General features: G+C 40.5%; 5 protein-coding genes across 7 annotated transcripts in view; 3 read left to right on the top strand and 2 right to left on the bottom strand.

Moving 5' to 3' along the window:
* Window positions 1–12,892, top strand: part of map3k2 (mitogen-activated protein kinase kinase kinase 2) — a 63,916-nt gene extending 51,024 nt beyond the window's left edge. Inside the window, exon 18 of the transcript XR_013932724.1 lies at window positions 12,825–12,892. The gene's annotated coding sequence lies outside the window, so the exon portion shown is untranslated. The remainder of the gene's footprint in view (window positions 1–12,824) is intronic.
* Window positions 2,239–14,056, bottom strand: LOC308080714 (CD209 antigen-like protein C). The gene is made up of 7 exons (XM_080422666.1): window positions 13,936–14,056; window positions 13,141–13,309; window positions 6,524–6,670; window positions 5,461–5,619; window positions 4,851–4,993; window positions 3,835–3,938; window positions 2,239–2,700 (listed from the first exon to the last, which is right to left on the bottom strand). Exons 2-7 carry the CDS (start codon window positions 13,307–13,309, stop codon window positions 2,571–2,573), a joined length of 852 nt encoding a protein of 283 aa, XP_080278792.1. The 5' UTR covers window positions 13,936–14,056; the 3' UTR covers window positions 2,239–2,570.
* A 4,655-nt stretch (window positions 14,057–18,711) lies between these two features.
* Window positions 18,712–22,783, bottom strand: LOC308080480 (uncharacterized protein; the record flags this gene model as incomplete). The annotated part of the gene is made up of 6 exons (XM_080422378.1): window positions 22,727–22,783; window positions 21,971–22,148; window positions 20,461–20,571; window positions 19,914–20,030; window positions 18,844–19,000; window positions 18,712–18,715 (listed from the first exon to the last, which is right to left on the bottom strand). The coding sequence occupies exons 2-6, from the start codon at window positions 22,146–22,148 to the stop codon at window positions 18,712–18,714; spliced, it is 567 nt and encodes a 188-aa protein (XP_080278504.1). The 5' UTR covers window positions 22,727–22,783.
* A 2,557-nt stretch (window positions 22,784–25,340) lies between these two features.
* On the top strand, window positions 25,341–63,990 carry cyp27a2 (cytochrome P450 family 27 subfamily A member 2). 2 transcript variants are annotated; one of them, XR_013932725.1, is made up of 11 exons: window positions 25,341–25,659; window positions 27,156–27,346; window positions 29,526–29,725; window positions 31,358–31,555; window positions 33,800–33,963; window positions 44,730–44,896; window positions 55,006–55,087; window positions 59,490–59,708; window positions 60,146–60,285; window positions 61,818–62,049; window positions 62,097–63,990. XR_013932725.1 is itself a non-coding variant. In XM_080422642.1 (10 exons), exons 1-9 carry the CDS (start codon window positions 25,345–25,347, stop codon window positions 60,260–60,262), a joined length of 1,653 nt encoding a protein of 550 aa, XP_080278768.1. In that variant the 5' UTR covers window positions 25,341–25,344; the 3' UTR covers window positions 60,263–60,285; window positions 61,818–63,990. The 2 variants fall into 2 exon arrangements, 1 of the variants encoding a protein (XP_080278768.1); XM_080422642.1 differs by having other exon boundaries at window positions 61,818–63,990.
* A 20,745-nt stretch (window positions 63,991–84,735) lies between these two features.
* Window positions 84,736–140,029, top strand: LOC308080707 (transmembrane protein 198-like). Of its 2 annotated transcripts, XM_080422655.1 has the most exons (6): window positions 84,736–85,111; window positions 126,619–126,956; window positions 130,934–131,214; window positions 132,966–133,269; window positions 137,569–137,762; window positions 138,425–140,029. In XM_080422655.1, exons 2-6 carry the CDS (start codon window positions 126,785–126,787, stop codon window positions 138,590–138,592), a joined length of 1,119 nt encoding a protein of 372 aa, XP_080278781.1. In that variant the 5' UTR covers window positions 84,736–85,111; window positions 126,619–126,784; the 3' UTR covers window positions 138,593–140,029. The 2 variants fall into 2 exon arrangements, with proteins under 2 accessions (XP_080278781.1, XP_080278782.1); XM_080422656.1 differs by lacking the exon at window positions 126,619–126,956.
* The last annotated feature ends 4,150 nt before the right edge of the window (window positions 140,030–144,179 follow it).

The following is a 144,179-nucleotide window of genomic DNA, read 5'->3' as shown; positions in this document are numbered from 1 at the left end:
TGAGGGTCCTAGAAATTAAAAGGTTTGAGAACCACTGTGCTACATGAAATGGAACAGGGCCTTCAGTAGTATCATTGGTAACACCTGTGAAGAGGCCCAATTTCCGTCCAATAATATCTACACTTTCCTGTTGTGCCTCGGTTCCTCTACCCCATTAAAACCGGGAAAGCGTCTTTGTCATTTTGTATTTGAGCTTTGGCTATTGAAAATAGAAAATATGCAAGCTCACTGCGCGCTTGTACATCTGCTAAATTTGAACATTTTTGAAAAATCTTGAATTTTGAATGTACGTATATTCTGTTTACTAAAGTGCTGGAGAGACCCCTGTGACCGAACAAACTCGCTGTAGCAATGATTACTATAAGAATATAGTACTTTAACCTTTTTAACCAAAAATAACAAAAGATATCACTTACCCTACCTTTTAAGTGATTACAATATAATGCAATACTTCTAAATACGTTTAAATGTTATCTTACTCACTTTGTCGATTATCTCCGACTGACTCTGAACCAAAGCAAATGGTTTTAAACACACAAATGTGCATGCATGCATGTGCACAGTCTACACACAAACACACCATGCAGAATAACCCTGCACAATAGACTATCTTGACCACAGAAACTTGGTGTTGTTGACGTGACAAAGAGAGTTATACGTATATGGCTTTCAGGCGGTTGAATTCTGTGAAATCCTGGGCGGGTAATGGTGAATGAAACCTCTCCGCCCCCTCCCCCCCAACCACTGCTGTGTGGATGTACCCTCATACAATTGGCCGATAAAGTCATTCTGACGGATTAGACTAGAGAGTAAATTAGACTAGAGAGTAAATAAAAAAAATAGATCACTTTAGTTGTGTTCATAATGGTGGTGACACTGTGATATTGTAGATAATAATAATAATAATAATAACTAGTAATGTATGATGTTGATTTATGTCACAAATAATGACTGAACATCATAGGTACTTTTTTTTCTATCAATGCAGGAAACGGAGTGCAACTCCCCCCTTCCTGTCTGTATGTTCCCTGCATCAAAAGAGCGGTGCTTTTCAGTGGTGTAAAGTAACTATAAGTACATTTACTCAAGTACTGTACTTAAGTACAAATTTGAAGTACTTTAACTTTACTGGAGTAGTACCAATTGTCAGTACTTTTACTTCTACTCCACTACATCTCAGAGGCAAATATTGTACTTTTACTCCACTGCAATTATTTGAAAACTTTAGTTACTAGTTACTTTGTAGATTTTGATTATTATTACAAAACATACATTAACCACTTCAGCCCTATATACATTTCGGCCATCTGAAAATAGCCGCTGCTATATATCTGCTATTTTCAAAGCATTTTCATACATTTGGAAACATTCTGCAAAATGAGTTTTACTTTCAGTAGCCTACTTAAGTACATTTTAATGCTAATACTTTTGCACTTTTACTCAAGTGCATTTTGAATACCGGACTTTTACTTGTAACAGAGTATTTCTACATTGCAGTATTGATACTTTTACTTAAGTACAAAATGTGAGTAGGCTACTTTTTCCACCACTGCTGTTTGATTGTTAAATATACAAGCTTGTAAAAATGAACGGACCGTTGTATTATAATAGTAAGCATACAGATTGTCACTTAAGTATTCATCAGTTCAAATTCCATACAGTGTGCTTAGCGTATAAAATAGGGCTGATAAAAAAACAAACAAATGTAAATGAATTGTATGTACAGAGTTGTAGATTGTGACCTGGGGGTTTGTCTGTCAGAAAGTCCAGGTTCAGGGGCACCCGCTGGCCTAGCTGTCCAGGCGCATACCACATATAGGCTCTTGTATTAATGTGATGATGATGATGGCAGTGTTGATTTCGTCGACTAAAACTATGACGAAAAATGTTCGTCGACTACCTTTTTTCACTGACGAAAACTAAATAAAAACTAAGCTATGATGACTAAAACTAAGACTAAATATATTGACAATTACGTCAACAAATAAAAACTAGACTAAAATGTTATTGAGGGACTAGTGGAGAAGAGATCTAGTAGAACTAAAAATTAAATTTTTGGTTGCACTCGGGTGTTAGGCTCTAAAAATAGCCGATCTACAAGCTCACAACGCGTCGCGCTGCTACACGTTGTGAGCTTGTAGATCGGCTATTTTCAACATGCAACCAAGTGTAAAAGCAGCCATTACGGTCCGCCAAAATACATTTTAGTCGACTAAATCAACTGTAGATTTAGGCGACTATAATCTTATGATATTTAGTCGACTAAAACTAGACTATTAACAAGACTATGACTAAAACTATGACTATGGCTAAAACTAAATCAAAATTTGCTGTCAAAATCAAAACTGGATGATGGACAGTTGGTACTTCCGGACAATACAATGTTTCAGTTTTTCCTCATTTTCCTCATACTAAATAATCACCAACTCCACAAAGCAGAACTCCAAGCAGCTATTGCAAGTCTCTGTATAGGAGACAAGAACGAAGAAAAAAAATCTCCATGAATGCAAGGCTTCATGGGGTGCGTAATGAATAAAAATAAGTCATTTTTTGTGTGAACTAAATACTCTTCACAGATCCTTCTCACAGATCCAGTTGTTTTTCTCTGATGAACAGCCCTTATCAGCCCATTTTCTATCACTGTGCTGGTATGCACAGTCCCAGTGAACGTAGCCACCAGGCTTTCCGCTGCCCCAGTACCTGCAGAGTAAACAACATCATGCATTTAACCACATCCACTCAGTCAGTCACATACAGTGACTTTGATAGAATCAGTGGTGGAAAAAGTACTAAATGTACTTAAAGTACCAAAAGTCAAACTACTAAAATGTAAAGTAAAAATACCTCAAAATTGTACTTAAAGGGCTATTTCACTTTCAAAAAAACTTTGGGTCATTTTATCGTCTACTCAGGCTTTTGTGAGCCCCCCAGACCGTTTTTAAGTTACTTGATTTAGTATTTAGATATTTGATAATCATTTTATCAGACACGCCCCCTTCCTATACAAACCCATTATAACTTCAAACTCCATTTTTAACCTGTTAGATTTATCAAAAACACCCGTCCTCGGTTCTGCTGACTCACCCTGCCCTCCTAATACTTGAGGGGGCCGTGTTTTTTCGATTACTTTTTTCATTTTTTTTTATTGTATTGTTTTTCATTTACCCCAAAAAATATAAAAAATAAATGAAAAAAGTAATCGAAAAAACACGGCCCCCTCGCGTATTAGGAGGGCAGGTTTGAGTCACCAGAACCAAGGACGGGGTTTTTTGGTGAATCTAACATGTTAAAAATGGAGTTTGAAGTTATAATGGGTTTGTATAGGAATGAATATCAAATATCTAAATACTGAATCAAGCAACTTAAAAACGGTCTGGGGGGCTCACAAAAGCCTGAGTAGACGATAAAATGACCAAAAGTTTTTTTGAAAGTCAAATATCCCTTTAAGTACAGTACTTAAAGGACGACTTCCCCCATTTTCATATAATAGATCCTCACTAACGCTCCAGATAAAATTGTATCATTTTTTTCTACTGTCTCATAGGAGGGCTGTGGACACTTCAGGAACCCGTCTACCAGTGACATCATCGTTAGGAAGGTTTTTTTCTTCTTCAAGATTTCGATTATTTCGATTTTTATTAACGCGAGAACAATAGCTTCCATAGCATGCTGCTAACTTTCCAGGAATAGAAAGCCTGAAGTTTCTATTAGCTTGGATTCCCCATCGATGCTGGTAGACTGGTTTCTGAACTGTCGTGAGGACCAATTATATGAAGACAGGTTGAAAATGGGTGAAGTCGTCCTTTAAGTAAATGGACGTCTAAAGTGTCTCACCCTGTGGTCAGTGCTGTTCCATCCACCCACGTCCATGCGGTCCCCTCTCTCTTCTGCAGTCCAATCCATAAGTCACCCTCACCACTCCATCCACTGATGAAGTCCTGATCATTTGTACATGATTGAACCATAATTAATTTTATAATAATACATTTAGATCTTCGCTATAATGATTTACTTTATTTGTTTATTTTGACGGGACACAGCATGTTAATGAACGATACAATCAATGTCATGTAAATACACAGGATTTAGCAAAGATGCTAATTTACAATCCGCAAGCCCCACAAAAAACATAAAAACAAGCAGACAATTATAGAGTACATTACGTTACATTATACAGGGAAAACAAAGCATCACAAGCATCATAATCACCAGTGGTGGAAGTACATTTACTTAAGTACTGTACTTAAGTAAAACTTTTTAGGTATTTGTACTTTACTTGAGTATTTCCAATTTCCAATACTTTTACTTCTACTCCACTACATCTCGGATCCAAATATTGTACTTTTACTCCACTACATTTACCTAAAAACTAGCTACTTAGATTTTGATTATTATTACAAGACCTACATTAACCACTCCAGCCCTATATACATTTCAGCCATTTGAAAATAGCCGATCTACAAGCCCACAATACGTTGCGATGCAACGCATTGTGAGCTTGTAGATCTGCTATTTTCAAAAGATTGTAATGCATTTGAAAACTTGAAATGGAACATTCTGCATAATGAGTACTTTTACTTTTGGTACTTTAAGTATATTTTTATTCCAATTTTTTTCCCCCAAAAGTTAATTTTGAATTCCGGACTTTTATTTGTAACATAGTATTTCTACATTGCAGTATTGATAATTTTAATTAAGTAAAATATCTGAGTACTTTTTCCACCACTGTGCGCGCACACACACACACACACACACACACACACACACACACACACACACACACACACACACACACACACACACACACACACACACACACACGAGCAGACAGATAAGCCTGCTACACCAACCTGTTCTTCTTTGCTGTTGATGATCACCAGGTGTGCTCCTGTCTTCACACATTCTCCTTTACTCTCCTCCCAGGTCTTCTGTTCAGTAGATTTGTGATAACAGCTGCATCCAGACTGCTTCCAACCACTGGGACACGACTTGACTGAACAGTAGACAGGAGTTTTAGAGATGGATTTTCTATCATACTGACAGATAATCAACACATAGAGCAGGGGTCTTCAACGTTTTCAGGCCAAGGACCCCCTAGCTGAGAGAGAGATGAAGCAGGGACCCCCCTACTCTATATTGTATAAAATTGTGTTTCAGATTAAAGTTAGTTTTTTTTTACTTAGTCTTCAATTTTTTACCTCTACACCTATAGCCTCTTTGCCAAAATTGAGAGCTTGTAGATCTGCTATTTTCGGCTAATGTTCCCCTCAGAAAAGGAATTCTAGGGTTCAAGTGGTTAATGTAAAAAAACTAAATCCCTGTATGTAATGTAAAAAAGATTTGGCGGACCCCCTATAGTAGCTCTGAGGACCCCCAAGGGGTCCCGGACCCCCTGTTGAAGATCCCTGACATAGAGTATTTATAAGAATAATATTACTCAGGGTCTGTTTATACATTCACCTGCTCTCTCTCTCTTGCACTGGCTCAATTCACGTTCCAGCTGGGTTATCTTCAGCGTCAGGTTGTCGCCATGTATGGTCTGGCACAGCACGGTCAGGTTGTCATATCTGGACAGGAACAGCTCTCTCTCCAGGGTCAGGTTGTTAATGGCTGACTTATCTGCAAAAGGGCACAGCAAGGTGTCGATAAACACAGCTGTTGCCAGTGCTCATGATGAGGTCCAAGCATCTGTGTGGAAAAGGAGCTTCAAGAAGGAGAAAGTGTTCCTGATCGGGTGTGTTTTTTTTATGTGAATATGATAAAGTTACTAGGGTACTGTTTCCCAAACAGTGGGTTGGGACCCATTTTTGGGTCGCGGACCAATTTTTATGGGTAGGGATTTTTACATCCCCTTTTTTTCGTACATTCCTACATAAAAAAAAAAAACAGCTATTATTTCAAAAGATTTAAAAAGTTTTACACAAAAGAAATCACAACTTTTCATCCATTAAAAATCAATTCCAAAAGTGTTTCATAAATCAAAACAAATAAATCTTTTTATATTTTATAATATTTTTTTTCTTTTGGGTCTTGAGCTAAAACGTTTGGGAAACCACAGTACTAGGGAACACACCCTATAGTTAACTAAGTATGGTATAGGGTTCTTGTGTGAGAAACAAGTGTCATTGTGTTGGTGTAAGTCAGTGGTTTTCAACCCTTTTTGCGTCAAGGACCCCCAAATTGACACATAGTAGCCCACAGACCCCCCTTTGAAAAGATATGCCAGGGACTCAACCATTTTGATTTCATGGGGGTCTTAATCTACACTGTAATCATCATCATTAGTGTTCATTTAACTCTGAGAGTGTACAAATGGAACCAAATGGACCCGTTAGGGTCCATTTGCTTCCATTTGTACACTCTCAGAGTTACAGACACATAAGGGTCAATTTGGTTTCTAACTATTAATTTGGCTGGGGACCCCCTGGAACCCCCTCAAGGACCACTGGTGGTCCCCGGACCACTGGTTGAGAACCACTGGTGTAAGTGCATAGATTTGACCTTTGACCCATCTGATACTCACAGTCCATGGCCATGTCTACGGTTCTGGTCACGAATAGAACAGACAGCAGTGTGAGAATCACTGCACACGTTCTGACGATGTTTATCTGGACGACGAGCTGCTTCTGGATGACGAGCTCTCTCTGGAGGTCGAGTTCTCTCTGAAGAACTGGAGGACATTAGTACAATAGAGTTCAACTTTAATATGATCAGCTTAAAGAGATAGTTCACCCTCAAAACATTTTTTCTATCGATTAGTCACCCCACGGACACTTGAATTCATGGATATTTTCTTTGTTTTTGTCGCATTCCTAAGACAATAATTTGATGACCGGCAGTGGTTCCGGTAGGAGACACAAAGAGTCTGCTTTGTGTCTCCTACCGGAACCGCTGCCTACCGGTCCGCTGGTCATCAAATGATTGGCTTAGGAATGCGACAAAAACAACAAAAATCCATGAATTCAAGACTCCATGGGGTGACTAATCGAGAAAAATAGAAAAAAAGTAATCGTTTGGGTGAACTATCCCTTTAAATGCTTTAATTCAAAGAGCAGAGTGAATAGTATATAGTTAAAGCGGCACTATGTAACTTTTTTTATTCATGCATAAGATGTCATTTTGTTCAATCTGTATGGTAGAGTATCGTCACCTTGCTAAACTAATGGCCTAAGTCATTTTTTGAGAAAAATGTTATTTTTGCCTAAGTCTTCATGACACTGCATGGCCACCAGTGTTGCCAGATTCTGTGAGAGAAACAAGCAACCAGGTCTAGGAAAACCAGCCCAAAAGAAGCGACTATGGGCCACACGAGCACTTTAACATATACATCAGCTATTTGAAAATAGCAGATCTACAAGCTCACAACGCGTTGCGATGCGACGCGTTGATGCGACGCGTTGTGAGCTTGTAGATCTGCTATTTTCAAATCAAATCTTGCGGGGAAATTATAATAAGCAGATCTGGCAACCCTGATGGCCACCTAGTAAAATCGCCTATATCCTAATTGAAAAGGATCATGCTGTTCCCTCCCCTTTCAGTATAATGGCCTAACTCCCTAGCGTGACTTAGGCCAAAATAGAAAATTTTCTGGCCTAAATCGCATGGTTTTGTGACTTAGGCCAAAAGAAAAAATCAGATTTATCAGAAACCTATTTAAAATCTCTTATGTTACATAACTGACAGACAGTGTTATTTTTATTTTAATAGACATAATTTGCTATAAACGTTTTGGGTGAAATGATTAAGAAATATCATCATAGTTTTGTTTTGGATCAGTTTTTTATTTTTCCTGAAAAACTTTTACAAAATGACTTGGGCCATTAGTTTAGCAAGGTGAAGGTATGTTAATACAATATAACTTATTTGGAAGGTAGTATTTAGTTTCCCTGCTCTTCTATTAACCCTTTAAGACCTGAAGCCGATTCTACATGTCTCCTAATTCCCAACAGTATTCTGAAAAACGTATGTTTCTATATCAGTGGTGCTCAAACCTTTTCATGTCAAGGACCCCCAAAATGATATTTATTTGGTTGCGGACCCCTATCTCAAAATATGTTGTTCCAGGGACCCCCCAGAAGCAAAGATTTGAGTTAAAATGTTCGCTTTAAAAGAATATAAATATATTAATTTGCACACATTTTCTCGATTTTTTAAAAATAGCAGATCTACAAGTTCATAGCGTTGGGGGTAACGGCGGTAAAACTACCGCCGTTACTGTAACGGAATACTTTTTTGGGTAACGGAGTAACCTAACGCGTTAGATTAGCAATTGGAGTACTTCGTTACTAGTTACGTTTTCAAATAAGTAATCCGTTAGTTTTTGAAAAGATGCCCCTCATTTTGTTGACACAGATATAAAAAAGAAAACCCTGAGTCATATTTCCTCCTCATTATTTTGTCAACACGGAATACACGTAGCGCTACTGAAAGGGGTGTGTGTGTGTATGTGGCTCTGCGCATGTGCAGAAAAGCCATGCGCAGCCCGGCTCTTTCAAGCGAAATGGCAGAGAACGAGAACTCAGCGTCAGCCTTAACTAACTGGAAGTTTAAACATTATTTTGATTTTGTCGAGGACAAGGATGATAAAAACTATACTGTCAGATGTAAGCTGTGTCCGGGTAACAAGTGCCTGTCTGCTTCGAAGGACTCTACATCCAATTTAAAGAAGCATCTTGCTAACAAACACCGCACCACAGCCTTAGTGGCTGGGACCGACGACGAGGATGTAAACAACAATGCCGGACCAGCTCCGAAACAGCAACGATTAGATTTAACTTCAAGTAAAACCGTCACTCAAAAGGAAATCAATGAGCTTGTAGCTGGTTACGTGGTGGAGGAGATGCTTCCTATTTCAACCGTAGAGTCTCCATCATTCCGTAAGATAATTAATAAAATTCCTATGACGCGCAACAAGGAGGGAACAGTGCCTGACAGGAAAACGTTTGCAAACTACCTCGACAAAGCTTACTGTGATATGGAGAAAGAACTGAAATCAACGTTTGAGGGCTTACAGTACGTTTCCACCACAGCTGACCTGTGGACAGCACACAATAAGAGTTTTATGGGGATGACAGCCCACTGGATCCATCCCTCTACTTTGCAGCGCAAGAAAGCTGCGATTGCTTGTAGGCGAGTGAAGGGAAGGCACACTTTTAACGTGATCGCCTCTGAAATTGAGCAGATTCACACATCCTATGGCCTTAGTGGGAAAGTGACAGCCTGCGTCACCGACAACGGTTCGAACTTTGTTAAAGCGTTCCGGGTTTACCAGGGACCGGGCCCGGGGGAAACTGCCACTGGCTCCAATTCTGGGTCTGACTCTGAAGCAGAGGAGGGCGCAAGCGAAGAGGTTACCTTTGCAGATCTACACACAGTGCTTGCTGACGAGGACGACGACAATGCCTTTGCTCTCCCTCCACACCATAGATGTGCCTCGCACACGCTCAATCTCATAGCCAATGACATAGAGAAGTGGCTGGTGTCAAACAGTGAAGCCAAAGCGGTGTACAGGAGCGCCACTGCCAAATGTTCTGGCCTGTGGACCAAAGCTAGCAGGTCAACTGTGGCATCAGAGAGCGTGGAGAACATTTGCAAGAGAAAGCTTCTGGTTCCTTCTAAAACAAGGTGGAACTCCTTCTATGATGCCCTGTGCAGAGTCATTGACAGTCCTATTGTGAACCTGAATAAACTTTGCACCGAACTAGGCATCAGATGCATTACAGAGAGAGAGTACCAGTTCCTAAAAGAGTACTGCATGATTGTGAAGCCCCTCACAGTGGCCTTGGATATTCTTCAAGGTGAAGACAACTGCTTTCACGGCACTATCCTGCCAACACTCGAGGCCCTGATGGCTAGAACCCTGAGGTTAAAGGATAACCTCTCCCGTGCTACATCTGGCCTGCCCGATGCCATAGTTGAGGTAAAAATTGTGTTCATGCTCATAGCACTTTATCCAAAATTGCCATATGTGCACTGTCTGTAGTGCACTGTCCTTGTTATGATTAAAATGATTATTATAATTCATAATGTCTATTATTATTAAAATATTATATTATTTTGTATTAAATAATAAAAAAAATGGAACACAAATAACGTGTTTTAATAACATTTTGTAATATATGTCTTGCAGGCCGTAAAGAGACGTTTCGCATCCACGTTGGACAGTAAGGAGGCCTTACTGGCTGCAGCGACCCTTCCTAAATTCAAGCTGCGTTGGATGAAGGACGAGGCGCAAAAGGACCGCACAAAGACGCTTCTCGCTGCCGAGTGTCGCGCTGTCTCTGTTGGGGAAGCACCGCAAGAACTACCGCCGCCTGCACCTGTCACCGGAGAAGAAGACGAGGGTGATGATTTCTTTGCTTTTGCAGAAGAAAGACATGCCGTCTCGTTGACGGCGGACAGTGAAATAGCGGACTATCTCAAGTCAGGTTTCGAATTGGATGTATTGAACAATTTCCCCAGGATCAAGAAGATCTTTCTTCGGCTCAATACCCCAACACCATCCAGTGCCCCCGTGGAGAGGCTTTTCAGCCTCGGGAGTCTCGTCCTCACCCCACATAGGAATAGGCTATCCGACTCACGTTTCGAAAAACTTCTCCTCCTGCGTTACAATCACCACTTTGGATTAAACGAGTAACTGTTGCTACGCATTGGTTTGGTGAGTCACTCTGTGTTAGCCTGTAGGCAACTTTGGCCATGTTTTGAGAAGCGTATACACTTTAATAGTTTGTAGTGTAACCAACTTTTTTGTGTTTAGAAAAAACTATGCACCTTGTCCTTTATACATTGTATGCTGCTGCCTGCTGTTCTGAATGTAGGCATGCTGTGAAGTTTGAAGACTCTGTTATAGATATCATAGCCTTATGTGGGCATGTTTGTTTCCTGTGCATCTTATTTATAGGCACTTTGAGAAGTCAGGCTACTTGTATTTTATTGTAAGCCTAAGCACTGATTCATTTGTTTGTTTTTTTGATTGATTGAATGTACTTTATTAACAGTTACAAATAGTACAGAGGTACGTACGCCCTGAGGGCTTGTTTCAAATCAAATGTGTTCCTGTACGTTTCGTTTAATGTGTGACTGTTACTTTTCATGTGGAAATGTCCTGATTGTCCACATTTTGAAGGCCATAGCCTATATTGTATAAGCCCGTGTTTTATTTTCATAGAGGCAGCTGTTAAAATATATACCTCTCTGAGTCAGCGTCAGCGCTGATTGCTGTCAGATTGTGCACAAGAGTGAATTGTCGGGAGACCTACCTCCGTTTCTGTAATGCTCTTTGAATTTAAATTGTTTTATTTTGCAGTTAAATTGAAATGTGCCTAATTTGTTGCATAGCCTATGTTGGAGCCTATATGTCCTCATTAAGCTGCATGCATATATTGAGCCCCGGTTTCTGTGCACTGATTTTCTGTCCGGTCCTACGTGTAGGCTGGCAGTTGTGGCGAATTATATTCGTTAATTGTTATTTGTTAATAAACTAAAAGAGCTGTAAAGGGGATATTGTCTATTGTTTATCATTCTTGTTTCTTTTAACCATAGAGTTGTTAATTAATATGGGCTGTAGATAAGGCCACGCAATGGCGGTGGGCAGCCAGTAATACAATGTAACAATAACAAACTTGCGCAACTTAAAATGCAATTAAAACATTTTAATTGTCAGTAACGGTAAAGTATTCTAACGACTAACGAGTTACTTTTGTCAGGGGGTAATCCAGTAACGTCACGGATTATTTTTTAATGGCAGTAACTTATAACTTAACGAGTTACTTTAAAAAGTAACGTTACCCAACACTATTAGCGCGGCACTCAGTGCCGCGCTATGAGCTTGTATATCTGCTATTTTTGAATAGCCAAAGTGTAAAAGAATGCTTTTTAGCTCAAAACAAAAAATGACACAGATGCGTTCCAGGTCCTGTGTCTAGGTGAGACACGACCTTCGACACGAGCCTGTTTCTGGTTTGACACAAATTTTGACGAAGGTCAAGATTCAATGATATCCCCTGAGCAAGCAGGCAGGCTCTACTAGCTCAATGGTAAACATTTCAGCACTTTCGCAGGAGATCCGGGTTCAAATCCGGGGTAGAAGAGGAAAGTTACACATGTGCAGCTTTAAGTGATTTGGTATATTGGACTCAGAATGCCTTCATCTTAATTTCTGCTGAAAAGTTCATATGCCTGATGTACAGTGGTGTAAAAAGTACTCAAATGTTTTACATAAGTAAAAGTATCAATACTGCAATGTAGAAGTACTCTGTTACGAGGAAAAGTCCGGAATTCAGAATTTACTTGAGTAAAAGTACAAAAGTATTGGCATCAAAATAGACTTAAAGTACAAAAAGTAGAAGTACTCGAATGTTTGAAAATAGCAGATCTACAAGCTCACAACGCGCCGCGATGCGACGCGTTGTGAGCTTGTAGATCGGCTATTTTCAAATAGCCTAAGTATAAAATAGGGCTAAAGTGGTTAATGTGTGTTTTATAATGTAATCATTTATATCTGCAAAGTAACTAGTAACTAAAGTTTTCAAATAATTGTAGTGGAGTGGAGTGAAAGTACAATATTTGCCTCTGAGATGTAGTGGAGTAGAAGTAAAAGTATTGGAAATTGGAAATACTCAAGTAAAGTACAAATACCTCAAAATTGTACTTAAGTACTTTACACCACTGCTGATGTACAATAATGCATCTGAGCATGTCTTCAACATGCAATGATGACTTTATCTAAAATGCCACACAACAAAAAATATATATATAACGCAAGACATATTGGGTGAAGTGAGAAGAGAGAGCAGTGGTGGAAAAAGTACAAATGTTTTACTTAGGTAAAAGTACCAATACTTCAATATAGAAATACTCTGTTACAAGTAAAAGTCCAGAATTCAAAATTTACTTGAGTAGAAGTACAAAAGTATTGGCATCAAAATATACTTAAAGTAAAAAGTACTAAAATATTTGAAAATAGCCATAAAATAGGGCTAAAGTTGTTAATGTATGTTTTATAATATCATAATTTATGTCTGTAAAAAGTAAAGTACAAATACCTAAAAAATTTACTTAAGTACAGTACTTAAGTAAATGTACTTAGTTACTTTCCACCACTGAGAGAGAGAGAAACACTATAAGTGTGTTACTGTGTACCTGGAACCCCCCGTGAGCCTGAGCCTTGGTCTCTGAGACGTTCTACTCCTTCATCGATGCGTTCCACTCTCTCCTCCTCTCTTTTCTCCTTCTGCCTCTCCTCCCTGTCTCCTCCACCATGCCTCACGCGCCTTGATGGGCCCGGCTTGTCAGAAGTATCTGCAGACATCTTAAGGAAGGACAGAACAGACCATTAGTAAAAGTACATGTTTAATATACATGCTAATATTATGCATTAAAGTGCAGTGGTGTAAAGTAACTAAGCACATTTACTCAAGTACTACTACTGTACTTAAGTACAATTTCGAGGTACTTTTACTTTACTGGAGTTGTCTATACTTTTACTGCTACTCCACTACATCTCAGAGGCAAATATTGTACTTTTACTCCACTACAATTATTTGAAAACCTTATTTACTAGTTACTTTGCAGACATAAATTATTATATTATAAAACATACATTAACCACTTTAGTCCTATTTTATACCTAGGCTATTTGAAAATAGCCGATCTACAAGCTCACAACGCGTCGCATCGCGACGCGTTGTGAGCTTGTAGATCTGCTATTTTCAAACGTTCAGTACTTTTACTTTTGGTACTTTATCATCATCTTGATACCAATACTTTTGTACTTTTACTCAAGTAAATTCTTAACACCAGACTTGTACTTCTACATTGCAGTATTGACGCTTTTACTTAAGTACACAATTTGAGTCATTTTTCCACCACTGGCATTAAGTGATTACAATAATGCACTTTTTTCAAAATATGTTAAATGTTATCTATCTTACTCACTTTGTCCGTTATCTATGTTGTCCTACATTGGGATTCCTTGTTGCAGAATTGACTCTGAACCAAAGCAAGTAGTTTTAGACACACTTGTCAGTGTGCATGCATACATGTGCACAGACTACACACAAACACACAACAGTGCAGAATAAGCAATAGACTCTTGACCACAGAACGTAGGTGGAAACTTGGTGTTGACGTAACAAACAGAGTTATGGCTTTCAGGCGGTCGAATTCTGTGAAATCCTGGGCGGGTAATCGTGAACGAAACCTCACCACCTCCCCCCAACCACTGCTGTAGATGTACCCTTGGCCAGTAAAGTGATTCTGACAGATTATAGTGAATAAAAAGTTCAATTTAGTTGTGTTCAAAATAGTGGTGACACTGTGGTATTGTAGATAATGATAATAATAATAATAGTAATTAGCAATGTATTATGTACATTTATGTCACAAATAAGGACTCTGAACATCATGGTACTTTGTGGTCAATGACACCGCATTCACCTTTTTTTCTTTCTCATGCAGGAAACAGAGCTACAGCTCCCCTCTTCCTGTCTGCTATTGTATTTTGTTTGATTGTTAAATATATTATTTAAATAATAAGTTTTGCTACATTAAGTGTCCGTTGTATTACAACACTAAGCATAAAGTATGTCACTTCAGTATTCATATACAATTCCATTCCGTGTGTTAAAGCGGCACTATGTAACTTTTGTTATTAATAAAATATTATGTCCAATCTGTATGGTATGGTAGAGTATTTTTTTTTTTTTTTTTTTTTTTTTTTTGGGGGGGGGCTTTTCTGCCTTTATTGATAGTGGAAAGTGGAGATGGACAGGAAACAGGGAGAGAAAGATGGGGAGAGACATGCAGTAAAGATCGTCGGTAACATTAGAGCCTATAGGTGCCCGGACCGCTAGGCCACAGTCCAGGCCATGGTAGGGCATGTTAATACAATATAACATATAAAATTGCGGTGGTTGTATTTCGTCTCCCTGCTCTTCTATTGAGACATTTAGATTGTGTCAAAGGTCATGTCCCACGAGACACAGGATCTGACATTTTTTTTTTACCTGATGTCAAGATTCAATTTATCCCCTGAGCAAGCAGGTAGGCTCTATTAGCTCTATCAGCACGTTACATAGTGCAGCTTTAAGTGTATGTTTTATTGTTGATATGAGTCATGACATACACTTGACATGACATGACATCGCATCGATATGCACAGAGAGTAGATCTCCTAGTCCAAGCTTTATATAATAAACACAGGATCTGCTGTTTTACTGAGTCATATAGGTCCTCTAACTTTGAGAGAACATGTTAAAGACTGAACCAAATTTCATGCGAACACATTCAACATCATTTAAAAGTAGGCTATTTGTGTACAGTACATGTACTTACAGTTCTGGTCATTCAAACATGTTAATAGACAAGAATTGTCACAATCGTGTCCCCCTTCCCTGTTATTTATGCCCTTTCCTATCCAGTTTGCCCTGTAGTGACTTTGCCCAGAGGTTCTGTTCACCTCCTCCCCTCTCTGTGTGGCCTTGATTGGGAGACTTGTTCCACCTGGGGTTCCCAGCGATGACTGATTGAGTTAATTGAGACTTTGGGCTGTTAGTTTCAGTTGCCTGTTGGTGTTTGTTATTTAGTTTCAGTCAGAGTGTGAGAACTTTAGTTGCTGTTTTATTTTCCCTGTGAGCTGTAGGCTACTTCTATCCTCACCTGTTTCTGAGCCTTATCGTGACAAGAACATTGCTTTGCGAACGTGATGAGTTCATTTGTTCATAAAAACTTAGAACACGATACATTCTTAAGGAATTGCAGAACCCACCAATTTCTTTAGTATCAAGCTGTTGTCTAGATGTCTGCAAGCACTGGCTTTTTTTTTTTTTACCACATATTTTTGTAACACCCATCCTCAATATTGGCTGATACTAAAGATTACACATGTATCCTGTGAAGTGGTTAAGATCACCCTCAGTTTCTGTGCCCCCTCAGGGCCTTGAATGACACCTACACACCTCATCCCATACGGTCACCTCAGTTCCAATGAATTCCTCCCCACACACATTTCTGTGTGTTGTCACTGCTGTTGTATCCTACTGACTCACCTGCCAGCGAGGAGCCCCCACCAGGAGGACGTAGGGCCTTTGTCCCACTCCTCCCGCCCAACACTCCCTGCTGACAGGTGCCACCCCAGCCCGTAGGAGTACGTGCAATGACCAATATCACCCTCCCCGCCGGGTTACCCTCCCCCAAACTTGACTCCCCCAATTGTTTTCGCATAGCCCGATGCACCACGGTGGATTCGAACCTCTGTGGTGGTGGACAGGGACTTAACCACTGCGCCACCCGAGCGCCTTCCTCTCAATGTTTTAGAGTGCTGTTCTGCAACGGAAAATAAAGCTACTGGTTGTGCAGTCACTGAGAGAGAAAAAAAAAATACAACGCACTCACACACACACACACACACACACACACACACACACACACACACACACACACACACACACACACACACACACACACACACACACACACACACACACGCACCAAACAGGATGTTCACGGGGTTTTAGCAGCAGAGCAAAGTTTCAGAACAAACGCTGTTGTTCATTGACCGCAGTGGCTTACAACACTGACTGCAGAGTGCAAAATGGAAAGTTTGTATACTTTATATATTATGACATCTGACTGAAAATGTTTGGCTTTTGTACACTTTTACAGTAAAGGCTTGCTGAATAAATATGCAGGAAAGGCAATACCTTGTTTCTGTATAATAAACTCTTTGTCCACTTTCACCCATTAAAACCGGGAAAGCATCAGGTGTCATTTTATATATATATATATATATATATATATATATATATATATATATATATATATATATATATATATATATAGCAACACAAGTTTTTCAGAAAACTCTTAGGACTTAAAAAAATAAAATCACATTTTTGAAACAGTTTATAACACTTGAAAGTGTTTTTTTTAATAATGTAGACATTTTTTTTGTGGGTCCTTGTGGCACAAAAAGTTTGAGAATGTACTGATTTAGAAGGCATTCGTAGAATCGGCCTCAGAACAAACGTTGTTGTTCATATTAAATAGTGATCACACATTGACCGCAGTGCACACGCACGGTGGCTTACGACACTGACTGCAGAATGTAAAATGGAAGGCTATTGTACACTTTTACTGTAAAGGCTTGCTGAACAAATATTACATTTTTATGTAAGTGATATTTTATTTTTGTTCTTAAAATAAGTGTTAAAAAGCTCTATATTCTGATAGTAATCATTGCTATGGAGTGTTCAGTAACAGGATCTCCCACCTCTTCAGCTCTTTAGTAAACAGAAAATATATTTTCAGTCTTATTTTATACATCGGAAATTTGAAAACAGCCAATTTACAAGCAAGTTATTGCGACCCATTGTGAGCTTGATGTGGATCTGCTATTTTCAGAAAGGTTGGTGCGAGGAAGCCCAACTTCCGTAATTATTTTAGCTATTGTGACATCAGCCAAGACAGTAATACAGTTTTTTAATGAGCACTGATGATGATGATGATGATGTTTTTCTAATATGTATTAATTGTATGGCAATTACTTATACATATATATTGATGAGTGTGGCATTGTTATTGACTGCCTACTGTTGACAACTTGACATTGTTTTGTCAATAGAAGAGCAAAAACCACTGCTGATGTGCAGATGACAATATAAATAATATCGTATTAACATACTCTACCATACCATAGAGTTAAAAGTAACATACAGATTGGTTAAAATAAACTTTTATTCAAACTGCACAGTTTACAAGTTAATACAAAACCTTGGATACAATACAATAAATCATCGGAATGCAACAGTATGTTTTTGTCACATGTAGCCTATTTATGATACAAATGTGGCAACATTACAGATAGTGACATTATTGTACTTAACGTCCTAAAAAGTGTGACAACAACATAACATAATAGATCAATAAACCGTAATACAAGCAAAATAAAAAAATAAACGGTACAAAAGCATGTGTTGTGAAATGGAATAAAAGCCAAATGTAAATCAATTGTATCGACACAGCCTGTGACCTGGGTTTTTTCTGTCAGAAAGTCCAGGATTCAGTTGCACAGTGTGGTGTTGAATCCTGGGTCTCCGCTTAGTGGTGAGCTTAGAGGACACAATGATGTTGAACTGTAGTCAACATTCAACAAACAGTGTTCACACTTGCTCACTTCCACATTGATGTGTAAACATAACTGTGTCCTTACAGCAAAATGAATAAACATGCGGTTTGTATTTATATGACTATGGATACAAAAGTTTGAGTTTGTTTGTCAGTTTCACTACTAATTAGGCTACAAATATATCTTAACAATGCAGAACTATTTGCTGCTGGTTCATCAATGAAGTTAAGCACGCAAGAACTTCTCACAGATCCAGAAGGTTTGATATGAACATATTGCACAAATCAATTCTCCATTCCCATGCCAGAAGTATGCACACGCACAGTTATCAGACTGTCCACTGACCCTGTTCCTGCAGAGTAAACAGCATCATTTATTTACCACATCCACTCAGTAACTCACATGCAGTGACTTTGAATTACAATGGAAACACTTCTAAAATGTCTCACCCTGTTGTCAGTGGTCTCCCGTCCATCCATGTCCATTTCTCCTGTCTTTTTTTCAGACCAATCCAAGATAATGCATCTCCTTGGTTCAACCCTCTGATGAACTCCTGAACATTTGTAGATTATTAAGCATAATCAACATTATCTAATAAATTCAGGTCGCACGCGCACGCACGCACACGCACACACACACACACACACACACACACACACACACACACACACACACACACACACACACACACACACACACACACACACACACACACATACAATGATGCACTAACCTGTTCTTCGTTGCTGTTGATGATCACCAGGTGTGCTCCTCTCTTCACACATTCTCCTCTACTGTCCTCCCAGGTCTTCTTTTCAGTAGATAAGTAATAACCGCTGTCTCCAAACATCTTCCATCCACAGGGACACGACTTGACTAAACACCAAACAGGAGTTTTAGTGATGGATTTTCAATGTAGGCCTACTGATTATCATGTCTAACCTTTATTTTACCAGGTCACCTGATATCAGAGATCTCTTTTTCAAGTGAGACCTGGCCAAAACTGTTAAAAAGACACATAGGCATACTTGTATTCAATACACAGAAAATTAAAAAGACTGTAATGATTGGGATGGGATAGTTGGGATAATAATAATAATGTATAGGGGACGGGGTTAGTGGACGGTAAACCTATTTATTTATTCTATAAATGTTGTTTCTGTACCTCTTTTAGAAGATGTAACAGTGAGTATATGTTTATCTAGTATTTCATGAACTCTAAATGCCACTCACATTAAGCTCACACTCCTCTTGCACATGTGACCTGACAGGTTTTTCATGGACTCTGCTGCTCATTACATTTTATGACAGAAAGCTAAAGACTGCCCCCTTGTGTCTCAACATGACATAGCAGTACACTGCCTGCACTAAACAGAACCTGTCCTGTACAGTGCTGAGTAGACATTTAGGACCAGAGAATAGAGATATATAGAGACACACTGTTAAGAGTCACCATAAAGAGACAGTAACGCAGTAAAATAGTATTATATGCAGTAATATATATATATTGCTGCATATATATACACATATATATAGTGTGTGTGTGTGTGTGTGTGTGTGTGTGTGTGTGTGTGTGTGTGTGTGTGTGTGTGTGTGTGTGTGTGTGTGTGTGTGTGTGTGTGTGTGTGTGTGTGTGTGTGTGTGTGTGTGTGTGTGTGTGTGTGTGTGTAGCCTATAGATGGCTACCATGTATATAGATTAGATATCACACAACTTCTACAGCACTACAGTATATTAAAATATCTATGACAATAATATACAACAATATCACTTCAAAAAGGTTTGTTACCTGTCTCTCGACACTGGTTTAATTCAGTTTCTAACTGGATTATCTTCAGGGTCTGGTTGTCATAACTGGTCTGGAACTGCTCTCTCTCCAGGGTCAGGTTGTTAATGGCTGATTTATCTGCAAAGGACCAAACGTGTCATGCATCTGTGTGTAAAAGGAGCTTTGAGAAGAAGAACCACCTGGTCAGGTGTGTTTTTTTATGTGAATATATGTGTAAATTACTAGAGAACACACACTATCAAGAGTTAAGCATGGTAGAGTTCTCATGTGAAAAACAAGATGGGGGCTCGCAACTCACTTTTAAAGGCTCCAATTTTATTCACAGTTTTGACCTTGTGGTCTTTTCGTCAAAACGCTGTAAATAAAATGGGAGCATTTTAAATGAGTTGCCCCCACCTTGTTTTTCATGATTCTGTTTTTGCTGTGGCTCAGCACCAAGGAACGGAGGATGTGCGTCATTTTTTCTTTGAGAGTTCTTGTGTGAGACACAAGTGTAATTTTATTGTTGTTAATGCATTAATTTGACCTTTGACACTCTGATACTCACAGTCCATGGCCATGTCTACGGTTCTCACTGTGAATATAGCAAACAGCAGCGTGAGACACACTGCACACGCTCTGGCGACATCTCTGTGGATGGTGAGCTGTCTCTGGACAACTAGAGGATGATAGTACAATAGAGCTCAACTTTAAAATGATCAGCTTCAATGTTTCATGTCAAAGAACTGGGTGAATACTATCATTAAGTGATTTAGTACAATGAACTCAGAACCCCTTCATCTTCAATTTCTGCAAAAAAGTTCATACCTCTGATGTAGTTGTATATTCATCTTACTACTATGCGATTGCAGTGGTGGAAAGTAGCTAAGTACATTTACTTAAGTACTGTACTTAAGTACAATTTTGAGGTATTTGTACTTTACTTGAGTATTTCCAATTTCCAATACTTTAACTTCTACCCATTACATCTCAGAGGCAAATATTGTACTTTTACTCCACTACAATAATTTGAAAACTTTAGTTAGTTACTTTTCAGATATAAATTATGATATTATGAAACATACATTAACCACTTTAGCCCTATTTTATACCTAGGCTATTTGAAAATAGACGATCTACAAGCTCACAACGCGTCGCATCGCGACGCGTTGTGAGCTTGTAGATCTGCTATTTTCAAACATTTTAGTACTTTTACTTTTGGTACTTTAAGTACATTTTGCTGCCAATACTTTTGCACTTTTAATCAAGTAAATTTAGAATTCTGTACTTTTACTTGTAACAAAATATTTTAATATTGCAGTATTGATACTTTTACTTAAGTAAAACATTTGAGTACTTTTTCCACCACTGTGCAATTGTGACTTTCTTAAAAATGGCAGATGATGAAATGAAAGGTGAAATAAAACACAAGGAGGAACAGGCTCTAATGTTAATAATATTTTTTTGATTGTCATTCATCCAACATGGTGGCGTGTCTCTTGTAATCATTGGTAACTAATACTTTAGATATTGGGTGACAAGCTGCTGTAGTAGCCTAATGATGTGAGAAGAGATAGAAACACATAGATGTGTTAATCAGTGTTGATTTTGTCAACTAAAACTATGACGAAAAATGTTAGTCGGCTACCTTTTTTCACTGACAAAAACTAAATAAAAACTAAGCTACGATGACTAAGACTAAATATATTGACAATTTTGTCAACAAATAAAAACTAGACTAGAGATTCAGTAGAACTAAGTCAAGTCATTTGATGTTTGGTTGCGCTCTGAAAATAGCAGATCTACAAGCTCACAACGCTGCGACGCGTTGTGAGCTTGTAGAACTGCTAGTTTCAGCATGCAACCAAGTTTAAAACCAGCCATTACGACGCCATCAAGGCACCGCCAAAATACATTTTAGTCGACTAAATCAACTGTAGATTTAGTCGACTATAATCTTATGATATTTAGTCGACTAAAATTTTCAAAATGTACAAAAAATGAATTTTATTCAAAAGACAATGACTAAAACTAAATCAAACTTTGCTGTCAAAATCAACACTGGTGTTAATGTGTACCTTGATCTCCTGTAACCCCCTGTGAGCCAGAGCCTTGGTCTCGGAGGCTGTCTGGTTCTTCATAAATGCAGTCCATGCTCTCCTCCTCTCCTTTCTCCTCCTGCCTCTCCTCCCTGACTCCTCCATGGTACCTCACACGCTTTGATGTGCCTGGATTGCCAGAAATATCTGCAGACATCTTTAGGAACAATAGAAAAGTAACTCAAGTTAATTAGTAAAAGTACATAATAATGTACATATTAATATAATGCTGATTATATTATAATCAAGATAATGCAACTATTTCCAGTGGTGGAATTTTTTTTTTTTTACTTAAAGTACCAAAAGTACTCATGATGCAGAATGTCCCCATTACAAGTTTTCAAATGTACAAAAATCTTTTGAAAATAGCAGATCTACAAGCTCACAATGCGTCGCATCGCGCGCGACGCATTGTGAGCTTGTAGATCGGCTATTTTCAAATGGCCTAAATGTATATAGGGCTGAAGTGGTTAATGTATGTTTTGTAATAATAAAACAAAATCTACAAAGTAACTAATAACTAAAGTTTTCAAATAATTGTAGTGGAGTAAAATTATAATATTTGCCTCTTGAGATGTAGTGGAGTAAAAGTAAAAGTATTGGAAATTGAAAATACTCAAGTAAAGTACAAATACCTCAAAATTTTACTTAAGTACAGTACTTGAGTACATATACTTAGTTACTTTCCACCACTGACTATTTCTAAATATGTTCAAATGTTATCTTAATACTCACTTTGTCCCAGATCTGTGTTGTCCTACATTGGGCTTCACTGATGTGGCATACACTCTGACCTGCTGTTCTAGTCTGACTTTAAGACTGTCAAAGCAAAGCAAGTAGTTTGAGAGACACTGAATGTGCGTACGTGCTGTGCTGTGCACGCACATGTGCACGCAAACACACAGTGCAGAATGACAATACCCTTCACTGCAGAATGTAAACTTGCGTGACCAACAGATGTGGCTTTCAGATGTGTGAAATCCTGGGCGGGGAAAGTTAATGAAAAGTTCTCTTCACCTCTTTTAACAAGCTGCAGATGCACCCTCAAACAACAGGCCAGTGCATTGAAACAGATTATAGGCAGTAAATTAAATAAGGTAAATTTAGTTTCATTTAGTGTTCATAATAGTGGTGACACTGTTGTATTGTATACTGTATATAATAATAATGACTTGCAATGCATGATGTTGATTGACTGTGCACATCATGGGCAGTGGTGGAAAGTAACTAAGTACATTTACTTAAGTACTGTACTTAAGTACAATTTTGAGGTATTTGTACTTTACTTGAGTATTTCCCATTTCCAATACTTTTACTTCTACTCCACTACATCTCATGAGGCAAATAGTGTACTTTTACTCCACTACAATTATTATAAAACTTTAGTTACTAGTTACTTTGTAGATTTTGATTATTAATATCAAAACATACATTAACCACTTCAGCCCTAAATACATTTTGTCCATTTGAAAATAGCCGATCTACAAGCTCACAATGCGATGCGACGCATTGTGAGCTTGTAGATCGGCTATTTTCAAAAGTTTTTTATACATTTGAAAACTTGAAATGTGACATTCTGCATAATTAGTACTTTCTACTTTTGGTACTTTAAGTACATGTTGATACCAATACTATTGTACTTTTACTCAAGTAAATTTAGAATTCCATAGTTTTACTTGTAACAGAGTATTTCTATATTGCAGTATTGATACTTTTACTTAAGTAAAACATTTGAGTACTCTTTCCACCACTGATCATGGGTAGTTTGTGGTCAATGACACCTGCACAATGCAGGCAACAGAGTGAGTTAAACACACAACTCACCTCTTCCTGTCTGCTGTTATATTTCCTGCAGCAGAAACAGCAGTGCTGTTTGCATCATTCATATACAATTTGTATTTTTGTAATATTAAAGCGATGGCCATTGTATTGTAACAGTGAGCATAATGTCACCTCAGTTATCCTTTTAGTTCAAATTCTAGTGAATGTCATTGTGTACACGTTGATCTGCACAGAGTCCAAGCTTTATTTAATACATTACACAGGATCTGTTGTTTCACTGGAGCAGATACTGAAGGTCCTTTAACCTTAAAGCGGCACTATGTAACTTATTTCTTAATGAATACAATGTCATTTTGTCCAACATGTATGGTAGAGTATGTTAATACAAAACTATATAGCTTCATACAATTGGGTGGTTGTATTTTGTCTCCCTGCTCTTCTATTGAGATCATGTCAAAGGTCATGTCTCACGTAGACACAGGATCTGACACGGATTTTGACCTGATGGTCAAGATTCAACGTTTTACACATCAAAGAAATGATAATGAACTGACCAATGCATACACTTAATTAATTAATTAATTAATTCTGAATCATCTTTTACTTCAGCAAGAAAGACTGACTTCCACCCAGTAGACCTAATGTATGTTCACAGACGCACTATCGCCACTAGATGGCAGCCTTAGAACACGACATCCTTGTTTATTAAATGATGTCCAATTTGAGGCTATAGTTTAGTTTGCCTCCAAAATGTCATTATAGGCAATTGGCAATTTAGCCACTTAAGCCCTATTTTAAATATTTGTTCAACATTTTGAATTAGCCTATTTTCGCTATTTGAGAAAAAAAAAAGGAAATTTTACTTGTACTCCACTACATCTCAGAGGCAAATATTGTACTTTTACTCCACTAAAATTATTTGAAAACTTTAGTTACTAGTTACTTTGCAGATATCAATTATTATATTATAAGACACACATTAACCACTTTAGCCCTATTTTCTATGTAGGCTATTTGAAAATAGCAGATCTACAAGCTCACAACGCGTTGCATCATGAAGCGGTGTGTGCTTGTAGATCTGCTATTTTCAAACATGTGAGTACTTTTTGAGTATCTTCCGTATTGTTAAATAAAAAGCATTTTAATCCGATTGGCAGCCATTTTTGTCATGGAGTTGTAATGTATCAGACTGCGATACACCTCCCAACCGATAGGCTCGCGTAGTTGAAAGCATATGAAGGACATTTGAGAAAATGGCCACCGATCGGATTAAAATGCTTTTTCATTGAACAATACGGAAGATACGGTGTACTTAGACCCAAACGTTTCAACTTGTTACATCCGTGGCCATGGGGTCAGCACTTTATATTTGAAATCTGAACGTGTATGTAGATGTAGGGGTTGTAAATGAAAAAATAAATAAAAACAGAAAAAACAGGAACAAGTTGCGCAAGTTGAACATGTTTCAGGGCTAATAATGGGCGTGATGAATGGGCGTCCCCGTGACTTTTTTTTTTTGTTTTTAACAAAACAACCAGCTTCTTCCAAACGCGCTCGTCTTGACGCGCACCATGGCGACAACAACCCCGGCTAGTGGCGCTGCGCTCAGGCCGCTGATCACAGCCCTCCGCGGGGGCCGCAGGTCCTCCAGGGCCCCCCTGGAGCTGCTGCTGGAGGGTCCCTACCACCGGCTGTCTCCATGCAGACGCCTCAATGGACAGGCAGCGACCACCGACACTGCTGCTGCTGCTGCTGCTGCCACTTCCACCAGCACCTCGATCCCGGGGAAATATAAAAGCATCAGCGACCTTCCAGGACCAAGTGTGGCCACCACTCTGTATGGGTTGTTTGTGAAAGGATACGCCAACAGGACCCACTACATGCAAGTAATGTCACTTTATATACGTTTTCTTTAGTGATGTGTACCACTACCTAAAGTAACTAAGTACATTTACTCAAGTACATTTTTTTTTTTTTTTTACTTTACTGGAGCATTTCCAATTTTCAATACTTTTACTTCTACTCCACTACAATTATTGGAAAACTTTAGTTACTAGTGTTAAATACCAATAATAATAAATTGCAGTGGAGTAAAAGTACAATATTTGCCTCTGAGATGTAGTGGAGTAGAAGTAAAAGTATTGGAAATTGGAAATGCTCAAGTACAAATACCTCAGAATTGTACTTGAGTACATGTACTTAGTTACTTTCCACCACTGGTGGGCACCAATTAAGAGTAGGCACTTCAGTGTTAAATGTGTTGTTTTTTTCCAAAATGTAAAAAAGTAAAATATTTTGACTTTTTTTTTGTCAGTAAAAAAGTATACACGATAACAAACATGCTTAAACATTCGACAATTAAGGTCTAATAATATTTCTACAATTGCTACAAATTGCTACAAAGCCTGTATGTCCATTGTCCAGTCATTTTGGGGCATAAACAAGAAGTTGAAGGAGAAATTCAGTCTGATAATGATGTACCGTGCATGACATGTTCACATCATGTATACTTTACATTATTTAAGACCTGTTTAATCTTTAAATGATGTCCCTAGTGCCCACCGATCCTGTATCCTTTCAAACACCACCAGCAGCAATATAGAGTTGCAGCAGAACAGATCTCGTTTGAGATGCACTTTGAACACAAATCTCCTCTTCTGGGGGTCCCTGGCACAAATACATCTTTTTCACATCCGCCGCCAAATACACATCATGTGGGGGTCCTTGACATGAAAACGTTTGAGAACTAAACTGCTCCAGAGAAACGCTGCAGGTTCAAGTTTAAACTATTGTGGAGCTTGGCTGGAATTAATAGAGCTACTGCATTTCCTCTGCATTGGACCACACCTCCTCCATGAGGGGGCCACATTCCTTACCTGTCCCAAACTCTTGTTTTACTCATTTTATATTTTATTTGATAAATTCGATGTATTCTCACTTAACCCCTTAAGACGATTCTACAAAACGTTTTTTTTTTTAAAATGTCTTCTAAAAACTTTTTTTTTTTTAAAACGTGTTACTATGTCAGTGGTTCTCAAACTTTTTCATGTATATGTATGTATATGTATATGTATTTGGCCAAGGACCCCATCTCAAAATATTTAGTTCCAGGGACCCCCCCCCAGAAGCAAAGATTTGCGTTACAAATGTTTGCTTGAAAAAAAAAGAAAAATTGAATATTTTCACACATTTTTACGATTTCTCAAAAATAGCAGATCTACAAGCTCATATGCCGCGCTATGAGCTTGTAGATCTGCTATTTTTGAATAGCCAAAGTGTAAAATAATGCTCTTTTTTTAGCTCAAATTAAAAAAGATGCGACACCGATGCGTTCCAGGTCTTAATGGGCGAACGTTTATTTGCATTTTTTTATTCATTACAGATCGACCACAAGCGCATCTACGGGCCCATTTGGCGATCCAAGTTCGGCTCGCTGGAGGTGATCAACGTGGCCTCTCCGGAGCTCATAGCCCAGGTGATCAGACAGGAGGGCCGCTATCCCGTCCGCACCGACCTCCCTCACTGGAGGGAGTACCGTGACCTGAGGGGACAAGCCTACGGTCTCCATGTGGAGTGAGTGAGTGGGTTGGCTTTGACCCATTAACCCAGGGGTCTTCGACAGGGGGTCCGGGACCCCTAGGGGGTCCTCAGAGCTACTACAGGGGGTCCGCCAAATCTTTGTGTGATATGATTTTTATTTTTTACCTTAACCACTTGAACCCTAGCATCCCTATTCTGAGGAGAACTTTAGCCAAAAAATAGCAGATCTATAAGCTCACAACGCCTCGCAGCGCGAGGCGTTGTGAGCTTGTAGATCTGCTATTTTTTTAGAGGTGTTTAGTGTAGAGGGAAAAAAGAGCAGACCAAAAAAAAAGTTGAATCTGAAACACAATTTTATACAATACAGAGGGGGTCACGTTGTAGACACGGAAATAAACAAAGAGTGTCTGGGCCCTGGGGGTGGGGTAGGGTCTCCTTTATCCACCGGAGCAAAAACATTTTTACCGCGATCGGCCATTTTATTGCTATCGCCCGTTGAATAAGGCTCGTTTTCACAAAAAAAAACGTTTTTTGGGATGTCGTCACATCCGTCAATCCCTTCTCTCAGAGTCAAGGGATCATTCCTAAGTTGTGTTAGAGCACCTTCTTGTGGGATTTTTTTGTTGGAACGCATATATTATGCGTTCTTGGCAGGCAAAGTGTTTAAAACCATTTTTCCAAAAATGTAAAGAAAAAAAAATAGCAGATCTACGAGCTCTGAGCTTGTGTATCTGCTATTTTTGAATATAGCCAACGCTAAAATCTAAAATGACACAGATGCTTTCCTTGGTTTAAATGGTTTTAATGGTGTTGTCGGGCCAACGGTGTCATTATCTACAAGCTCACAGATCGGTTATAGGCTATACATCTTGGATTGCAGCTTTAATCTAGGTCAGGGTTGCCAGATCTGCTTATTTTCAATAATTTCAATATTTTATTTGAAAATAGCCGATCTACAAGCTCACAACGCGTCGCATCGCGACGCGTTGTGAGATTGTAGATCTGCTATTTTCAAATAGCTGATGTATGTGTTAAAGTGCTCATGTGGCCCATAGTCGCTTCTTTTGGGCTGGTTTTCCTAAACATGGTTGCTTGTTTCTCTCACAGAATCTGGCAACACTGATCTACAGTAGGTGTGGGGTGTGAGTAAGGCCAGTTCATGGTGGACTTACATAGTCTTAGTATAACCCAAAAGCAGTGGCTCGGGAGGCAAAGCGGCCGTCTTGGAATCCGAAAGGGTCTCGGTTCGATCGCCGATTCCTCCTTGGCCGCATGTCAGAGTGTCCTTGAGCAAGACACTCAGCTCCTAATTGCACCCAATGAGCAGGTTGATGCCTTGCATAGCTTCCTCTGCTGTTGGGTGTGATTTCTTTGGGCTGTTCAAAAATAACAGCCAAAGAAAATCTTAGAATGACACTGATGCGTTTCCCGGATTGAATGGGTAGACCCATTTAGACCTGTGGCCGATTCAATGAAATTGCACGTTGCCAAGCGCGTTGGATAAAAGGCGCTATAGAACCATGCAGTAACCATTTCTTATTTACCTGTTCCCCTTCTTTCCCCACAACGTCTTTAATCCAACCGTCTACCACCATCCCACCCAGTGTTGATTTTGACAGCAAATTTTGATTTAGTTTTAGTCATAGTCTTTCGAATAAAATTCCATTTAGTTTTAGTCATATTTTAGTCATCTGAATTGTTTTAGTTTTTGTCTAGTTTTAGTCGACTAAATATCATATGATTAAAGTCGACTAAATCTACAGTTGATTTAGTCGACTAAAATATATTTTGGCGGTGCCTTGATGGTGCGTAATGGCTGATTTTACACTTGGTTGCATGCTGAAAATAGACGATCTACAAGCTCAAAACGATCTACAAGCTCAAAACGATCTACAAGCTCAAAACGTGTCGCAGTGCGAAGCTTGTAGATCTGCTATTTTCAGAGCGCAACACCCGAGTGCAACCAAACATAAAATGACTTGTCTTTTAGTTCTACTGGATCTCCTTTCCATTAGTCCCTCCCTAACGTTTTAGTCTAGTTTTTATTTGTTGACGAAATTGTCAATACATTTAGTCTTAGTCATCAAAGCTTAGTTTTTATTTCGTTTTTATTTAGTTTTCGTCAGTGAAACAAGGTAGTCGACAAACATTTTTCGTCGTAGTTTTAGTCGACGAAATCAACGCTGACATTCCCACCGTCCCTCCCATTCAGCACCGGTCCAGAGTGGTACCGAATGCGTAGCGCCCTGAACCCCAAGATGCTGAAGCTACGCGAGGTGTCGGCCTACGCGCCCGTCATCCACCAGGTGGTCGGTGACCTGCTCCAACGCATCGAGGTGCTCCGCCTGCGCAGCCCGGACCAGGCGACCATCTCGGACCTGCCCGCCGAGCTCTACAGATTTGGGTTCGAAGGTGGGTAATCGGGTCCTAAAACAAAACGACACAAACTACGTTAGGTCATTTCAATCTCAGTTGGTCAGAGACATTCCAACCATGCTGGCTTGAGAACAATGCAATAGCAGGGATGCAATAGCAGAATATGCCAATTCGGTTTTTAAAGCTGACGTTATTTTGTAGTCCGACGTCACTTCCGTCTGAACCCGTAAATCTTTTTACAATAGCCTCTATTTTTAAGAAATGAACCATTGAGGGTTAAAAAGGGTCTTTATGTTAATATCATTGACAGTAAAAAGTAGGCTAATATATATATTTATATACATATTTATTATATATTATTATTTGTTATTATTGTTATATTTTAAATTTTGTATTGTTTCATTATAACATAAACCTAACATTATAGACCAATTATTTGTTTACTAACATTGAGACTGGACGCACAGGTGATTGTTTCACTCAATCAATTCTCAACCTGTTGTTTCGGGGTGCGCTGGTTTCAGCACACCCCGACCCCCTCTTGTGTGTTGGCTTGTGAGGATACTGGTTGCACGCATACTGGTTCTTATCAGTGTGACGTCGTCTGTTAAGGGGTCTATTTCTAAACCTAACCTCAGTAAAACAATGCCTAAACCTAACCTTATTCCTACACTTAACCTCAGTAAAACTATGCCTAAACCTAACCTTATTCCTATATGTAACCTCAGTAAAACTATGCCTAGTCCCACCGCACTTTTATTTGACCTCTGGGGCGGAATCTGCCAGTGCTTTGTCAATGCAAATGCGTGGATTCATTCATGGTCTTGCGGATCTTTCCGCTTGTCGCGCACATCTTGCGGTTTATGCGCTCTATGCTGCTTTTCCTCCTCTGTCCAATCGGGTGAGTGGAAGGCGGACCGTCCCAAGACTCAGGAAGCGACATGGTGCTATAGCAATAGAGCCTCTGGTTGTAGCTGTTGCATGGGAGGGTCCTGAAAGTGAGTGACAGGTGGGTCACTCCGTTTATTTAGAATGCGCTGGCTGCAAAAAACTGTGGCCGCGCACAACCTGAGATTAACAGCGGCCAACCATGTTTTGTTGGGACCGCGCCCCTAAACCTAACCTTATTCCTAAACGTAACCTCAGTAAAACTAATACAAGAATACTATTAGGGAGAGGGGGGGTACATTTACTCAAGTACTGTACTTAAGTACCCATTTTCATGTTACTTGAGTATTTACACATTTCAATACTTTTACTTCTACTTCACTACATCTCAAAGGCAAATATTGTACTTTTACTCCACTACAATAATTTGACAACTTTGGTTACCTTGTAGACTTTGATTATTATTACAAAACCACTTCAGCCCTATACATTTGAAAATAGCCGATCTACAAGCTCACAATGCGTCGGATCGGCTATTTTCAAAAGATGTTTTGTTTATTTGAAAACTTGTGAAATGGGACATTTCTGCATGATGAGTACTTTCTACTTTTGGTACTTTTAAGTACATTTTGACCAATACATTTGCACTTTTACTCAAGTACATTTTGAATTCCCGGACTCTTTAACTTGTAACAGAGTACTTCTAGATTGCAGTGTTGATACTTTTCCTTAAGTAAAACATTTGAGTACACTTTTTCCCACCACCGCTTGCTCACGCAGGGATCTCGTCCATCCTGTTCGAGACGCGTCTGGGCTGTCTCCTGGAGGAGATCCCGGAGGACACGCTGCGCTTCATCTCCGCCGTCAACTCCATGATGACGCTGTCCGAGACCGTCCTGTTCATGCCCCGCTGGACCCGCTCCTTCCTGCCCTACTGGGACCGCTTTGTCCAGGCCTGGGACGACCTCTACGGCGTAGGTAGGTAAGAGCTAGCCTGGTAAACCCCCCCCCCCTTCCGGAAATCTAATTTGCATTTGATTTCAGGAATTGGTCTTGCCTGCAGACCTGTATGGGCAATTTGGCTGTGGGCTGGAGCTGGGCGGTAGTAATACTCTTGACTGACAACCCCTTCAGCCAATCAGCAGTTCGTTCCCCTTCAGCCAATCAGCAGTTCGAATTTGTATATCTGCTATTTTTGAAAAATCGTGAAAATGTGTGCAAATCTTTGAATGTATATATATATATATATATATATATTTTTTTTTAATTATATTTTTACATCAAATCTTTGCTTCTGGGGATTATACAAATGTTTTCTTCAAACTTATGTTGCTATAATATCAGTGGTTCTCAAACTTTTTCATGTCAAGGACCCCCAAAATTATATGTATTTGACCCCCATCTTAAAATATGTTGTTCCAGGGACCTCCAGAAGCAAAGATTTGAGTTACAAATGTTCGCTTTAAAAATACATTTTGCCGCGCTATGAGCTTGTATATCTGCTATTCTTTAATATAGACAAAGTATAAGATAATGGTTAAAGTTGGTTAAAAAATCTAAAATGACAGATGCTTTCCCGGGTCACAATGGGTTAAGTTATTTTGGTAGTGATGGTACTGAGTTACTGTAGCTCGTCTGAGATTCCTCAGGCCGGCGGGGCGTGGTCTGCGCTGCGTTGCTGGAGTTTGATTTACAGGCCAGCCGAGGACATACTGCTCCAGAGTCGGTGGCCCAGTTCCAGTGTACACACACATGGACTTTGAGACGCAATTCCTGCTAAATCCACGATAGCTCAGGGCTGTCCCAATGTCAAATCGTCAAGTGCATGAGAGCTAGGGCTCTTTTGGCAGACTTTGAGACCTTTTGTTCACCAGTGTTGATTTCGTCGACTAAAACTAGGCCGAAAAATACCTTTATTCACTGAAGAAAACGAAATATAAACTAAATAAAAACTAACCTACGATGACTAAAACTAAGACTAAATATATTGACGATTTCGTCAACAAATAAAAACTAGACTAAAATGTTAGTGAGGGACTAGTGGAGTGGAGAAGAGATCCAGTAGAACTAAAAAAATAGTTTTTTATAACACATCGACCGCCAGAGGTTAATCTCATAATGTACTCACCAGTGCCAAGGTGTTTTTGTTGTTTTTTTGTTTTTTTCATGTCGCCATAGATCTTGTTAAAATCCTTAAGATTGAGCCGTACACGGTCTCTTTACATCCGCGACATCCCACTGTATCTCTCAGTGAAAACCACGTGTCAAACGGGGTATCCATGTTGTAGTTAGAGCGGATTACGTTAAACAGTGAAATGCGAGGAGAAAAAACTACAGGAAGAGAATTGAGTTTCAGTTTCGTCTGTAGAACGAGGGCGGACGTGATCGTCAAAACCGGATCCCAGATAATTCCGTTTCCGGTCATCAAACCGGAAACGGAAGTGGATCAAAAAAATTCCGAAAGTGCACCCGGAAATTTTTAGCGCGAAAAGACCGTGGACCGTAGGGCTACGGTCTCGGCGCTTAACAGTTGGATTTAACGGACCGTAGGACTACGTTCTTGGCGGTTAATGTGTTAATGTTTGGTTGCGCTCTGAAAATAGCAGATCTACAAGCTCACAACGTGCTTATTTTGGAACATTGTGGATAGTCTATAGTCATTAATTTCAAATTATATCGTTGATAGACTCATATTCATTCATATATGTTTTGGCGATAGATGTATATTAATTCATAAATTCACTGTACATCATATTTATTGATACACTGTATGTTCATATTCACTGTGCATTATATTTATTGATAAGCGTATGTTCATATTCACTGTACATTATATTTATTGATAAGCTGTATGTTCACTAACAGTGCAGATATCAAGGGCCACCAGCTCAGTATTTAGTTTGGTTCTTGACTCTTGCTTCATTCTCACCGCTGTTGCTGCCATGACTCCTGGATTTCCCTCTGGGGATAAGCAAACGTTTATCTTATCTTATAAACAGGCTGACGCTCCCAATTAATTACATTACATTATGGAAACTGACCCTCACTTTATCTCTGTCGTTGATAAGCAACAACTGTCATTGTCAAGATAAACACGATGTCACAAGTGCTGTCTCATTGTCAATGGTGTAAAGTAACTAAGTATATTTACTCAAATACTGTACTTAAGTACAATTTAGTGTATGAATCTACTCATGGACTTCTCTTTGCGTTTTGGGGCAGCCAACCGCCTCATCAACAAGCGGTTGGCAGAGATCGAGGCCCAGGTGCGGCAGGGCCGGCCTGCAGAGGGCATGTACCTCACCTACCTGCTGTCCTCGGACAAGATCTCCCTGCCCGAGGTCTACACCAGCCTCACTGAGCTCCTGCTGGGCGGAGTCGACACGGTAAGAAATCAGCAGTGGGGGGGGGGACGGTGGCGCAGTCGGTAGCGCTGTCGCCTCACAGCTAGAAGGTCCTGGGTTCGATTCGCGCCGGGGGGGCGCTGTGGGCGCTGGGGGGCGTGTTCTCTCGTCTGCGTCATCCCTAGGTGGGGTTGGCGAAAACACGGGGTTGTTCTAAGGATAGGATAATTCCTTTTAAGGATAATTCCTTTTTAACAGGACGTTCATGAAAGTCCTTGCGGGCTTGTTTCCAATGAGGGCCTGTGAGCAATTAGGGGTTAAGAGTCTTGCTCAGGGACAAATTTCATTTCATCGACACATATGCTGGGCGTGGCCTGGAATCGTACCTGGGGCAACCAGGGCCTCTGGCTCCCTAGGCGGGCTCACTAACCACTCAGCCATGGCCACCCCTTCTCCCCGTGTTTCCTAGGGTAGGTACCCTCACAAAAACATGTAGTAATCCTGGTCGCTATACCGCCTCCCCCATGACAGCCGGGGCGCCTGATGGAGAGGAAAGGAACTGGTTGGAATAACGTGTTCCTTCCATGCGCTACGTCCAACCGGGGGAAACTCCCCCCTGTCGGGTGATAAGAAGCGGCCTGTTCGCTCCTCATGCATTTAAGGAGGCATGAGCTTCAGCTTGGGCTCTCCCTAGGCTGGCAGAGGGAGAGTAGCGCCCAGGATTACATAGGCAATTGGCACTGGGTGAAAGAAATATGGGTTACAAAAATCGTGGGATAAAAATTATAAATAAAAAATAAATAAAATCAGCAGTTGTGGGAAAGGTACTCACATTTTTTCACAATATTGCAATGTAAAAATACTCTGTGAGGGCGCGGTCAAACCACACTTTTATTTTACCTCTGGGGCGGAATCTGCCAATGCTTTGTCAATGCAAATGCATGGATTCTTGGTCAAAACATCGCAAGACCATTAGTCCATGGGCCAGACCAGAAGTCAGGGACACGAAAGGTGGCAAAATCTCATTGGCACCATTTTGTTTGTAGGGTCCATATAAGTACTTTGAAACATGATAGCCTTTTCAAATGAGTAGCTTTAATACTTTTTTAGGATATTCATTTTTTTGCCATTATCTCCCCACATTATCTGCACAGTAGTCCTGTACCTGCCCTATAGACCCTGGCCTATAGACATTGTTCTGACCACTTTGGGTGATGTTGACCTTGAAAGGTCCTTGGCCATAACTTGGCCATTGTTAGGACTAAAAACAGGTGCAATAAGACTAATTCAACTAATTCTGACATTTATAATTCCTTTCTGATATTGTTTTGACCATTAAGGAGCATCTTGTCATTGAAATATCAAAGTCAATGTCATTTTTCAATAACTCAGTTACTCAATAATTGTGTTCTTCACAATCACTTTAATTGTATTTTTTTTCAATAATGATCTGTTTTATTTATAACAAAAGACATACACATGAGACATATAACAATTATAAATATCCCCTTTAACTTTTATTTTAATTTGGAAATGAGCAAATAAGAGTGTTATAGACCTACAAAATGAAATACAAATAAAATCATAACACAAAATCAAACTAGAAAAAGTGCTCCTCGGAGCACAAGTCTCCGCCAGGTCAGGTAGGTTATTATGGCCTACTGGTAGCGCTATAACAGGCCAATGTGAAAAGGAGGGCATTTCTTCCTTGGCAAAGTGGGAATCTATGCGGAAAATGTAATGGAAATCGCATGCTGCGTTCAGGATTTGAGGCATTTTGTTTAAAACGAACCAATCCTGCAAACTTTGGCAGGTGTGTGTTTATGACGAGGAGCACCCACGGGATCAGTGTGTGTGTGTTGTGCCTTGGGATATTTAGCTACGCACACTTCTCTGGGGCATGACATGATCTGTTTACTGGGTTGTAAAAAGAACAGGAGCACTCAAAACATTTGGAGGAGAGGATAAAAAGTTAATATGCAGATTATTATATAAAGCGCGAGAACTGAACCCGATCACTCCCTGATGAAGACCATGACACTTGTGTGACGGCATAAAGTCCACCTACCACACAGATGGACTTTTGGTCAAATTGACCTTTTTTTCCTGCGTTATCATTGGCCACTGTCTCCCCTCGGGACTCCACACGTCCTAACACCTTCTTCCCCACGCAGCGGGGTACCATAGTCTTATAAATATTATTTCAATCCCACTCACATCTCACAGGTACTACGCTTCATTTGGCTTAGAGACAGAAAACTAAATCTGATATATAACAGTTACACGTATTAAAGGTAGGGTAAGTGATATTTTTTTGTAATTATAATTTTTTTTGTTAAAAAGGTTAAAGTACTATATTCTGATAGTAATCATTGCTACAGAGCATTTGTTTGGTCACAGGGGTCTCACCAGCTCTTTAGTAAACAGAATATAGTACATTTTCAGGTAGGTGACAACATTTAAGCCAATCAGGAGAGAGCACTGAAAATGCATTTTCTGTTTAATAAAGTGCTGGAGAGACATGGGAGACTCCTTATATGGACAGGACACACTATAGTAACGAGTACTATCAGAATATAGACCCATTTTGCAATTATTTGAATAATTGCAAATCACTTACCCTACCTTTAACTTAAAAAAAAAACGAAAAATACAAACATATACCACACACTGTAGGCCTACAGTAGTAGTCACTACAACACTCACTTCTGCTGTACAGTATGTCACAGGAGCAATCCATATGAATTCAACAGTTAAAGCATTATTCCTTTTCACATTGGCAAAGTAATCACCGAAAATCATTATTCAATATACCAACAGTCACACAAAAGTTCTACATCCAGTCCAGTGCTTTTCTATTCTGTACATACAACATACCATCATGTCAACAAAATGTTTCCCTCAATACAACAGTCACAACAGGACTCCTAAAATAATGCTATTCTATGGTATTATGAAAACATGGCATCTGTCTACCTAACATGCAGACATGCAAAAGTGTCACTTTTCAGCTACAGTCACCTTTTTTAACCCAAATAGGGCAATTGTGTGACACCTGACCCGAAAGAAAACAACATGTTGTCACCTTTTTCACCTCGGGGCTGTTTGCATGCCTGAACATGCTATCTAAATTACATTTTAGCCTTTGCATAATCCTGCAAGGTCGTCAAGGCTAGGGCAAGTGCTACAGGCTTTTTAGACAAGTATACGTACAACCCATACAGTAAACAGATCCCGTCATGCCCCAGAGAAGTGTACATAGTTAATATCACAAGGTACAACACACACCTGAGGTCATAGGTGCCGATGCTGTGGGTGCTCCTTGTCATAAACACACACCTGAGGTGGTGCTCAGGGGTGCACTGGGCGCTTCGCGTGACACCACGGCGTTCCGCCAGTTTTCTGAACAAACATATGTTGCTACCAGTGGTGTAAAGTAACTAAGTACATTTACTCAAGTACTGTACTTAAATACACTTTTGAGGAATTTTTACTTTACTGGAGTATTTCCAATTTGCAGTACTTTTACTTCTACTCAGGGGCAAATGTTGTACTTTTACTCTACTGCAATTTTTTGAAAACTTTAGTTACTAGTTACTTTGTAGATTTTGATTATTATTACAAAACATACATTAACCACTTCAACCCTATATACATTTCGGCCATTTGAAAATAGCTGATCTACAAGCTCGATCTACAAGCCGATCTACAAGCTCACAATGCGTCGCTTCGTGACGCATTGTGAGCTTGTAGATCGGCATTCCTGTACAGTAGGCTACCCTTTGATTGTTTGTTATTCTGAAGGAAATGTGTTCAAATGCAACAGATTATTGAGAAACCATTACGCACGCTGCATGCGCTCAATACTCAAATGGTAATAGGTAATTTATGTATTTGTGCAAGATGACCCAGCTGTAAAATGTGTATATTACTAATTATGTTCAATCCAAAATATCATGCTGTAAGTGTTAGGCTGCATTTACACACCTGCTTGTCATTAATGCTTAAAAATATCTATGACCATTATTTTTATCAGATGTCCGATACATTTGAATCATGCCGGACATTGGGGCCGAAACTCAGCCTCCTGGTGGCGCTCTAAAAGGCATATGTGAAAAATGCAGGGCAAAGGTGTTTCCTTGGCCTGAGGTGTTGTGAGATTGTAGACATGACATTTGCTGAATGTTCGCCCCAGAATAGGCATGCTAGGGTTCATGTGGTTAAATAAGTGAATGAAAGAGATTGAATAATGTTTTTTTTCCCTCTGTATGACATGTTCTATTCAAAAAAGTTAGATTTTTTTTCTTTGGAACTATGGTTGGTGTCATTGAAGGCTGATAACTGGGACTAAGCTACTACTTGGGAAGGGCTATCATGTTGAAATATTATCTAGATATATAGACCTTTTCAAAATACCAAACTATAGTTTGCCACCTTGAGTGTCCCTGATTAGTGAAAATTCTGGCCTGGGCCCATGGACTACATGAATCCACACATTTGCATTGACAAAGCATTGGCAGATTCCACCCCAGAGGTAAAATAAAAGTGCGGTGTGACCGTCCCCTTACAAGTAAAAGTCAGGAATTAAAAATGGACTTGGTAAAAGTACAAAAGTATTGGTATCAAAATGTACTTAAAGTACCAAAAGTAGAAAGTACTCATTGTGCTGAATGTCCCATTTCACAAGTTTTCAAATATATAAAAATCATTTGAAAATTGCAGATCTACAAGCTCACAAGCTTGTAGATCGGCTATTTTCAAATGGCCAAAATGTATATAGGGCTGAAGTGGTTCATGTATGTTTTGTAATAATAATCTAAATCTACAAAGTAACTAGTAACTAAAGTTTTAAAATAATCGTAGTGGAGTAAAAGTACAATATTTGCTTCTGAGATGTAGTGGAGTAGAAGTAAAAGTACTGAAAATTGGAAATACTCCAGTAAACAAAAAAATACCTCAAAATTTTACTTAAGTACAGTATTTGAGTAAATATACTTAGTTACTTTACACCACTGGAAATATGTGGATGCACTCCAAGAGATGTGTGTCAGGACGTGGCTTGTGTTGCATACCTTTTTATTTCCATAATAAATTAACCCATTAAGACCGGGAAAGCATCTCTCATGTTAACCACTTCAACCATTATTTTAAACATTGGCTTTTCAAAAATTGCAGATATACAATATCCACATACGGTATTGTAGATCTGCTATTTTTGAAAAATCATGAAAATGTTTGCAAATCTTTGAAAATACATATTATTTTTAAGTGGAACTAAATATTTTGAGATGGGGGGGGGGGGGGGGGATCCTATAAAAAATAATACATTTCGCGGGTCCTTGACATGAAAAAGTTTCACTTTTCAGAATTAAAAAAAAACTGTTTTGATTTGAGTTACAAATGTTCGCTTTAAAAAAAAAAATACATATATATTTTCAAAGATTTGCAACGTTTTTCACAATCTTTCAAAAATAGCAGATCTACAAGCTCATAGCGCGGCACTCGGTGTCGCGCTTGTATATCTGCTATTTTTGGGGCGGTGAAACCGCCCCTATATGTGAGGTTTGGATATTTGCACACCAAATCCTGCGCTGTGATTGGCCACCAGTGTACCCCCCTAACCCTGCACCGTGATTGGCCACAATCACAGTCTATTCAGGACTGTGATTGGCTAGGGAAACATGACAATTGTGCATAGCCCTATAAATAGGACTATGCACTTAAAAAAAACACATTTATGTTTTTTTTAAAGTTAGGGGTGTTGGTCCACAATATTACTTTTCTTTAAGTGAACTTCCATCACTGTGATGACCACTGTGACCACACCGCCCACTTCACACTGGGTGTGATTTTTTTTTTTTATAGCCAAAGAAATCAAAAAAATTACACACGGATGCGTTCCCGGTCGTAATGGAACAAGCTTGTAGATCTGCTATTTTTGAAAAATCGTGAAAATGTGTGCAAACCTTTTGAATCTATATGGTTTAAAGCGAACATTTGTAACTCAAATCTTTGCTTCTGGAGGGTCCCTGGAACAACATATTTTGAGATGGAGGTCGGCGGCCCAAATACGTATCATTTTGGGAGGTCCTTGACATGAAAAAGTTTGAGAACCACGGATATAGAAACATACGTTTTTTTCAGAAAACTGTTAGGATTTAGAAGACATTCGTAAGAAGGTTAATTAATGGGTTAAATTCCGCTGAAGGGCAGGTTGTAGTTCTTGGCAGGGCAGGAGAGACACACTTGGCAGGTATTATATTAGCAGTGACTCTGGTTCTCGAATGACTCTTCAGAATGTGTGACGCTTTCAACCTTTTACTACTCTGCCTGCAGCAACCTGTCTGCAGGTGGTGGAAACGAAATACTCAAATGTTTTACTTTAACCCTTTAAGACAGTAGGGGTCTTCAACAGGGGGGTCCGGGACCCCTAGGGGGTCCTCAGAGTTACTACAGGGGATCCGCCAAAATCTTTGTGTGATAGGATTTTTTTTCCTTTTACATTAACCACTTCAACCCTAGCATCCCTTTTCTGAGGAGAACTTTGGCCAAAAATAGCCGATCTACAAGCTCACAACGCCTCGCGCTGCGAGGCGTTGTGAGCTTGTAGATCGGCTATTTTTGGCAAAGAGTTATACTGTAGGTGTAGAGGGAAAAAAGAGCAGCAAAAGTTGATCTGAAACACAATTTCATACAATAGAGAGGGGGTCCCTGCTTCATCTCTCTCTCAGCTAGGGGGTCCTTGGCCTGAAAACGTTGAAGACCCCTGCTTTTGGAACGCATCTGTGTCATTTTTTTTATTTGAGCTGAAAAGCATTATTTTACACTTTGGCTATTCAAAAATAGCAGATCTACAAGGTCATTGCGCGGCAATCGAGAAAATATGCAAATTAATATATTTATATTATTTTAAAGCGAACATTTTTAACGCAAATCTTTGCTTCTGGGGGGGGGGGTCCCTGGAACAATATATTTTGAGATGGGGGTCGGCGGCCAAATATGTATCATTTTGGGGGGTCCTTGACATGAAAAAGGTTTGAGAACCACTGATATAGAAACATACGTTTTGTTCAGAAAACTGTTAGGATTTAGAAGACATACATGCGAGTAAGAATCGGCCTCAGGTCTTAATGGGTTAAGTAAAAGTATCACTACTGCAATGTGGAAGTACTCTGTTACAAGTGAATGTCCGCAATTCTAAATTTACTTGAGTAAAAGTACAAAAGTGTTGGTATCAAAATGTACTCAAAGTATCAAAAGTAAAAGTTTTTATTTTATTTTTTATAGCAGATCTACAAGCTCATAGCGTGTCGCGACGCTTTGTCAGCTTGTAGATAGGCTATTTTCAAATAGCCTATGTATAAAATAAGGCTAAAGTGGTTAATTAAGCAATATTACACGAGAGGGTGCGCTTTACCGTCATTATTGGCACGCCTGTGATGCGGTCAGGAACGAGGCGAAGCCGATTTCCGCCGCGATCACAGAAGTGACAATAATGTAAGGTAAAGCACACCCTCTCGTGTAATATTGCGATTATACAACAGTTACCAACAAAACACATCCAAATGTATTCATATTGTGGGGCAATTCATAATAAAAGAAATTCGCTTATCCGTTTCCCTGTAAAGAGAAGAGTTTATTTGACTGAGACAAAATAGTCCCTGTAGCAGCGCAGCACTCTTGAGTCATCGTCTCATCAACACAGCTGATATCAGTAGGCTATATGCTCCGTCGTACGATCGTGTTACGTGGCCAAAATAACTGATCTACAAGCTCACAACGCGTCAAGATGGCGATGCGTTGTGAACTTGTAGATCGGCTATTTTTGCCGTGCGATACCTTCGTACGATAAAGTATAACATACACTGGACTGTTAACGAAATGGGAGTAATTTTACTTTAACACAGGAGGATATTTATACAGTATGGATGTTACCATTGAAATAAAGCACACTTTTTTCCAGTTATTCCTTTTATTATAGGATTTTAGGTGATTTAGTGTGCTCTCTTCTAACCATTGATCAACCGTAAGTCCACCAAATAAGTCAAAATTAACAACATAGTCCATTTTGCGTAGCTGTTTGTTCTCCGGTGGCGGCGGTGGGTACTGTCTGTTTGTTTTCCTATCGTGGGACAGCGTGACTTCACAGCACAGCTATACTATATAGTCTAATCAGGTGCGGACTGCAGTGCGGAGTGATTTATTAATGTGATTAGGCCCGTGATATGATGCTGGTTTGAAGCACGGCTAGAAAGCTATTTCAGCCAATCAGATTGCTTGGTCGGAACTACCTGTTGTATAATGTATGTTTTATAATGTAATAATCTATATCTGCAAAGTAACTAGTAACTAAAGTTTTCAAATAATTGTAGTGGAGTCAAAAGTACAATATTTTCTTCAGAGATGATGTGGAGTAGAAGTAAAAGTATTGAAAATTGGAAACGCTCCTCTAAAGTAAAAAAAAAATACCTCAAAGTTGTACTTAAGTAAATGTACTCAGTTACTTTACACACTGCGTGTCTCAGGGTATTGTAACCGGTTCTGTCCATAATACGGATGGCCGGATTATCATGAAACTTTGTAGGAATCAGTGTCACCGCAGTAGGCTGCCCTGAAGAGATGGTTAACCTTTGGGATCGAAGGGTCAGAAGAATTGCATATTTTTGGTCAACATGAGATGTTTGTGTGGGAGGGTTCTGCAACCATCCCAGGTGCATTTTCTTTAACCATTTAAGACCTGGAACGCATCTGTGTCATTTTTTGATTTGAGCTAAAAAAAAGCATTATTTTACACTTTGGCTATTCAAAAATAGCAGATCTACAAGCTCGTAGCGCGGCACCGAGTGCCGCGCTACGAGCTTGTAGATCTGCTATTTTTTTTTAATCGTGAAAATGTGTGCAAATCTTTGAATATATATATATTTTTAAAGTGAACATTTGTAACTGAAATCTCTGCTTCTGGGGGTCCCTGGAACAAAATATTTTGAGATGGTGTCCGCAGCCAAATGCATATAAATTTGGGGGTCCTTGACATGAAAAGGTTTGAGAACCACTGATATATAGCTACATAGGTTTTTTCAAAAAACTGTTAGGATTTAGAAGACATTTTGCAGAATCGGAGCCTCAGGCCGTAAAGGGTTAGAACCTGTCTGCATGTTTCCCATTTAGACCTGGAACACCTATACGTTGTTATACCTTTCAATCCAGGAACACCTTTGTGTCAAATTTGCTGTTGCTATATATATATATATATATATATATATATATATATATATATATATATATATATATATATATATATATAGTTATATATATATATATAGTAGGGCTGTGAATCGTCTGCTATCTCACGATTCCATTCCGATTTTTGGGGTCACGATTCAGATTTTTTCAAAACAAACGATTCTTGATTAAAAACCTTTTTTTTAAGATTCAAAATCATTTTTTTTGTTTTATTCAAAACGATTCTCGATTAAAAAACTTTTTTTTTTTTCGATTAAATTTTTTTTTCTTCCCCGATTCAGCCCAGAACTTGCCACTTCTCAAAAATGTCATTATACAGAAATACTGAATAACACAAAATTAAATAAAAATAATAATAATTAATAATAAAAAACTTGAGAATCGCAATTCTTATTCAAATAGATTTTTTCCCCACACCCCTAATATATAGCAACATATTCTTTGGGGGAATCTATTTCAGAAAATTTGGGTCAGGATTAAGAAGGCGTTTTTAGAATCGGCCTGAGGTCTAAATGGGTTAGCATTACACATTTCTAGCTGATTTTGAACACAATATGGTTGTGAACATTGGAAACAAGTAAAGTAAAGGAAACAATTAAAGGGAAGGAAAGTAGTCTAGTCTACATAGAGGGGTCATGCCGTAACCAAAATGTTGAGTTTTATCCCTGCAACAGCCTTTCCTCGAATCCACAAACTGCTCACTAATATAAGTTCTAGATGGGAGTGAGAATACAAGACTCGGTGCTCAGCTAAATGACTTGTGGAAGTATAGACATGCTTTTACAATGTATTTCCCAATGGCTTTACAGCTTACAACAGTTGCAGAGCACAACGGGGCTCTCTCTTCTACGTTGTGTAGTTGTTTCTTGAGGGCATACGTTGCCACACAATTCTCTCTCTCTCTCTCTCTCTCTCTCTCTCGCTCGCTCGCTCGCTCGCTCGCATGACACAGACTTATAATGACATACTTGGCCAGTCGGGCTGCATTCCCTGGTGTGGTTAACATCCACGTTAGTGTTTACATACACCAAACAAGGTGTGATATATGGCTGATTCTGTGAACCACATGAACCCGAGGGTCCCTATTCTGGGCCAAACATTTGGCAAAAATAGCAGATCTACAAGCTCACAAACTTGTGAGATTATACTGTACTGTAGCTATCTTCAGTGTAGAAGGAAAAAAGGAGTGGACCAAGTATAGAAACCTGGGGTACCCTAACCCTGGTCAATTAACTCTCTCAGTGCCAAGCCACCAGTTATCCAGAGTTTTTTTTTAAAACACTTTTTTATTTCATTGGCACTGAGAGAGTTAAGTATATTTTGTTTTTTGTGGTTAAGAGGCTGAGTGCCTTACACACAGTAACTGTTTTTCAACCCTCTCTCTCTCTCTCTCTCTCTCTCTCTCTCTGTCTCTCTCCATCTCCCTTCTCTCTGCCTCCCTCATCCCTCTCCTTCACCCTTCTTTGACTTCTCTTCCCCGCCTTGCCCTCCTCCCTCCTTCTTTCCACCTCCCTGCCCTTGGCCTCCGTTCTTTCCTGCCTGTCTCCCCCCCCCCCCCCCCCCAGACATCTAACACGCTGTCCTGGACGCTCTACCACCTGTCCAGGGACGCCCGGGCCCAGACGGCCCTCCACAGGGAGATTCAGGCCGTGTGTCCCGGCAGACGGGAGCCCACGCCAGAAGACCTGGCCAGGATGCCGTACATGAAGGCCGTGATAAAGGAGACGCTACGGTGAGACCGACCACCGCCTATACGTAAAAAAATAAATAATAATAATTGCGCTCTTGAGGGCCAGATTTACTGAACCTTATACTCGCCTAATTGTCAAGATGCATTCCCACGCCTATAGAAACACGTGTGTTCTTTATGCTTCTCAAAGTGCGACCCTCTCTTTCATGCATTTATCCCATTAACACATTGACCGCCAGAGGTTAATCTCATAATGTACTCACCAGTGCCAACGTTTTATTGTTGTTTTTTGTTTTTTTCACGTCGCCATAGACCTCGTTAAAATCCTTAAGATTGAGCTGTGCACTGTTTGTATACATCGCGGAGATCTCCCTGCGTCTACCAGTGAAAACCACGTGTCAAACGGAGCCGCCATGTTGTAGTTAGAACGGTTTATGTTAAACAGTGATCGGCGAGGAGAAAAACTACAATCGAAGAAAATGGCGTTTTGGTGTGCGCTTTAGAATGGAGGCCGACGGGATCGGCAAAACGTGATCCCGAATAATTCAGTTTCCGGTGGTGTTACAATGAAATGTGCCGTATAGAAAATTGAAAAAAGTTTTTTTTTTTCGGAAAAAAAGGAAAAAGCACCACAGCCCGTAGGCTACGGGATCGGTGCTTTACGGTTGGATTTATCGGCCCGTAGGCTACGGGCCTGGCGGTGGTAGTGTTAAGACCTGGAACGCATCTGAGGCCGATTCTACAAATGCCTTCTAAGTCAGTAGTTCTCACACTTTCAAGATTTTTCCCCCAAAAAATAAATACAAAGCAGATATACAAGCTCACAGTGCGGCACTGGGGCGATGTCACCGCGCCGCCATTGCCCCGGGTATTGCCCCGTTGTGAGCTTGTAGATCGGCTATTTTCAAATAGCCTATGTATAAAGTAGGCCTAAAGTGGTTAAAGTATGTTTTATAGTATAATAATGAATATCTGCAAAGTAACTAGTAGCTAAAGTTTTCAAACGATTATAGTGGAGTAAAAGTGCAATATTTGCCTCTGAGATGTAGTGGAGTAGAAGTAAATGTATTGAAATTTGGAAATACTCCAGTAAAGTAAAAAATACCTCAGAATTGTAGTCAAACTACAGTACTTGAGTAAATGTACTTAGTTACTTTACACCATTGGTGGCCTTATAGCTGGTCAAAGTATGTGTGTGTGTGTGTGTGTGTCAGGATTATCTCACTGTCTGCTACACCTGTTTACAACCGTGTCTGTCGTCATGCCTTTTGATGATCTGTTATCTGCCCTGCAAGCTTTGGCCTACTGTATTTGCACATGAGCTACAGTATTACAGACACAGATTACGGTGATTACTGATTATTTTTCACTTCCTCTATTGCTCTGTCCAGTGGTGGAAAAAGTACTCACATATTTTTTACTTTAAGTAAAAGTATCAATACCGCAATGAAGAAATACTGATCTGTTACAAGTAAAAGTCGGGAATTCAAAATGTTTGTTGAGTAAAAGTACAAAAGCATTGGTATCAAAATGTCCTTAAAGCACAAAAGTAAAAAGTACTCATTATGCAGAATATCCCATTAAAAAAAAGAGATGTATAAAAAATCTTTGGAAAATAGCAGATCTACAAGCTCACAATGCGTCGCAATGCGACGCATTGTGAGCTTGTAGATCGGCTATTTTCAAATGCCCGAAATGTATAAGAATGAAGTGGGTAATGAATGTTTTGTAATAGTAATCAAAATCTACAAACGAACTAGTAACTACATTTTTTAGATTATTGTAGTGGAGTAAAAGTACAATATTTGCCTCTGAGAATGTAGTGGAGTAGAAGTAAAAGTATTGGAAATTGGAAATACTCAAGTAAAGTAAAAAATCCTCAAAAGTGTACAGTACTTAAGTAAATGTACTTAGTTACTTTACACCACTGCTAATTGGAAACAATCGTGGTCAGTGTTCTTCTTCGTGACAGAGTACACAGACTAATTACCTGCATTTAATTGTAATTTACAGGTAATTTACTTAATAAGTAACACTGCTACTTGCTCTTGAGCTCATCAGACGTTGTGCCGGTTTCAAAATATTAAGCTGCGGGTCTGTGGTTAATTAAGTCCAGGTCTGATGTCTCAATGTCATGTTACATAAGGTCCTATTGCTCCAATGTGCGTGTTGCAGCTATGTGCTGTCAATGGTCCTGCTTTCAATGTCAATAGTCTACATGAACAGCAGTCATATTGGAAAGAAATTGGGCCTCTTCCTTACTTCCTTCACAGGTGTTAACAATGATTCTAGTGAAGGCTCTGTTCCATTTAGTGTAGCGCAGTGGTTCTCAAACCTTTTTAATTTCAACGACCTCATAACTCTGAGAGTGTACAAATGGAACCAAATGGACCCTTACGGGTCCATTTGGTTCCATTTGGACACTCTCAGAGTTACTCACCCGCAAGGGGCCATTTGGAACCCCCTCAAGGAACCAATGAGGGTCCCTGGACCACACTTTGAGACCCACTGGTGTAGCAGAGTGTTTCCAGTGAGCCAACATGCACAATATCAGCACCCTAGACTCTGTTTGACCTGAATGGAACAGAGCCTTCATTAGTATCATTGGTAACACCTGTGAAGGAAGTAAGAAGAGGCCCAATTTCTTTCCAATATGGCTGCTGTGCATAGAGCCTATTGTTTTACAGTTTGTCTGGCTGTCTTGTGGTATGTTTGCAGTGGTGTAAAGTAACTAAGTACATTTACTCAAGTACTGTACTTAAGTAGAATTTTTAGATATTTGTACTTTACTTGAGTATTTCCAATTTCCAATACTTTTACTTCTACTCCACTACATCTCAGAGGCAAATATTGTACTTTTACTCAACTACAATTATTTGAAAACTTTAGTTACTAGTTACTTTTCAGATATGAATTATTACATTATAAAACGTAAATTAACCACTTTAGCCCTATTTTATACCTAGGCTATTTGAAAATAGCAGATCTACAAGCTCACAACGCGTCGCATCGCGACGCGTTGTGAGCTTGTAGATCTGCTATTTTCAAATATTTTAGTACTTTTACTTTTGGTACTTTAAGTACATTTTGATGCCAATACTTTTGTACTTTTACTCAAGTAAATTTTGAATTCTGGACTTTTACTTGTAACAGAGTATTTCTATATTGCAGTATTGGTACTTTTACTTAAGTAAAGAATTTGAGTACTTTTTCCACCACTGTATGTTTGGTTGTCCCAATAGAGGAAAATCTCTGTACCCTAAACATATATATTTTAACCATAACCATTGAACTTTTTTTAACCACTTTTTTTTTTGTTTCATGACTTCCAATTCACTTGTTTACCCTGTATCTTGTATCTCTCGGTATCCAGAGTCTGAAATGTATTTTCTGTTGACTAAAGAGATGGGAGACCCCTGTTATAGTCGGGGATCCAGTCACCGAAAATTTGAGAGGACCTGTGATGTCATGCTATACTTTTTTTTTGTGTTTTTTCTATTAATTTGGTCATTAAGGTCCACAGAATGAGAGGCCTGCTCTGCCGGAAACATCGCGAAAAAAAGTTGTGGACATTTTTGTATAATGAAGCCTTTATTTTTTGACCGTGTGATGTGAATTAGGTTTATTTTCTTAAAGTCCTCAAAAGGTTGTGTAGGCTGTCAATAAATGATTCCCAGATACACAGAACACATATGTGAACAACACCAAGTCCAAAAATACACTCACAAAGCCTTTCCAAATGATTTATAGACATTTTTGGTACCAAAAATGCAACCGTTTTTTGCATTTTCCCCAATACTTTCATCTTTACTTCAATAGTAATCAACTTTGCCATGGGTTATGACATCAGCCAATGTCTCATTCTTTTCATCAATCTTTATAGTCATTCCACAAACATTTTTTTTTTAAATCAACCCTAAATTAAAGGAACTGTGGTGACTTTATTACCTTTATGCTCAAAATTCCCAGAGCCTTTTTTTTCTTGAAAACACCTGTACCCCCACAAAAGAAACGTGTAACACAACAAATTCAAAACAACACAACACAACACAAGTCTTTTTTTATTATAAAATAAACAGATGTGCACTGCTGATTCTTTTTGTTAGTTGAAAAATCACACCTAGTGTGAAGTGAGCTGTGCTATTTATGAATACTAATATATATTGTCTCTGTTTTGATGTCATAGTGATGAAATTGCTATCCTTGATCTTGATTGGCGTACATACATGCTAAACGTCCCATGACGCTTGGAGCTATACTCCTTCCAGGAGCACAGCTCAAAAAAGGAAATTAAACATTGGCTGAATAAAATAAAGATTATGACATGTTGTCTAATATCACGAAAATGAAAATGATCAGGAAAATGAAAACAACTAACTAATCAACTCACTCACTGTCACTGTCTTCGAGTGTGAGTTCAACTCGTGAACATTTTTTGGGGTCCCCAGTGCAGAGACAGGCAATGACACACTTGACACCGGCTCTTGCACAGGAGCATCCTCTGGCACACTTGCTTTTCTTGCAGTGGCAATATTTGGTGCGCTTGTATTGTGCAGGTTTTGCATCCTTCAGCATCATTGTTTCCACCAGCTTACCATTGACAAGCTCTCTGCCAAAGTTGGTTGCCACAGGGTAGGTTGGCTGAGACATGTGTGCCCTCTTACATACAACCAACTGATGCAGGGCTCTGAGAAGGTGTAATTGGAAGGCATCTTCAGTAGGTGGAAGGCAATGCATGTCTCCTTTGATGTTGCCAAAAAGATGGGCTCGCAGTGCATCCAAGTTACCACTGAAGTCACTCCTCTCATACAGTGAAGCCATGTATCGTCTAGCCGCTGTCACGACATCTTGTGTAACATCCAGACTTTCCCCAGAGTCACCGTATTGGCACAGAGGCAGAAGGTCTTTCAGGTGATCAACGGCAGCTTTGTAGGCACGTCTTTTTCCTCTTCTGTAAAGATAGCTCACTGTGTCACATCCAGTCAGTATGTAGGTGCTGAGGAGTATGGATGAAAGATCGGAAGCTTCAACATCATACTTCACTGCCAGGGCATCCACAATTGCATGAGCAGGTAGGTAGATATCCATCTTCTTTACCCATAGCTCCTGTAGGCCATCCATGTGTGTGATGTAATATATGCACATCATGATCACATCTGTGTCAGTAGCCACAACTACAGCCCGTTCGTGGTGCAGATGTTCTACTGAGTATGCAATGTGGGCAAACATCCTGGTATCTGCCTCCTCATGCTTCTCACAGGACAGTTCTGGAAGCTCAACCTGACAATCTGCTGATAACAGAACAGTGTGACTAGGATCACGGAAAAGTCCACCCAGAATAAGTGTGCATCCAGCAGGAAGTGATTTGTGCTGAGCAGCCCATGCTTCTCCCATATAGTTCAACAGGTTTGCTTTATTCAGTGGATTTTGAACAAAGCCTTTCCATTCAGGTAAGGCAAGAGTATCATGTGGCTTGTACTCCTTCATCTTGCTGGGGCAAGTCTTCATTCTCTTCTCTCGTTCCTCGCCTTTCAGACTTTCAGCTGGAGAGACATCATATCGATCACCAACAAAGTGGATGCAGTCACAGTTGTCTGGGATACTACTAAGGAGCTGCTTCAGGTATTTTACTTGCAGTTCATGGAAGGTGCTGCAACCAAGATGTTGGTGACGCTGGATGAATGCCATGGCATCAACCACCATTACAACAGGCTTGTCGAATGGTGGCAATCTGTCCACTTCACACCATGAACTGCCAAGGGAGGTCTTGATTGCAGCCAAGTAGTCAGCCTTATTCCCTTTTCGCATGGCATAACCTTGGTCAAGGGATGGATCTGTCTCAAACAGGGAGGCTGGGCAACTTGTCCACTCATGACCGAAGACGTCTACCTTCTTGTCTTCATCCAAGTCCTGCACAAAGTACAGGTTTTGGACAACAGCACTCTCTTCCTCGTAGACCTTCTTGGCTTTGAGCGCCATGGACATTGGCTTTTTTGTCTTTGCTGCAAATGTGGCAAGTTTCTTTGGGGCTATTTTCTCACTGTCAGTTCTTCTTGCTGCAGCCAGTGCCTCCAATCCTTTTTCACGGGCGTACACCAAGTCTGTAGATGCAGATTTGTGGCCAGTTGAAATGTTAAGCAGCTCCTGTTCTTCACATATGAAGGGATTGATCATCTGGTTTTTGACTGCATCTGTTATTTTCAGAACAGTTTCTGTGTCCTTTTGTCCTTGGCTTTTGGAGTCTTCATGGTGTTTGGTGTCCAGATGTACCATAGCCTTTGTCTGCTATGAAACCGCTGTCAGACACGGAAGAGCGCGCAAAATTTCTCCATGGCTGCTGGCTGCTGACTGATGCCAGTGAAGAGTTTTGTTTTGGCATCACGGTTGTATGTTTTCTCAAGTGCCATGTCTGTCCAGACACCATTGAAACGACCTTCAGTTTGATGCACAGTAAACTTCCCATCCTTGAATTCTCTATGGATGTCCGGAGCCAGTGTAGGTAGGCTTCTCATGGCTTCCAAGTAGTGGGGCAGGCAGGATACATACTTGTAGTGGCCAGCAGCTACAAGGTATGGTAACATCCTCTCTACTTCAGCCAGGTGTTCCTCCCACAGGCCTGCACGCTCAGCATGGATGAACCGCTTCAGAATCATCACCATGTCCATGTACTGTAGCCAGAGCTTTGAGGTAGGTGAAGTACATGTGTCATCAAACTCAGTCATCAAACATGACAGCTCCTTCAGCTGGTCAGTTGCATCAGCACATGCAGAAGATGCCTTCTCCTCATCCTTTTCTGAAAGGGCATCTAGGAGTAGCTGGACATTGATGGTAAGTGCAGATATCCACTCCAGGTCCTTCTCTTCAATGATTAGCCATTTGGAAAATGCTTCCCAGTGTAGGGCAAACATGGCTGCATGTACCATACTGTGGGCACGTAGCATTGCGTAGTAGTCTTTCCCACTGATGATTTTGTTTGCTGTTCCACGGAGACAAACATCAGCTTCTACCATGATGTCTTCGATTCCAGTTGCCTGCATGAAATGCCCAATTGCTTTTAGGAAATTCTGAGCAATGTGAAATCCACCCATGCGCAAGATAAGTTTCCCATACATATGAGGGTTCTTCCAGAACCACTTCATAAATTGCTTGGTCACATGTAATGATGGTGAACTCTTGGCCTTGTTCTCTGGACACATCCATGCAGTATTGAACTGACTTTTCAACCACATCTGGGTCTGTTGGTGACTTGGGAAAGAAAGGCCCATAGCCAATCACAGTTGCAGGGGTAGCATCTGGGATGAGAAATGCATGGAATGAACTCCATGTTGGAGCAGTGCAGCTTGGTTTCAGGTCCTCCAAGAGCACAGTAGGGCAGATATGAACCAAATGCCACAACATGCTCAGGTGGTCAAGAGGTTCAGCTAGACACATGGGCTTAGGCTCTGTATCCATGGCACACGTTTCTTTTGTGGGGGTACAGGTGTTTTCAAGAAGAAAAAAAGGCTCTGGGAATTTTGAGCATAAGGGTAATAAAGTCACCACAGTTCCTTTAATTTAGGGTTGATTTTAATAAAACAAATTGTGGAATGACTATAAAGATTGATGAAAAGAATGAGACATTGGCTGATGTCATAACCCATGGAAAAGTTGATTACTATTGAAGTAAAGATGAAAGTATTGGGGAAAATGTAAAAAACGGGTGAATTTTTGGTACCAAAAATGTCTATAAATCATTTGGAAAGGCTTTGTGAGTGTATTTTTGGACTTGGTGTTGTTCACATATGTGTTCTGTGTATCTGGGAATCATTTATTGACAGCCTACACAACCTACTGAGCACTTTAAGAAAATAAACTAGTTTTTTACAATAGGCGAAAATGGGCAAAAAAATAAAGGCTTCATTATACAAAAATGGCCATAACTTTTTTTCGCAATGTTTCCGGCAGAGCAGGCCTCTCATTCTGTGGACCTTAATGACCAAATTAATAGAAAAAACACCAAAAAAAAGTATAGCATGACATCACAGGCTCAACCCATTTTCAAGAGCTTTTGGGCCTGTGGATCCCCGACTACACTCTATAGCAGTGGTTCTCAAACTTTTTCATGTCAAGAACCCCCAAAATGATATGTATTTGGCGGCGGACCCCCATCTCAAATATTTTGTTCCAGGGACCCTCCAGAAGCAAAGATTTGATTAAAAAATGTTCAAAAAAAAAATATATATACTCAAAGATTTGCACACATGTTCAAGATTTTTCAAAAATAGCAGATCTACAAGCTCATAGCGCGGCACTCGGTGCCGCACTATGAGCTTGTATATCTGCTATTTTTGAATAGCCAAAGTATAAAAGGTAAAAATTATTGTGATGATATATTAACAAATTTTTCTGGGGACCCCCTGAAACCCCCCCAAGGACCCCTGGGGTCCCCGGACCCCACTTTGAGAACCAATGCTCTATAGCAATGATTTCTACCCGATGTATAAGGCTATATATAGGAAAAAGTACAATATTTGCCTCTGAGATGTAGTGGAGTAGAAGTAAAATTATAGACAAATGGAAATACTCCGGTAAGTAAAAAGTACCTCAAAATTGTACTTAAGTACAGCACTTGAGTAAATATACTTAGTTACTTTACACCACTGACAGTAGGTTTGGTTTTGACTTGCAAGGAAGTCTCCTCAGAGAGCATGACAAAGTAATTGTGATTGTGACTGTCACAAGTGATTGTGACTGATAAGGTTCGGGCAGGATGGGAGGGGGAACAGTTTGAGGGCTTCGTGCGGGCCAGGGTCATGTTAGGACGAGGATAGTGAGGAAATGCACACATTCCTTTTTGCACGGGAAGTTTGTGGCAGTGGTGTAAAGTAACTAAGTACATTTACTCAAGTACTGTACTCAAGTAAAATTTTGAGGTACTTTTACTTAACTGGAGTATTTCCAATCGTCTATACTTTTACTTCTACTCCATTACATCTCAGAGGCAAATATTGTACTTTTACTCCACTACAATTATTTTGGAAGCTTTAGTTACTAGTTATTTTGCAGATATAAATTATTACATTATAAAACATACATTATCCACTTTAGCCGTATGTTTTACCTAGGCTATTTGAAAATAGCTGACTTTTGTACATTTCGATACCAATACTTTTGTACTTCTACTCAAGTAAAGGTTTTATTCCGGATGTTTACCTGTAACAGAGTACTTCTACGTTGCAGTATTGATACTTTTACTTAAGTAAAACATTTGAGTACTTTTTCCACCACTGCATGACGGTGCGAGTGTATGCAGGGTTCTAGTCCAAACAAACACGTGTGTGTGTGTGTGTGTGTGTGTGTGTGTGTGTGTGTGTGTGTGTGTGTGTGTGTGTGTGTGTGTGTGTGTGTGTGTGTGTGTGTGTGTGTGTGTGTGTGTGTGTGTGTGTGTGTGTGTGTGTGTGTGTGTGTGTGTGTGTGTGTGTGTGTGTGGAACTGGAGACATGATGTGGAACAGGCAATGTGCTTAGATTTTGAATAGGTTTGTTCAAGCCTAAAAACAGTCACATGGGCGTGAACTTACAGTACACACATTCTACGCGTGCACGTGCACTCACACACACGGATTCATACAAATACAGTACACATATTCACATGTCGTTTTGTGGATTGTCTTGTACAAAGTTATGTCTCATTTTCTGTGTGTATGGTATATATTTGGCCGCGGACCCCCCATCTGAAAATATGTTGTGCCAGGGACCCCCAGAAGCAAAGATTTGTGTTAAAATGTTTGCTTAAAAAAAAAATATATATATTCAAAGATTTTCACAGGCTCTTTGAAAATAGCAGATCTACAAGCTCACAACTCGTCGCATCGCGACGCGTTGTAAGCTTGTAGATCTGCTATTTTCAAACATTTTAGTACTTTTACTTGTGTTACTTTAAGTACATTTTTATACCAATACTTTTGTGCTTTTACTCAAGTACATTTTCAATTCCGGACTTTTACTTGTAACAGAGTGCTTCTACACATTGCAGTATTGATACTTTTACTATAGTAAAACATTTGAGTACTTTTTCCACCACCGTGTCCATTATGACATAATAACAGAATCTCTGACGTTGGAGCTTTGGCTGTCTGGTAAAACACTATCTCTGTCATATATTCCATCCAGCTTGTATCCCGTGGTTCCTGGAAATGGCCGCCTGACAGTGGAAGATGAAGTGGTTGTGGACGACTACTGGTTCCCAAAGAAGGTATGTGTACTTTCATTCACTTCTACTGTATGTCCAGTGGCGTGTGATCATGTGACATGACGGCAGTCCGTCACATGTCCCTGGACCCTGTCAAATGAAGATAATAAAAAAATAAAAATAAAATAATATTCGAATATATTCGAATATCTGCCAATTTTTAAGACCAATATTCGAACATCATTTCTGAGGAATGTTACCAGCCCTACTAGGGCAAGGGTCTGCGGTCGATTGGCAGGGGAGAAAGCCCGGGAAGGGAGCCACAGAAGGACTTTTTCATGCCAGGGACCCCCAAATTGATACCTATTTGGCCACGGACCCCCCATCTGAAAATTTGTTGTGCCAGCGACCCCCAGAAGCAAAGATTTGTGTTAAAATGTTTGCATAAAAAATATGTATATATATATATATATATATATATATATATATATATATATATATATTAAAAAATGTTCACTAATGTTCAAGATTTTAGAAACAATAGCAGATCTACAAGCTCACAGCGCGGTGCCGCGCTGTGAGCTTGTAGATCTGCTATTTTTGAATAGCCAAAGTATAAGAGGTTAAAGTGGGTTAAAATGATTGTGACGCTATAGAGCGTCGCAGTTCCCGCCCACTTCCTGTTTTTTTTGGTGCCGGAAGAAAAAACTCAATGCATTTTTCCATTGACATTTCCAAAAATATTTATATCTATTAATTTAAGCCTCAAATCAAGCCATCATGACATGACATGAATCATGACCATAAACGTTTGATTCTGTGATTTTTTTTTTGTTGAAAACGGCAAAACAAAGGGTATTTATTAAATATAGTATATCATATAATTAAATATAAAATAAAAAAAAATCACAGAAAAAAACGTTTTATGGTCATGATTCATGTCATCTCGTGATGGCTTGATTCGAGGCTTAAATTAATAGATATAAATATTTTTGGAAATGTCAATGGAAAAATGCATTGAGTTTTTTCTTCCGGCACCAAAAAAAACAGGAAGTGGGCGGGAACTGCGACGCTCTATACGACCTGGAACGCATCTGTGTCACTTTAGATTTCTTTGGCTATTAAAAAATAGCAGATATACAAGCTCATAGCGCGGCACTCGGTGCCGCGCTATGAGCTTTGTAGATCTGCTATTTTTGAAAAATATATATTGTTTTTCAAAAAACTGTTAGGATTTAGATTTTTTTTTAAGAATCGCCTCAGGTCTTAATGGGTTAACACATTTTGCTGCATGGGGACCCCCCTGGACCCTCCCCAAGGACCCCTGGGGGTCCCCGGACCCTACTTTGAGAACCGATGCCATAAGAGGGTAAGCATGCACAAGCATGCACACGATACAAATCATGTGTTGTCAAGATATCAGACCGATGAACCTTTGTCTCACGTGTCAGGTCAGAGCAAACTCTTAGATTCTCGGAAATGAGGAAATTCAGATGTCGTTGTGGGACTGATGGGCACTGGTGTAAAGTAACTAAGTACATTTACTCAAGTACTGTACTGAAGTACAATTTTGAGGTGCTTTTTACCTTACTGGAGTATTTCCAATTGTCTATACTTTTACTTCTACTCCACTACATCTCAGAGGCAAATATTGTACTTTTGCTCCACTACAATTATTTGAAAACTTTAGTTACTAGTTACTTTGCAGATATAAATGATTATATAATAAACCATACATTAACCACTTTAGCCCTATTTTATACCTAGGCTATTTGGAAATAGCCGATCTACAAGCTCACAACACGTCGCGTTGTGAGCTTGTAGATCTGCTATTTTCAAACATTTTAGTACTTTTACTTTTGGTACTTTAAGTACATTTTGATACCAATACTTTTGTACTTTTACTCAAGTAAATTTTGAATTGTAACAGAGTACTTCTACGTTGACGGGGGCTGTGAAATCATCTGGTGTTGTTTGGCTGGAATGAAAGCCTGCACAGACATGGCCCTCCCCATGGAACCTGATCAAAAACAAACACACTGAAATGTACTTGTGACAAGGTTCTGGTCTTACGGCTGACACAGAATCACAGACGGAACAGCAGACATCTATCTACACATTACAGCAGACATTTATATACATCATTGTGAAAACTTTGAATAAAAAACTAACAAAACAAAAAAAGTTGAACCGCTGAAAGGACAAACATAAATCGCGATGCAATTAAGTAGACATTCTTCCAGGGGCGTCAATTGGGCATGGCAAGGTATGGCAGGTGCCATACCTTGCCATGCCCAGAAAAATAATAATAATAATAATAATTATATATATATATATTATTATTTTAATCTCTGGGAGTTGGCAACCCTAACCTTGCCATACCTTAGCTTTTGCTGAACTGACGGCCACTGCATACTTCTGTGTTGTCAGACTAACATCACTCTGGTATTTTGTGCTGCTCCTCTATGTAAACTTGCGCTGAGGGAAGTTTCACAATAGTGACACTACTCCTCTATTTACCTACATTTCTGTCCCTGTCTACTTCTCTCTCTTGACTTGACTCTATCGCCCCGACTCCTCGTCCCCTTCCCTCTGTCTCATACATGGGCAACTGGCGGCCCAGGGGCCACATACGGCCCCCACCTTCACTTAATGCGGCCCACAGGTTAATATCGGAATACTGATTAATTATTGATTTCATCTGTTACAATTCCAAACGTGCACACATGACCCGCTTTAATTACTTCAGTCTATATTAGTAGCTTAGTGACTAGTATTACAATTCTATTGTCTTTTTTATGTCCAACGTATTTGTATTTAAGTTCATAAAGTTAACATAAGTATAACCTCAACCAACATAATGTGTTCTTTGCTTACTGTAAGTCGCTCTGGATTAAGAGCGTCTCAGTCTGCTAAATGCCTAAACCGTAAACTGTATAACTAAATGCATGTGAAATGAAATATAAATGTTACTTTTCAGGATTCCAATAAAAAAATAGCAGATCTACAAGCTCAACACGCGTCGCAGTTTTGAACTTGCAGATCTGCTATTTTTTGCTACTTTTGTGTGACATAGAGTGGCCCGACAGTATTATGCAATGTGGCTGCTCTCTGGAGAGAGTGTGGAAATATAGTGGCCCGTCTCCATCATCAACGTTGCATCACCCCTGCTCTGCAGTGTTGATTTTGACAGCAAATTTTGAGTTGGTTGTAGTCATAGTCTTTTGAATAAAATTCCTTTTAGTTTTAGTCATATTTTAGTCACCTGAAATGTTTTACTGTTAGTCTAGTTTTAGTCGACTAAACATAGGATTTTAGTCGACTAAATCTACAGTTGATTTAGTCATCAGCGTAAAGGCTGATTTTACACTTGGTTGCGTGCTGAAAATAGCCGATCTACAAGCTCACAACGCGTCGCAGCGCGACGCGTTGTGAGCTTGTAGATCTGCTATTTTCAGAGCGCAACACCCGAGCGCAACCAAACATAAAATGACTTGTCTTTTAGTTCTAATGGATCTCTTCTCCACTAGTCCCTCACTAACATAGTCATCGTTTTTTTTTCAACAATATGTTTATTTATTTTCTTTTACACACATTACAACAACTTATAATACAATAAAAATAAAATATACAGAAAGCAAAAATGAACTTTTACATTAAATTATACAAGACAGTTATTGAAATGACAAAAAACAAAAACAGTAACAAAGACAAAAGAAAAACATACATAGGCATCAACACTACTCCTCTCCAGATTCTTCCATTAAATGTGGCAGATTATTATTTTCCATGTATTGAATAAAGCAACCCCACACCTCCTGAAACATCTCTTGTTTGTCCTTAAGTATGTATGTGATTTTTTCTAAAGGTAGGCATAAAGACAATTCCCTGAACCACTGTGCAATGCTTGGTCTGTCCGGCCTCTTCCAGGTCAATGCAATTACTCTTTTAGCTTGTAAGAGACAAATGTCTATGAATATTCTGTCACTACGCCTAATTCTTTGTCCAACTGGGTAGAGGCCTAGCAGGAAGAACTTAGGTTCTGGTACGATGTTAATTGAAAGAATCGTTTGTATTTCCTGCCCAATCTCCCTCCAAAAGTCCTTCAATCTTGGGCATGACCATAAGCAGTGGAACAATGTGCCTCTATCTTCACCGCATCTGGTGCATAGGTCCGGGATATTGTTATTAAACTTATTGAGCTTCACAGGTGTGATGTACACTCTCATGAGCCAATTATATTGAAGGAGTTTTAGGCGTGTATTCCCAGTCTGGGATTGAGCCAGTTTACAAGCTGTACTCCATTGCTCCCATAGTCATCGTTTTAGTCGTCATAGCTTAGTTCTTATTCATTTTTTATTTAGTTTTCGTCAGTGAAAAAAGGTAGTCCACGGACATTTTTTGTCATAGTTTTAGTTGAACGAAATCAACACCCGCTGCTCTCTCTCCTATGAACCACACTCAGACCCAGTTCCATCTGTGCCACTACGCAGCCAGTCACGACGAGGAGGAGTTCCCCGACGCGGAGAGCTTCGTCCCGGAGCGCTGGATCCGCGGCGGCGGCAGGGGGCCCGGCAGTGGCTTCCGGCACCACCCCTACAGCTTCATTCCCTTCGGGGTCGGAGTGCGCGCCTGCGTGGGCAAGAGGGTGGCCGAGATGGAGATGTACTTTGCTCTCTCCAGGGTGAGTGGGTGACAGAGATGGAGAGAAAATAAACAGACAGACAGACAGACAGACAGACAGACAGACAGAGGCTGTTTTGCTGTTTTATAGAGATAGTGTAGGCAACGAGGGTAACTAACAGCCTTGTGCATAAGCAGGCAGTTTTGGGGGGCGGGTCTTTTCGTAAGAGGCAGCCGCGGCAGCAAAAGTCAGTTAGACGCGCTGTGATTGGCCAGTAGTCAACGCGCTGTGATTGGCCAGTAGTCAACGCGCTGTGATTGGCCAGTAGTCACTTTGAATGGTAGCTTGCCTCCTCTAAAAGGGCGACCGCGATACAGGTCGCTCCAACGAACGGCAGAGGCCAGTGAGGTATCTAGGTTTCTATATCTATGCTCCACAAGTAGCAATAGTGACATCACTTCCAGCACTTCCAGACAATTCTTCTTCTTCTTCTTCAGCTGATGCAGCACTACGAGGTTCATCCAGAGGAGGGCGCCCCTAGTGTAGAGGCCAAGACCAGGACCTTGCTCATCCCAGCACAACCCATCAACCTGCGCTTTATGCCCAGAGGATGAACCAGTCAACCAACAAACACATGGTAACCATAGGCCACATTATCCATGGATTAATGTTCTCAGTCGCGACGTCATTCGAATTCCACAGAGGCCGGCATGTCTTCTATGGAACCATGTTGCGCAGCGAAAAATAGGCGATCTACAAGCTCTCGATGCGTAGCTTGTAGATAGGCTATTTTCGGTTATTAATTTAAGATTAGAGCATTTGAAGTGGTCAAACTAGCAAAAATGTTCAGAAGCTTCTTATCTTATTGGTCTCGGATATTTCATATAAAGCAAAGGTTAAAGCCTCGATCTCTGATTTATTCACCTGGTTGGCAGTATGTATGTCACAGGGTGTTTGGAGAGCCAGGGTGATTGAAGACAGAGCGCTCGTTTTTAGGCACGGGGCTTCGGTGCGAGGCGGGGCTTTTCGAGACAGGGTTTATTAGCGAGGAGGAGAAGGAGGACGCGGCGCTGCGAGGCGGGGGTTTATTACGCGAGGCTCGCGAGGTGGAGGAGCCTCCTCCTCCTCCTCCTCCTCCTCGCGTAATAAACCGTCCTCCTTCTCTCCTTCTCCTCCTCCTCCTCCGAGGAGAAGGAGAACGCGGAGAGGCGGGGCTTTGATGCGCCGACGGGGACCTGTCTTTTGTTGTTCCCCCCACATAGCAACCAGGAAGCTACGCTAGGGGAACGCTGAACACGCGTTCACACGCACACGCTTGTCCATGACGGAGGCGCGCCGACTTAGTGGAGCTTGAGGCCGAGGAAGCGCGCCCTCGCGCCTCCAGGCGCGAGTGCCCGCGCTGACCGGCCGATGCTCTACTAGTCGACTCAGCGCCGTTTGAGTTGTAAACCGATAGGGACAGAATAGTTCTTTTCATGGATCACTGTGTGTGTGTGTGTGTGTGTGTGTGTGTGTGTGTGTGTGTGTGTGTCAGGGAGAAAGTAAAACAAAAGCCAGAACACAATAAAAGTATCTAAACAGTCCTGCTTTCAATAAACCAAAAAAAAGCGTGTGTGTGCGTGTGCGTGTGTGTGTGTGTGTGTGTGGCCATATATGTTTGTGCACAAGCCTGGCTTGTGGCTCCCTCTAGTGTTGCTTCTACAGAATTGCTGGGTGGGTGGTAAAAACGAGCGCGCCTTCTTCAATCACCCTGGTTCTCCAAACACCCTGTAACATATATATTGTTTTAAAGGGAACATTTTTAACTCAAATCTTTGCTTCTGGGGGTCCCTGGAACAACATATTTTGAGATACATTAAACATACATTAAATACATATAATTTTGGGGGTCCTTGACATGAAAAAGAGCATCACTGATATAGAAACATAGGTTTTTTTTTCCAGAATACTGATTTCAGAAAACATTTGTAGAATCGGCTTCAGGTCTTAATGGGTTAATTATATAAATTGACCAAATAATTGAAAATTGCCATGTCTTTTGTGTAAAAGGAAAATCGAAAGTGTGGTGTACCAGGAATGTTTTTTTTTGCCAAACATTTTCTGTGAAGTTTCTGATCTTGTCGCGTCATGAGAGTAATCCATTTCATTTCACATTCTATACTTTTGCAGGCTTCGCCCCATCAGCTGTCGAAACCTGTAGAACAAGATGTTTCAGAAATCAAATGAAATCAACTGGTTGTCGCCAACTCAACCGAAGAGGTTCACGAGAAAACTACGCCTGCATTGTAAAATGTGTTTATTTAAAGGTAGGGTAAGTGATATCTTTTGGTTAAAACAAAAAGTATTTTGTCAAAAGGTTAAAATACTATATTCTGATAGTAATCATTGCTATAGAGTGTTTGTTCAGTAACAGGAGTCTCCCCGTCTCTCCAGCTCTTTAATAAACAGAAAATACATTTTTCGGTAGGTGTCAAAATCTCAGCCAATCAGGAGAAAGTACCCATTTTTAAGCTTAATTTGTAGTGTTCCAGTTCCAATTTTGTCTGCTAATTTCTTAGTGTCATCACTTCCAATTTCACTTGTTTAATCTATATCCTGATTGAGTTCTCTGTCCTGGTTGGATAAAATTGGAAATGAAACTGAAACTGAAACGAAAATGCATTTTCTGTTTAATAAAGAGGTGGAGAGACAAGGAGACTCCTTTTACTGTATATTACTGCTATACTCTATAGCAATGAGTACTATCAGAATATAGAGCTATTTAACACTTATTTTAACCAAAGCAAATCACTTACCCTACCTTTAAAGGGATAGTTCACCCCCAAAATGACTTTTTTTCCATCGATTAGTCACCCCACAGAGACTTTTTTTTTGTTTTGGTCTCATTCCTAAGCCAATAATTTGATAACCGGCAGCAATTCCCGTTAGGAGACACAAAGAGTCTCCTTTGTGTCTCCTATACCGGAATCGCTGCCTACCGGTCCGCTGGTCATCAAATTATTGGCTTAGGAATGCGACAAACACTAGAAAATATCCATGAATTCAAGTCTCCATTGGGTGACTAATCGATAGAAAAAAAGTATTTTTTTGGGTGAACTATCCCTTTAATGAACACTTCATCAGGTAGCCAGCTGCACTACACAGTAAAATCCTCAGTGTTGATTTATTTATCAATTTTTTATGTCTTCATAAGTTAAATGAACGCTCTGGTTGAGCCTGACTCACAGTAGGTATACATTCCACCTGATATCAACCATCAAACAACCATCATGAAACCATAGGCTGATTTCGTAGTCAGTTTAAAAACTTCAGAAGGGTAAAACATGACAGGCTGTACGAGACTGACCTTATAGTACAGTGGTTCTCAACCAGTGGTCCGGGGACCCCCAGTGGTCCTTGAGGGGGTTCCAGGTGGTCCCCAGCTAAATGATGGGAGAGTTGTTAACCAAATGGACCCTTATTAGGTATAGATCTTTAACTCTTGAGAGCATAAAATGAAACCAACGGGTCCATTTGGTTTCGCTGAAAGCATTGCATCAAAACCCTGCAACCGGATGCTCTACCGGCCCTCGCTTCCATAGAATAGAAGTGAAACGTTGACATTTCTGAAGCGTATGTCATGTGTCACCGCGCCGTGCCGTAACACACCCAGTATTTATTTTCATTGCAGCAGGTGTGTTGCTTATTAGCCTGCCATGTTTTTAATCCGCAGTACTTTTTAAATCTGAACCGGAAAACAAACTGCAAAATCAGCGTAGGGCCCCTTTTTTAAGTTTTGAATGATGTGACAAATGTTTGAGCCTTTTGGAGGATTATACACACACACATGATAGATAGTGTGTGTGTGTATAAAAGACTCTTTACATTTATGTATGACTGCCTAGGAAAATTACGTTTTGTTTATGAATTTATGAAAGCTATTATATACAGTATAATATAAACCTATTACCTACTGGCAACTTCACAATTGGACTTTGTCATCATTGTAATTATTAATGAACGCTCTGATTAGATGTAGGTGATATGCTGTACAAGGGTGTGTGTGTGTGTGTGTGTGTGTGTGTGTGTGTGTGTGTGTGTGTGTGTGTGTGTGTGTGTGTGTGTGTGTGTGTGTGTGTGTGTGTGCGTGTGCGTCAGTGCGTCAGTGCGTCAGTGCCCCTAATTCTATCTCTCAATGCAATAGTAAATTGCACTTTGTCTTTGTGGTGTGTGTTTGTGTAACGTTAGCCCTTTCTGTATGTTTGTGTTTGAGTGAAATCACGTGCACTTTGACATATCAAGGTATTAGTTAACTCTGTCTCTGTATTAATGTGTGATGACTGTTGTATGGCACATTATGTTGAATAAAGACGTCAGAAGTTTTGCTTTGTTTCATTGAGTTCATAGAGAGAAGGGCAGATACAACTGTATGGGTCGGGTACTGAAATAACATTCACACTGTGATATGGGAAGTCAATGCACTTGTTATCCTAAGTGAATCTCAAGTTGGTGTATACTGCCACCTATTGACATTATAGTGAAAGACATCCCATCCTAATCATGCAGGTTAATTCCAATGAACCAACCATTCTAAATGAAGCCCTTTGGCCTATTCAGTTACACTTGACAATCTTAAAACCTTAAACGTTTTACCTTAACAAAAGTGTAGCTATTGGCAGTTCAAACATAATTATAAGTTATTTTAGTTTAGAATTATCGTCCAGATGAACCAAAATATTTCCAAATACAGACAAAAATAAATTATTGCATATATGTAGACTAAGTAACTAAGACTTAAGTAAGCTACTTGGGTAGGGTACACTGCAGTCATATTTGTAGTTTGCTGAGGACTGGCCAATGTGAGACTACTGCTGGAACTATGCTGAGCCTCTTCCATAAAATGTATTGGGTACTAATAGGCTATGCTCATAACTAATATACAATTATATTGTGGTAAACGTATTGTTTTATTGGATCTTGTTTAGTCGATACACTTATTTATTTTAGCTCTTGCTCATTTGATTTTACTATTTTGTCTCATCTGTTTATGAAAGTAGGTAGCTGATATTTTGCACTTTTACCTTAGCGCTAGGTATACTCTTGGTTGCTTGTTTTTGCAGAAAATGCACTTAAGACTTCTGGTAGTTAGTAGTTTCGTTCCCTACCTATGTTGAATGCACTTATTGTAAGTCGCTTTGGATAAAAGCGTCTGCTAAATGACTAATGTAATGTAAAGCACTGCCCATATTGCTGCTCCCACTTTACTCAAGTAAATGTACATACATCACTGGCCCTCATTGGTCACAGCAGTTCCATTATTGTGGACCGTTTTGGTACATATTATACCACAAGGGCCCTGAAAAAGAGGATGAGATGATGCCTAATCCATACACTTTCCATCTAACCACTTAAACCCTATAGTCTATACTTTGTTAACTGGGGCCCCCCAGGGGTCTGTACTTGGTCCCCTGGGCCCCTCCTTTTCCCCCTCTACACCAAATCCCTCTGATGAAAATAGCCGATCTACAAGCAACGTATTGTGAGCCTTACGCTCTACAAGCTCACAACTGCTGAAGTAGCTTCTTCAGGAATGTTGCATTGTGTACTGTAGGCTAACTGCTGTCATTGTCCTGTTTATTATACGTTATAATTGTTTGTTATTTTTCCAAGTCCAAGTTCATAATTAAGAAGTTATAGTAATACTTTTTGAGTCAAAATCACGTTTGTGTGTCTCAGTGGTCTGCTCATGTGAATTGAATACACACAGGACTTTTGCATTGAGCAATTAGGCAACAAGCAGCAAGGTGCAGAAGCTCCATTTTATGCTGGTCACAAGAGACTGTCTTAAGTTCATAAGAAGGGATTTAAGGACTTGAAGGCTGAAGAGTATTCCCTTTTATGTAGCATGCAGCCAACAAGGTATTTGCTTGTCCATATTTGCTTGTATTGTCTGTATTTTACTTTGGTAAAATGTTTAATCCACCTGCTGTGTGTAACCCACATTTAAAATCAGGGTGTACAAAATATGACAGATGACAAATATATATGGAGATTATGGACAGTTCATTAAAATCACAAACGGTTCATTTAAATACACAAGTAATTCATTAAATGCAAAGTTGATGAATAAGGATTGAAATAAATGGTTTGATAATGTTTAGAGTCAACAGTAAAACTGTACCTTTACAAAAAAAGAACACATCCCTTTAAGGCAGGCAGTGACGTTACTCCCCCTTTAAGACACACTGTGTGTGCACAGTGTTGCCAGGTCTGCTTATTATAATAATTTCCCCCCAAGATTGTATTTGAAAATAGCAGATCTACAAGCTCACAACGCGTCGCATCGTGAGCTTGTAGATCTGCTATTTTCAAATGGCTAATGTATATGTTTGTTATGTGGCCCATAGTCACTTCTTTTGGGCTTGTTTTCCTAGACCTGGTTGCTTGTTTCTCTCACAAATATGGCAACACTGTGTACTTGCTGTCATATGGAAGCTGAGAGTGGAAGGAGACAGAAGCAGACAGAGAACATCAGAAACTAACTAAATTGATTACAGAAACATAGAAACCACTGTGATAAAAAACAGTTTGATTACAAACCTAAAAAAGAGTGATAAACACCTTTTGAGACAAGTTTGGTCAAACCTGGGATCAGCACTTAAACCTGTTGTTTGTTGTGCAGACCAAAGTGTTTTGGTGAGTTAAAAACAATCACTGCTCTAAATATTTCTACTTGCACTTTTAAATGGAAGCGTTTTGGGTACTTTTTGAAGAGTAACTCATGTGTATTGTGTATATTTTTGATGGTCAAATGCAAGATTTATTCATGGAAAAAACAAGCTGTGTAATCAAGGCAGCTGAGCTGGGCAGCCAGTAGCCATGGTTCACATGACTGGTTTGCGATTTTTTTTTTTTGCATTTACAACTGCCACATCTACATAAACGTTCAGATTTCAAATATAAAGTGCTGACCCCCAAGCCACGGAAGTAACCAGTTCAAGTGCACCGGCCTAAGTACCCGTATCTTCCGTATTGTTAAATTAAAAGGTTTTTAATCCGATCGCCGGCTATTTTCTCCGAATTGTCTACGATGCTTTCAACTACGCGACCCTATCGGTTGGGAGTTCTATTGCACTCTGATACATCGTAAGAAAATAAAAAAATGGCCGCCGATCGGATTAAAATGCTATTTATTGAACAATACGGAAGATACGGGTACTTAGACCGGTGCGCTTCAACTTGTTACATCCGTGGCTTGGGGGTAAGCACTTTAAATTTGAGATCTGAACGTTAATGCAGATGTAGCAGTTGTAAATGTAAAAAGAAAATCGCAAACCAGGAACAAGTGGTTCCATGACTGACAGTCATATTTCAGGGCTAGGCAGCTGACTGCAATCAGCCATCAATCTGGGTCTAGTTGTGTCCACCGCAGCTAGTGTTAAGTAGCCTCGGAAACCCATGCTTTTTTTTTTGTTACAAAAGAAAAAAATCCTGGGGGAGCCATGCAGGAACGATGGTCTTGAGCCTTGTTATCTCCTAACCAATCAGAGTGCAGAGGGGCGTCGCTCTAAATTTGGTGACGTCAGCGTGCTCCGTGCACAAGCCGGGGGGGGGGAGGGGACATAGATTGGTGAAGCAATAGGAAGCCACGCACAAATCCGGGCGGCTGTGTTTTGGATCCGCCTTTCAAGACCATCGATTGAGCTCGTAGCCTCAGGCTAAGTGTTAAGTGACCCACAGTACATGAAGCACATTGTTGTTTTGATTTGAGTCTTTGATAGATATTTCTTTTCTTTACGGCCTGTTGTGTACAGGTCAGGCTTTTTTTTGTCCCGGTTGGAACGATACAGTGATTTCTTGGAGATACAAGAAGATGGCGAGCTACGAGGCCCAGGGACACTGGTCAAACGGAACCGTTCTACATGCCAGTGCAAAGGGTCCACTCTCCACAGTCTGACCACTGACTAACTCACTGCCAGAGCCAGGGTTGGAGTTTAGTGGAATATGATTTTGATTCGATTGTTTTTATTTTTGGACTAAGGTATAACTTGAACTGAAAAAAGACAATATTCAAGAGTGCCACAATGTTTAAAAAAAAAAAAATTATACCCAACTGAACTGATACATGATGACCCTCATGCAGTTTGGCCAGAAATCTGGCGACACATTTGTCCTCGAAAACCTTGTCCCCGCAGAGCAAAGCACAGTCCCTCTCGGTCCCTGCGGCTCTAGAGCATCCGCAAGCATGGACCAGAGGCTCCACCTGATGTGGTCCCGCGGAGGGGGTCGAGGACGTGACCTTCCTGAACCGGGGATTCGTCTACACACGGTCCAAGTGATGCACGAGGCGGACAACTTCCAGAGCACCTGATTCGCCAGAGCGGTGTGGGGGCGAGGTTCGCACTCGACGCCAGGCGAGAGCTGACCAGCATTGTGGCAGAGGCCCCGGGCGTGACACAGACTCTGCTGTTCCTGCAGCTCTGCTGTGACAGCCCCCGCACACCCACCAGGTATGCGACGCACCTTTATATCTGAGTCATAGTGTCATACAGAGCACTTTTGAATTGAACTCTAACCTGTATTGAAATATAACATTTTGTTGTATTTTATTTTCATTACATCCCATCTTGTGATTTAAGACAATATTTTTATTAGTAATCTAAAAACAGTTTTTTGAAAGAAAATGTTGGTATAATATCAGTGTCAACTTTTTCATGTCAAGGACCCCCAAAATGATATGTATTTGGCCGCGGACCCCCCCCCATCTCAAAATATTTTGTTCCAGGGACCCCCAGAAGCAAAGATTTGAGTAATGAATACAATACAAAAAAATATATATACTCAAATTTGCACGAATGTTCACGATTTTTCAAAAAATAGCAGATCTACAAGCTCGTAGCGCGGCACTCGCGAGATTGTAGATCTGCTATTTTTGACTAGCCAAAGAAATCTTAAATGACACGGATGCGTTCCCGCCCGGTCTTAATGGGTTAAAGGAAATAAAAAAAGGGAAAGTGTGGAAACGTACCTTTTTATTGGATACATGCAGGATATTTTTATTTTCGTTTATTGGTTTTAAAGGTCATTATTGTTAGTGTGTTGTTGTATGTATTGTATGTCTTTGTCTAACTTTAAAGTAAAAGCTTTGCCGGCTATTGCATTTAAAGTAAGTGGTCTCTGGTCTAATATTGTATTGTTCCCACTCATAAGAGCCTATGGAACTAGTCCAGTGGTTAACCTCGGTGATACGGGTGTTACATGTGCATGTTGTCATTTTATTATTGTTATTTGTTATTGTAACGTGCTTATTTTATGTTTAGTTTTCACGGTGGATTTGGAGGGAGTTGCTGTGAAAACCTGCACTGTTCATTCCACGCTGTGGACATGGTGGACGTTGACGGTCGGCAAGATCAAAGGACCAGCGCAGCTTGGCACGGAGCTTTCGTCATCAAGGACTGACAGATGAGCCCAAAACCAAGCGAACGCAGATCTGCGTCTTTGGCAGCCAGGCGAGAAATTAATTAGAACGCAGATATGCGTCTTTGGCAGCCAATGTGTTAAGATATACACTTGGGTGTTTTTTTCTTCTTGTGAATCATTGGGAGGTCATCCATTGCATTTTGTCCCAATTTCTTGATGCATTTGCCCACCTGTGAGGGGCTAGATGGGTTCTAAATAATTCTTACTGTAGTAAACATCACTTAAGGGCCTACCCCCGGCTGTCCCTCTTCCTCATGGCCCCAGTTCAGATAATAAAACCCACAAAATAGAACCAGGGTCCTATTCCATTATTCCTAGCAATGAATAGATCTGGTCTTTTTGGTCTTGCATTGAGTGATGCTCGTCATCCCCTTGCATCATCATCTCTTTTACCTTCCTCTCCAGCCTGCGGTTGGACAGCTGCAGATTGGCACGCTCCCTCTCCTCTGCTTCCAGCCTCTCCTCCAGCTCCTGGATGCGACTCTCCATTTGGGACACAACGCCGTCTTTGTTGGATCTATTCAGGCGGCTCGGGCCTGCTTTGAACACTCTATTTTTTTCAAAGTAAACGCTGTTATTGAGGGTGAAGAACTCCTTCGGCGTGCGGCATGGTGCTTGTTGTTGATCAGCGCTACCTATATTCTCCACCACTTGTAAGCGCTGTCCAACACCAAGAGGCAGAGAGGCTTAAATGTCAAAATAATTAATTTTATTAACGGGGAATCAACATAGGGTGGGGGGGGGGGGGATGCAAACAAACTTAATTAAAGTTCAAATTAGTCGAAAGTCACTGTCGTACGTCCTCACGGTCCATTGTTTTTCAAATGAAAAATGAATCTGTTTGTTGGTTTTTCATATAACGTGCTCAACCCAATAGAAAACTATAAACGGTCTGTGCACTGACTGATAATAAGACCTAACACAAGCATGTTATTGATAGAAGCTTTAACTTACTCGTACACAAATTCAAACATGTCATTGCAGACTTCATATCCGTCGAAGTGGTTACGGTGATCTCTCCATCGCCAATCCCGGCAGTAGTAGACGCCAAACATGAAATATGTCTTTTGTCTATCACTGAGGTTGCTCATGTGGATGCGGGTGTTAATGAGATGTTGTAGGGTGGCGTATTTGTCACAACGCACTCCACAACCGCAGCGGAATCCAAGAACCCGTAAACGTTGCCTACGGTATGTCCCCGTTCCTCGTTCTTCGTCCGTACGGGGGAGTCATGGATTATCCTGGCGTTAAAACATAGAAAACATTGTTTGCTTGTAGATCTGAGTGATTGCCATGTGACATCATCAAATCTGTGACCTCTGGTGGTAGTCTTAAAGCGACAGTAAAGACCTCAACACCAGTGTAAGAACACCTCCATGGTAGAACAAGATACTACCGTAACTGACACATAAACCAGTTTCGTCAATATCATGCACATTTTATCAAACAAACAATTATGTCTGATAGAAGACTATTTGGAACGCCTATCAATGAGACATATTTAATAATAGGCCGACATATGTTTAACATTCTCCAACAATGTATTATTGTCACATCTTTCCACCAAATAATAGAAAAGTATTGGTATCGATAAAGACAAATCATTAAGCAGTATCAACATACATGTACACATACACATCCTATGATCAGTCCCTTTGGGTGGTTGCATAGTTGCATAGTCTATGTGATCGTGTGTGTGGGTAGATGCATAGTCCATGTGTGTGGCTTATGAAAACAAAAAAAAACTGCCACTGTCGAAAGTGTACGGAAGAACCATGCTGAAACGGTGTCACTGTCTATTAGGGGTGTGCCGATATATCGTCCCGCGATATATCGCGATACGTTTTCGTGACGATATGTATCGTTTTGAGAAAAAAAAATATCGTTTTGAAATTTTTTTTTTTTTTTTTTTTTTTTTTACAATAATAATAATCAGGCATGCAAAAACAGCCCCGGGGTGAAAAGGGTGACAACATGTTGTTTTATTTTCGGGTCAGGTGTCACACTATTGCCCTATTTGGATTCAGAACGGCTATTGTAGCTGAAAAGCTACAAGTTCGCAGAATTATTTGTTTGCATTTGCTTTTTTTCTCCCCCATATATTTTTCATAATAAAAAAGTGCGTATCGTATCGTATCGAAATCGTATCGAAGTTGTGAGCCAAATATCGTATCGTATCGTTTGGTGAAATTAGTGTATCGGCACACCCCTACTGTCTATGGTGTGGAAGTCTCTTCCCACGTGTGCCAAGCCAGTCTCTGTGCTGACCATGGTGCTGACCTGGAGAGAGCCTCTGTAGCAGTTGCACTTCCCAGCGTGCTCGCTCGATTGCTGCGCTGTCCGCCATGGATTTCCCAACCCACGCCGTGGCGTGGCGAGTCACCTTTATGGCGAGTTGTTGCAGGGCCTCCAACTCCTCTGCGTCGTCGCCCCAAGCCTCCCTCAGCTCGTCAGACGTTTAGCGGTCGAGCCCTGGAGGATAGCCACCATGTTGAGCGCACGCGCCGCCAGGACGAAGTTCTGGACGGTGAAGTGGGGCTCGGGGGTCAGGCCCACCGCGCCGCGTTGATCCACGATACCCAGTATCTGTCTGTCTGTCTGTGTAAAAAAACTCAAACTGTAAAAGCGGATGAGTCGCAGAGGAGCTGTGTATCTGCGGACAAGTTCCGTGTGGTCGTGAAGGGTCATGCTATATGGGGGGGAAAAACACATTTATTTATGTTAGTAGTGGGAAAACTGAATCTGTCTGTTGGTTTTTCATATAACGTGCTCAACCCAATAGAAAACTATAAACGGTCCGTGCACTGACTAATAATAAGACATAATACAAGCATGTTATTGATAGAAGCTTTAACTTACTCGTACACAAATTCAAACATGTCATTGCAGACTTCGTATCCGTTCAACCAGTGGTTCGGGTGATCTCTCCATCGCCAATCCCGGCAATACAAGACACCAAACATGAAAAGTTTTTTGTGTGTCACGGAGCCTTGCCATGTGGATGCGGGTGTTAATCAGATGTTTTAGGGTGGCATATTTGTCACACCGCACTCCACAACGGCAGCGGAATCCAAGAACCCGTAAACGTTGCTTACGGTATGTTTCCGTTCCTGTTTCTTCGCCCGTACCGGTGGAGTCATGGATTATCCTGGCGTTAAAACAATGACAAACACCAATAATATTTTAAGTGACATTACAGAATGACAAGCCCAAAGTCTAAAATAGCTACAAGATCTACAAGCTCGCATGTTGCATTAAAACAATGAAAATGAGATGCGATCCAAAGTCCAGAGAATCATTTAATTATTTCACAGTTCATTTCACTGAAATTGCTTTAATGTAGACCTTAAGGCATGCCCAGAAAAGCGACACTCTGCTGGGGTTCAAGTGGTTAATGAATGTAATGTAGCGAATTGGAAGCATTGTCATAAAGTGAAACCTCAAAAAAAGTACATGAAGTTCATTTAGTTCAACATAATACAACAGAATACAGACTTAAATCCCATTTTCTGCTAAAGTTTTCCCCAGGATACTTATGCTGGGGCTGAAGTGGTTGCTACAGGCAGTGCGCCATCTACAAAAGTAGCAGTTATTTAGTCCCAGTAATTTAATTTATAAAATGAAATAATTCATAAATTTAAATAAAATATAAACATCTAAATATTAAAATAATACTGTACACTCTGATATAGTCTGATATACAAAATACATATAGATAAATTGTAGTAATATTTTTGTTCAATCTCATGTGCATCTACTGTAGGCCAATAATTATGTATACTGTAGGAATGAAATAATGTAATACATTTGTGGTATATTCCATTTCCTGTTCTCAGGTTACAGTCTATTTGGTTATTAGATTGCCTTGTTTTCTCACATGAATAGGCACTCTTTCTTCAGTTTATCATAATTCCTTTTTATGACGTCCGTCTCCTTCTTCGACCTTACACAATCAGGGCAGGCAGGTCCGTCGTCGTCCTCATCAGACGCATCGTCCTCCTCATCAGACGCTTCCTGACCACTCTGCATCAAGGAGGTGGCCACCGTTGACCGCATTCAGTATCTCCCTTGCCTTGATGGTTGAAAGTCTCTGTATTTCTGCCTCGCGCCAGTTTGTACGGAACTTCTGCATGATTTCCTTTGATGCGATTCTTTAGTTGCCCAACCGCCTTTTCGCATCCAGGGAATGGACAAAACCCTGAACCTAGATTTATACGCCGAGTGGACCAAATGTCCTTCTGGGCCTGTTTTATTCCGTCATGGGACTCTCTGAAGTGTTTTGAAAGTGTTTCAAATATTATCTTCCCATACTTTGGGCAGGACGGTATGGGACATGGGGCAGAATCTTTTGCCTTCATGGCTGTGGAAAAATGGCTCGACAAATCACTAAATGTCGAGCCAATTGATCCTGATCCATGTCTGAGGACCTGCCCTGGGGGTTGATGACAACCACCAGGCTAGAATCCTAAAAGAAACCTAAAAACCTAGAACCTAAACCTAGAACCAAGAACCAAGAACCAAGAACCTAGAACCTAGAAACCTAAAAAATAAAAAAAAGTGTAGAATCCTCTGGTCGTTGATGTAAATCCTCTGGTTTGCGTTGCAGTTAGTTGTCGGTTAGTTGTGTGATGAAGAGCAACAAGGAGATGCGTCTGATGCAGTCACTGTCTCAAAGCTGCTGCTTCCACCGTGTCCGTGTTTTCCTCCGTGGCGGAAAAACTGGTGATGCGAGGTTACTGTGTTCACTGTGTCTGTGTTCCTGGTTGATTTCGAAAACACAGGACATGATGTTAAAGATCCAAAATTCTAATGCAAACAAACTTAAAGCTTCTTCCCCAATGGGGCGTTTCAACACAGTGTCCTTTTACTTCTTAGAAAAAGTCTCCAGAGGTCGCCTACAGAGTGAGAGACAACACTAATTAGAAGATATTCAGTAACAATCTAAATCTATCTAAGAAAAGTGGAGCGAGCGTGTGTGTGTGTGTGTGTGTGTGTGTGTGTGTAGCTTACCGCCCGACGATGCGTCCCTCACCCAGGAGAATGAGCCTCTGACAACGCAGGTTGGCCTCAGTTTTAACCCCGGCTGATCAGAACACAGGTGTCGTCACTTGCTTGAGTAGACACAGCAGTCATCATTTCAGACTGATTGAGGAGCAGTGTTGGAATAGTTACTACAACATAGTAATATGTTACTTATTACATATTACTTGTTTAAAAAGTAATGTAGTTACTTTACTTATTACTCCCTGCCAAAAGTAACTAGTTACTTATTACTTAGTTACTTTTTTTTCTCGCCCCCAGTAATTGCATCCTTTCTCCCCAAAAGTCTGACTTTGCATTTTCAACATTTAGCAGTTGTTTTTTTTCTCTTTTCTGCAGCCTACATTGTAAAATCCTCATTGTTGATTTAACTCTGAAAAGTGTTCTGTACACATGACGGGTCCATTTGGTTCTATTTGTACACTCATTTCAATTATATTAAAGGGATATTTCACTTTCAAATAAAATAAACATTTAAAAAATATATTAAAAATAAATAAAAAAAGTAATGGAAAAATCACGGCCCCCTCACGCATTAGAGTGTCCTACTAATGTGTGAGGGGGCCGTGATTTTGCCATAACTTTTTTCATTTTTTAAAAATATTTATTTTTAATGTTTATTTTATTTGAAAGTGAAATATCCCTTTAACACCAAGACTTTTACTGTGTATGAATTCATAACTTACAGACTAAATGAAAACCATTTGACTATGAATTGAATACTAAGGACCTCAATGGAAACAAGACCGCAAGGACTTTTTTGGAAGTATTTTAAATGTATTTCATGTATTTTTTTGCCTAAAAGAATATTCAAATTCAAACACCTGGGCTCAAACAGATAATGACTCATCATGAGACACAATCTTTGAACAACTTCTGTTGTTTATTAAACAAAATGTATTCTAATAAAATACAAAAATAAAAAGGCTCCCATAGCAACACATATCACATAACACATAGGCTTGTGAAAAAAGTAATAAATTACTTTTTGAAAAAAAGTAAAGGTAATAATATTACTCAAAACGTGAAAGTAATTAGTTACGTTACTAGTTACTGGGAAAAAGTAATAATATTACTTTAAGTTACATATTACTTTAGTTACTTTCCAACACTGTTGAGGAGGTACCACGCCTCAATCACTCTGCCATGGGTCAGAGAGCTCCACCTACCTCTGGGAGGGCGCATGTCCTTTTCAGTCGTAGCTCCCATATTATGGAATGCGCTCCCCTCCCATATCAAACTGGCTCCCACCATCGAGACTTTTAAATCTCGCCTTAAGTCCCACCTTTACACCTTGGCTTTCGATCCCGTTAGAGAGTTGCCATTGTCTGTTTTGTTTCACTGTCTGCTGACGCTGTTGCGTCTTGTATTTTTCGGTGATGGGTCTCCTTTTGTTTATTTTTGTTTCTTATTTTGCTGTATGTTTTTTTTTTTTTGCAGTTTTTTCTGTGTTTTAGCTTACCCAGTGTATTTGGTTATTTGGTTTTTCATTTTCTGTTCAGCACTTTGGAAACCTTGAGTTGTAAAATGTGCTATATAAATAAAGTGGATTGGATGTCAGGGCGAGTCCACAGTAGGATACATTGCATATGTAATGTACATTACATTACAATATACGTAGGTAATCCTAGATTAGTTATGGCCTCATGGAGAAAAATTGCAAAACAAAGCAGATCAAATATGTTGTCATGACAGAGGCTGGTTTAAATAAGCCATCACCCGCCCTACACATTAAGTTTACCATCATGGTGTTTGGTGCAGACTAGGACCTTTTCTTATTTCCCTTTTGAAAACGAAAGAATAATTTCTGACTGGCAATTAAGTTCATAAGAAGGGTTATAAGGACCTGAAGACTGAAGAGTACCGTATTCCCTTTTATCCCCTAAATTTCTGTTATTCATGTCTTCACTGTTTTGCTTGATTCACTTCATTTTTGTTTTGGCCATTATTGTAATGCCATTATTTCAAATGGTTTTAATGTTTTAACTTTTGCTCTTCTTTTTGCGTTATTGTTAAAGTATTACTGCTTTTCTGTAAAGCACTTCTGCCTTATTTTTTTCTCTGTAGAGCTGCATTCATGTCATGAAAGGTACTATATAAATACAGTTTATTATTATTTTATGTAGCATGCAGCCAACAAGGTATTTGTTTGTCTATATTTGCTTGTATTGTCTGTATTTTACTTTGGTAACATGTTGTGCATGGTATCATTTTATGTTATTGTAACATGCTTATTTCGTTGTTTGGTTTTCACGGTGGATTTGGAGGAAGACAAGCCTTCAAATAAATCAGTATGTATTTTTGAACATTGGTTTGGTTAGAGTAGTTAGGTAGGCAGGCTTTTGTTTCCACTGTTACTAGTTAGTTAGTCTTTGTTTTACCTATAGCTGCTTCTTTTGTTATTTTGGCAACACCCGTGTCCCCTGGTAGTGGCTTGTTTTCGGTTTATTGTATGCCTGTGCATACCTACAATATGTAAATACTTGTTGAAATACTAATACCTCAGCTGAAGAGTAAAAGCACTTTGCACCTTTTGCTCAAAACCTTGTGTGATCTCCCTTATTTGCACCTCTTATGCTCAACAGCCTGGTAAATATTTTTATGTTACAAACTCTTATCCCTAGACCAAAAAGGGTTTCGTGACATAATTGTGGTTTCAAACCACTTGTGTCTGTCTGTGCTTGGAGGGGGTTACATTGTACTATGCATAACTATTATACAATTAGATTGTGGTAAAGCACTGCCCAAATTGCTGCTACTACTCAATACCTACTCAAGTAAATGTATTACTCTCCACCACTAGTCCCAGTAGTTTCATCATGTGGACCTTTTTATTACATATTATACCCAAAGAGCCATGAAAAAGGACAGGATACTCCCTAACCCATACAATTTCCATTTAGCTACTTAACCCAAAGACCGGGAACGCATCTGTGTCATTTTCTGATTTCTTTGGCTAATCAAAAATAGCAGATATGCAAGCTCATAGCGTGGCACCAAGTGCTGCGCTTTATGCTTGTAGATCTGCTATTTTTGGGGTCTGCGGCCAAATATCATTTTGGGGGTCCTTGACATAAAAAAAGTTTGAGAACCACTGATATTATAGCAACATACGTTTTTTTTGCGAAAAACTGTTAATCCCCCAGAAGCAAATGAAAAAAGTTGTATTAAAAGATTTGCACAAATTTAAGATTTTTAAAAAATAGCATATCTACGAGCTTGTTTATCTGCTATTTTTTGAATAGCCAAAGAAATCTAGAAATTACAGATTCTTTCCCGGTCCCAATGGGTCAAACTCAATTGCTAATCTGTTCTTGGGTCTCCTGGTTCCCTCTAAACCAAATCCCTAGAATTGGAACGCTAGGATTCATGTGGTTAACACTCATAGGTGTAATGTACAGTAGGATACATTACATATGTGATGTACATTATAATGTACCTAGGTTTAAGCAGTGGTGTAAAGTAAGTACTGTACTCAAGTATGAGGTATGTTTTACTTTACTGGAGTATTTCCATTTTTCAATACTTCTACGCCACTACAGCTCAGAGGCAAATATTGTACTTTTACTCCACTACAATTATTTGAAAACTTAGGGTTCACGACACGTGGTTAATGTGATTAAGATATTCTACTCTTGGGTGTTTTCTTCTTGTGAACCTGCTATTGATTCACATCCGTTGTTTTACAACCAAAAGTACTCAAGAATCTAAATTCTCAATTTAAATGAATAGGTGGAGCCTCCACCTAATAATGGAGGGATAAAGGGGTCTAAAGAACTCTTACTATAGAAAACAATACATTCACATCACCACTTAATGGACTAGCTGTGTGGGAAATAAAAGGCAACAGTGATCCTCAAGTACATTTTAATGACTGCATTAAAGAATGGTGGACGGAAAAAAATGGGTGACAGTCAGCAATGCATGTGCTGAACGTTTGCATGCATTGGTTTGTACAATCTACATTGTACTTAATACAATCAAAGTCAATTTTCACAAAAATATTATGCACAAAGAACTTTGCATATTACAGATCACTGTCTGTCATCACAATTAAAAAAGTCAATTTTCTTAACAAAAATATATGCACAAAGAACTTAATATTCCAAAAAAAATCACTGTCCCACGTCCTCCGAATGCAGCAGTCCCTTATTTCACCAACTCTCGAGTTTTGAACATTCTATTCACATCATGCCACACAGGATCAGGGAGAGATGGGTACAAATCTTTCTTTGAACTTCTTGTTGATGTCAGTGAGGGTCTTGTGGTCCAGGCTGTATATCATAAAAAGAAAAAAAATACATTTATTCATGTTATTAGTGGGAAAACTGAATCTATTTAGTCAGTGCTGCATTTGATTGATTGAATACTTTAACAGTTAGCTAAATAGTACAGAGGTACGATGATACAATAATGCAGTCCCAAGGGCTTCAATTCATCAAGACATACAACAATTCATCAAGACATTTAAAGACATACAATAACATACAAGAGGGGGGGGGGGCATTTCTGGTGTCAAGCTTAGAAGCTTTAGCTCAGTGATTCTCAAACTTTTTCCATGTCAAGGACCCCCAAATTGACACTTATTAGCCCGCGGACCCCCATTTGAAAAGATATGCCAGGGAACCCCATAAGAGAATATTTTTTACAGCTCTAGCTAATTTCAAGGACCACCAGTTTGACATGCATTAGGCTACGGACCCCCATTTAATGGCATTTCTATCTCTGAGACCCCAATTTAATATATTACATTTATATAGTAAAATCAATGTTAATGTAACTTAGAAAGTGTACAAATGGAGTTACAGACCCTTAAGGGTCCATTTGGTTCCTAACTATCCATCATTTAGCTGGGTACCCCCTGGAACTCCTTCGAGGACCCCTGGGGGTCCCCGGACCCCACTTTGAGAACCAATGCTTTAGCTTACCAGTGAACAAATTCAAACATCTTCCGGCAGACTTTGATTCCCTCCACCCAGTAAGGCATGGATCTCTTGCCTCGGCCCCACTGGGTGTACAGCAGGCCGAAGATGAAGAACTCCTTCTCGGCGGCTGTCATGGCCGCGCAGTAGTGACGGGTGTCGACGATGTAGTCCGGGTGTTGAGTCATAATGCAAGACCCTCGTCCTCCTCTGCAGCCGCAGACGAAGGTCTGAGCCAATTCGCTTTCTTTGTGGTATCGTCGCCACCTTTCGCTATCGTTGGCCGCCATGGTGTTAAAAGACCGTCTCTAACTCTTTCTTTCTTTCTTTACTGGTTGAATTAAAGTGAACCACTTGGCTGAGATGAGAAACACCTGTGTGGTTCGGACCGTCGGTGATCATGCCGCGCCCAGAACAGTGTTGCCAGATTTTAGGAGAGAAACCACAGACAGGTCTACGAAACAGAAACAGATATGGCAACACTGTAGGCTCTATGCAAAGCAGACATTTTGGAGAGAAATTGGGCCTCTTACTCAGTGGTGGAAAAAGTACTCAAATTCTTTACTTAAGTAAAAGTACCAATACTGCAATATAAAAATACTCTGTTACAAGTAAAAGTCCAGAATTCAAAATTTACTTGAGTAAAAGTACAAAAGTATTGGCATCAAAATGTACTTAAAGTACCAAAAGTAAAAGTACTAAATATTTGAAAATAGCAGATCTACAAGCTCGCAACGCGTCGCATCGCGACGCGTTGTGAGCTTGTAGATCGGCTATTTTCAAATAGCCTAGGTATAAAATAGGGCTAAAGTGGTTAATGTGTGTTTCATTATATCATAGTTTATATCTGAAAAGTAACTAGTAACTAAAGTTTTCAAGTAAATGTAGTGGAGTAAAAGTACAATATTTGCCTCTGAGATGTAGTGGAGTAGAAGTAAAAGTATTGGAAATTGGAAATACTCAAGTAAAGTACAAATACCTCAAAATTGTACTTAAGTACAGTACTTAAGTAAATGTACTTAGTTACTTTCCACCACTGCTCTTACTTCCTTCACAGGTTTTACCAATGATACTAATGAAGGCTCTGTTCCATTCTGGTCAAACAGAGTCAGGGTGGTCCAGGGACCCTCTTGGTTCCTTGAGGCCCCTTAAAAGGTGCGTAACTCTGAGAGTTATGGGGGTCCTTTGAAATTTAAAGGTTTGAGAACCTTCCTACATGAAACGGAACTGAGCCTTCATTAGTATCATTGTTAAAACCTGTGATGGAAGTAAGGAAGAGGCCCAATTTCTTTCCAATATGGCTGCTGTGCATAGAGCCTAAATAGCAGATCTACAAGCTCACAACGCTGTGTGAGCTTGTAGATCTACTATTTTCGGCGTGCGACACCCATCATGCGACAAAGTATATAACATGTATTATTCTACTTTACAAATTGCACATATCCTTTGAAGCAGTTTCACGTTATCTGACATTGTGGCAGTGGCAGTATAGTGTACTTGTAGGCTACATGAAATAGAAATGGTCATCATCCATAAAGGCACATAAGACAATGAAAATAAGTGAAATGAAAATGAGTCCAGAGAATCATTTCATTATTTCACAGTTCATAATTTCACTGAAATTGCTTTCATGTAGACCAGGGGTCTTCAACAAGGGGTCCGGGACCCCTAGGGGGTCCTCAGAGTTACTACAGGGGGTCCGCCAAAATCTTTATGTGATATATATTTTCTTTCCCTTAACTTGAACCCTAGCATCCCTATTCTGAGGAGAACTTTAGCCAAAAATAGCAGATCTACAAGCTCACAACGCCTAGCAGCCCGAGGCGTTGTGAGCTTGTAGATCTGCTATTTTTGGCAAAGAGGTATAGGTGTAGAGGGGGGAAAAGAGCTGACCAAGCATACAAAAAAAGTTTAATCTGAAACACAATTTTATACAATATAGAGGGGTCCCTGCTTCATCTATCTCTCAACTAGGGGGTCCTTGGGCTGAAAAGGTTGAAGACCCCTGATGTAGACCTTAAAGCAGACTAAAATTGATCGACCCAATTGTGGCAAGTTTGTAATTGCATAGGTAATGTAATACAGTGGTTCTCAACCAGTGGTCCGGGGACCACCAGTGGTCCTTGCGGGTTACCAGGGGGTCCCCAGCTAAATTAGTTAACGTAGCGTCACAGTCATTTTAACCACTTAGCTTTGGCTATTCAAAAATAGCAGATCTACAAGCTCATAGTGCGGCACCGAGTGCCACGCTATGAGCTGGTAGATCTGCTATTTTTGAAAAATCTTGAAAATGTGTGCATATCTTTGAATACATATATTTTAAAGCGAACATTTTTAACTTAAATCTTTGCTTCTGGGGGTCCCTGGCACAAACATTTTCAGGTGGGGGTCCGCGGCCAAATGTATATCAATTTAGGGGTCCTTGGCATGAAAAAGGTTGAAAACCACTGATGTAATACTTGATTTTAAGCACCAGAGGGTAGCATTAGCTACCTATACCATATGTCATGTGTGGCATTTATGTTTAGGTGCCATATTATACTGTGTGTGTGTGTGTGTGTGTGTGTGTGTGTGTGTGTGTGTGTGTGTGTGTGTGTGTGTGTGTGTGTGTGTGTGTGTGTGTGTGTGTGTGTGTGTGTGTGTGTGTGTGTGTGTGTGTGTGTGTGTGTGTGTGTGTGTGTGTGTGTGTGTGTGTGTGTGTGTGTCTGTGTCATGGAGCCATAGCTCATGGGATGCAGTGTCATTTTGAATGTAAAACAAGACCACTAAATGTGGTCTTGTGTCTCAATGATGATGAGGCCATGGCTTGTATCATGCAGCCCACAGGTTAATATCAGAATACTGATATATTATTGATTTCAGCTGTTACAATTCCAAACACGCAAACATGACCCACTTTAATTACTTCAGTCTATTAGTAGCTTAATGACTAGTATTACAATTCTATTGACTTTTTTTATGTCCAATGTATTTGTATTTAAATTCATACAGTTAACATAAGTATAACTAAATGCATTTGAAATTTAAAAAAAATGTTACTTTTCAGGATTCCAATAAAAAAATAGCACAAAAGAAAATCAGTTCCAATTAAAAAATAGCAAAAATAGCAGATCTACAAGCTCAAAACGCGTCGCACTGCGACACGTTTTGAGCTTGTAGATCTGGTATTTTTGCTACTTTTGCGTGACATAGAATGGGGAAGTACATTAATTTACGAAAAAGGTTAAAATACGGAGATAAGAGGTGTCTGCCCATGCAATGTGGCCCCCTGGAGTGAGTGTGGAAATATAATGGCCCTCAACATCATCAAAGTTGCCCACCCCTGGCTTGTATGAATGTACCGTTTACACCTGGCTGCATTATATCATGAAGTTACTACAATATCACATTATCCCGATACACCAAAACCTTACTCTGAAGGTCTTAACCACTATTATACCCTATTATACTTCATTGACTATAGTGTCTCCCAGGGGTCTCGACTTGGTCCCCTCCTTTTTACCCTCTATCTGTCCGCCATCCACAAAAGTAGCATGTTATAAGTTATTTAGTCCCAGTAACAGCAGTGCTTCTCAAACCTTTTAATTTCAAGGACCCCCATAACTCTCAGGGTTACAGACCTGTAAGGGTCTGTTTGGAACCCCCTCAAGGGTCCCTGGACCCCACTTTGAGAACCACTGGTGTACCAGACCTACTGTTTCTCCATACTGTTTTATTTCGGTATCAGCAGGAAGAAAGTGAATACTTTTTTGGTTTTGTTTTTCTTCAAAAATAGAGAAAATTAACATAATTGAATTCATAAAATGAAAGAAACTTTAAATAAAATAGAAACATCTAAATAATAAAATATTTAAACTGTACTCTCTAATATATAGATACATACATTGTAATCATATTTTTGTTCTATCACTCATTTGCATCTACTGAAGGCCAATAATTATGTATAGGAATTAAATAACGTAATACATTTGTGGTATATTCCATTTCCTGCAGAATGCATGGTGACGCGAGCAGTGGTGAGCTGTGGATTTTTTAACTAAGGGGGCTATATTTTATGACGTCACGTGCGCGCGCACGTGCACGCGCGCGGGCACATGCGCGCGCAGGCATGTGCACATAGCAACATGCCTGCATATCCAACATAGCAACATTATTTTCCTTTTTTTTTTATATAAAAGCCCTTTACATATATTCACCCGCACATAAGTACTTAAAATAATCAATCAACTTGTCTTTACTTGAATAACTTTTTTTTTAAGACTTACATTGCTTTTAAAACAGTGTTTTTTAAAACAAGTAAAAAATAAAAAAAATACCCTTTTGCTACTCACCAAAACAAAGACGGTTTTATGGAGTTGAAAGCCTACTTTACTAAATGGGAACACTGTGAGTCCCCACCTCACGTCTAAAATACACTTTTTGGCCAGAAAAGGAAATATTTCACCGGAATTAAAACCTGTTTTTCGTTACTCCACAGTGCCCTCTACAGATCTGGTCAATGGAATTTTCCTATTGACCAGATTCTTCCTTCCGGTGAAATATTTTCTTTTCTGGCCAAAAAGTGTATTTTAGACGTGAGGTGGGGGCTCACAGTGTTCCCACTTAGTAGAATAGGCTTTCAACTCCATTAAACCATCTTTGTTTTGGTGAGTACCAAAAGTGTATTTTTTATTTTTACTACAGACGAGAGGCTGCGCTACCGCGGTGCGAGGGGAAAGAATCAAAAGTACCATAACGTTAAGGAGAACTCCTTCTAACGCTATGGACCAGAGCTAGACAGGGATAAGTTTGTGAGTGTCTGGCAGGCTACTAGCTCTTGTCCTCTGCTAAGCGATTAACCCTTTCACACTCCATGTCTTTAATGTTATGCAAAGCAGCCAGGTTGAGGCCATTGTTAAAGGTGTTAAAGACGGCTCGCCCCCATAGAGGTATAATATAGCTCGCCCCTGACGGTGCGTTGTTGTGTTAATGATTGACGGCTGACGGTGAGTGCTTGCGCGTGCATGTGGAGCTCGTGCATGTGGAGCACGCGCGAGCCCCCAGCCTGGGAACTAAGGGGTCGACGACCCCCCGTAGCACCCCCTTCAGCTCAACCCTGGACGCGAGGTAATCATTTGCGGCTGGTTGCCTGACAACCAACAACCACCACCAATCATGGCTGGCCTGCGTCCTCCCAGGCTTTGGGACGTGTAGACTCCACAGCAGCGTTGCCATGTCGGCTTATTATCGGCTTATTATAAGCGAGTTTGGGCTTCTTTTTCTGTAAAGTTGCTTGTATAAATTGGTAGTTGCGTGTTGCGTTTTCTAAAGTGTACTAGCTTATTTAGGCTTGCTTCCAATTTTTTTTATTTTATTATTTAAACCAGTGGTTCTCAAATATTTTCATTTATTATTTTTTTTAAGCCAAATATTCCACATTTTATTGCAATAGTTTTTGAAAAGAGCAGATATAAGCTCACTAGCGTGGTTATTATCAAAAAGTAAATTGCATATCGGTTTATATTTATATAGTGCTCATGTGGCCCAAGGCCAAGTTGCTTGTTTTGGGCTTATTTTCCTAGACCTAGTTTCTTGTTTCTCTCGCGCAACCTGGCAACGCTGTCCTCGAGTGTGACAGTTAACGCGCACCCAGAGAGACCGCAGTGGTGCCGCCGCCTCTCAGACGCCCCGCATCATGCACCGCGCACCCCGCATCATCAGCCCATCATCACCGCCTTACTGACGCTCTGGAGACGGGGATTTAAAGCCGTATTCCGCCTACACACAGCGTCGAACGTGCACATATATTTAGGCCGCGTAGTGGCGTGCGTGTGTGACATTTCCACGGTTCTCCTCCTGGTCCCACGCCCTGCTACACGCACCGCACTAGGACCGAGAGAGTGAGAGACAGTGACAATGAGCTTGGGGTTCGGCGGCTTCGGCTTCTTCGGCCCCCGGGATTTGACTGCTCTGTCGGCCCGGCGAGGATGAACCGCAGGACGGCAGTGAAGCATCGACCCTATACCCGCGGCAGGATGCTGAGCGTGCACAGCGACGATGATGGTGAGGATTATGAAGATGGATGATGATCATGATGATGATGATGTTAATTATGATTTATGATGATTTTATTTGTATTATTATTATTGCAGCTCCATCACTTTTGTTTCATTTTCATTCCCATATATATGTATATATATATATATATATATATATATATATATATATATATATATATATATATATATATAATATATATATCCATCTGCTCAGATCAGATCATATCTATGATGATGAATGTGATGATTGTGAAGATATGATGTTGATCATGATGATTTTATTATTATTATTGCAGCTCCATCCCTTTTTGTTTCATTTTCATTCCCATATATCCATCTGCTCAGATCAAATCTATGGTGATGGTGAGGATTATGATGATTGTGAAGATTATGATAGGATGTTGATTATGATGATTTTATTATCATTATTGCAGCTCCATCCCTTTCGTTTCATTTTCATTCCCATATATATATATATATATATATCCATCTGCTCCGATCAGATCTCTGCCATTGTGATGATTATAACATGATGTCGAATATGATTTATGATGATTTTTATTTATCATCATTCTTGTTATCATTATTATTGCAGCTCCATCCCTTTTTCGTTTCATTTTCATTCCCATATATCCATCTGCTGAGATCATCATCTATGCCATCTTTCCAAAAAAATGATGCGGGGTGGATGAATGGATGGTGAGCTTAAATATGAGGGGTTGTTTGCGGTGAGATTATTGTGTCACAGCAGGACGCCAGGCATGTAGGCCGTCGTCACCGCCGCTGTGGAACCGTTGGAATGGAGTTGAAACCGGGGCGTTTAGCCTAGATATTCTTTTCTCTAATTGGGGTCAGTAGGCATTGCATAAAAGAAAGCGTGCGGGGTCAAAGATGGCTAGGATTTTTGCATGATCGCATAACAAGTCTTTAATTTCCACGGGAAGCAGGCAGCAGCTATACCTTGCAATTGTAATTGGATTCACTACCAGAGAGATGCTATGAACAAGCAGAATTTAAGACCGGTGTATTTGAATAAGTAGCCTACATCATTGGTGAGGCCGGGGGGGTTCCAGGGGGTCCCCAGCAACATGTGTTAATATAGCATCACAATAATTGTAACCACTATACTTTGGCTATTCAAAAATTGCAGATCTGCTATTTTTGAAAAATCTTGAAAATTTGTGCAAATCTTTGAATATATATACATTCATAAAGCGAACATTTGTAACTAAAATCTCTGCTTCAGGGGGTCCCTGGAACCAAATATTTTGAGATGGGGGTCCGTGACCAAATTCATATCATTTTGGGGGGAAACGTTTGAGAACCACTGGCCTACATTTCTGTAGAACGGTCTTTCTGTTCCATCATAGTCGGTGTCCTTCATTTCAGCACAATCATCAGTGAGAGAGAGCATAAAGGACAAAGTGCAGAACGGTGCATTTAATCCACTTTACGGCATGCCGAAAGACGGACATGCATAAGGGGAATTACTAAAACACTCTCACTGCCCCATATGTCTGCATTACTTATGCAGATGAGACCTTAAAGCCATCTGCGAGAGGATCAGAAGCGACGCTATGTTAAACGGACATAGAGGCCATGATGGTGTGTGCTGCTTGCACAAAATAGACACAAACATGCATGTTGTTTTGTTGTCCTGCACTTCATAGCGTTCTTTTACTGCGTTCTACATGGATCATGCCATAGTCATCGCTTTGCTCCGCATCATAGCGGCTCTTTCAGAACTTAAAATGCTGAGAATGTCATGTTGCATGACCATGATTGTGCTAGTGTTGTGTTTCACTGCACTTTATGGCCCTGGTAGAGAGACAGCCAGGCATGTATAGATTTCTTCACAGTCCTACACACATAAGTGGAGAGTAGGTCATGAGTCAGGACCCTATAGGGCTCTGAGAGACATTCTGATCAACTCAGCTTCACTCAACTTTAATGCTATATAATATACTGCATAGTACTGACTTATAGTTAACCCAAACGTCAGGTTTTGGACGGTGCAAAAGCAGTTAGTTAGACAAGACATGCGAGTCTAGATCAGGGGTGATGCAACTTTGATGATGGAGAGGGCCACTATATTATTTCCTCACTCACTCCAGAGGGCCACATTGCATATTATATACTCTCTATCTGTATTTTAACTCTCAGACACCTCTTATCTTCGCCATTCTATGTCACACAAAAGTAGCAAAAATAGCCGATCTACAAGCTCAAAACGCGTCGCAGTGCGACGCGTTTTGAGCTTGTAGATCGGCTATTTTTGCTACTTTTGAATTGGAATGCTGATATCTTTTTTTTTGCTATTTTTGAATTGGAATCCAGATTTTTTTTTTTTGCTATTTTTGAATTGGAATCCTGAAAAGTAACATTTTTACACAAATGATTTCCGGGTCATGCTGGAGAACAGATGAGACAGAACCTTGAGTATTGGGATTTGGCTTATGTGTTGAAGTGTCCCACTCCCTCCCCTAACACACAGCTAGCACTCACCCGACCGTGTGCTCATCTGAACCATCTGAACAGCAGTCTGCTCTGTTGCTGGGTGAATCGGTAAAAGCAATTTCCTCTCCCCCAGGGGGACCAGAAGATACTTCCATTTCACCATAGCACAGTGGTTCTCAACCTGTGGGTCGGGAGAGATGATTTTGGGGGGTCCCCATGATGTCAGTGAAGTGACAATTTAAGGACTTTTAACACCTAAAAAATCGCCAAATTCCGATCTTTCCGATCTAGCCCAGAGGTCTTCAACAGGGGGTCCGCGACCCCTAGGGGGTCCGCGGAGGTACTGCAGGGGGTCCGCGAAATTGTTGTTTGATTTAAAATAAAAAAAACGTTTTAAAAACTTTTTGTTATTTTTTTTTCCAAAAATGTCAATATGTCTTTAAACATAACATGACATATTTGAATAGCTTAGAATTGAATGCACAATAACATGGTATGTTTATACGTATTTTGTAGAGAAAGAAAAGGTCTTTTGCACACCTACTGGGACAACCTGTGGGCAGGAGCAGGCTCCAGGCAACCATTTGTTCATGTTTATACATATAAAACACAATTTTATACATAAATATACGATATATGTGGTGGCCTACCCCCTACCCTACGAGGTAGGGGGTCCCTGCTCCATCACCCCATCAGTTTGGGGGTCCCTGGCCTGAAAAGGTTGAAGACCCCTGATCTAGCCGATCTACAAGTTCACGAGCTTGTAGATCTGCTATTTTCACAATTATAATCTGTGGAACTAAGTCAAACTAAATGTAATACCTCAACTCCTACAGTTCCAAGTGCTTGTCAGGGTGGGGGGTCCCCAATTCAAATATGATTATTTATTGGGGGGGGGGGGTCCTCAGTTCAAATATGATCATTTGGGGGGGGGGGGCAGTTCAAATAGATTATTTTGGGGGGGGGTCCCAGTTAAAATATGTTTTTTTTTACTGTAAGGCACCATTACCTTTCAACGGAAGCCTGTAGTTTTACTTCTTCACAGGTGTTATTAAGGACACTAAGGTTGTGTTTCATTCAGTTTAAACAGCCAGGGTGCTGCTATTGTGCACGTTGTTGTTGGCACACTGGAAAGAACTCTGCTACGCTGGGAACAGAGCCTGATTGGTAACACCTGTGAAAGAAGTGATAATGTGCAGCTATTTGTGTCACCGTGGCTGCTGTGAAAAAGCCCTGTAGTCTTTGTGCTTTGCATGCTTTTTGTGAGTCAGACTGCCTGCTCGTCGGCGTTGCCAGGTCTGCTTATTGTAAGTGACTTTGGGTTTGTTCGTTTGTAACGTCGCTTGTAAACATTGGTAGTTGCGGGGTTAGTGCGTTTTTTGGGCTTGTTTCTAAAGTGCAGTTGCTTATTATTTGGGCTTAATGTCTAATGCTGTTTAAACCATAAGTTCTCAAACTATTTCATGTCAAGGACCCCCAAATTAATATATATTTGGCTATATATTTGGCTAATATGTTTGCGCCAGAACCCCCCCCCCACATCCAAGATTTGTGTTGTTAAATGTAGAAAATAGCAGATCTACAAGCTCACAACGCGTCACGTTGTGACACGTTGTGACACGCTGTGACGCATTGTGAGATTGTAGATCAGCTATTTTCAAATAGTCGAAACTTGCTTCTTTTTGGGCTTGTTTTCGTAGACCTGGGCGCTTATTTCTCTCGCAAAATCTGGCAACACTGCAGTGCTCATCTTCCCAGTCAGGCAGGCAGGCAGGCAGAGAGCCCCCACCAGGGAGTTGAAAGGGCCACGGCCTGCTGGTGATGCATACACACTGCTTTGTTTCCGCTAGTGGGGTCAACAGACAAGAAAATAACATCTCAGGCTTGCCCGATGCTGACAGCAGTCTGGCGCCCGCACGCTGCTGCTGCTATTATCCATTCTCTTTCTCTCTCTCTAGCTCTCTCTCTCTCTGTCTATGCCTCTCTCCCATTTCTGGTTGCCGTCCTATCTGTTGTTGCCTTGTCTCTTCAAATCTCATGTGGGTCGAAGGGAACTTTTCCATTTGTTTGGAGCCTTCTCTGTATCAGCTGATAAGAAGTACACTGACTGAGCTGTGGGCTCATCAAGGCAGGCCAGTGGTTCTCAAGGTGGGGTCCGGGGACCCCCAGGGGTCCTTGCGGGAGTTCCAGGGGGTCCCCAGCTAAATGATAGATAGTTAGGAACCAAATGGACCCTTAGCCTATGGGTCTGTAACTCAGAGCGTGTACAAATGGAACCAAATGGACCCTAACGGGTCCATTTGGTTCCATTTGTACACTCTCAGAGTTAAATTAACATTGGTTGTACGATATAAATTGGGGTCCCAGAGATAGAAATGCCATTAAATGGGGGTCCGTAGTCTATTGCATGTCAAACTGGGGGCTCCTGGTTGAGAATCACTGCTAGAGACGTAAAAATCTTCTCTTATGGGGGTCCCTGGCATATCTATTCAAATGGGGGTCCGCAGGCTAATAAGTGTCAATTTGGGGGTCCTTGACATGACAAAGTTTGAGAACCACTGACGGAGGCTACAGCCGAAAGGCCTTTTTTTCCATGGTAAGCAACTAATGTGCCAGTACTAGTGAGAGGCGAGCGGGCAAGGAGGGCGGCACGGGGCCAGGGTTGCCAGATCTGCTTTTTTTCCAGCAAGATTTTATTTGAAAATAGCCAATCTACAAGCTCACAACATTGTGAGCTTGTAGATTGGCTATTTTCAAATAGCTTATGTATATGTTAAAGTGCTCATGTGGCCCATAGTCGCTTCTTTTGGCCTGGTTTTCCTAGACCTGGTTGCTTGTTTCTCTCACAGAATCTGGCAACGCTGCACGGGGCAGTCAGGTATATTGACAAGCGGGGGCTTGGCCTGTCACAATTATTACATAATCGCCTAATTGCAATTATTAGACATAGTCACAATTATTTCTTTTGCATAATCGTCATTATCGTCATAAGAATCGTTTCCATGTTAGAAATGTTCCGTTTTCTTTTTTAAATAGCGGAAATAGCAGATCTACAAGCTCAAAACGTGTTGAGCTTGTAGATCGGCTCTTTCCACTATTTCCAAAATGTTCCACGTTTATTTTCACGTATCAAGTAATTTAATATGTGGCATTTGTCATATATCTGCCCTGTGCAACTTTTGTTGTTATGAACGGAAATGTAATTTTTATTCATAACATGTTCCAATAAAGTTCAACGACAGAAACACAATTAACCCATTAAGACCTGGAACGCATCTGTGTCACTTTAGATTTCTTTGGCTATTCAAAAATAGCAGATATACAAGCTCATAGCACGGCACTCGGTGCCGCGCTATGAGCTTGTATATCAGCTATTTTTTAAAACAAAAGCAAGAATCGCCTCAGGTCTTAAAGGTTCTATGACATTCATTTTCACTTTTTTAATTTTTAATGTTTTTTGGGGGGTTTTATGACATCAAATACACCTAAAAAATCTGAACTTTGAACATTCAGTGGATTTTCTGTGGTCTGGGGTTTTCTGAATAATTAGGCTGAAAAGTAATCTGAGCTTGGCCCTTCGACAGTGAGGTCACAGTCGATTAATCCCGCCCACTCTCCTCCTCGCCCCTCCCCTATCCTTTCCTTTGGGGGGGGGCGGAGCAGAGGCGATGATTGACAGGCAAAATCCCTCACCAGCGACACCCGCAGGCAAAGATTAATTTTTTCATTGCAGTTGAAAAGGCTTTAGAAATGTGAGAGAAAAACACCTGCCATGGATCAATGGAGTGGAATTTTTTGTTAAAACTTTCTATACACGTTTGAAGGACCATGACAAAGACTTTTAATGTTTGGTAAAACTGAACGTCATGAAACCTTTAATGGATTAACCCATTAATACCTGGAACGCATCTGTGTCACTTTTAGATTTCTTTAGGCTATTCAAAAATAGCAGATATACAAGCTCATAGCGCGGCACCGAGTGCCGCGCTACGAGCTTGTAGATCTGCTATTTTTGAAAAATCGTGAAAATTATTTTTTTACATTTTTTTCCGAAAAACTGTTAGGATTTAAAAAATGTTTAGAAGCGGCCTCAGGTCTTAATGGGTTAAATCGTTAATCGCAATGATCGTCAAGTAAAATTCATAATCGTGACGGCCCTAGCGGGGGCGTTCTGGTCGTGTTCATGCTCGCGTCACGCACATGCCCACCCGCTCCCCAGAGTTGAAATGTGTTGAACTTTCTTTCTGCATGACACGTAGAAACGTGTCTTATTCACATGAGATCTACAAGCTCACAACGCGTCGCATCACGACGCGTTGTGAGCTTGTAGATCTGCTATTTTCATTTCATTTGTTGCGGACGCGGAAGGAGGCGCGCCTCCGCCCAAGTGGAGCTTACTATGAAACCCTGCTCGGCTTGTGGCTCTGTGTGTGGCTCTGTGTGCGTGCACTGCCTGTGTGCAGCCGCCAGAGTGCACTACAGTGTGGCTGAAATCCGCCTGCCCCTACAGTGTGGCTGAAATCCGCCTGCCCCTCGGTGACTAATTACACTCCTCTCAGAGAAATATAGCAGCTACAGTCAAAAATAACACATCGAAAAGCACCTACACGAGTTCATCTATTGGGATATCTAAGAATTCCATGTCATTTGTGCATATTTCAGGCCGGCTGGCAAGTTGAAAAGAGGACAGTTTCGAGCTGCGTTCGCTTCCCGCGTTCGCGCGTCTTACTTGTGATAAGGGTCTATGTCGCGCCCAATAAGGGCAACTAAACTACTAAACTAAATTAAAAGTAAATGAGAAGACGCTGTAGTGTACGATATGTGACAGAGAAGCAACCTGATACCAGAGTAACCTGTAATTCTACCCACTGTCTGGATCTCTCTCTCTCTTTCTCTCTGTGTCTCTCTCTCTGTGTGTGTCTCTCTCTCTCTGTCTGTCTCTCTCTCTCTGTGTCTGTCTGTCTCTGTCTCTGTCTCTGTCTCTGTCTCTGTCTCTCTCTCTCTCTCTCTCTCTCTCTCTCTCTCTCTCTCTCTCTCTCTCTCTCTCTCTCTCTCTCTCTCTCTCTCTCTCTCTCGCTCTCTCTCTCTCTCTCTCTCCCTCCCTCCCATGTCTCTCTCTCTGTCTCTCAATCTCTCTGTCTCTCTCTCTCTCTCTCTGTCTCTCTCTCTGTCTCTCTCTCTCTCTCTGAAGTGAGTCGCTCTGAAGTGAGTCGCTCTTAATCGATAGACAAACGAGATACGGGAGGATTAGGTTCCACCACACCCTGCAGGGTTCAAAAAGCGCTAATTAAGGCCATTGAATAGGCCAACAGACTAACCAACGTAAACGCCTACAGTATATGTGCAATAATGTCACTAATACACATAGGCCTATACCCACTAATATTAGATATCCATTTGCAAAGTATACTGTATATCATACATGGGCAACTGGCGGCCCGGGGGCCACATGCGGCCCTTCACTTAACGCGGCCCGCAGGTTAATATCGGAATACTGATATATTATTGATTTCAGCTGTTATTACAATTCCAAACATGCATACTGTACATGTCTGTATTATTATCACTTTAATTACTTTTTTATGTCCCATGTATTTGTATTTAAGTTCATAAAGTTAACCTAATCAACTGCATAATGCATTTGAAATAAATAAATAAGAAGTTACTTTTCAGGATTCCAAAATAGCAGAGTTGCGACGTGTTTTGAACTTGTAGATCTGCTATATAGATCTGCTACTTTTGTGTGACATACTAGAATGACGAAGTGCAGCATTAATTTACAGAAAAAGTTAAAATATGGAGATAAGAGGTTTCTGCCTGACAGCAACAATATGCAATATATATAATCTTTATTCCAGACCCATGGGTCCATAAAAAAAAAACAAGGACAAGAACAAGCAATGTTCATAATTGTGCAATGTGGCCCCCACTCATTTATGTCCCTTGTGATCTACAAGTACATACATTCCTATGTATTGGTTATCATGCGAGTGTAGCCTATATTGAACCACAACAGAGGACGGAGCACAGCAACGTGTTCTTATGGATTCCACCAACGTTATGTCCTATTTGAAAACGGTTAATTAAGTAATCAAGCAATCAATCGATCAATAAAACAATTAATTTAGAGGTCAGGCTACAGTGCAAAACCAAGTGTAAACAAAACTAGCACAGGCCTTGAACCTGATTTATACTTGGTTGCACCCGAACATTTTTAACTCAAATCTTTGCTTCTGGGGCAGGAGCGTCGTTATGCGGGGGCTTCGGTGGCTATAGCCACCAATGTTTTATCCAAAGCCACCAATAAAAAAAATTAATAATAATTAAAAATAATTATAATATTTTTTTTAATTATATATCTATAACCCTAACCTAACCCTAAAACCGAAATAAAGTAACAAAAAACGGGGGGAAAAGTACCCAAATCCGCCAAAAAAATCGTGCGGGGAGGAGGGACACATGCACGCGCACTGTGCGCGCGTGCATGTGTCCGTTGCCTGGGGGGCTAAGCCCCCAACCTAGTAGAGACCTAGCGACGCTGTTCTGGGGGTCCCTGGCATAAAACATTTTCAGATGGGGGTCCGCGGCCAAATTTATATCAATTTAAGGGTTCCTTGGCATGAAAAAGTTTGAGAACCACTGACTTAGATTAACAGATTTGAATCCGTGAAATTAAATGTTAACTGTGGGCTGTAAAAATGGCCGTCACATGTGAAGTCGAGCTTTTGCACACAGTTTGCATTTGCCTTTTTTTAAACCCCTTCCACTGCTTCTTCCTGGCTGCCGGGTTCTGCTTGCCGATTGGCCAAACCAACAAGCTTGGGGGAAGAGTTGTTATTTACCGCCCGCTGAAGCAATTGAGCTGGAAGTTAATTGTGTTGATGATGGGGGAGCGCATGATAACAGTTCATCGCCCGGGCCTGGAAAACTCTATGAATTCCATTGATCCCTCACTGTATTGTGCTTGCATTGTTATTCAATGGCTGGCAAAGAGGTTAATCCAACACGTGCCGTGTGTGTGTGCGTGTGTGTGTGTGCGTGTGTGTGTGTGCAGTGGTGGAAAAAGTACTGAAATGTTTTACTTAAGTAAAAGTATCAATACTGCATTGTAGAAGTACTCTGTTACAAGTAAAAGTCCGGAATAAAACATTTACTTGAGTAAAAGTACAAAAGTATTGGTATCAAAATGTACTTGAAGTACCAAAAGTAAAAGTACTAAAATGTTTGAAAATAGCCACGGTATAAAATAGGGCTGAAGTGGTTAATGTATGTTTTATAACGTAATAATTTGTATCTGAAAAGTAACTAGTAACTAAAGTTTTCAAATAATTGCAGTGGAGTAAAAGTACAATATTTACCTCTGAGATGTACTGGGGTAGAAGTAAAAGTATTGACAATTGGAAATACTACCTCAAAATTGTGCAGAAGTACAGTACTTGAGTAAATGTACTTGGTTACTTTACACCACTGTGTGTGTGTGCGCGCGCGTGTGTGTGTTCTCACAAGCTGACCTCGGTCAATATTTTTCCATCACAGCTCATCAGGCAGACATTAACCCATTAAGACCTGAGGCTGATTCTACAAAACACATTTTGCTGGGGGACCCCGTGGACCCCCCCCCCCCCCCCCAAGGACCCTACTTTGAGAACCAATGATCTGGGGGACATGCGTGGATGCATACAGACAGACAAACCCTCTGGAGTCTACACCAGTGGATGTCAAACAGTTTTCTGAAATTTTTTTGTTGCTATAATCAGTGGTTCTCAAACTTTTTCAAGGACCCCCAAAAAGTATATGTATTTTGCTGCGGAGTGGACCCCCCCCCATCTCAAAATATTTGGTTCCAGGGACCCCCCAGAAGATTTGAGTTTAAAAATGTTTGCTTTAAAATAATATGTATATTCACAGATTTGCACACATTTTCGCAATAAAAAAAAATAGCAGATATACAAGCTCGTAGCGCGGGACTCGGTGCCGCGCTACGAGCTTGTATATCCGCTATTTTTGTAACAGTGTAAAATAATGTTTTTTTTTAGCTTGAATCAAAAAATTACACAGATGCGTTCCTGGCCTAAATAATAATAATAAACTTTATTTGTATAGCACCTTTCATGACCACCTGAAATGCATCTCAAAGTGCTTTACAGAGCAAGAATACAATTACAGAAAAGTACAGCTAATTTAAAGATAAAGCAACAAAAAAAAAAGCAAAAGCATAAAACTACATTAAAATAATAGCAAAACAGTGAGGCTGGGTTAATGGTATAAGCCGAACTGATTATATGTTGTGAGAGCAGTCTGTTTGGATCAAAACTAATAATTCACAAGACATTTACGGTATACAGATAAATGGCATCCATTATAATTACAGAGAGACGGCGCCAACCGTGACGCTTATGGAATGTATTTTGCCGTGGGGCAGTGGTGTGTAGAGTAACTGAGTACATTTACTCAAGTACTGTACTTGAGTACAATTATGAGGTATACTTTTACTTTACCGGAGTATTTCCAATTGTCTATACTTTTGCTTCTATTCCACTGCACCTCCGAGGCAAATATTGTACTTTTACTCCACTACAATTATTAGTTACTAGTTACTTTGCACATATTACATTATAAAACATTCGTAAACATTCGTAGCCCTATTTTATACCTAGGCTATTTGAAAGTAGCCGATCTGCGACGCGTTGTGAGCTTGTAGATCTGCTATTTTCAAACATTTTAGTACTTTTACTTTTGGTACTTTAAGTTCATTTTGATACCAATACTTGCACTTTTGCTCAAGTAAAATTTTGAATTCCGGACTTTTACTTGTAACGGAGTACTTCTACATTGCAGTATTGACACTTTTACTTAAGTAAAACATTTGAGTACTTTATCCACCACTGTCTGTGGGAACAGTTTGGTGCTTTGTTTCTCATTCTCCCCGCCCGCCGGGCGAGTGGTTCTGATTTAACCCTGGGTTTTAGCATGGTGTGTGTGTTGTGTTCGTTCATGGCCAAAGGTGCTTCTGTCTTGTGCTGTTCATGCGAGTGGCCGTGTGATCTGGGGGACATGCATGGATGCATACGGACAGACAAACAAACCCTCTGGAGTCTAGAGACCAGTGGTTCTCAAACTGTTTCATGTCAAGGACCCCCAAAATTGACACTTATTAGCCCGCGGACCCCCATTTGAAAAGATATGCCAGGGACCCCCTATAAGAGAAGATTTTTACTAGCAGTGATTCTCAACCATTTTAATTTGAAGGACCCCCCCAGTTTGACATGCATTAGGCTATGGACCCCCATTTAATGGCATTTCTGTCTCTGGGACCCCAATTTATATTGTAAAATCAGTGTTAATTTAACTCTGAAGAATGTACAAATGTAACCAAATGGACCCGTTAGGGTCCATTTGGTTACATTTGTACACACTCTTTTTTAGAGTTACAGACCCATAAGGGTCCATTTGTTTCCTAACTATCCATCATTTAGCTGGGGACCCCCTGGAACTCCTCAAGGACCCCTGGGGGTCCCCGAACCCCACTTTGAGAACCAATGGTCTAGACCAGTGGATGTAAACCGTTTTCATGTCCAGGACCCCCCAAATTGATATGTATTTTGACCGTCGACGGTACGATTACTTAACCCAGTGGTTCTCAAACCTTTTCACGTCAAGGACCCCAAAATTGATAAATATTTGTCCGCGGACCCCCATCTGAAAATATGTTGTGCCAGGGACCCCCAGAAGCAAAGATTTGTGTTAAAAATGTTCACTAATGTTCACGATTTTTCAAAAAACAAGTACAAAGTACAAAGTACCCCAAGGGGGGGGGTACCAGGGGGTCCCCAGCAAAATGTGTTAATACAGCGTCACAATAAGTTCAACCTCTTTAACCATATTTTATACTTTGGCTATTCAATAATAGCAGATCTACAAGCTCATAGCGCTGCACCAAGTGCCGCGCTACAAACTTGTAGATCTGCTATTTTTGAAAAATCGTGAAAGATTTGTACAAACTGTTGATTTGTGTTCAACTAAAATCTTTGCTTCTGGGGGTCCCTGGAACAAAACATTTCTGAGATGGGGGGTCCGCGACCAAATTTGCATATCATTTTGGGGGTCCTTGACATGAAAAAGTTTGAGAACCACTGCTCTACACGGCTCGGCCTTCAGGCCCGCCATTCCGACATCATGTGTTCCATCTAACTAACTACAGTACCTACTCCTCTATCTCCATCTTCATCCTTAGACCAGGCAGGTGGTTTGCAGGGAGGCATTTTGTCACAGTTTCTCTCAAATTCCCTTCAGGTGGTATGTACTGTACGTATGTATGTATAACCATCTCATTTCTGGATCAAAAACTGGTCTCGCATAGCCGTGGCTCATTGCAAGCAATCGCACATTCCATCTCTCCACAAACCGTTCAGAGGCTCCATCTTTCAGGGCATAATCTCCTATCTCCAACAAGCTCTCTGGCTTGTGGCAGCATGTCCCACCACCAGGTATCCCCAGACAGACCACTGCACAGAGTTGTTTGTCTACTCTAGTGGATAGCATGCGAACGAAACACTCGTTCGCATGCTACCCCCCCCCCCCCCCCCCCTCAGTGGTTCTCAAACTTCTTCATGTCAAGGACCCTCAAAATAATATGTATTTGACCGCGGACCCCCATCTCAAAATATGTTGTTCCAGGGACCCCCCCAGAAGCAAAGATTTGAGTTAAAAACCTTAAAATAAAAATACATATATTCAAAGATTTGCACACATTTTCACGATTTTTCAAAAAATAGCAGATCTACAAGCTCATAGCTATGAGCTTGTATATCTGCTATTTTTGAATAGCCAAAGTGTAAAATAATGCTTTTTAGCTCAAATCAAAAAGTGACACAGATGCTTTCCAGGTCTTAAAGGGTTAAGTATTACAACGTTGTGGAGAAAAAATTGCAGTGGCCTGAATTTCCCCTTAAAACACCCATTATTAATTGTCTCAGCTTCAGCTGCAAAGCTTTACCATCCTGCCATGTTTTAAATCTGCCGTAGTTTTAAACCTGAACTGGAAAACGACAAACGACAAAATCAGCCTAGGTTTTCATGCCCCCGTATATCATCGTTGTTTATTTATACTTTATTATACTCATATAGTATACTTTCAATCATTTTCACCCCTAAAACACAGAGCTCCATCTCACCGAAGCCATATTGACATAAATAGTAGGGTAATGTTACACCTTGCGCAGGTGTTACCAATTATACTAATTAACCCATTAAGACTGGGAACGCATCTGTGTGTCATTTTAAGATTTCCTTGGCTATTCAAAAATAGCAGATCTACGAGCTCTTAGTGCGGCACCGAATGCCGCGCTATGAGCTTGTAGATCTGCTATTTTTGAAAAATCTTTTGTGCAAAAAAAAAAGTGTGCAAATCTTTGACTATATATTCTACAAATGTCTTCTAAATAGTTTTTGGAAGAAACTTATGTTGCTATATCAGTGGTTCTCAAACGTTTTCATGTCAAGGACCCCCAGTATATGTATTTGGCCGCGGACCCCCATCTCAAAATATTTTGTTCCAGGGACCTCCCCACAAGCAAAGATTTGAGTTAAAAATGTTTTTAAAAATATATTAAAAAAACTATATATTCAAAGACTTTTCAAAAATAGCAGATCTACAAGTTCATCGCGCTATGAACTTGTATATCTGCTATTTTTGAATAGCCAAAGAAATCAAAAAATGAAACAGACGTGTTCCCGGATCGAATGGGCTATAGACTGTGTTCCATTTGGTGTAGCAGAGCATTTCCAGTGGGGCCAACTACACGCATCACAATAGCGGAAAGCACCATGACTCTTGTTTGGCCCCAATGGGGAAACACAACCTTAATTAGCATCGTTTGGTAACAACACCTGCACAGGATGTAATGGATTACCCTGCTATTTATGTCAATATGGCTGCCACGAAGGAAAAAAAAGAGAAGGTCTTATCGCTCGGGTAGTAGTTCAGATATTTATCGCCGCATGCAGCCAGGTTCTGGACGTGGGCCAGCCCACCACCACAGGTGCACTAGCTCCACTACATCATATCTCAGCTTTCCTGGCTCATTCGCCAGCTGTGACATGAGGATGATTCATTCATTGAGAATAGAAATAACATCCTAAGGGGTAATACCAGACCGCTGCAATTTTTTTCCTCCGCAACCTTATAATGCATAATATGGCATAATGACACAACAGTCGCGCTGCAACACGTTTTGAGCTTCTAGATCGGCTATTTTTTGCTACTTTTGAATTGGAATCCTGATTTATTTTGTGCTGTTTTCTAATTGGAATCCTGAAAAGTAACATTTTCGTTTAGTTTCAAATGCATTTACTTATGTTAGCTTTATGAACTTAAATACGAATACATTGGACATAAAAAAGACAATAGAATTGTAATACTAGTCATTAAGCTACTAATATAGACAGAAGTCATTAAAGCGGGTCATTTGCATGTTTGGAATTGTAAACAGCTGAAATCAATAATATATCAGTATTCCAATATTAACCTGCGGGGCCGCATTAAGTGAAGGTGGGGGCCGCACGTGGCCCCCGGGCAGCCAGTTGCCCATGTATGTAATAGATCCTCACTAATGCTCCTGATAAAATGGTGTCATTTTTTTTTCTATTCAGTCTGTGTCTCATAGGAGGGCTGTGGACACTTCAGAAACGCGTCTACCAGTGACCTCATCGTTAGGAAGTTTTTTTTTTCTTCAATATTTCAAACGTTATATATTTATTTGTATTAACGCGAGAAACAATGGCTTCCATTACAGCGTGCTAGAAAGCCTGTAGTTTCTATTATCTTGTATTCCCCATTGATGATGTCACTGTTAGACGGGTTTCCGGACTGTTCACAGCCCCTCCTCTGAGACAGACAAAAATGGTGCCATATTATAATTTTTTGATTGATTGATTGATTGATTGAAATTTTTATTAGGCAAAAGAATGTAAAACAACACAGTTACATTTATAATGCTTTTGTCTAAAAGGTCCGGCCAAAAAAGTCCTTGCGGACTTGTTTCCGTTGGGGTCCTTGAGTTAATTTCATAGACATATATAGTAGCAACCAAACAGTTCAAAAATCAACATGAAAATACAGATAATACATAAAAAATACCACTATGTACAAAAAAAGCATTTAAAAAATATATGTACAAAAAAAGGGGGGGGGGGAAGCATGGAAAAATAAAAATTGTATACAAAAAAAGCATGAGGAAATACAAAATATGTACAAAAAGAGGAGGGGGGGGGGGTCGTCTGTCTACAGGGAAACTGGTACTAGCTCCTCTTTCGGCCTCCAGAAAGATGGGTTTTTAGGGCTGTTTTGAATGAGCCCAGCGAACTGCATTTTTTGAGGGATGGGGTTAGACTATTCCATTCCTTGGTGGCTGTGCTATAGAAGGAGAATTTACCCATGTTTGTTTTATGGGTGGGTGGTACCAGATTGTTGTTTACGCTCCCTCTAGTTTCGTGGCTGTGGGTGTCACTAACTTTTTCGAGGTATTTATACAGATATGCGGGAATAGGGGGCATATCGGGCAAATCTGCATTTACAATTTTGAAGACCAGACCCATTTGCAGTTGTTTAACCCTGTCTTCCACCCTGAGCCAGCCTAGGCTGGCAAAGTGAGTGGGAGAGAGGTGGGTCATGGGCCCCAGTCCGAGAAGTAGTCGGATCAGTTTGTAATCAGTTTGTAAATCATGAGCATTATTGAGGACCAATTTATATGAAGACAGGTTGAAAATGGGTGAAGTCGTCCTTTAACACATTCATTGCCAGGTATTGATTAATTAATTAATCCACCACTGACGGCGGTTTTACCTTATTTTGACGATCACAGAATTTTTTATCTGCGCCAAATCTGTTCGCCAAAAATAGCCTAGATCTACAAGCGGACTGTATTCAACATACTGACTGTATTCGACAGCAGCAGGTGTTCTAGGAGCCATATATTAGTGAATTGAGAGGCCGTCTGGGAAACAGAAGGTCCATGTTTACCCCCCCCCCCCCCCCACGAATAAAATTCCATTTAGTTTTAGTCATCTATGAAAAGTTTTAGTTTTTGTCTAGTTTTAGTCACATATGTTAGACTAAAAATGCTAAGATTATAGTCGACTAAATCTACAGTTGATTTAGTCGACTAAAATGTTTTGTGGCGGTGCTTTGATGGCGTAGTAATAGCTGATTTTTTCCACTTGTTTACGTGCTGAAAATAGCCGATCTACAAGCTTGTAGATCGGCTATTTTCAGAGCCCAACACCCGAGTGCAACCAAACATAAAATGACTTGTCTTTTAGTTCTACTGGATCTCTTCTCCACTAGTCGCTCCCTGACATTTTAGTCTAGTTTGTATTTGTTGACGAAATTGTCTATACATTTAGTCTTAGTTTTAGTCATCAAAGCTTCTTTTTTTTTAATTTTCATTTAATTTTCGTCAGTGAAAAAAGTTAGTCGACAAAAAAATTTCGTCATAGTTTTAGTCGACAAAATCAACACTTCCCCGGTCCCGGCTATGCGTCCGAGTGTCCTTGAGCTCTAAGAAGACACTTGGGCCCCCAATTGCTGCTCCCCTCGAGGGGCTCCTCATGACCATCTTATCAGCCGTCAGCTGGGTGAAGCTGAAACTGAATTCCCCCCCACGGGAATAACAAAGATGGTCTCACCCCAACTGGCACAAAAGCCGCCCAATATTGGCCCCAAATCACCCAATGTCTGTGTACAATGATTCATTTGCGGAAACCGAAACCCACAATGTGTTGATTCTACATTCATTGCAGCCCTGCTAGGCCACCTGCAGGTTTCTAATCAGGGCATCATTCACGGAGGCGCGTTATGTAAGTGTTGTGCACAATATGTGTGTCGAAGGAGGTGTGAGAAAGAACCACTCATCCCTCCTCTTGGCACAAGTGGCCAGTGGTGGGAAAGTAACTAAGAACATGTACTCAAGTACTGTACTTAAGTACAATTCTGAGGTATCTGTGGCTGTGCTTTAATTGAGCATTTACAATTTCCAATACTTTTACTTCTACTCCACTACATCTCGGAGGCAAATATTTTACTCCACTACAATTATTTGACAACTTTAGTCACTAGTTACTTTGTAGATTTTGATTATTATTATTATTACAAAACGTACAGTACCCACCCATACATTACGCCCTATATACAGTTTGGACATTTGAAAATAGCCGATCTACAAGCTCTGTGAGCTTGTAGATCGGCTATTTTCAAAATATTTGTATACATTTGAAAACTTGTGAAATGGGACATTCTGCATAATGAGTACTTTTTACTTTTGGTACTTTAAGTACATTTTGATACCAATACTTTTGTACTTTTACTCAAGTAAATTCTGAATTCAGGACTATAACTTGTAACAGAGTATTTCTACAATGCCGTGTTGATACTTTTACTTAAGTGAAACATTTGAGTGCTTTTTCCACCACTGCAAGTGGCCAGTTCTGCACGTATCCGCGGTGGGTGTCTCTAGACCAGTGTTAACTTTGTCGATTAAAACTATGACGAACATTTTTCGTCGACTAACCTTTTTTCACTGACGAAAACTAAATAAAAAACGACATAAAAACTAAGCTACGATGACCAATACTAAGTCTAAATATATTGACAATTTTGTCAACAAATAAAAACAAGACTAAAATGTTAGAGAGAGTGGAGAAGAGATCCAGTAGAACTAAAAGACGAGTCATTGGAGGATTCCCCTTTTTGAGTGGTGGATGTTTGGGGTCTCAAGGGTTCTCAACCTTTTCAGACCCCCAAAATAATGATATTATTTCCCGCGACCCCCCGCGTGCATGCGCGTGCAAATTTTTGCGGTTCTGGGCGGATTGGGTATGTTTTTTCCCGGTTTTTGGTTACTTTATTTCGGTTTTAGGGTTGGTTAGGGTTAGGGTTAGGTTATTTAATTATAATAGGTTATTTGATAATTATTAGGGTTAGGGTTAGGGTTCCTAATGTTAATAATGAAATATTTTTATCTTGAATTTAGTAAATTAACTGATAAAACATGAATTAATAATAACATAAAAAAATATTTTGTTAAAAAAAATAATAGTTTTTTTCCCCCCTTTTTTTTTTTTACATTCACCAAAAAATCTGGCGACCCCCTCCAAATTATTTGGCGACCCCCCTGGGGGTCAGTGGCAGTGTGGCTCAGGAGGCGGAGCGGCCGCTTAGGAAAACGGAAGGTTCCCCAGTTCGATCCCGGGCTCCCCTCAGAGTTGGTGTCGAAGTGTCCTTAACCCATCAAGACCGGGATCGCATCTGTGCCATTTTTTTTGTTGATTTCATTGGATATTCAAAAATAGTAGATAGACAAGTGCCGCGCTATGAGCTTGTAGATCTGCTATTTTTGAAAAATTGTGAACATATGTGCATATCTTTGAATATATTTTTTAAAGCGAACATTTGTAACTCAAATCTTTGCTTCTGGGGGATTCTACAAATGTCTTCTAAATCCTAATAGTTTTTTTGATCAAAACATATGTTTTTATAACAGTGGTTCAATTTGAGTTAAACATTTTCGCTTTGAAAAATAAATTGAAGAAAGATTTGCACACATTTTCAAGATTTTTCAAAACATCTGATCAGATCTACAAGCTCATAGCGCGGCTATCAGCTCGCATATCTGCTATTTTTGAATAGCCAAAGAAATCTTAAGATGACACACAGATGCGTTTGCCTTAATGGGTTAAACTAGATTTGAAAGCTGTGTAGAGGCCTGGAAATGTGTGTGTTTTATAAAAGTTTCTGAAATATGACTTTCATTTACATTAGTAATTGTGTGACCTCTTGTATTGTGTGTATTAATATCCATATCTGCTCCTGTGTGTCTCAGTCCATGTCTTTATTGGTGTGAGTGTGATGGCATATCTCTCTGTGTCTCTGTGTCAATGTCTGTGTGTATATATGTATTATGCAGTGGTGAAAAAAGTACTCAATTTGTTTACTTAAGTAAAAGTATCAATACTGCAATGTAGAAATACTTGAATTCAAAATGTACTTGAGTAAAAGTACCAAAGCGTTGGCAACGAAATGTACTTAAAGTATCAAAAGTAAAAGTAAAAATATACAAAGTAACCCGTAACTTAAAGTTTTCAAATAAGTGTAGTGGACAAAAAAGTTAAGCAAGACACTGAACCCCTAATTGCTCCTGGTGAGCAACTTGGTGTCTTGGATGGTTTCCTCCGCCATCTGTGTGTGTGTGTGTGTGTGTGTGTGTGTGTGTGTGTGTGTGTGTGTGAATGGGTGAGTGTAATGCGCATCGTTAAAGCGCTGTGGATAAAGGCGCTGTATAAATGCACCATTTAGCATTTTATATGAGGGGTGTTTACAGCAGATGTCTACTTAATAATTGGCATTTATGAAAAGCAAACCTGACGAGCAGGTGCGTACCTCTCCACATACAATGCAGGAGAGGTGTTTGCCAATTGTCAGGGAGAGGTGTTTTTTCGACCGAGTCGTGAGCAAAAGAGAGAGAGAGTGTATGTGTGTGTGACATTTCCTGCTAGGCAGGTAGTCAGCAGCACCTCAAGGAACCCCTCCATTCAGACCGACGTTGCTGTCGCATCACCCCCATGCTCCCCGCCACCAGGCGGGGGACAGGACGACAGCTTGGCCCGGAGGGGGATTGGATGACTTAACCCGGGCTGGAGGAATGGATGAGTGAGCTGGGGCGCAGCCAGTCTGATATTCAGCCAGGCAGGCTGGGGGGAAGGGGTGTTGGTTTCATTGGTGGAGGATGAACTGGTGGTTTTCGCATCAGTGAGTCGGCGCTCGTTTACTCATTTCATTTTTTTTCTTCCTTTCTGACCCCTTTTTCTCCCCAATTTAGTCGTTATGCCAATTAATTCCTCCCCACACACGTGTCACATGCTGTCGTATCCTACTGACTCACCTGCAGTGGTGGAAAGTAACTAAGTACATTTACTCAAGTACTGTACTTAAGTAAAATGTTGAGGTATTTGTACTTTACTTGAGTTTTTCCAATTTCCAATACTTTTACTTCTACTCCACCACATCTCAGAGGCAAATATTGTACTTTTACTCCACTACATTTACTTGAAAACTTTTGTTACTAGTTACTTTTCAGATATAAACTATGATATTATGAAACATACATTTACCACTTTAGCCCTATTTTATACAAAGGCTATTTGAAAATAGCAGAGCTTGTAGATCGGCTATTTTCAAATATTTAGTACTTTTACTTTTGGTACTTTAAGTACATTTTGATGCCAATACTTTTGTACTTTTACTCAAGTAAATAATTAATTCTGGACTTTTACTTGTAACGGAGTATTTTTATATTGCAGTATTGGTACTTTTACTTAACCCATTGATACCTGGAACGCATCTGTGTCACTTTTAGATTTCTTTAGGCTATTCAAAAATAGCAGATATACAAGCTCATAGCGCGGCACCGAGTGCCGCGCTACGAGCTTGTATATCTGCTATTTTTGAAAAATCTCGAAAATATTTTTTTTAGATTTTTTTCAAAAAAAAATTAGGATTTAGAAGACATTTCTAGAATCTTCTCAGGTCTTAATGGGTTAAGTAAAGAATTTGAGTACTTTTTCCACCACTGCTACTGACTCACCTGCCAGTGGGGAGCCCCCACCAGGAGGACGTAGAGCCTTCGTGCCACTCCTCCCGTCCGACACTCCCCACTGACAGGTGCCGCCCCCCCGCCCCCAGCCCATAGGAGTACGTGCAATGACCATTATCACCCTCCTCCTCCCCGCCCGGCTTCCCTCCCCCGAACACGGGCCACAGTTGTGTTAGACGCTCGACAAAGCCGGATGCACCACGGTGGATTGGAACCCACAACCTCCGTGGTGGTGGTGGGCAGGGACTTTACCACTGCGCCACCTGTGCGCGCTTTCACTCATTTCTTGATCAGGGTTTGGCCATTTGTCACTTTTACTTTACTGGAGTATTTCCATTTCTATGTACTTTTACTTCTACTCCACTACATCTCAGAGACAAATATTATACTTTTACTCCACTACAATTATTTGAAAACTTTACAGGTTACTTTTTTGTTTTTGATTATTATTACAAAACATACATTAACCACACAGCCCTATATACATTTTGGCCATTTGAAAATAGCCGATCTACAAGCTCACAATGCGTCGCGATGAGTTTGTAGATCGGCTATTTTCAAAAGATTTTTATACGTTTGAAAACTTGTGAAATGGGACATTCTGCATAATGAGTACTTCCTACTTTTGTACTTTAAGTACATTTTGATACCAATACTTTTGTACTTGTCACTGACCCACGTGTCACTGACCTAACGTCAGAGCGAAACTATGCCTAAACCTAACCCTAACCTCAGTAAAACTATGCCTAAACCTAACCTCAGTAAAACTATGCCTAAACCTAACCCTAACCTCAGTAAAACTATGCCTAAACCTAACCTCAGTAAAACTATGCCTAAACCTAACCTCAGTAAAACTATGCCTAAACCTAACCCTAACCTCAGTAAAACTATGCCTAAACCTAACCCTAACCTCAGTAAAACTATGTCTAAACCTAACCCTAACCTCAGTAAAACTATGTCTAAACCTAACCTCAGTAAAACTATGTCTAAACCTAACCAACCCTAACCTCAGTAAAACTATGCCTAAACCTAACCCTAACCTCAGTAAAACTATGTCTAAACCTAACCTCAGTAAAACTATGCCTAAACCTAACCCTAACCTCAGTAAAACTATGCCTAAACCTAACCCTAACCTCAGTAAAACTATGTCTAAACCTAACCCTAACCTCAGTAAAACTATGTCTAAACCTAACCTCAGTAAAACTATGTCTAAACCTAACCAACCCTAACCTCAGTAAAACTATGCCTAAACCTAACCCTAACCTCAGTAAAACTATGTCTAAACCTAACCTCAGTAAAACTATGCCTAAACCTAACCCTAACCTCAGTAAAACTATGCCTAAACCTAACCTCAGTAAAACTATGCCTAAACCTAACCTCAGTAAAACTATGCCTAAACCTAACCCTAACCTCAGTAAAACTATGCCTAAACCTAACCCTAACCTCAGTAAAACTATGTCTAAACCTAACCCTAACCTCAGTAAAACTATGCCTAAACCTAACCTCAGTAAAACTATGTCTAAACCTAACCAACCCTAACCTCAGTAAAACTATGCCTAAACCTAACCCTAACCTCAGTAAAACTATGCCTAAACCTAACCATAACCTCAGTAAAACTATGTCTAAACCTAACCAACCCTAACCTCAGTAAAACTATGCCTAAACCTAACCCTAACCTCAGTAAAACTATGCCTAAACCTAACCCTAACCTCAGTAAAACTATGCCTAACCCTAACCCTAACCACAGTAAAACTATGCCTGCCAGGGAGCCAATCAGACACAGGTAAGGCGGGTCTAGCCTATAACGTTGGTGGGATTCATAATCACGTGTCACTGATCTAACGTCAGAGCAAAATGGCCGCTGTGTGAACTAAGGTCAATAGAGACCCCGATCTGGGAAGTGGGAACCCATACTGTTCAAAAAACATAATTAATGCAAATTGAAAGTCTGTCTTGGGAGATTAATGGAAGCCCCGACAATAGAGCTATTGAGCTATTCTTACCGCCCGTAGAATGGTCCCTCGTGATAAGCGCTATTGGAGAGTTTAATGAGGTAAAAGGAGACATGAAAGGCATTAACCCATTAAGACCGGGAACGCATCGGTGTCATTTTTTTTTTCTTCAGATTTCTTTGGGCTATTCAAAAATAGCAGATATACAAGCTTATAGCGCGGCACCGAGTGCCGCGCTACGAGCTTGTAGATCTGCTATTTTTGACAGATCGTGAAAATGTGTCAAAATCTTTGAATGTATATATATTTTTAAAGCGAGCATTTGTAACTCAAATATTGAGGGGGGAGTGGGGGGGGGTCCGCATCTGCATCGCAAGGTCTCCCCAAAATTATATGATTTTGGCCGCCGACCCCCATCAAAATGTTTTGTTCCAGGGACCCCCCAGAAGCAAAGACTTGAGTTAAAAATGTTGTTTCAAAAAACATATATATTCAAAGATTTGCACAAAATGATCAACATTTTTTTTAAAGTAGCAGATCTACAAGCTCATAGCGCGGCACTCGGGCACTGCGCTATGAGTTTGTATATCTGCTATTTTTTGAATAGCCCAAAAAAAAAAATCCTAAAATGACTTTCGTTTCCTGGGTCTTAATGGTTTAATCAATCATCAAGTTGGAAGCAGAATGATATTTGAGAACGGGGACGTGGATTAGCCCGTCCAACACACCGTGTAGTACAATGTGTGATACAGTACACCCCCCCCCCCCCCCACCGCCGCACGCTTGGCTCAGTCCAAAGCGCTGGTGCTGCAAAGGCCTATTATTAGGCCTATCAGCGGCAGCACATACTAGTCATAGCTTTTGGAGCGAAGCTTTTTAACAGGGAGGGCAGATTGAGGCACCGCATGGTGCTATGGCACCCCCACACATGCACACGCACGCACACACACACACACACACACACACACACACACACACACACACACACACACACACACACACACACACACACACACACACACACACAGTGCGGTAAAGTAATGAAGTACATTTACTTAAGTACTGTACTTATGTACAGTTTTGAGGTATTTGCACTTTACTGGAGTTACTTCCAATTTTCAACACTTTTACTTCTACTCCACTACATCTCAGAGACAAATATTATACTTTTACTCCACTACAATTATTTGAAAACTTAAGTTACAGGTTAATTTTTTGTTTTTGATTATTATTAAAAAACAAAACCACTTCAGCCCTATATACATTTTGGCCATTTGAAAACCACTCCACCACTGCGCGCGCACGCTCACACACACACACACACACACACACACACACACACACACACACACACACACACACACACACACACACACACACACACACACACACCCCCTACACACGCACACACGCGCGCAGTCTCCCGGTTTGAATCATCGGTACAGCTGGTCTTTTGTGCCGTGAAAGCATAATGCGACAGTGTGTTGAACACTCATAAACACATTGTCTGCTCCATGCCTGATACAAACACATGGTCTGCTGGATCCCTATACAAACACATGGTCAACTAGATCCCTATACAAACACATGGTCTACTAGATCCCTATACAAACACATGGTCTACTAGATCCCTATACAAACACATGGTCAACTAGATCCCTATACAAACACACTGAAGTGCTCAAATGAGGGGTAAAATAAGCCAACACACGAGTGCATGCATGCAGAAACACACAATCAATCCATGTTCACACACTAGAAAGCACTCGGATCAGTGTTATCAGTCTCTCTCTCTGTCTCTCAGTCTCTCTGTCTCTCTGTGTCTCTCTGTGTCTCTCTCTGTGTCTCTCTGTGTCTCTCTGTCTCTCTCTGTCTCTCTGTGTCTCTCTGTGTCTCTCTCTGTCTCTCTCTGTCTCTCTGTGTCTTCAACACACGATGCAGTTCAGTTCAGACACAGCTGGGTCAGCCTGGCCATTGTTGCAGTGTTGATTTCGTCGACTAAAACTGTGACGAAAAATGTTTGTCGACTACCTTTTTTCACTGACGAAAACAAAATAAAAACTAAATAAAAACTAAATATATTGCCAATTTCGTCAACAAATAAAAACTAGACTAAAAAGACAAGTGGAGAAGAGGTCCAGTAGAACTAAAAGACAAGTCATTTTATGTTGTGTTGCGCTCGGGTGTTGCGCTCTGAAAATAGCCGATCTAAAATAGCGTCGCAGCGCGACGCGTTGTGAGCTTGTAGATCTGCTATTTTCAGCATCTGCTATTTTCAGCATCAAAATTTGCTGACAAAATCAACACTGCAGTGTTGTCTGTGCGGGTCTCATCATATTCAAACAAAAACTTTTTTTAATTGTAGGTTTTCAATCGTAGTGAGAGTTACGAGTTGGCTCAGTGTTGAGTGGTAGTTTTCCAGACGTCATCATTATATCCGTACCTGGACAGATGTGGGTTCAAGGAGGTGCACGAAGCAGTCATAAATGGCCTGCATTTACAGTCTTAATTGTTTGTCTGTTTTGGTCAAGTCCTGGCAGATGGGGACCGGTTATGTAAAAGCAGTGAAAAAAAAAAATCGCTTTTATTCTCAGAACATAGTGGGGAAAATTCTCTCAGGGGAATGTGCCATTACTGATCCTACATAGGATCAGTAATGCACCGAGTGCTATTTTTGAAGAATCTTGATTTATTTTTATTTTTTTCCAAAAAACTGTTAGCATTTAGAAAACATTTTTAAGAATCGGCTCAGGTCTTAACACATGCCAATCGCGTAGATCTACGCGAACCTATTTAAAGCCGCAGCGTGCCAATCGCGTAGATCTACGCGAACCGCCGGTTCGCGTTGATTTTTTCCCAGGTGCACTTTCGGATTTTTTTTTATCCATTTCCGGTTCCGGTTTGAAAACCGGAAACAGAATTATTTGGGATCCGGTTTTGCCGATCGCGTCGGCCCTCGTTCTAATGACGAAACTGAAACTGATTTTTCTCCTTGTAGTTTTTTCTCCTCGCATATCACTGTTTAACGTAATCCGCTCTAACTACAACCATGGAACGTGGTTTTCACTGGTAGATTCAGTGAGATGTTGCCGATGTATACAGACAGTGCACAGCTCGATCTTAAGGATTTTAACAAGGTCTATGGCGACGTGAAAAAAACAAAAAAACAACAATAACACGTTGGCACTGGTGAGTACATTATGAGATTAACGTCTGGCATGGAATGTGTTAATGGGTTAAAGGGTTAACCCATTAAAACCGGGAAAACATCCGCGTCATGTTTTGATATTAGCTATAGGCCTATATATATATATTGCACATTGTTTGGCTATTCAAAAATACCGCGTCACTTTGTGCTGCGTGAGGAAGAAATTATATGGCTGCTATACCTTTTTATATTTTATCATCACTCATAATACTTCTACAATACATTATGATATTTGACAGCTTGTAAGAGCCTAGATGTCCCCACTAGGCCTAATAGCTGTTGTTTTGGTACAGCCTATCTTGTTATGGTTCAGTTTGTCCTTGAAGCAGCTAACAGTATAACTATGATCTCTGCCCTGTGCTCGAGGCAGAACTACCGTACCACTGACATGAGGGTTATTGTACTTCTGACCATGATATCATGTACATAAAGCATAACCACCTCCACCTAGAATATTGTCTCGACTCCTGTTGTGCCTCATCGATTGCCGATTGATCCAGAATTCCACGACATGCGCTATGAGCTTGTAGATCTGCTTTTTTTTTGGACAAATCTTTGAATATGTATATCTTTAAAGCAAAAAATTTTAACTCAAATCTTTGCTTCTGGGGGTCCGTGGACAAATACATATAATTTTGGGGGTCCCTTGACATGAAGAAGTTTGAGCACCACTGATATAGCAACATAAATTAGGTTTTTCAGAAAACTGTTAGGATTTAGAAGACATTTGTAGAATGGGCCTCGGGGTCTAAATGGTTTGACGCTACACATGGACGACCAGACGGCGTCTGATGATGATGATGATGATGATGAGGTCACAGGGTCTATAAGTCTTTTCTGGCGAGTTTGAGCCATGAGAGCACCACCGCACCGAGACGGATCTGTTTTCAACTTACCAGTCTGTTTTGAGTAATATTCTGCTGGGCTGTGTTTTTCAGCCCGTATTACAAGATCCCAATGCAAGATGTCATCGTGACAGGGAGAGAGTGAAACTCTTTTTTTTTTGACATGTTGGACGCTGAACATAATATTCAGTCCCAGATAGTACACGCCAGTTGTGGAAAAAGTACTCGATTCTTTTACTTAAGTAAAAGTATCAATACTGCAATGTAGAAATACAAAATAATATTTGCCTCTGAGATGTAGTGGAGTAGAAGTAAAAGTATAGACAATTGGAAATACTCCAGCACAGTAGAAGTACCTCAAGATTGTACTTAAGTACAGTACTTAAGTACATTTATTTAGTTACTTTACACCACTGTGTATATGCAGACAAAACAATATTAACAATGAATTCTGAAACGGCATTCTATCCGTTCGAGAACCGGGTTGATGTTCTCTACGCAGACCGGCTGCCGTTATGTAGGTCCATATTTGACATTGCACGTCTCCTTAAAAAAAAAAAAGAGAATTTGCTGCCGAGTTCAAGTTGTGTGTATTTATAGCCGTCGCTTGATTTATTCATGAGGTAAACTCATTTCCACATTCGGCACTCGCTCGCGGCTCCGCCGAGTTCAGACTTTTGACGTCAGCCGAGGACAGGAGCAGACGAGACGTGCCCGTGTCTTTGTGTCTGCTGCTCGCTGACTCGTGTTGTTGTGTGCAACAAACCCCTTCCAAAGCTCACACGCCGTGACTCGCTGCTCCAAAAAGACAAGCGTCTTTTTAATCGAGCGAGACGGTCGGAAAGTTGAGACAGAGGGCGGGAGGTTTTGAGTCCAGGGCATTGGTGTTGTCAGGTTCTAGAGCAGTGGTTTTCAACCTTTTTCATGCCAAGGACCCCCAAATTGATAGTTTGTAGTGGTTGGGGGTCCACGTAATCCATGCTAACCGCGAGGTCAGGTCTCAACCGGGGCATCTGCACGGGGGGGGGGGGGGGGTGTGTGGACTTACCCTCTGTCCTTTACCTCAAAAGAGTAAAAGAAATGTCATTGTATCCTTAATGCACAAATGGGTTGGCCTAGTTTGTGGCCTGGGTCGGTGACCCTGACAAGACCCACTGCAGTGAAATGAAACAAGACAAGGATCTGTCAGACCGAGGGTTAATGGCGCTTCCTGAGGTGGAAGAGAGGGCGTGTGCTGTGGATCGAACCGAGCGCTTCTTATCGAACCAATGTCAGAGCTGGAAAATCAAACCAATATTATATCTGCGATGTGAGACAAAATGTGTCATAGCTTAAATGTTGTCTTTTCCTAATATTGAATATTTTTGTATAGTGTTTTCCTTTCATTAAAGGTAGGGTAAGTGATATTTTTTGGTATATATATTTTTTTTGTTAAAACTATATTCTGATAGTAATCATTGCTACAGAGCGTTTGTTCGGTAACAGGGGTCTCGCCAGCTCTTTAGTAAACAGAATATAAATACATTTTCAGATAGGTGACAACATTTAAGCCAATCAGGAGAGAGCGCTGAAAATGTATTTTCGGTTTAATAAAGAGCTGGAGAGACGTGGGAGACTACTTTTTACTGAACAAACACTTTATAGCAAAGAGTACCATCAGAATATAGAGCTATTTAACACTTATTTTAACCAAAGTAAATCACTTACCCTACCTTTAAGTATTTGCCTAGTATTAAGTTCTAGATTAAATTCTGTCGCTCAACTTATTAGATGTAATTGTTGTAGGTGAGTCAACAAAAGTTGTCTTAATCAAACGTTACTAATGATCGCTTCTCAAAATGTTCTTTTGTGTGAAATAAGCTTGTGAAAGCAAAATGGCATCGCATTATCGCTTTTTGATTGAATAGGAATATGATATTAGATTTTTGTCATAATGCCCAGCCCTACATTGCAGTACATTGCATTGCAAAATTCTTAAATTCTGATGATTTTGGGAGAATTAGAAGGCGAGAGGGAATGGGAGCTGTACTGTCATTGGACAATGTGAGAAAGGGCGAGATGTTTTCCCTCCCATTCGTGTTTCCTCAGACCTTTTATACTTGATATTTCTTTTAAACTTGTACTTGTTCTTGAAAAGACAGTTGAAATATCCCTAATTTCCAATGTCGTCGGGAATGCAGGCGTTAATAAAACGAGCAAAAGAACAAACGTATCAATCAAAGAACGCATCTGTGTCATTTTCAGATTTCTTTGGCTATTCAAAAACAGCAGATATACAAGCTCATAGCGCGGCACTCAGCTATGAGCTTGTAGATCTGCTTTTTTTAAAAAAAAGAAGAAATTCTTTGCAAATCTTTGAATATATATATTTTTATTTTTATTTTAAGTGAATATAAGTGAACAAAATATTTTGAGATGGGGGTCCGCGGCCAAATACATATCATTTTGGGTGGTCCTTGACATGAAACAAGTTTGAGAACCACTGATATTATAGCAACAGAAGTTTTTTCAAAAAACAAATGTTTGCTTTTGTAAATATATATATATATATATTATTCACAGATTTGCACACATTTTCAAGATTTTTCATCTACAAGCTCGAGGGCCACGCTACGAGCTTGTAGATCTGCTATTTTTGAATGGCCAAAGAAAACAAAAAATCACAAAGATTCTTTACCCGGTCTTAACTCTATCAGTGCCAATGAAAAAAAAAAAAAAAAATCATACTGTGCCAGCAAGATACAGCCTTTTTCAGTTATAAGTTAAACAAGGTGTGGATGGAGCTGCAAATCTTCAGATAATGATATATATTTTTTTTAACTCTCGATTTTTCATTCTTGGCACTGAGGGCATTCAGAAAAAACTCGGGATATCTCGTCGTGTGGCACTGAGAGAGTTAATGGGTTAAAACAGTTGCTGCCTGAAAAACAAGTGACTGGAAAGCAAAGTCCCAAAAACTCTTCCAGAGAGGAAAGAATCTCAGTCTGTGTGTGTTGAAGGGCGTTCCACAAGCTTGGTGCATCAAAGGAGAGAATGCAGTCTTACCAAGTTCAGCACTAGCCCGGGGGGGCTTTTAAAGAACGAGGCAATCGTTAGAACGAGTTATGTAGGTTCCACGGTTTCATTCCAACAAAGTTGTGAATTAATCTATGCTAATTTATTTGTGATTTTTATTCTGCACTTTATTATTTGTATGAAGATTTTTTTAATTCTTCCTTTTTGAATCTTCTTTTATTCTTTATGAATAAAGATTTTCGGGTTGGGTAAGGTCAACAGTGAGAGAGCACTGTTTGTTTTCCCCCCAAGTTTGCCACATTCAGTCCCATTTGATTTACCCTATGTAGGCATTTTGTATTTTCATCTTCTTGTCTTACTGCAAAAAACCTACGGAGCCCTGGAGTGGCCATTGAGAGAAAAAAGTGTTTTATCCGTGGCCACACGTTACTAATCCGTGGCCACAGAATCCGTGCTATATATAACATTTTACTTTTAAGAAAGTTATAAAACGTATGTGAAATAATATTCAGGGATTGACTTTTTTTAGCCTATACTGGCAGTGTGCACTGCAAAGTTGACGCTGATCGGTCCAACGGTTTGTGAGATCAGCCACGGAAGCACACACACACACACACACCCTCCTCTAGACCGGTTAGTTCTCAACCTTTTCTGGATCAGGACTCACCTGAAAATCTCGAGAGTGTTCGTGACAGGGTTCAAAAAGGGTTCAAAAGTGAGACCTGTCTGATACGTGAGACGGCCGGGTGGGCCTTTTCAGTGCGAACCAGTGGTGTAAAGTAACTAAGTACATTTAGTGCTCTGTAAAGCACTTTGAGCTGCATTTATGCCATGAAAGGTGCTATATAAATAAAGTTTATTATTATCATTATTTACTTAAGTACTGTACTTAAGTACAATTTTGAGGTATTTGTACTTTACTTGGGTGTTTCCAATTTCCAAAACGTTTACTTCTACTCCACTTCATCTCAGAGGCAAATATTGTACTTTTACTCCACTACAATTATTTGAAAACTTTAGTTACTTTTCAGATATAAATTATGATATAATGAAACGTACATTAACCACTTTAACCCTATTTTGTACCTAGGCTATTTGAAAATAGCAGATCTACAAGCTCACAACGCGTCGCATCGCGACGCGTTGTGAGCTTGTAGATCTGCTATTTTCAAATATTTTGTACTTTTACTTTTGGTACTTTAAGTACATTTCGATGCCAATACTTTTGTACTTTTACTCAAGTACATTTTGAATTCTGGACTTTTACTTGTAATGGAGTATTTTTATATTGCAGTATTGATACTTTTACTTAAGTAAAGAATTTTAGTACTTTTTCCACCACTGGTGCGAGCCAACAAAGAATACTTCCAAGTTCTTATTTATCGGTAACGGAAAACAAATTTATCTTTTGTGTTTTTGCAAATTATTTGGGGGCTCACTTGCAACATCCTCAACGGCCCACCAGTGGGCCCCATCCCACAGGTTGAGAAACGCTAGCTCTAAATAGCTGGCCTTCCGAGGAGCCACGTGTTAAAAAAAAGTAGAACTTTATGATGGCAATGCTGTTTAGAGTCCAAACAGATCTGCTGCTTCAGCTGCAGGCAGCAAAACCTCCATTTGCATTTGAATAGCACCATAACACACACACACACACACACACACACACACACACACACACACACACACACTACTGTGATGAATAGCCAACATAAACCACTGGAGCACACGCATTATTGCACACATGATTCATATACGAAACTAACACACAGTACACATTATATGTACACACTCACACAAACACATTATGCAAGAAACTCACAATACATAAATAAAGTGATGCAAATAATCACATACTCATGCAAATATCCTCCCGTCCCCACGCACACACACGCACGCGCTCGCGCACACACACACACGCACACACACACTTCCCCATTTTATACAAACATGGAGTGGCGGAAAAAGTACTCAAATGTGTTACTTAAGTGAAAGTATCAATACTGCACTGTAGAAATAGAAATACTCTGTTACAAGTAAAAGTCCGGAATTCAAAATTTACTCGAGTAAAAGTACAAAAGTATTGGTATCAAAATGTACTTAAAATACCAAAAGTAAAAGTACTAAAATGTTTGAAAATAGCAGATCTACAAGCTCACAACGCGTCGCGATGCGACGCGTACAAACATGTAGATAGGCTATTTTCAAATAGCCTATGTATAAAATAGGGCTAAAGTGGTTAATGTACGTTTTTAATGTAATCATTTATATCTGCAAAGTAACTAGTAACTTTTTTTCAACTAATTGTAGTGGAGTAAAAGTACAATATTTGCCTCTGAGATGTAGTGGTGTAGAAGTAAAAGTATTGGAAATTGGAAATACTCAAGTAAAGTACAAATACCTCAAAATTGTACTTAAATACAGTACTTAAGTAAATGTACTTAGTTACTTTCCACCACTGCAAACATGTCATATTAATATTTTTGCCTCCTGAGGATTAGTAGGTTGTTGATTACCCCAGCAGGAGAGCGAGAGAGAGAGAGAGAGAGATTTCGTGTGTTCGTGTGCATGGGATGGTATTTGCATGAGGGAGGGGGGGGGGGGGGGGACATTAAGCCGTTTATACTGTAAATCAAAATGTTGCAGCAGTTGTTTTTTTTTATGTTCACTGTGGCTCATCCTCTAAAAATACACACAGAGCGAGAGAGAGCGAGAGAGAGAGAGCTAGACAGAGAGAGAGAGAGAGAAATGAGAGAGGGGGCGGTGGGGGGGGGGGGGGGGCGGGGGGTGAGCGAACAGGACCAGGAGACTGAGAAAAAGAGAGGTAATCACTCTTTCCCGCATCTTCCCCCGTACCCTTGCTTCCTGTCTGTTGTCATGGCGACGGTGGGGATGCTGACTGACTGACTGACTTGCTGCTGTGTCGGTTCCCCCCGGTATCCAAGAACCTGACCAATGACAGAGCAGGCCAAACCCCCATAGCAACAGTCTGTGAGCCAATCAGGGCCCCCTATCTGCTCCGTGTGTGTGTGTGTGTTGGGTTTCTGGTCAATTGATAGTGTTACGGCGTCCCTGCATTCCCTCCTGGAATCGTCTCACACCTAAAATCTCTTAAGCAAATAGCTCACAATACGCACACGCACACACACGCACGCACGCACACACACACACACACACAGACACACAGACGGCTATGGGTGCACTTCCTGTATGTTGCTTGCATTTGAGTGGAGAAGAGAGGAACACGGAGAGAGAGAGACGATGTGATGATGAGTGCATCAGACCTCCTACAGTCTCGTATGGCAAGACGTGATGTAACGTCAAGAGATACCATCCTAACCCTCTGCCTCTTTCAACCTATACGAATATACTTTAGGTCACAGTCCTTCAATACCAGTGATTCTCAACCTTTTTAACCCATTGAGACCTGAAGCCGATTCTACATGTCTCCTAAATCTCAACAGTATTCTGAAAAACCTATGTTTCTATATCAGTGGTGCTCAATCTTTTTCACGTCAAGGACCCCCAAAAGTATATGTATTTGGCCGCAGACCCCCATCAAAATATTTTGTTCCAGGGACCCCCAGAAGCAAAGATTTGAGTTAAAAATGTTCGCTTTAAAAATATATATATTCAAAGATTTGCACACATTTTCACGATTTTTCAAAAATAGCAGATCTACAAGCTCGTAGCGCGGCACTCGGTGCCGCGCTATGAGCTTGTAGATCTGCTATTTTTGAATAGCCCAAAGTGTAAAATAATGCTTTTTAGCTCAAATAAAAAATGACACAGTTCCAGGTCTTAATGGGTTAAATGTCAAGGACCCCCTGGTGGTCCCCAGATCTCACGTTGAGAACCATCCTATCCTCCTATAATAATTTGACAAACCTCTGTGGTGCGTGGGTGCACGGTGTCGTCGTGGTGAGGCCAAAATTTGTTTCTGCCCGGTTCTCCTCAGTGGCTGGAGCAATTGATCTGAATTTGCACACAGCCATTGGCCATTACCACGAAATCTCAGCTGTTTATTAGCGTTTTTGTGTTCGCTGGCTCCCGGGTTGCCAGATCATGTGCGCATATCCCCCCCACGGGTATGGTCTAGTATAAAGGGAACAGTGTTGGAAAAGTTACTAAAACATAGTAATATATTACTTATTACATATTACTTGTTTAAAAAGTAATATAGTTACTTTACTTATTACTCCCTGCCAAAAGTAATTAGTTACTTTACTAGTTACTGGAAAAAAGTAATATATTACTTTAAGTTACATATTACTTTAGTTACTTTCCAACACTGTGTTGGAAAAGTTACTAAAACATTACTTTCCAACACTGTGTTGGAAAAGTTACTAAAACATAGTAATATATTACTTATGATATATTACTTGATTAAAAAGTAATATAGTTACTTTACTCATTACTCCCTGCCAAAAGTAATTAGTTACTTTACTAGTTACTGGAAAAAAGTAATAATATTACTTTAAGTTACATATTACTTTAGTTACTTTCCAACACTGAAAGGGAAGACGGCAGGCGTCACTCTGACATAACCATATGTCATAAATGACATAACGACTTAGGGGGGGGGTCCCCCTGGGTGTCCCCGGACCCCACTTTGAGAACGAATGATTGAGCTCCCAGTCAAACGCAGAGACAATGGGGTGATCAGCTTCCCTGCAACGCATCGTGGTAAGCAGGGCCGCATCGATCGTCACTGGAAAAAAATAACACATCCCCCGTTTGTGTCCGCGGCAGTGGCGAAAGAAGTACTCACATATTTTACTTAAAGTAAAAGTAGCAATGACACAATATAAAAAATACTCTGTTACAAGTAAAAGGCCTGTGTTCAAAATGTTACTTGTTACAAAAGTATTGGCATCAAAATGTACTTAAAGTATTAAAAGTAAAAGTACTAAAATGTTTGAAAATAGCATATCTACAAGATCACAACGCGTCGCATCGCGACGCGTTGTGATCTTGTAGATCTGCTATTTTCAAATTGTGGTTAATGTGTGTTTTTTTTATATAGTAATTTATATCTGCAAAGTAACTAGTAACTAACGTTTTGAAATCATTGTTGTGGAGTAAAAGTGCAATATTTGCCTCTGAGATGTGGTGGAGTAGAAGTGAAAGTACTGATAAATTGTACTTAAGTACAGTACTTTGAGTAAATGTACTTAGTTACTTTACACCACTGGTCCGCGGCAGGAAGAAGGAGATTCGTGTTACAAGATGCCAATATGCTTTTCGAAGTCTCTCCAGTGAGATGGAGTGGAGTACAGTATGTGTGTCTGGTCTAAGGTCTCCGGTTTCCCTCCAAATGAGATTCAGCGACTCTGTTTATGGCCTCTGATGTGACGTCGTCTCGTCGTATAGCTTCCAGGATGTTATTATTGTTTTGGGGCTTGGGGAATGTCTCACAGGGAGCACTGGCTTTGCTCGAAGCGCTGTCTTGTCGTGTCTTGTTTACCTCAGACACAGCCTGCACTAGTACCCTCCAGAGAGGTTGGCTAGGTTACACGCGCGCGCGCGCACGCACACACACGCGGACACGGACACGGACACACACACGGACACGGACACGCACACATCTATCGTATGTTGTTGCTCTGTTGCTTTCTTTTACTCCAGTCGTTCTCAACCTTTCAAGGCCACGTAATAATAATAATCAAAATCTACAAAGTAACTAGTAACTAAAGTTTTCAAATAATTGTAGTGGAGTAAAAGTATAATATTTGCCTCTGAGATGTAGTGGAGTAGAAGTATTGGAAATTGGAAATACTCAAGTGAAGTACAAATTACCTCAAAATTGTACTTAAGTACAGTACTTGAGTGCATGTACTTAGTTACTTTAGGACTTCACACATCTGCTCCTCGACACTATACCTGCTCTGGTCTCTCTCTCTCTCTCTCTCTCTCTCTCTCTCTTTCACACTCTCACACACAAACATTCCCATCAGCGTTGCCATGTCAGCTTATCATAAGCGACTTTGGGCTTGTTTTTCTGTGAAGTTGCTTGTGAATATTGGTAGTTGCGGGTTGTCTTTTTTTGTTTGTTTGCTTGTATCTGAAGTTGCTTATTTGGTCTTGTCCCATAAAGTTGTTTAAACCAGTGGTTCTTATACATTTTCATGGCAAGGACCCCCAGATTAATGTATTTGTCCGCAGACCCTCCTGTCTGAAAATATTTTGTGCTGATATATATATTTTTTTAATAATCACAAATTACCATTTGTTTCCCCAAGATTTTTTAATGTTTTAATTTGATTTTTTTATAACAGATCGACAAGCTGTGAGCTTGTAGATTGGCTATTTTTAGATAGCCGTAGCCTAGTTGCTTCTTTTGGGCTTGTTTTTATAGAACAAACTGAAGCTGACCACACTAGGGCTTCACCATATTAGCAAAAAAACATGCAGTGTGCGATAACATTATTGTAATATTTAGATGATGATATGACTCGCGACAAGTAAACAAATACTGAAGTATACAGTTTTACTGTATTTCTGCCTCATGTTTGCTGCTGACATAGAACCCAGACGATGAATAGCCTACTGTTTGCACACTCTGAAAAAAAGAAGAAATACATGGGTTATGTTTACATTCCAACAGCATGATTATACTGAAAGCGTTGCACCTGGATAGAGCTGCTATTGACAATGAATATATACCACCAACTTGGTAATACAGTTCCTCACTACTCCGCTTAACCCTTTAAGACATTGGGTTTTTCAAAAACTGACGTCGGGTGCCAAAACCGTATATACATTTTTTTTTTTTTTTTTTTTTAATTTGTTTCAATTTTTTTTTCCTTCACAGCACCAGGAGATATCATTGTTCAAAGATTTAGACTCCAATCCACTTCCTGGTTAACTTATGACTTCAAAAACCTGTATCTCGGCTCCTGTGTACTTTTTTTTTTACAATGTTAATTTAACTATTTTCAACTGGCTGCAACTATGGAACGGATTACCGAATGTTTTTATTTTTTTTCCCCCGATTGTACGAGACCTGTATGTGTGTAATGAGGGGATCACCGTGAGGACGGTGATCACTGAAAATATTTTGTGACTACTTGAAAAAGGTTCAAAAATGGTTAAAAATCCTGGCACTCAACATATAATATTTTAATAAACCTCTGGCACCCAAAGACCGGGAACGTATCTGTCATTTTTTTTAAATATATATATATATAATATATATATATACACATATATACTTATATATATACATTTTTAACTCAAATCTTTGCTTTAGACACATACTTTTTTTTTTTTTTCAAACTGTAGGATTTAGACATTTGTAGAATCCCCCAGAAGCAAAGATTTGAGTTATCAAAATATATATATATTCAAAGATTTGCAAAAACTTTCACGGTAAAAAAAATAAATAGCAGATCTATCTAGCACCGAGTGCCGCGCTATGAGCTTGTAGATCTGCTATTTTTTCCTGGTCTGAATGGGTTAAAACAAAAACATCCTTTATACCTGGATTGCTGAAATGAATAGAAACCTGGAAGCCAAGTAATCTCTTATTGCGATATGTAAGTCTTTTGCGATATGTATATTGTTGTGCATGTTGATATTGCAATGACGCAATTTTTTTGGGGACATTTTGCAGCCCTAGTACACACAAGCGGATGCCCACACACACACACACACACACACACACACTCAAAGGTCCAAACTCACTAATGCCACAGCTGGTTCATAGGACGTAAAACATTTATTTCAGTTATTGATAGATTGAATAACATGTTAGATTGTCTCTAAATGTCCTCAACACCACTGTGTGTGTGTGTGTGTGTGTGTGTGTGTGTGTGTGTGTGTGTGTGTGTGTGTGTGTGTGTGTGTGTGTGTGTGTGTGTGTGTGTGTGTGTGTGTGTGTGTGTGTGTGTGTGTGTGTGTGTGTGTGTGTGTGTGTGTGTGTGTGTGTGTGTTCTTGAATACAACAACAGCAGTCGTGAGCTCCATACAGTAGGAGTTATGTAACCTCTGTAGTTGATCTAGAAACATAAAGACCCTGGATAGAGAGAGGTGAAGACCCTGACCCTGAAAACGGGGAAGACAAAGAAAAGGAGTGGATCTGATGGCTCCGGAGAGATCCCAACAGACTCAGGCAAAGTCCTCCTCCCTATATGGGTTGCTTGTAATGCCGGTGGTGTGGAAATGTAAGCTTTTGTTCTGTGGTTTGGTTTAAAAGTGCAAACACTGTGTGTGTGTGTGTTTAGGTATGCATGCACACGTCTGCCCTCACGGCGCATGAGGGCAATCGTCATGTACAGCAAGTAACGACCTATCCTGTTCCTACGTGGTAAAATCCTTAGTGTAAATGTTACTCTGAGATTCTAAAAATGGACCTGTGGTGTTCTGTCTCTATCTACCTCTCTCTCTCTCTCTCTCTCTCTCTCTCTCTCTCTCTCTACATCTCTCTACATCTCTACATCTCTCTCTCTACATCTCTCTCTCTACCTCTCTCTCTCTACACCTATCTCTCTACCTCTCTCTCTCTACACCTATCTCTCTACACATATCTCTCTCTCTCTACCTCTACCAGTCCCTCTAGCAGCTGATTTTTCACTGTTGACACAGCTTTGATGAATCTCTTTGGAATGGAACGTCCTCCGAATGCTTAATAAAGACTTGTGTGGAGTTCTGGGGTCAGGCGGGGACAGGAAGTTTTAGCTCCCTCCTTAAAACATCTGCTGTTAAAAAAGTCACTAGAGATGAGGTGCTTTGATGAGGTGTGTGTGTGTGTGTGTTTGTGTGCCGAACACCTGTTCGCTGTTTGTCTGGGGAACAGATGGAGCACGTTTGTGAGGTTAGAGGTGGGCATTTTCTGCTTCGTTCAGTAGTTCTAGTGAAGATCATTTTAAAGTGGAGTCGACTAGTCATCTTTACGTTTTATTTTTAGAACGCCCGACATAAATAAGTGCCTCCAGCAAGTGCCCTTATGCAGTTAATTAAAACAGTGGTTCTCAACCTTTTCAGGCTGTGACCCCCTAAATAATCATATTTGAACTGACAAGCACTTGAAATGCAGGAATTGGGGCATTCATTTAGTTTGACTCGCGTTGCGAGGTGTTGTGAGCTTGTAGATCGACTATTTTCACAAATGTAGCCTCTTTCTTATATTATTTGACAATTTGGCCAATGTTTGACCAGTTTGTATAGTATAGTTTGCTTATTACTTTTTTTTTAAGGTATCAAAAAGGTCTTAAAAGTCCTTAAATTGACACTTCACTGTCATGTGGGGACCACCCTGGGGGTCCCTACCCACAGGTTGAGAACCACTGAATTAAAAGACACAAACATATTGTTTTACCCATCGAAAACAGTTTTCTGAAAAACGTATGTTTCTATATCAGTGGTTTTCAAACTTTTTCATGTCAAGGACCCCCAAAATTATATGACTTTGGCCGCGGACCCCCATCTCAAAATATTTTGTTCCAGGGACCCCCAGAAGCAAAGATTTTAGTTAATGTTTTCTTTAAAAGAATATGTATATTCAAAGATTTGCACACATTTTCAAGATTTTTCAAAAATAGCAGATCTACAAGCTCGTAGCGCGGCACTCGGTGCCACGCTACGAGCTTGTAGATCTGCTATTTTTGAATAGCCAAAGTGTAAAATAATGCTTTTTTAGCTGAAATGAAAAAGTGACACAGATGTGTTCCAGGTCTCAAAGGGTTAAAAGAATATATATATTGAAAGACTTGCACAAAATTGTCAAGATTTAGCAAAAAATGGCAGATATACAAGCTCGCTATGAGCTTGTACATCTGCTAGTTTTGAAGAGCCAGCTTCTCAACCCGGGATGCCCCACTTGCCCCACAGTGGGAAAACTCTGGACTGAACCGAGGTAGTTGTAGTGGTTATTTATCATCACCAGGTACTGTACTTTTTTTTTTTTAAAGTAAGGACGCTGAACGTGTATGGGTTTAAATGAGGTGAAATGCATGGCTCGTTCAGGAAAAAGGTCACGTCTCTTGTACTTGGCAGCAGTGTGGCTCAGGGAGGAGTCAGAGCGGCCATCTGGGAAATGGGAAAGGTACCTGGTTTGATCCCAGGGCTACTCAAGCTTTGTGTCGAGAGAGACGTCCCTGTCTAAATCAGACGAGCCTCCTCTCTAATGTCTCCCCCTGTGCCCTCTGGGGCTGCGCACCGCTTTTAATAGGATGGGTCAAATGCTTTTAATAGCGCGAGTCAAAGGCAGAGACGTAATTTCCCCACGGGGAGCCCTACAAAATACCCTTTTTTTTTTGTTTTTACTTTCTCTCAGCTGCGCTGTAATCCTCCCCCGAGTAGAGTGCTGATTGATAATGTGATCAACATTTCTATCACCAATACCAGTAGGCCTGACTTGACACCAAACCGACTTTTCATGTGACTAATAGCGCAGTTGTGCACGTTGACACAAAATCCTTTCAAGGCCGATTCTGCAAATGCCTTCTAAATCTGTAGTTCTCAAACTTTTTCGTGCCAACTAAGGACTCCCAAAATGATATGTATTTGGCCGTGGACCCCTCCCTGCTATGTTTGAGAACCACTGTTCTAAATCCTAAAGGCGGTTACACACCGGCGAATATGCGAATATACGCAAAATTCGGACTCGTTCCGAATAATTAAAAGACGCTTTTTCGCTTCGCTTTTTCGCTCCATGTAAGCTTGCATTTTGCTTTTTTTTTTTTTTTTTTTAAACGTATTATTTGCAAAAAAAATCGCCCCAGTGTGTAAGGACCTCAAGAGTTGTCTGACAAACTTATATGTATGGCTAAAATAGAATCTAGAATCAGATCCAGAACTCTGGGGATAAAGTGAAATAATTTTTATTACTGTTTGATTGTAGGGTTTTCAGTTCTATTATGGCTTAACGTGATTCAGTCCACCATCCATCTAACTCACTTTACGTTGCATCTCTCTCTGTCTCTTCTCTGTGTGTGTCTGTCTCTCTGTATCTCTCTTTCTGTCTCGCTGTATCTCTCTGTTTCTCCTTCTGTGTCTCGCTGTCTCTCTCTGTGTCTCGCTGTCTCTCTCTGTGTCTCGCGGTCTCTCTGTGTGTGTCTCTGTATCTGTCTTTCTGTGTCTCTCTCTCCCTCTCTGTCTCTGTCTCGCTCTCTTTCTCTGTGTGTGTGTGTGTGTGTGTGTGTGTGTCTCTCTCTCTCTCTCTCTCTCTCTCTCTCTCTCTCTCTCTCTCTCTCTCTCTCTCTCTCTCCGTGTCTCTGTCTCGCTCTCTTTCTCTCTGTATGTGTGTGTGTGTGTCTCTCTCTCTCTCTGTGTTTCTTTCTCTAGTCATGAATCACACTGGAATCGGATGTCTATAAATAATATACCAGAAACCTAACGTTCTCAAACCTCTCTCTCTCTTTTTCTCTCCTTCTCTCTCCCTCCAACAGGTATGTCCTCGTGGTTGGACGTCGCCCCATAGCGTCCCCTAGCCCCCCCCCCCCCCCTCACCCCCATCCCCTCTCCCTGCCTCATTCTCTCTCTATCTCCCTCCCCTCCTCTCTCTATCTCCTCCTCCTCTCTCCTCTTCCTGCCTGTCCTCTCTCTCTCTCCACCATGACCTCCTCCACGGTGGAGACGTTGGCCCTGGCCATGGCCTCTCCCACCAGCCAGGAGTTGCTGCGCGAGCGGCTGGACGGCTGCGAGGACTCGGGCCGGCGCTACGAAGTGGTGCCGTCCGTGGTCTGCTCCATGTGCTGCCTGTTCGGAGTCATCTACTGCTTCTTCGGTGAGTTTGTGTGTGTGTGTGTGTGTGTGTGTGTGTGTGTGTGTGTGTGTGTGTGTCTCAGTTCATTTAGACACTTCAGCTCAGGAATAACCAAAACCATATAACCATATTGCATTCAGATTTGGCGGTGTGACTCTGCTCATGTGATATTACAGATTACCTGCGCAAGCAGGACAACAGATCTGAAATCACAAACCCCCCCGAGCAGAGCATAAAATACAGTTTACATAAACATAACATTGAACCTCAATGCATAATTAATTTACCACATCATAAATGAGTACAATCCATAGAACCACAGTATAACCCACGGAATCATCCTGTACAATCCATAGAACCACAGTACAATCCACAGAATCAACCTATTAACATGAAGTACATGCCACAGGGAGGAGGCCGGGGAGGTGGAGGGAATTTGAAAACCACAACCAGCTGAAACAGCTAAGCACATAGAATGAACAGTGAACAAGGCTGGTTAAATGAACCGCCTGAGATGCACTATGGGTATGAGGGCGTGTGTGAGTTAGTTTGTAGCAAATGAGAATGACGTGAGGTTGAACATACTGATTGTGGGAGTACGTATGAATAAGCTTGTTGAATGTAGCATAATCTCCTGCCTTCCGTGTCTACATGAACTATCGCTACGCTGAATTGTTGATTTCGTCGATTAAAACTATGACGATAATATTTTCGTCAACTACTTTTTTTCACTGACGAAAACTAAATAAAAACCAAGCTACGATGACTAAATCTATGGCTAAATATATTGATAATTGAGTAATTTAGGGGGGTACGTTTCACATTATACTCATACTCTTATCTCTCTCTTAATCTCTCTTTCTGTCAGTCTCTAGCCTAATGTTCTTGCCCTTGTACTAAACTCTCTGCGTACTGCACAGTACAACTCTGTGTCTTCTTCATCTCTCATGTCATTTTTAAAACTATTTCTCTTTCTCTCTGTTTTATTTTCATCAATCATGTCTCTACATCTGCTCCGCGCCCCCTCTCTGTTCTTTCATGCACCGCGGATATCTGTCCTTCCCACATTGTGTGGTCTCTTGTCTCACCTCTACACCTGCAGTCTGTCTGTCCTGTTGTCAACCTGTTAACCCATTTTAGACCGGGAAAGAATCTGTGTCATTTTTAGATTTCTTTGGCTATTCAAAAATAGCAGATATACAGTACAAGCTCTTAGCGCGGCACCGAGTGCTACAAGCTAAGAGCTTGTAGATCTGCTATTTTTTTAAAGTCGTGAAAATGTTTGCAAATCTTTGAATATATATATATATATAAATATATTTGTTTTTAAAGCAAACATTTGTAACTCAAATCTTTGCTTCTGGGAATTCTACAAATGTCTTCTAAATTCTGACAAACGTATGTTGCCGTATGAGCGGTTCTCAAACTTTTCCATGTCAATGACCACCCAAAATTATATTTGTCCGCGGACCCCCATCTCAAAATATGTTTTTCCAGGGACCCCCAGAAGCACAGCTCGGAGTTCAAAATTTTAGTTTTAAAACATATATTCAAAGATTTGCACAAAGTTTCCACGATTTTTTTTTTGGTTGCAGATATATCACTCGGTGCCGCGCTATGAGCTTGTATATCTGCTATTTTTGAATAGCCAAAGAAATCTAAAATTGACACAGATGCGTCCCTGCCCGGATTGAATGGGTTAAACACCTTCCCACCTCCATCTATCAATGTCTCTCTCTCCCTCTTCTGTTGTTCTCTCGCTCTCTTCGCCTTGTCAAACCCTCTTGTCTCGCATCCTCCTTTAGCTCTGCTGTTTTTCTCACTCTCTCGCTTATCCTCTTTTCCTCCTATGGCTTTCCAATGCCAAATATATTCTCTGCTCCAGTGTTGATTTTGACAGCAACTTTTGATTTAGTTTCAGTCATAGTCTTTTGACTAAAATTCCATTTTGTTTTAGTCATATTTTAGTCATCTGAAATGTTTTAGTTTTTGTCTAGTTTTAGTCGACTAAATATCATAAGATTATAGTCGACTAAATCTATAGTTGATTTAGTCGACTAAAATGTATTTTGGCGGTGCCTTGATGGCGTCGTATTGGCTGATTTTACACTTGGTTGCGTGCTGAAAATAGCCGATCTACAAGCTCACAACGCGTCGCGCTGCGACGCGTTGTGAGCTTGTAGATCGGCTATTTTCAGAGCGCAACACCCGAGCACAACCAAACATAAAATGACTTGTCTTTTAGTTCTACTGGATCTCTTCTCAATATATTTAGTCTTAGTTTTAGTCATCATAGAATCGTTTTTTTTTCCCGTTTTTATTTAGTTTTCGTCTGTGAAAAAAGGTAGTCGACGGACATTTTTCGTCATAGTTTTAGTCGACGAAATCAACACTGCTCTGCTGTAACCGGACTCACAGAGGAATGTGACGTGCACACGGCACAGACAAAGTATAGATGGGGCTTCTGTTGAAGAAAAATAACCTCTCCTCTCCTCCTATATCTTGGAGATTCTATGCATTCTCTTAACTGTATGTTGTGTTGTATGCTACTACTGTTCCCTGTGTCTATTGATATGTTGGATTCATGTTAATGTGTATTTTCAGACATTTAAACCACTTAAACCCTCAATACTTAGTAAACGTGACCTTTGGCTCTGTACTCTGTATGCTCTTTTTCCCTCTACACACCAACTCTCCGAAAATAGCTGATCTATAAGCTCACAACGCCTCGTTGTGATCTTGCTAGGTCTGCTATTTTTTGGCTATAGTTCTCCCCAGAATAGGGATAATAGAGGTCATGTGGTTAATGTAAAAACAAAAACAAAACGGTTCCAATTAGACAAAGATTTGGAGGCCCCCCCTTTAGTAACTCTGAGGACCCCCTAGGGGTCCCAGACCCCCTGTTGAAGACCCCTGGTCCAGTAGTGGAAAGTAAGTACATTTACTTAAGTAATGTACTTATTATTTTTTTATGTACTCAATTTTGACATCTCAGAAGCAAATGTTGTACTTTTACTCCACTACAATTATTTGAAAACGTTAGTTACTAGTTACTTTGTAGATTTAGATTATTATTACAAAACATACATTAACCACTTCAGCCCTATATGCATTTCGGCCATTTGAAAATAGCCGATCTACAAGCTCACAATAGGTCACGATGCAACGCATTGTGAGCTTGTAGATCGGCTATTTCCAAATGATTTTTATACATTTGAAAACTTGTTAAATGGGACATTCTGCATAATGAGTATACTTTATACTTTTGATACTTTTAAGTACATTTTAAACCAATACTTTTGTACTTTTACTCAAGTAAATTTAGAATTCCGGACTTTTACTCGTATTTCTACGTTGCGGTATTGATACTTTTACTTAAGTAAAATATGCAAGTACTTTTCCCACCACTGCCCTGGTCTAAACTTAGCCTGGTTTCAGACGAATATGCCATTGAAAAAAAGAAAAGAAGCCTCGCAGTGATATTAGTCTGGCCATGCTAGGCTAGTCTAAAAGTATCGTCATCTCATCTCCTACATCCAGTGGTGTAAAGTAACTAAGTGCATGTACTCAAGTACTGTACTTAAATACAATTTTGAGGTACTTTCACTCTACTGGAGTATTTCCAATGTTCAATACTTTTACTTCTACTCCACTACATCTCAGAGGCAAATAGTGTACTTTTACTCCACTACAATTATTTGAAAACTTTAGTTACTAGTTACATTGCAGATATAAATTATTATATTATAAAACATACATTAAGCACTTTAGCCCTATTTTATATACAGTATAGGCTACTTGAAAATAGCAGATCTACAAGCTCACAACGCGGTTTTTGGTACTTTAAGTACATGTTGATGCCAATACTGTTGTACTTTTACTCAAGTGACATTTTAAACACAGGCCTTTTTTTTAAACTTTGCAACAGAGTACTTCTACATTGCGGTATTGATACTTTTTTTACTTAACTCTTCTCTTCTTCTCTCGTCCCGTGCCAGGCTACCGCTGCTTCAAGGCGGTGCTCTTCCTGACGGGCCTGATGTTCGGCTCGGTGGTCATCTTCACGCTGTGCTACAAGGAGCGCGTGCTGGACGCCCAGCTGAGCGCCGAGGCGGCGGCGGGCGTGGGGCTGGGCGTGGGCACGCTGTGCGGCCTGGTCACCATGCTGGTGCGCAGCGTGGGCCTCTTCATGGTGGGCGTGCTGCTGGGCCTGCTGTGCGCGCTGGCCTGCCTCGTGGGCATGGAGGAGCTGTCGGGCAGCCCGCCGCGCTCCGTGTGGGTGCGTATGACACTTTTTATTTTGTTTTCGTTCGCCGTTTATTATCGGTGGTGGAAAAAAGTTTGCCTGGTAAACCCTCCCTCCGGAAATCTCATTTCTATTTGATTCCAGGAGTGAGTCTGGCCTGATCCGCCTTTCTGCAATATTGGCTGTGGGCTGGAGTTGGGCGGGAGTAATACCGTTGACTGACAACCCCTTCAGCCAATGATCGTTTTTCCCCTTCAGCCAATCAGCAGTTCACCAGTCTAATGTGACGCAACGGGACTTTTGAGACGGCCATGCCCAAAATGGGTTGCCTTATTCGGATACATGGGTGTCACTGCCCGCCCCTACCGGTTCTCTACATTTTTATTTTTAAATAGACTCTGTCATGATTAATTGACCACATATATGAAGTTAAACAACTAAATTCTATCCAAACGATATCTTATAAGTAAATTCCGTGCCTCAAAATAGAAGTTAGAGAGCTTTTTGAAGTAAAAAAAATAGCGGAGAATATAGCGGACAGAAAAGATGGCTGCCGTTCGTGTTTTGTCGGCTGCATTCAGGCTGCACTCGGTGCCATTCGGGCTCACTCGAACTCGCCACCTGATTGGCCAACTGTCGCTGTCAATCACAGAACGATGTGCGACGACGCTGATAGGCTCGGTTAGTTGGTAATTCCACTAGAAACCCCCACAATGGGCAATCAGGCCAGACTCACTCCTGGAATCAAATAGAAATGAGATTTGCGGAGGGAAGGTTTACCAGGCTAGAAAAAAGTGCTTGCACACTTTTTATTTAAGTGAAAGTATCAATACTGCAATGTAGACATACTCTGTTCGATTAACGATTTAATTGTGTTTCTGTCGTTGAAAATGAATGGAACATTATGAATACAAATTTTACATTTCTGTTTGGCTTTTAGCTTTCGGAAATAAAAGTTGCACAGGGCAGATATGACAAATAACACATATTCAATTACGTTAGACTTAAAAAATAAACATTAATAGTGGAAATAGCCGATCTATAAGCTCAAAAGTTTGAGCTTATAGATCTGCTATTTCCACTTTTTTTTTTTTTTTTTTTTTTTAATATATGACATTTTTTAACGTGGAATTGATTATGACGATTATGCAAAAGTAATTGCGATTATATAAAATAATTGCGATTAGACGATTATGTAATAATTGTGACAAGCCTAGTCGTAATCGAATTGAATCGTGAGGGCAATGCCAATGCACACTTCTAACACACACACACACACTAGGGCTGTCAAACGAATATTCGATATTCGAATATTATTCGAATATTCAGAAAATATGTATATTCGAATATGAACATTAATATTCGGGAAAAAGAAAAAAAATGTTTTTCTTTTTTTTTGTACCGTTTCTGTCAAAAAAATAATATATTTTTTTATTATCATAATAATAATATTTGAATATATTCGAATATCTGCACATTTTTAACCCATTAATACCTGGAACGCATCTGTGTCACTTTAGATTTCTTTTGCTATTCAAAAATAGCAGATATACAAGCTCATAGCGCGGCACCGAGTGCCGCGCTATGAGCTTGTAGATCTGCTATTTTTGAAAAATCTTGATTTTATTTTTTATTTTTTTTTCAAAAAACTGTTAGGATTTATAAAACATTTTTAAGAATCGTCTCAGGTCTTAAAGGGTTAAGATCATTATTCAAATATCATTTCTGAGGAATGTTGACGGCCCTAACACACACACACACGTTTCCCCCATCGTCACCACCAGGTGCCCCTGGGCGTGCTGCTGGGCCTGGGCATGCTGTTCGCCGTGCTGACGCTGCAGTGGCCGCGGCTGTTCGTCACGCTGTCCACGGCGGCGTTCGGCGCGGCGGTCATCACGGTGGCGCTGGACTACTTCCTGGAGCTGTTCGCCCTGGTGCTCTACATGTACGAGCGGGTGAAGGCGGCGGCGCGCCTCGCGCCCGTCTGCTGGGTGACGTGGACGGTGCTGGCCGTCTGGCCCGCGCTCACGCTGCTCGGCGTGGCCGTGCAGTGGAAGGTGACGGCCGAGGGCTACTCCCACACCAAGGGTGAGTTTTAGAGTTGAGGTGTGTGTGTGTGTGTGTGTGTGTGTTAGGGCTGTCAAACGAATATTCGATATTCGAATATTATTCGAATATTGGGAAAATATGTATATTCGAATATGAAAATTGATATTTGAATTTAAAACAAAAACATTGAAAAGTTTTTTTTTTTTTATGTTTATTTGACAGGGACAATACAAAAAACGACGTATGAAGTTATAAAAACAAACAAAAGATATGTTTTATTGCATCTATTGGAGTTTTTTGTACTGTTTCTGTCAAAAAATTCAAAAAAAATAACATTTGGGAAAATATTTGGAAAATATTTTTTTATTATAGTAATAATAATAATATTCGAATATTGAATATCTGCACATTTTTAAGACCAATATTCGAATATCATTTCTGAGGAAAGTTGACTGTGTGTGTGTGTGTGTGTGTGTGTGTGTGTGTGTGTGTGTGTGTGTGTGTGTGTGGTGTGGTGTGTGTGTGTGTGTGGCACACGTTTTCGACAATAAAACCAGTTGATTGGGATACGGCAAAGGGACCGAATTGTCCCCAATTTTATTTTACTGCTGTTTTGTATTCTAACTTTTTTATGTTTATTCGTAATTCAACGCCCTACTTGATCATATACTACAGTGTCACACAAAAGCATCAAAAGTAGCAGATCCACAAGCTCGAAAACATGGCGCGCGTAGGATCGTTCTTCCCAATCTACCACCTATACATTGTAGTTCAGTGAGTATTGGAGCCTGGAATTAATGATCAAATTCACCTCCTGACAGCCACTGCCACAACCCCCAGCACTTTCCAGATAGAATGTCTTTTGTCTCTCTATTTGTTTGTGTTTCCACACGCACACACACACGCACACACGCACGCACGCACACACACACACACACACACACACACACTCAGCCGATGCACGTGCAAACGTTTGGGAGCCTGGATGTGCCAACAGGCACGTACACGTATCCACTCAGACACCCAGACAGGACTTCTCTCTTTTCGGTGAATGGAAGTGATGTCATTAAACTGCAATCCTTCCTTTCTGTTGATGACAGTCTCGTCTTGTCCATCCGTCAATTCATCTCTCCTCTCTGTTTGCCTCCTTTTTCCTCATCTATTCATCTTCATATCCTCTACTCCTCCGTTTGTCATCTCTCAGTCCAATCCATCACTCCATCAGGTCTGTCTAATACAGACACTTCTCTGGACTATTCATCAACCACAACATCTGGTGTATTAGCTGTCCAAGATGTAAAGATGTCTGGGTTATCACAGAGATGAAACGCACGCACGCACACGCACACATTTCAAAATAGCCGATCTGCAAGCTCACAATGCGAGCTTGTAGATCTGCTATTTTCAAAAGATTTGTATACACTTTATACATTTGTACTTTAATAAGTATATTTTGATACCAATACTTTTTTACCATTACTCAAGCAAACACACACACACACACACACACGCACGCACGCGCGCGCACACACACACACACACACACACACACACACACACTGACACACACTGACACACACACAGAGAGAGAGAGAGAGAGAGAGAGAGCAAATGAAAGGTAACATTGCCCTCGACTGTCATCAGTGTTGCCAGATTCTGTGAGAGAAACAAGGAACCAGGTCTAGGAAAACAAGCCCAATAGAAGCGACTGTGGGCCACATGAGCACTTTAAACATAATGCATCTGCTATTTGAAAATAGCAGATCTACAAGCTCACAACGCGTCGCGATGCGACGCGTTTGAGCTTGTAGATCGGCTATTTTCAAATAAAATCTTGCGGGGAAATTATAATAAGCAGATCTGGCAACCCTGACTGTCATGCCAATAGAGACACACGGCCGAAAGCGGAAGGCCTACAAATCCACGCCCACTTTTGACACTCGGGGTCCGTTAGAACGATGAACTGCAGCTCTCAATGCAATCTCTATGAGAGGCATTGTAAAATACCGTCATTTCACTGGTTAACTACTGAGGCTGTAGCGATTTTTTTTGTGTTCTAATAATCTGTCCCATTTGTTTAATTTGTCCTTTTTAATGTCCCATATCTTTCATCTCGATATACTACCCACAATATACTATAATATACTCCATCAGTATGTCAAAACCGCTAGCATCGGAGATCCATAGTTTAAAGGGATACTTCACTTTAGGGCCGGGGAAACATTTAAAAAATATATTAAAAATAAATGAAAAAAGTAATGGAAAATTCATGGCCCCCTCACGCATTAGAGTGTCCTACTAATGTGTGAGGGGGCCTTTATTTTGCCATAACTTCTTTCATTTTTTTTAAGTATTTTTTTTTAATGTTTATTTTATGTGAAAGTGAAGTATCCCTTTAAGTGGTCGCATGGTAGATACGTCACGGACGCATCCCTTGAGGTTTTCAATACCCAGAAAACTGGCGAAAGTGGCCGTTTTCAATAGGTTTTGGTCATTATCTCTGGAACAGAAGGTCCAATCTGCTCAGTTCAAAGCTTGTTGGATGCGTGACTTTGAGGACATTAAGCACGCAATGACACATTTTCGGGTTATTTTTTTTTTAGGGGAGGCGAGGTCTTAGTTGGGCAGGCGACCGCCTCTCCTGCCTCTACAGTAGGTACAACCACGCTTGGTTGGCGCTCGGCGCTCGTAAAGACAGTGATGTCACAGAAATGCCCGTCTGCTGTCTACCCTCTGCTGTGTTAACATTATGGGTAACTCGTTAAAGTGGCAAATTAAATGTGAAACACATCAACTATTAAGAAAACAAGAAGATATGTTGACAAAGACACTCCATACATTTGGAAACATTTTTATTTAAATCAATATCGTCTTCAGTTAATGCAGGATAATTTTAAAAGTAGGCTAACTTTCATATCCTCTCATAGGGAATGCATTGGCAGCTGCAGTTCATCGTTCTAACGGACCTCGAGTAGCGGCGCTGTCTCAAAAGTGGGCGTGAAATTTGTAGTCCCCGTGTGTCTCTATAGCGCATGCCGAACTGAACTGGACTGGACTGAACTGGACTGGACTGGACTGAACTGAACTGAACGCACACAGATACACATAGACAGGGAGAGCAGGTTGAGATGGTCCCCCTGGGTGTGTAGTGTTGTGTTGTTGTTGTGTTGTGTTTTCATATAATCTGCCCCCCCCCCCCCCGGCCCCCTGCCTGTGTGGTTCTGTCAACACACATCACACTCCTAAACAGCAGCACGCACCGGGCCAGTCAAGGACATGTCAGCCAGGCAAGCTGTGAGCTGGTTCACACATCGTCGTGCGTGCGTGCGTGTGTGTTAGGGCTTTCACCAACTAGTAGTCGACTTTGTTGGTACTAGTCGAATAGTTGAAAAAACAAACAAAAAAAAAAGCTTTTTAAAAAAAAAAATATTCCATAGTAATGGCCCATCTTACTATTATTATTATCCTCCTGACTTTATTTCTTATCAAAAGGGGGTCAAAAGTATGTCCAATAAAAGCCTATTATTGGGCAATGGGGATCCTTGGAGACGCTGCTGTGGTGCTGTGCTGCTGTGCCAGAAGCGCTTCCCTTAAAACGCCATAAAAATAAGGGCAGGAGGATAATAATAATAGTAATATAGTAGTAGCATTAAAACAATGCCCCGCCCTAAAAAAATAAAGAAGAAAAAAATGTAAATTTCGACTAGTCGACTACTACTTGGTCAAATGAGTAAAAATCATTAGTTGTGAATGCCCTAGTGTGTGTAGTGGTGGAAAGTAACTAAGTAGATTTTCTTAAGTACTGTACTTAGGTAAAATTTTGGGGTATTTCTACTTTACTGTGTGTGTGTGTGTGTAGGTTTATTAACGGAGAGTAAATCACCGGAGCGTCATACCAAAAGTAACAGAGTAAACAAGAAGCCCAGTTGCAGTACTTAAGTAAAAGTATCAATACTGCATTGTAGAAATACTCTGTTACAAGTAAAAGTCCAGAATTCAAAATTTGCTTGACTAAAAGGGCTAAAGTGGTTAATGTATGTTTTATAATGTAATAATTGATATCTGCAAAGTCACTAGTAAGTAAAGTTTCTAAATAATTTTAATGGAGTAAAAGTACAATATTTGCCTCTTGAGATGTAGAGGAGTAGAAGTGAAAGTACTGAAAATTGGAAATACTCCAGCAAGGTAAAAGTACCTCAAAATTGTACTTAATAAGTACAGTACTTGAGTAAACGTACTTAGTTACTTTCCACCACTGAGTATAAATCAACCTTATAAGTGTGTATTGTACGTTGTGTGTAAGTGTAACAGCGATGGTTTTCTCTTTGATCTCTGCAGTAATCATCAGTCGCCAGCAGAGGAGGATGCAGGTGATGCGCATCAGACAGAAGGAGGACCGGAGCGGACGCAACAAGAAGAAGAAGAAGCAGGGCGGAGCCTCCACGTCGCACCACCAGGCCAAGGCGCCGGAGCCCGCCTACCGCCGCAAGCCCAACCCCATCCGCCGCTACGACGGGGACGTGCTCTCGCCGGTGAGCCAGCCGGCCGGCCGGCCGTTGGCCATTTTTGTAGTTTTCTTCGTTTGCTCGCTTTGATTGATTTAGATTTTTATTTGGTGATGTAAAAAGAGCACGATAGTAGTCTTTTTTTATGGTATACGGTCATAGCATCACCAAGGATAAAAACCAGTGGTGGAAGTACAGTATCTCCAATTTTCAATACTTTTACTTCTACTCCACTACATCTCAACATAATTGTACTTTTACTCCAGTACAATTATTAGAAAACTTGAGTTACTAGTTACTTTGCGGATATAAATGATTACGTTATAAAACATACATTAACCACTTTAGCCCTATTTTATACATAGGCTACTTGAAAATAGCCGATCTACAAGCTCACAACACGTTGTGAGCTTGTATATCTGCTATTTTTAATAGACTTTTATATATTTTTGAAAACTTGAAATGGGACATTCCGCATAATGAGCACTTTTACTTTTGGTACTTAAAGTATATTTTGATGTCAATACTTTTGCAAGTAAATTCCGAATACCAGACTTTTACTTGTAAACGGAGTATTTCTACATTGTGGTATCGATACTTTTACTCAAGTAAAAAAAAGGTGAGTACTCCTTCCACCACCGCCGAATACCAACCTTTCCTCCTTCCTCTCCCTCCTCCTCCGCCTGCAGAGCTACATCCAGAACTTCCGCGAGAGACAGATGGAGGAGGCCCGTCCGTACCCCAGCAGCCGCCTATCGATGGGGGGTCCCCACGCCATGGTGGAGGTGGACTATGACTGCGGCTCCACCGCGCCCCTCACCGGGGGGGGCAACCAGGGGCCCTCACTACGGATCTGAAACCACTTTATTCATCTCTCTCACTTAGAGAGGCCTGAGCGCAGCCCTGACTGGGTCAGAACGCCCACGTTCAATCACGCTCTAGCCTCCATCTCCAGGCTTTTATTTTCCGTCGCGTTTTTTGCTAAAAAAATAAGAGCCTGGACCAAGCTGTTGACATTCCTGGCATGGGAAGTGGGAGTCGACCTTTCATTTCCCCCGACCAACCAGAGTGCAGTGGGTGTCGCTCCAAATGTTGTGACGTCGGGGCTCTCGATGCCGCACATTGGGGGAGGAGGAGGAGGGGCGCGGGCGGGGGCTGACGGACGGACGGACAGATCGGTGAACCAATGGGATCCCACGGAATTTTTCTCCGGAGATTGTGAACCCGCCCCTCTAGACCAGATATCAGACGGGCTAGGGCAGGCTAATCACGTTCTGACCCTGGGTTTACATGCCTCCCCTAGACAGGGGGTTGGTTATCCCAGCCCCCAAATCTACTGGGTTTAAATGGGTATAACCTAACCTCGCGTCACCAGACTTTCCACCTCAGAGAAAAGCCTGGTATTCGTTATTAAATGGCCCGTGTGATCCGGTCTAGGCCACGCCTACTGAAAAAAAAAAAGAAGGAAAAAAACCCTGTGGTTTCTGTTTTTTCGGCGCCGCTTCGTTTTGGTTCCCCCTGTTAGCATTGCAATGCTAAATCGAGTATAACTACTAGTTTAGTCTCGCCAGTCGCTACGAGTTGGAATAAAGGATGCACATACCAAAACAAACTATTTCTACAAGCTGAACTACGCCGCATCGAGGGTTTTATCGGGTAGGCCCTAAAAATTGAAATGCCCTTGATCGCGGGGAATTATTTTGGGGGTGACGCACAGGCACCCGCGGTTCCGGCTTGTGCCGGTTCCGGGCCGCCTGAACCAGATCAGAAACCCCGAAAATGCTACTGATCCCAGGCTTAGGTATAACCAGACCCCACGACTGGGAGTAAACCACACATCCCCTATAGGATAGACCACAAACCTATGCGGGTTTAATTAACCTGTCCGAAATGGATCGAAACCCAACCCCGTGTGTGTGTGTGTGTGTTTTTTTACGTCCCACGGTGTGTTTTCTAATCGCATCCGAATGGCTTTAAGTCATGCCCACAAGATTAACCTGCAGGATTAGCTGCGTTTCTCCTTAACGGGATTTACACACAAACCTAATTAGATGTGGGTTTTAAATGGTCTTAACCACACTGGAGTTAACGGTAACCGCACCCCTGTTGCCTGGGGTTCGGTCGGTCGCACTCCCCAAAATGGGAGTAACCACGCCCCATGACACACAATCCACTCCCCTTTTCCCTGTCTGCTAGATCAGCGGTTCTCAACCAGTGGTCCGGGGGCCCACCAGTGGTCCTCGAGGCGGTTCCAGGTGGTCCCCAGCTAAATGATGGAGAGTTGGTGACGAAATATACCCTTATAGATCTTTAACTCTTGAGAGTGTAAAATGAAACCAAATGGACCCTCACGGGTCCATTTGGTTTCATTTTACGCTCTCAAGCGTTAAATCGTTGTTAAACATCTGCATTACTTAATTAAATAATTGTTATTTTGATCAACATTTGCCTGTTATCTCTCCTATTTGGTGCCAACATCAACTGTGGACAAAATATCGTCCGACGCAACGACGACAAAATATTCTAAGTCTTGTGGGTCTGAGAGTCTTAATGAATCTCATCAAACGCTGGTTTCCGTGGCGCAAATGCAGAATAAATATTGGACCTTTGATGTGATGAAAAGGGTTGAAAACCACTGTGTACTAGATGGAGCAGCTCCACTGTGCGTGAAAACCGCAGAGAGAGGGCCCCGGTCGAAAATTCCTAGACACGCTTATGCGCACACGCACAAAACACATGCATGCCTGCACTTATGTGGCTCTACACTTTCTTTCTTTCTCTCTCTCTCTCTCTCTCCTTCTCTCTCTCCCTCCCCTGCCCACCCATTATATCACCTGTTCTGCCAAAACTCCGATCAGGGATCGCATTGCGGTACGCGGCAGGCTCAGGTGTCGACGATGGGGCTCAGGTGTTTAAAAAAAATGGGAAGATGATCTCGCGCTGGTTCCGCCGTGCTGCGTGCGTCTGCTGCGACCGTTCTTTTGTTTTTCTGTGACACTTTAGAAGAGACTTTATGAGACCGAAAAGGAGGAAAAAATAAATAACGGGAGAACCGAGGTGCTTTTGAAAAAAAAAAGGGGGAAACGAGGTCTCCTTAAAGGAGGTCTGGGACCTAAATCCCTGAAAGGGGGTCGTTACGGATCCTTGAATGAAAACATTTAAGGGTCTTCAAGTGGAAACGAACTAAAGACCCTTAAATGGAGATTAATGTTACTTATAAGGTGAAATAAGGGTTCTTAAATGGGACGTTGAGGTCCTTACTATAGTTCTCTGTGCCATCTGGACAACTAGCGTTCCTCCCTGTAGGAGAGACATTCAGGGGAGAGGAGAGCGTTCAATGCATTCATCATCCATTCTTTGGTGCTGGACAATTTCACTTCTTCACAAAACAAACTGCACTTTGAAGGGGGAGGGGAGGGGAGGGGGATTTCCGTTTATATGGGTGCCTTGCCTGCCCCTTCTTGGACTGTACCATTTTAGCAGCAGGAGGGGGGGTGGGGTGGAGGGCGGTTACTGGCAGACCTCCTATGAATTTGACTGTGTTGAGAAATATATATACAGAGGATTATGATGTTTTGGGGAGAGCAGGGTGAGATATTTTTTTGCGGTCTAGCTGGCTCATTGTCTGCCCAAATGCTTGGGTTAAAGCCTGCTTTGTACTTAGTTGCATGCTGGTGTCCCGCAGAATAGCAGATCTATCGATTGATTGATTGTCTACTAATACTTTATTAGTAAACACCACAGAGATGCAGTAAAACACTTTAGTAAAAGGATAACACAAAAAAAGTCCTGGGGACATGGTCCTACTGTACGTATTCAGCTAATCGACAGAGCATAGAATATTAACACATTAAAGGGACACCGACAGGCTAACCAAGTATATAAATGAAAGCATTGGAGAGTCATGTGCTGCGAGGCCGAAGAACGAAAGCCATATTTACACCGTCACCTCCTGTGAGCTGTTGTTGTTGTGGTTATCGTCGTCGTCGTCGTCGGTCAGGGTCAACCACCACATATCCTGTAAGTCTGAAAATTATGCTATTTGCTATTTTTTTTATAGCCAACGCTAAAATCTAAAATGTGTGCTTTCCCGGTTTTTAATGGGTTAAAACAAATATTTGACCATTTGAAATACACTAAAACAGTGGGAATGACTGAGAAATATTCCTGGGTGTCCCAACTCCCTAATTCACCAATCTCAAGGTGCTCTTGAGCAAGGCACTTGACCCTTAGTTTGCCCTATACCATGTCTAATTCTATCAAAGTGTGAGACAGATGTTAAAAAACATTGAAGAAAAAAAATCTCATGTGGTGTTGGTGTAAATAAGACAGAATTCTTATTTAATTATGAATTATTCTAGAATTCTAGAATAGGAGAAAATGACAAATGAGGACTTGTTGTGGCCACGGTGATTTGTACTATGAAAAACTTCCACTATGTGCATTGATTTTTTTTTGTAGGGATGCACCAATATATCGGCCGCGTATCGGTATCGGAAAATATTTGCCATTATCGGTCAACATCGGTATCGGCAAAATAAGGGAAAAAAAGTTAATGTTTTTTGATTATAATTTTTTTTTCTGGTTAAAGTTACAGGAATTATGAGGCAATTATGTTGTGTTTCTGCAGATTCTGAACAGTTATTTCTTATAATGAAGATGTATTTGTTTCCCTTGCACACAAGGGGGAAATAATAACACCAAAAACTAAATAAACAAATATCGGCTATCGGCCAAATTGTTATTTTAAACATCGGTATCGGCCAAGAATTTCCATATCGGTGCATCCCTAGTTTTTTGTTTATTTTATTTTTCAACATTTTTGTCTAATAGTGCACCTTAAAACGTGTTGATATTTTGGAGGTGGAGGGGGGGGGGGGCGAGGGACATATTTACAGCCATACAATGTTGGCATATCCATAATGGATCCCCCCAACCCAAAGAAAGAAATGAGAAAACCCCGAAACCTGCATGACTGTTGAACCTTTGAACCTTCTGCCTCTTTAGTCCCAAGTAGCTTTGTTTTGGCTCCACCCACCACAGCCCTGCCCCGCCCCAGACGATAAGCCCCACCCCCTTATACCACCCCCACCACCTCCTACAGATGTACATTTTTGTAAACCATCTTTTGTACATAAAAACACTGCACTTGCTGATATATATATTTTTTGTGGCCGTTTTCTTTAACCGATTCGAACCGGGAACGCATCTCTGTAATCTTTGGGATTTCTTTGGTCTTCTAAACAACAGTTTTTTGAAAATAACGTATGTTGCTATAATATCAGTGGTTCTCAAAAAGCATATGCATTTGGCTGTGGACCCCCCCCATCTCAAAATATTTTGTTGTAACAGAGTTAAAAATGTTGGCTTTAAAAAATATATATATATATTCAAAGATTTTCACACATTTTCACGATACAAAAAAAAAATAGCAGATTGTGCCGCGGTACGAGCTTGTAGATCTGCTATTTTTGAATAGCCAAAGAAATCTTAAAATGACACGGATGCGTTCCCGGTCTTAAAGGGTTAAGACTTTTTTTTCTTTCTTCTGTTGTACGTTTATTAGGAGCGCTTATCTAATTTAAATGCAATGTGATCTTGCAGTGGGATGTATTTATTTTTGATTTATTTATTTCTATAGCCATCCTGTGTACACCATGAGTGAATCTCATACATGTAGGGCCAGTAACCCCATGCTTTTTTTTTTTTTAACAAAGTATGACTTGACTATTATTCTGCTCATTAAAGCATGTGTTTGGGCCTATACTGTACGTGGTCAATGCAAGTCTTTAATGTGTCTGAATTATTTACTTTCCACACAATGAATGGACCTTTTTTTCCTGGCAGCCATATTGGCAAATGGTTGCGTAATGTTACTGTATTGTGTTACCAAGGTGTTACCAATGATGCTAATTAAGGCTCTGTTCCATTCAGCAGCAGCAGCCTTTCCAGTGTAGCCGGGGTTTACCAGGCTATGTCCAGTGATCCAACATGCACAATAGCAGCATCTTGGACTCTGTTTGAACCATAGACTGTATAAAAGAGATGGACAAAGCCCAGGGGTGTCAATCTGTCTTGAGGCTGGAGGGGGTCCCACGCGCGCGAATTTGGGAGGTTTCTTTCTTGGATTTTGGTTACTTTATTTCGGTTTTAGGGTTAGGTTAGGCATGCACGTGCACACATAGACATGAAAGGGGGCTTGAGCCCCTGCCCTTTTACCCGTCGCTAAAAAAGTGCCCTCTCCAGACTGGGAAAAAAAAAAAAAAAAGAGGAAGAAAAGTTCAACTGACCCAAGCGGGCTAATGGTAAGGCTGACGGAAATGCCAGTGGATGTGTTGGATGCAGCTCAAAGTGAACTTTTCTCAGGTATCTAGTTTGTTGCCGTACAACCTTCCTAGCCCGTGTTATTGAAGAAAAACGGGCGACAATGGCCAAAAATCGGCG

The sequence above is a fragment of the Gymnoscopelus braueri genome (genome assembly GCF_963280865.1).
Source record: "Gymnoscopelus braueri genome assembly, chromosome: 24".
NCBI lineage: Eukaryota > Metazoa > Chordata > Actinopteri > Myctophiformes > Myctophidae > Gymnoscopelus > Gymnoscopelus braueri.
This window is presented reverse-complemented; position numbering and strand designations above follow the sequence as displayed.

Coding starts and splice junctions, on each gene's coding strand:
- LOC308080714 (XM_080422666.1), bottom strand. CDS start 13,309: ATGTCTGCAGATACTTCTGACAAGCCGGGCCCATCAAGGCGCGTGAGG. Junction 6,671..13,140: donor AGGCTCACGGGGGGTTCCAG/GTACACAGTAAC, acceptor AATGTCCTCCAG/TTCTTCAGAGAGAACTCGAC. Junction 4,994..5,460: donor GTGCAAGAGAGAGAGAGCAG/GTGAATGTATAA, acceptor TCTACTGTTCAG/TCAAGTCGTGTCCCAGTGGT.
- cyp27a2 (XM_080422642.1), top strand. CDS start 25,345: ATGGCGACAACAACCCCGGCTAGTGGCGCTGCGCTCAGGCCGCTGATC. Junction 25,660..27,155: donor ACAGGACCCACTACATGCAA/GTAATGTCACTT, acceptor TATTCATTACAG/ATCGACCACAAGCGCATCTA. Junction 29,726..31,357: donor CTACAGATTTGGGTTCGAAG/GTGGGTAATCGG, acceptor TTGCTCACGCAG/GGATCTCGTCCATCCTGTTC.
- LOC308080707 (XM_080422655.1), top strand. CDS start 126,785: ATGACCTCCTCCACGGTGGAGACGTTGGCCCTGGCCATGGCCTCTCCC. Junction 131,215..132,965: donor GCCCGCCGCGCTCCGTGTGG/GTGCGTATGACA, acceptor CGTCACCACCAG/GTGCCCCTGGGCGTGCTGCT. Junction 137,763..138,424: donor ACGGGGACGTGCTCTCGCCG/GTGAGCCAGCCG, acceptor CTCCGCCTGCAG/AGCTACATCCAGAACTTCCG.